Source organism: Sesamum indicum, linkage group LG4 (assembly GCF_026168435.1).
Source record: "Sesamum indicum cultivar Baizhima isolate 11 linkage group LG4, ASM2616843v1, whole genome shotgun sequence".
NCBI lineage: Eukaryota > Viridiplantae > Streptophyta > Magnoliopsida > Lamiales > Pedaliaceae > Sesamum > Sesamum indicum.
The window spans coordinates 620,054-763,366 of NC_142660.1; the positions used below are offsets into that span (position 1 = coordinate 620,054).

General features: G+C 34.4%; 17 protein-coding genes and 3 pseudogenes across 25 annotated transcripts in view; 7 read left to right on the top strand and 13 right to left on the bottom strand.

The window, feature by feature from the left end:
• The first annotated feature begins 5,843 nt into the window (after nt 1-5,843).
• On the top strand, nt 5,844-12,061 carry TGA10 (bZIP transcription factor family protein). Of its 2 annotated transcripts, none has more exons than XM_088879708.1 (11): nt 5,844-6,368; nt 6,447-6,547; nt 6,997-7,088; nt 7,313-7,441; nt 7,698-7,766; nt 7,952-8,011; nt 8,127-8,204; nt 8,321-8,396; nt 8,547-8,818; nt 10,570-10,794; nt 11,661-12,061. In XM_088879708.1, exons 1-11 carry the CDS (start codon nt 6,115-6,117, stop codon nt 11,808-11,810), a joined length of 1,506 nt encoding a protein of 501 aa, XP_088735834.1. In that variant the 5' UTR covers nt 5,844-6,114; the 3' UTR covers nt 11,811-12,061. The 2 variants fall into 2 exon arrangements, with proteins under 2 accessions (XP_088735834.1, XP_011075176.2); XM_011076874.3 differs by having other exon boundaries at nt 5,845-6,368; nt 10,555-10,794.
• A 2,362-nt stretch (nt 12,062-14,423) lies between these two features.
• Nucleotides 14,424-16,334, bottom strand: LOC105159780 (cytochrome P450 93A3-like). The gene is made up of 2 exons (XM_011076966.3): nt 15,390-16,334; nt 14,424-15,147 (listed from the first exon to the last, which is right to left on the bottom strand). Exons 1-2 carry the CDS (start codon nt 16,296-16,298, stop codon nt 14,515-14,517), a joined length of 1,542 nt encoding a protein of 513 aa, XP_011075268.1. The 5' UTR covers nt 16,299-16,334; the 3' UTR covers nt 14,424-14,514.
• Nucleotides 16,335-17,122: 788 nt separating this feature from the next.
• On the bottom strand, nt 17,123-18,997 carry LOC105159781 (3,9-dihydroxypterocarpan 6A-monooxygenase). The gene is made up of 2 exons (XM_011076967.3): nt 17,990-18,997; nt 17,123-17,906 (listed from the first exon to the last, which is right to left on the bottom strand). Exons 1-2 carry the CDS (start codon nt 18,884-18,886, stop codon nt 17,253-17,255), a joined length of 1,551 nt encoding a protein of 516 aa, XP_011075269.1. The 5' UTR covers nt 18,887-18,997; the 3' UTR covers nt 17,123-17,252.
• Nucleotides 18,998-20,849: 1,852 nt separating this feature from the next.
• LOC105159704 (cytochrome P450 93A2) lies at nt 20,850-22,732 on the bottom strand. Its single transcript, XM_011076875.3, has 2 exons — nt 21,774-22,732; nt 20,850-21,701 (listed from the first exon to the last, which is right to left on the bottom strand). Exons 1-2 carry the CDS (start codon nt 22,680-22,682, stop codon nt 21,066-21,068), a joined length of 1,545 nt encoding a protein of 514 aa, XP_011075177.1. The 5' UTR covers nt 22,683-22,732; the 3' UTR covers nt 20,850-21,065.
• A 2,093-nt stretch (nt 22,733-24,825) lies between these two features.
• On the bottom strand, nt 24,826-26,713 carry LOC105159705 (cytochrome P450 93A3). Its single transcript, XM_011076876.3, has 2 exons — nt 25,743-26,713; nt 24,826-25,655 (listed from the first exon to the last, which is right to left on the bottom strand). The coding sequence occupies exons 1-2, from the start codon at nt 26,649-26,651 to the stop codon at nt 25,029-25,031; spliced, it is 1,536 nt and encodes a 511-aa protein (XP_011075178.1). The 5' UTR covers nt 26,652-26,713; the 3' UTR covers nt 24,826-25,028.
• Nucleotides 26,714-32,591: 5,878 nt separating this feature from the next.
• LOC105159706 (cytochrome P450 93A3-like) lies at nt 32,592-34,445 on the bottom strand. Its single transcript, XM_011076877.3, has 2 exons — nt 33,534-34,445; nt 32,592-33,448 (listed from the first exon to the last, which is right to left on the bottom strand). The coding sequence occupies exons 1-2, from the start codon at nt 34,440-34,442 to the stop codon at nt 32,822-32,824; spliced, it is 1,536 nt and encodes a 511-aa protein (XP_011075179.2). The 5' UTR covers nt 34,443-34,445; the 3' UTR covers nt 32,592-32,821.
• A 17,956-nt stretch (nt 34,446-52,401) lies between these two features.
• Nucleotides 52,402-54,272, bottom strand: LOC105159707 (cytochrome P450 93A3-like). The gene is made up of 2 exons (XM_011076878.3): nt 53,352-54,272; nt 52,402-53,264 (listed from the first exon to the last, which is right to left on the bottom strand). The coding sequence occupies exons 1-2, from the start codon at nt 54,258-54,260 to the stop codon at nt 52,638-52,640; spliced, it is 1,536 nt and encodes a 511-aa protein (XP_011075180.2). The 5' UTR covers nt 54,261-54,272; the 3' UTR covers nt 52,402-52,637.
• A 12,402-nt stretch (nt 54,273-66,674) lies between these two features.
• Nucleotides 66,675-69,297, bottom strand: LOC105159782 (cytochrome P450 93A3-like; annotated as a pseudogene). The gene is made up of 4 exons (XR_016065240.1): nt 68,362-69,297; nt 67,844-68,273; nt 67,114-67,125; nt 66,675-67,079 (listed from the first exon to the last, which is right to left on the bottom strand). The product of XR_016065240.1 is annotated as a cytochrome P450 93A3-like (transcript).
• A 3,620-nt stretch (nt 69,298-72,917) lies between these two features.
• LOC105159709 (cytochrome P450 93A3) lies at nt 72,918-74,790 on the top strand. Its single transcript, XM_011076879.3, has 2 exons — nt 72,918-73,862; nt 73,944-74,790. Exons 1-2 carry the CDS (start codon nt 72,954-72,956, stop codon nt 74,577-74,579), a joined length of 1,545 nt encoding a protein of 514 aa, XP_011075181.2. The 5' UTR covers nt 72,918-72,953; the 3' UTR covers nt 74,580-74,790.
• A 479-nt stretch (nt 74,791-75,269) lies between these two features.
• Nucleotides 75,270-77,235, bottom strand: LOC105159710 (ras-related protein RABA4d). The gene is made up of 2 exons (XM_011076880.3): nt 76,572-77,235; nt 75,270-75,872 (listed from the first exon to the last, which is right to left on the bottom strand). The coding sequence occupies exons 1-2, from the start codon at nt 76,799-76,801 to the stop codon at nt 75,428-75,430; spliced, it is 675 nt and encodes a 224-aa protein (XP_011075182.1). The 5' UTR covers nt 76,802-77,235; the 3' UTR covers nt 75,270-75,427.
• Nucleotides 77,236-80,720: 3,485 nt separating this feature from the next.
• Nucleotides 80,721-83,704, bottom strand: LOC105159711 (transcription factor bHLH130). The gene is made up of 6 exons (XM_011076881.3): nt 82,793-83,704; nt 82,181-82,452; nt 81,922-82,092; nt 81,576-81,641; nt 81,384-81,452; nt 80,721-81,281 (listed from the first exon to the last, which is right to left on the bottom strand). Exons 1-6 carry the CDS (start codon nt 83,274-83,276, stop codon nt 81,210-81,212), a joined length of 1,134 nt encoding a protein of 377 aa, XP_011075183.1. The 5' UTR covers nt 83,277-83,704; the 3' UTR covers nt 80,721-81,209.
• Nucleotides 83,705-95,541: 11,837 nt separating this feature from the next.
• LOC105159712 (Leucine-rich repeat protein kinase family protein) lies at nt 95,542-99,137 on the bottom strand. Its single transcript, XM_011076883.3, has 2 exons — nt 97,530-99,137; nt 95,542-96,439 (listed from the first exon to the last, which is right to left on the bottom strand). Exons 1-2 carry the CDS (start codon nt 98,800-98,802, stop codon nt 95,805-95,807), a joined length of 1,908 nt encoding a protein of 635 aa, XP_011075185.1. The 5' UTR covers nt 98,803-99,137; the 3' UTR covers nt 95,542-95,804.
• A 6,999-nt stretch (nt 99,138-106,136) lies between these two features.
• Nucleotides 106,137-114,274, top strand: LOC105159713 (transcription factor bHLH48). 4 transcript variants are annotated; one of them, XM_088879936.1, is made up of 9 exons: nt 106,137-106,416; nt 106,800-107,346; nt 107,548-107,682; nt 107,790-107,855; nt 109,937-110,005; nt 110,563-110,634; nt 111,517-111,727; nt 111,972-112,037; nt 114,135-114,274. In XM_088879936.1, coding segments are annotated over exons 1-8 (1,140 nt in total). In that variant the 5' UTR covers nt 106,137-106,414; the 3' UTR covers nt 112,010-112,037; nt 114,135-114,274. The 4 variants fall into 4 exon arrangements, with proteins under 4 accessions (XP_088736062.1, XP_088736061.1, XP_020548912.1 ...); XM_088879935.1 differs by lacking the exon at nt 114,135-114,274 and adding an exon at nt 113,078-113,200; XM_020693253.2 differs by lacking the exon at nt 114,135-114,274 and having other exon boundaries at nt 106,138-106,416; nt 111,972-112,350.
• On the top strand, nt 113,086-115,289 carry LOC105159714 (Pectin lyase-like superfamily protein). The gene is made up of 3 exons (XM_011076885.3): nt 113,086-113,696; nt 114,135-114,466; nt 114,596-115,289. Exons 1-3 carry the CDS (start codon nt 113,086-113,088, stop codon nt 115,081-115,083), a joined length of 1,431 nt encoding a protein of 476 aa, XP_011075187.2. The 3' UTR covers nt 115,084-115,289.
• Nucleotides 115,290-115,751: 462 nt separating this feature from the next.
• On the top strand, nt 115,752-116,379 carry LOC105159715 (ESSS subunit of NADH:ubiquinone oxidoreductase (complex I) protein). Its single transcript, XM_011076886.3, has one exon. The coding sequence runs from the start codon at nt 115,807-115,809 to the stop codon at nt 116,143-116,145; it is 339 nt and encodes a 112-aa protein (XP_011075188.1). The 5' UTR covers nt 115,752-115,806; the 3' UTR covers nt 116,146-116,379.
• Nucleotides 116,380-119,895: 3,516 nt separating this feature from the next.
• LOC105159716 (uncharacterized) lies at nt 119,896-125,331 on the top strand. The gene is made up of 8 exons (XM_011076888.3): nt 119,896-120,152; nt 121,245-122,340; nt 122,425-122,710; nt 122,979-123,188; nt 123,444-123,617; nt 123,857-124,051; nt 124,140-124,253; nt 124,812-125,331. The coding sequence occupies exons 2-8, from the start codon at nt 121,268-121,270 to the stop codon at nt 125,172-125,174; spliced, it is 2,415 nt and encodes an 804-aa protein (XP_011075190.2). The 5' UTR covers nt 119,896-120,152; nt 121,245-121,267; the 3' UTR covers nt 125,175-125,331.
• A 4,303-nt stretch (nt 125,332-129,634) lies between these two features.
• LOC105159783 (uncharacterized) lies at nt 129,635-131,645 on the bottom strand (annotated as a pseudogene).
• A 260-nt stretch (nt 131,646-131,905) lies between these two features.
• LOC105159784 (beta-D-glucosyl crocetin beta-1,6-glucosyltransferase pseudogene) lies at nt 131,906-134,031 on the top strand (annotated as a pseudogene).
• Nucleotides 134,032-134,178: 147 nt separating this feature from the next.
• Nucleotides 134,179-137,305, bottom strand: LOC105159717 (Leucine-rich repeat receptor-like protein kinase family protein). The gene is made up of 2 exons (XM_011076891.3): nt 134,860-137,305; nt 134,179-134,741 (listed from the first exon to the last, which is right to left on the bottom strand). The coding sequence occupies exons 1-2, from the start codon at nt 137,138-137,140 to the stop codon at nt 134,374-134,376; spliced, it is 2,649 nt and encodes an 882-aa protein (XP_011075193.1). The 5' UTR covers nt 137,141-137,305; the 3' UTR covers nt 134,179-134,373.
• A 4,531-nt stretch (nt 137,306-141,836) lies between these two features.
• The window catches only part of LOC105159719 (zinc finger A20 and AN1 domain-containing stress-associated protein 8), a 2,366-nt gene continuing 889 nt past the window's right edge, over nt 141,837-143,313 (bottom strand). For 3 of the 4 annotated variants that reach the window (XM_011076892.3, XM_088879937.1, XM_011076893.3), the window contains one exon: nt 141,837-142,685. In XM_011076892.3, the coding sequence (XP_011075194.1) occupies nt 142,154-142,672 (519 nt within the window). In that variant the 5' untranslated portion in view covers nt 142,673-142,685 and the 3' untranslated portion in view covers nt 141,837-142,153. Of the gene's footprint in view, nt 142,686-142,979 lie in introns of all 4 variants that reach the window. The other variant, XM_088879938.1, reaches the window with a different exon arrangement.

The following is a 143,313-nucleotide window of genomic DNA, read 5'->3' on the forward strand; positions in this document are numbered from 1 at the left end:
TGACACCAAATTTTTGTAAATTTTCTCACCCTTTTTTAACATATTGTAAAATATTTATGTATAAATGTAGGGTTTCAAAATTGATGTACGGGGACTGCAAATCCTTTTTCCCCAGTTCAAATCTGGGTGTCGCCTGATCAATAAAAAATTAGAAATCTCTTCTTCTCTTCTGTTATGCTGATATAAAAATAGCTAAAATACATACAAAATTACAAATTTAAGGTGAATAAAACCATTTTGGATTAATACATACAAATAATTAAGAAATTAAACAGATACATACATATATATATATGGTAGATTAATTAATATTGTTGTTAATTAAAATTCGGGCTCTGTATTCGTGGGTTCTTTAATTTCTTATTATGTTGAGCAAAAACAGAAAAAGACTCCCTAATTATTTTCTTACATAAGTTTGTGTTAATGGTTGACAAAATGGCAATTGTAGATTGTCAACATTAATAAAAAGATAAATAAATTAAATATTGGTGGCTGCTTTTATAATTAATTAATAGGATTATGAAAACTAATAGAGGGCACATATCCTTTTAGACTAAGAGGGTGGATTCGATTCGATAAATACATAGCTGATCCCAGTCATTACTAAATTAATCTAAATTTGGAGAATCTTAGTCAACTTCATATAATTTCTAAATTGGAAAATATTCATTGGATGTATTTTTTTTTCAATATTATGTAAATTTCAGGATTACTGTGAGGAATTTATTCGAATAATTTTGAGGGGGGAAAATGCAATTTTAGTCGTATAACTTATGGGGTAGTATTTTTTATCATTCACGAATTAATTTTCGCTATTTAGTCCTGTAATTTTAAAATTTTGATGATTTTCATCTTCTTGGCAGAAAATTACATGTGACTTGCACTTGACCCAATTAAATTATAATTTTAGTCTTGTAACATAATGGGTGTTGGCATTTTTAGTCCTATAACTTAAGGAAGTTGACATTTTTGGTCTTATATAAATTTATTTGTAGGACTAAAATTACAACAATTTTTGGCTAGATTGATCGAAAAAAGACTAAAATTATCAAAATTTTAAAGTTACAGGATTAAATTACAAAAATCAATTCATACAGGACTAAAAAAGCCATCCCTAAATTATAGGACTAAAATTATAATTTTTCATAATTTTGACAATAATCCTATATATGTTTCAGAATACAGATGATTAGTTGATTTTGAAATATAAAGGCAATATTCTCTTTTAAAAGCGGTAATTACATTATTGTATTAAAATTTCAAAAATAATAAAATAATTTTTGATAAGTTTACATTAAGTGAGATAAGTATCTATATATTTGATGGAACTCTTGAATTCATAATTTCAAACTGGTTCATTATTTTGAACAACACCTGATGTGATTTACGATACAATCAATATTCCGTTGCTCCATGTATTGTCCTAAAAGACGTTTCGTTAGGAAGATGAGGCCTTGAGACTTATAAGTTATTCCAGTTTCTCATTTGCAACCAATGGGGATGTTTGCTTACACCATCAGTCCCCCGTACGAGGATTTGAGACAAACACATGACCTCATCCCCATAGGCAAAACCAATTAAATGATGTGGCTTGGGATTTGATTGGTGTCCCATTACGCAAGATATTGTCCGCTCCGACCTCGTATGAGACTCACGGTTTTGTTCTAAAAAGCACCTCACTAGAAAGAGGAAGCCTTGAGTTTATAAGCTACTCAAACTTTTCGTCTCCAATCAATTAATGTAGATCATTTGTTTCTCCACCTCTCACCAATCCAAAAAAAAAAAAAAAAGGAAAAGAAAAGAAAGAAAGAAAAAAAATTAGAAGGCGTGCCTAGTTTATATTGTTTAAAACTAAAATTGTTGAATATACCTATATATTAATCCTCTAATACAAATGATTGATTGGGTGGACTATTGCATTAGAAATAAAAAGAAATCCATTGACTTTGGAATATTTGAAGTTTTTTTTTAAAAAGATTAACGAGATTCGGTGACCTAATTAAATAGAAATTATGTTCCAACTGAAAGCTACGTACATTGTACTGGAGGAGTATAATACATAGTATTTTAATGCAAAATACCATTAGCATAAGATAGTCAAAACACACACACACACACACATATATATATATATAGCTACATAATAACATTAATTTTTAGTGTCTATATATTTTCTAATATATATGCGTACTATATACTTATATTTTATATTTTCATGATACCTATTTATATTATAATTATACTAAAATAAATAAAGACAATAATATTGGAAAAAATGATGATGTAATAAAATATTATATATCATTTTTAATTACTCTAATTACTTTTTAGATTAAATATATTGTACGTATCTAATTTTTGGATAAAATACATTTTGATATTTGAATTATGCCCGTTTTCACATTTTGCCATCAATATAGTGTGAACAAGAAAATAATTATATATATGGTAAAGTGTGAATTTTGTAAAATTGAAATGATAAGTTGACAAAAAAAATTAAATTAAATAAAAAAAAACGAGTATAATTCATATGAAAAAATATAATTTCTTCTATTTTTTTTTCTTGACTTAAACATTTGAATATTCAGATTGGGGTAGTCCAAACACACCTGATAGAGGTTCTTCTTTAGATTGCACTTATAAAACTGCATTTAAAGTGTAAATAATTACCCTTGACGTCAAATTGTCCCTTAAATTGGAGACATATATTGTCAATTCAAAGACATTAATTACGGAAAAAAATCAAAAAATAAAAATTTCCCTATTGCATTGAATATTTATAAAAAAAAAAAAAGAAAATTGTGAGATATACATAATAATTTTTTTATATATTTTAGTACTTTCGACCAGAATTATCGACAAATTAGCACATATATATATATACGAAGAGTAGGTAAAAACTATTAGCTGCTTTGACTTAACATAAGAAGACCTAAAACATCAAAATTACATAAAATAATAAGCAAGTACAATTGAATTAGATGCGTGTCCATTTACCTAATCCAAATTATTCCAACTTCATTTTAATGTTTATTCCAAAAAAAAAAAAAAAAAAGTCTACCCAATTAAATTAAAAACAAAGAGTGATGTATGTGGAAGGAGGGAGGTTGAAGTGGGGCAAGCAAGGTATAAATTAAATTGGATTGAGATGTTTTTTGCTCTTTTCTTTTTTCTTTTGTACCCTATCCACCTTAATATATATACATACATATATATTTTTGGTTATGACTTAAACTTGTTGATAATGACCCTTCAATTGATTAGCCACATTTAATTTCTGCTGTATATGTTTATATAAAGATCCACTTGGGTTCAATTAGTTTAACAGTTTTGTGATTAGTTGTAAATTAATTAGCTGTGTTTGCTGATGATTTAAGCATACTCGATATGTGTGGGTAAGATTATAAGAGGTGGTATTTTTTTGTCCTACACAAATTGAGTCCTATAATTTTAAAAATTTGACAATTTTCATCCTTTTAATATTGCATGTGACTTGCACATGATCCAATTAAAATTACAATTTTAGTCCTGCAACTTAGGGAGCGTTGGCATTTTTAGTCCTATAACTTGGGAGAGTTAGCAATTTTTATCTTGCATAAATTTATTTATAGGACCAAAAATACTACTCCTCGTAAATTACAAGACTAAAATTACAATTTTAATCGTGGAAATTAAAATTTTGTTGTAACATTGAGAAACAGTAGTGTGCATGCATGTGAAGTAGTGTGAAAGTTTTGAAGTATACGGCTCTAAATTTAAGTCTTCCATTTTTCTCCACAAACTGATCGGATAGGAAAGATTAATGCATCAATCACAATACAGACCTCTTCACATTTCACCACTTTTGCACAATATATATATATATATTATTACTTGAATGTGCAATAATAATAAAATATTATTTATTATTTTTTTATTGTAGAAAAAATAATAATATAAAAATAACTATGATAAGAAATAAATAATTTTGAAAGAGAATATTTAGAGCAAGAGAAACAGAAAAACTATTAAAAAGTATGTTTTACTACTCGTAGACAGTGAGGAAAAAGTGGAAGGAGATAGGTGGAAAAAAAAAGAATAAAGAAAATAGCATACCAGAAATAAGGGAGACACTAAAGAGTTGCTCTTCCTTAATATATATACATATATACATAGTATAGATATATATATATATATAGTTTTAATAATATACATATACAGTAGAAAAAATATAATTTTTCGCTACGATTAATTACTATAGCTAAAAGAAAAATGTGTGACAAATACAAATCAACTATGACTTTGCAACGACCATTGATTGTTGTTTCTGCAAGAAAAAATGTCTTAAAATGCTAATTGGTTTACATGAATAAATAAGCTAGACTCGACGTGTGCTAACGTATTAATTTTTGCTATATATATATATATATATTTCATTCAATATTTAAAATTAATTGGCACCGGGAATATTGGTCCAAGCAGAAATTGCATTTATATAATTAATATATACTCTTTTCAAGAAGAATATTTGGAAAAATTTATGAGTCATACTTTGATCATAACTACTATAAAAAAAATTATTTTCTACACTATAAACTACCACCATTTAAAAAAAATAATAAATTAATACTCTGATAAAATAAAAACAATGAAAACAATTAGTTTCCAGCACGGTATTCTTAACATTCGTCATAATTTTATATATGATCAAAATATATATATATATATATATATGTATATATATTTTTTGTTATACTTTCTAGCTGTAGTTAATATTTTGGCATTTGCTTACATAAGTATTAAAGACTAATAATCATTACATAGCTACAATTAATTAGTATTCGGTATTTCTTTTTTATTAACTTTTAGTTTTAGTAGTTAACGATAACAAAAGAGCTATATGTCTACCTATCAAAGTATGGAATGAGATTTCATTAATAAGTTCGAGATCATGGATGCGAATTTCATTATATATGTGGGTATATAATTTGTCTCACTTTAAATAAGTTATTGAGTTATCCTAATCTGTTACTTTTCTTAGTCATATTGATATATTGATGGAATCAATATAATTTATTAATATTTTTAGACATATTTATGTATTGATTGAATCGATTTATTGTTAAAAAAATAAAAAAGAAAAAGCATATACATGTACTAAAAAAACCTCAAGGAAAGCAACAATTGATGGATCCATATATCGTAAAGAAGTGGTGTAATTTTGGCATTTCCATTGATATATGTGCATGAAAGTGTGGAAAGTGGGAAGGAGGGCATATTAGTCAATTGAGGAAGGAGAAGCCATGGATAAGAGGGTCGGACAAGGAACCCAAAACCGCGGTGTTTCTTACCTTTAGACCCTCCATCCTTAAATTTTCTTTGTTTTTTCTCCAAAAACTCTCACTTTCTTCAATGGTTTGCAGTCCACCGAGTGGATTAGCTGTTTTAGAGAGAGAAACAAACGTGTGTTTTAGAGAAAGAAAATCAAACAAAAGTGACGGACTTCTTGGATTTCATAACACCCCTAATTTGCCTGAATTTGTCTGCAATCTTGAATTCTAAATCAAATTAAGTTTGATCAAACTGATATAAGTTATACGATAAGTATAATATATTTATTATATAATTAGTGTACAGTTAAAAAAAAAATAATTTACAATATTTACACTGTAATTTATTTGATTCAGTTTAATATGGTTTGAATAAGAATTTTTTCTACTATCCAGCCACCAAAAAAAAAAAACTAAAAGCAGGAAAAAAAAAGGGTTTTTTATTTATTAATTTATGTTTTCTTTTTCTTTACAGAAAGTCGTCTTGTTTTGCAGAGAAAGATGGGAACCTTAATATAGTCTTTGTCTTTTGCCTCTTTTGCATTCAATTCTCTCATTTCAATCCCTACCCCCCCATTTACACCATAACCGACTGAAACCCTTCTCTCTCTCTAAAACTTTCTCTCTCTCTCTCTCTATATATATATATATATATATATACCAATTATTTCCATCTTCATGTTTGTATGTATGTGTAATTAATCGTTTATGGCGATCTGGGAATTTTGTATAAAGTGAGGAGGAGGAGAAAATATATATGCAGATGAGAAGGCAGTTCTCGGGGAAATTAAGATACTAGTAGTATATGGGTTTTGCAAGTGATGATCAGAACAGCTGGGAGCAAGAAAGAAAGCTCTTCACTCTTGCAACTCATCCTGATCTCATGGCGTCCACCAACAAGCCCACCACTAATAATATTGATGATGATCATAACCTGCATCATCACTCCCAAACTCAAATCCATCATCAGCAGAGTAATCAGATATCATTTGGGATGATGCAATCGTCGTCGTCTTCATCAGCAGCACCCATTCCTGGGCCTGCTGGAACCTTCACCATGTAACAATTTAATTTCTCCTATTTTTAGAAAATTATTTTCCACAAATTTCTTGAATATTGGTATTTATATGTATGCAGAAGCAAAGATGGAGGTGCATACGACTTGGGAGAACTGGATCAAGCTCTTTTTCTGTATCTTGATAGCCAAGATCATCAGTCAGCTCAAGATCAGCAGAGACGTAAAATCTTGATCATTTTCCCACACTGTCCAAATTAATGGTTTTTTTTTTTTTTTTTGTTGTCTGAAAGTCATGAGAATCTGCTGGGAAATTCTTGTGTCTGGGGTCATGAGGATAGTATGTTGGAGGGACAGATCAAAATCTCTGATTCATGTACTTGCTTTTGACCAGATTCTCTCACACCAAATGAGAAAAACACACACACACAGACACACAGAAAGAGAAATAGAAAATTAATTAACCCCAAAGAAACAGCAGCCTTCTATCTTTTCGATTCTAATGGTTAATTAATTTCTCCTAGTCCACGACATGAATCTCTGCAAAATTTGATGATTTTTATTGTACCATGTACATAAAACATAGTACCTGCAAGAGAGAGAGAATATTGTCTGAGTTTTCTTCTCCTTATGCTCCTTCTTCTTAATTCATCATTTGGTCATTGTGTGCAGAAAATAATAGTGGGATGATGAGGCCACACACTCTCAACATTTTTCCTTCACAGCCCATGCATGTACACCCATCTCCAACAACAACATCAAAGGTACACTTCGATTCCAAAACCGTTGATGAATTATTATTAATTTCTCAATTAAATCTTGATGATCTCAAATATATATATATCATCATCATCATCATCAACTTGTCGTCTGATTTCTCTCTTTCTTTTTCCTTAATTTTTATTTAATATTTTATCATAATTAAGTATATATTTGATCGACGACGATAGCCAGCTAATGGGGTTGTTAAAATTTTTGTGTTTGGTAGCCGAGTAGTACTGCTGGATTAGTCTCCCCAGCTACCAGTGCCTCCAAGAGATCATCTGAGCCGTCCATGGAGTTATCTAACCCTAGAAATGATGTTGCTTCTGCTCCCCAACCCGCCAAAGCAGTTAAGGTTAGGACATAATTAAAATACTCTCTATACTTTTCATTTGTTATTACAGACTTCTAATTATAATACACACACACACACACACATCTGTGTTTGTGTGTGTGTTTGAGCAATTAACACACAGAAAGATTCTTTCAAACTGAGATTTTGTACTTGGGTTTTTTTTTAAAAAAAATAATATATATATATATTAATTATTATTTTTTATAACATTTATATATATGTTTCACCGTTGTTGTTGCTTTCGTTGGTATGGCAGCGTGAAGGGAACCGCAAGGGGCCTACCTCCAGTTCAGAGCAAGAAGGCCCAAAAACACCAGACCCCAAGGTTTCATTTTTATTTATTTTTTTACCTTATTTAATTAAGGAATTAATTAAGATATAATTAATTATAATCCCCCTCATCATCACCTTCATATCTATGATCTTCTCCACACACACATGCGGGTGTGTGTGTGTGTGTTTACCCTCTATCTGTGTGCGTTAATTACTTGTACATATATATACATACAGACTCTGAGGAGGCTTGCTCAGAATAGAGAGGCAGCTAGGAAGAGCAGGCTGAGGAAGAAGGCAAGTCCAAGAACAATTAATTATTAATGAATTAATTAAGCAAGATTAGTAATTATTAAGATTTAATTTTCATTGGTTTATTTGAATTCATATATAATCTTTTAATTAATTACAGGCTTATGTTCAGCAATTGGAGTCAAGTAGGGTAAGGCTTACTCAGTTGGAGCAAGAAATACAAAGAGCCAGATCTCAAGTGAGAATTAATTAATCTTAATTTTTCTTGGAAATTTTAATTAAATATAATTAATAATGTATACATTAAAATGTAGTAATTAATTAATTATTTAATTAATCATTTTTTTGTGTTAGGGATTTTATGTAGGAGGAAATGCTGTTTTAGGAGGAGACCAAGGGATGTCTGTTGCCATGGGCAACATGAACTCAGGTAATTAAATTAAATAATCATAATTCAAAGTCAACTTCTAATTCTAATAATCAATAATTATTTTTAATTATTTACTTACAGATACAAATTAATTAATATTCCTCCAACTTTTCAATTAATATTTATTAGCTTAATCATTTTAATTTCCAGACACGGCGGTGTTTGATATGGAGTACGCCCGGTGGCTGGAGGAGCACCACCGCCTGATGGTGGAGCTCCGCAATGCAGTCCACGAACACCTGCCGGAAAATGAGCTCCGGATATTTGTGGACAACTGCTTGGCACACTACGATCAGATGATCAACCTGAAGAGCATGATTGCGAAATCTGATGTGTTCCACCTGATTTCCGGCACGTGGAAGACTCCGGCTGAGCGTTGCTTCATGTGGATGGGAGGTTTCCGACCATCTGAGCTCATCAAGGTCTCTCTCTCTCTCTCTATATATATATATATATATACATAATTCATCTCCAATTAATCCATAAAAATAATCTAATTAAACCCTAATTAATTAATACAAGAAAAGCTAATTAGAAGAACATTACTACTAATTAATACTAATTGTCAATCAAATTATTAATGCACGTAGTTTCAGAAGTTCTTTTATCTTCTATTTAAAAGTGCCCTTAATATATATATATATATCCTCCTAAAGAGTTGAAGGTCAACTTCATGCAAAACCCTAGTCAGATTCTTTTTTTTTTTTTTTCTTCAAGAAGTAGGTAAATGTATATTTTTATTAAATAACGTTACCTTAATTAATTAGGATATCAATATTTCCTAATGATATTTATCCTAATTAAATTGATTTATATGTGTGTATAAGTTCTTGAAAATTAATGAAATTATTTAATTAATATTAAAATATAAATAATTGTGTGGAATATATAAGAGAGAGCAGAACTATACTTTTAGTCACATAAGATAGAGATTCAATACATTTAGTCTTCTATTTTATAGAATTTTTAAAATGGTCTCCAAAATTGAAAAAACTCGACACATTTAATTCGTTGCTTTATAACATTTTCAAAATAATTCCAAAAATTGAGAAAACTCGTGTTGAACTTTCTCAATTTTGTGATAATTTTAAAATTTCCATAAAGCATATAGGACTGAATGTGCCGAACTCTTTTTAATTTTAGAATTATTTTAAAATTTACATAAAGCAGAAAGCTAAAAGTGTCGAATTGGGAACTAAAATTGTTGGGAGAGGAAAAAAAATTTCATGTAGAATGTGTGTGGTTTAGTGCAATGACGAAATGGTATGGTGTTGGTTTTCTTGTTATAGGATGTTGTTAGGTTTTATTCGGATCTGGAAATAAAGGCTATGTCTGTTACTACTGAATTTGGATATATAAACCTGCACGCCTTATTTCCCTATTATTATTCACCATGCTTTTTATTTCTATTTTTTCCTCATTTTAGGTACCTACAAATTTTGCTTTTGGATTCTAACCCCAAAAAGAAAAAAGAAACAAACCCTTTTCCAATGATATTTGTTTTCTACTCCCATCTTCCCCTATGCTCATCCTCTCCTTAATTTACTTAATTTTTAATTTATTCTCAAAATTTAGTATTTATATACAACTCATGAAATATATTGATTGAAAAACTCAAAAAAATTAACTATTATTTAATTCATTTTTTATCTTAATGGGAGCGTAATTCATTAAATTTGGCATATCGTGACAGAAATTAATTTTTTAGACGGAAATGTTTATATGTATATATAGATGTGTGTGTATATACGTTTTAATTTTTGATTGAATTGAAAATTATAAGGCTTAAATGCATCTTTTATTTCAAAACTTAAGTTAGTTGACGTTTTCATCCTTTAATTTTTAAGGATAGTATTTTAATCTTACATCTTTTTAATTTTCGTGATTTCAGTCTTTTTCCAACTAGAGTTCACTCTTTTCACGGGTAGATGTGAACTCCGATGCAAAAAGATACTGAAATCTTAAAAGATGTAGAACGAAAATATTGTCTTAGAAAGTTAAAGAATGAAAATACCAAATAACCTAAGATACGAAACAAAAAATGCATTTGATTCTATATATATATATGTGGATGATTTAATTAGTAATGAATATTGTTGATGTTAATAAATAAAGTAGGTAGTATGGAATTGCATGAAATAATAGATAACATGCGCAGATAATATTGAGCCAGATAGAGGCATTGACAGAGCAACAACTGGTGGGGATTTGTGGGGTGCAGCAGTCAACACAGGAAGCAGAAGAAGCGCTCTCACAAGGGCTTGAGGCTCTCAACACTTCACTCTCAGAAACCATAACCTCAGACTCACTCACCATCCCACCCAACATGAACACCTACATGGGCCAAATGGCTCTAGCCATTAACAAGCTCTCTACCCTCGAAGGCTTCGTTCGACAGGTACCACCTTTTTCCATTAATATATCGATGTTGCATGCGTGTGGAGAGAGGGGTTTACCAAAACCAAATATTACAGTGATGGAGGGGGTGGGACCCGACAAGGATATCCCCATCATCAACATATGACCCCCATCATCAACATATGACCCCCATCATGTGCATGATGTCATCTTCATAACCGTTTGACTTCTACCACCTATAACAAATTATACCCACAATAATACATATATATATATATTTACGCCCATCATTTCTGAGTTTAACTAATTACAATACATTGATTAATAATAAGGTAATAAGTATGTTTGAATCGAAGCATTCTCTACATAATTTACAATATGTCATTTGGTGGGTGAATTTAATTGTTTGTTCAATTGGTGCGTGCGTGCATGATGATGATTTGCATACCAGACGCGTGTTAAAAGATGAATATAATTGTAATATAAATTGTCAAAATTAAGTCAGAATGTCGAGTATTTTCTTAGATTTAACGTATACTAGACGAGTATTGATTTTTCTCTTTTTTTTTTTTTTCTGCCTCTCTCTCTATATATATGTATATGAGTCTAATTAAATTATCAACACATGCATGCTTATATTTCATATTTGTGTATTTTTAATTCACAACATATTATATTATTTATAATTAGAACAATAAAAAGTACACGTAAAATATTATTGTTCTAGCACAGCACAAATCATGTACAAATATTGTGCAGTATATATATATATATATATATATATATATATAATTGATTAATCAAAACCCTCCTTTCAATTAAGTCATCATATATACATGCATATATTCTTGAATTATATATATAATAATTATTAAATATGAAGAAAATTGATTGACTTATGTACAGGCTGACAACCTGAGGCAGCAAACCCTCCACCGGCTGCACCAAATCCTGACGACCCGTCAAGCTGCACGGTGCTTCCTGGCCATCGCGGAGTACTTCCACCGCCTGCGAGCCCTCAGCTCCCTCTGGCTGGCTCGGCCCCGCCAAGAATAATTAGGGAAGGAAAAAAGACAAGTAAAGTAAAACCCTAGCCATGCAGCTTAATTAACTCAATCTAGATATTTTCATCAATTTCATTACCCATCTTCTAAGAAAATTATATTTGGTAGTTTTATTTTCTTTTCTATGCCCTTTTTTTCCCCACTTATATATGTTAATTAAAGAGATGTATAGGAAGACTTAATGGGTCTGAAAATTAAGGTTTTAGAAGTAGAAGTTATTTATTAAATTAAAACTTTTCGTCCCCTTCCTTCCTTTCTTATTCTTTTTTCATTTTTGGAATAGTTATTGACATATTTATGTTTGTGCTAAATGTCATAAGGGAAATGATTTTGCAGCCATTTAGATGTGACTCATAAATTTAGGTAAAAAGAAAATAATTAAACATATGATATATATATCTATATATATATATTCATGCAGGACAAAAAATATCAACTCTCCCAAGTTATAAGATAAAAATGCTAACGCCTCCTAAATTACAGGATTAAAATTACAATTTAATTGGGTCATGTAAAAGTTACATGCAATTTTTTCGACCAATTAATGAAAATTGTCAAAATATTAAAATTATAGAATTAAATTATGAAAATCAATTCGTGTAAGACCAAAAATGTCACTCCTGTAAATCACAGGGCTAATATTGTCTTTTTCCCATGAGTTGTTGATGAACATTCATATTTATATATGTAGAAATAAAAAAATGTATGAGGAAAAAGTTTGAGGTGTGGTTGGTATAGTAGGTATACTAAATTCAACGAATATCGATATATCGGTCTCATTTTATTTGTTGTTTTCTTGTTTTGTAACTACCCTCTCTTAAATTCAACCATAAAATCGATGGAGGACGATAAACATTAAATTTCTACTTAACTAATTACTTGCAAAGTATTTGGAATAATTAATGTACATGTCTTGTGCACGCCAATGAATATATAAGTACTTAATTATATCCATATAAAGAAAGAATCAAAGATGTGCTTACTATATATGATAATTATGTGAAAAAATTATAATTTAAGTCCCACAACTTACATTATTTGTGATCTTGGTTCCTTTGTTTGACCCTTCACCACAACTATTACAGTCAAGCATAGGTTAAGTTAACGGAGCACGTGCTTTGCACATGCTCCTTCCGTCCAGAATCTAACGAAAAATGTGAGTGATATGTAAATTGTAATTTATTTTATATTTATGGGACTAAATATGGTGAGGGATAAAATAATGGGACCAAAATCACAAACGATGTAAATTGTGGGACGTTAATTGCAATTTCCCACAATGATGTTAATTCCTGGTTTTTGACTTTGATAACAATTCACATTTTTATTCTTGAGAAAAATCACGATATTGACATTATAAATTTTCATTTCAAGATGGTGTGTGTTAATATATATATATATATAATTAATAGTGAATTATGAAATCCTCGTGAATTAGAATTTTAAATATTAATTAAATTTAAACAATGATATTTTATTAGGAGATATATAATGTCCTCACAAATTACTTAACGCATCCCATATAATTAATTAACATTGACTTCTTTTTTCCCAATCGATTTTTTTCTGAAATTCTTATTGGATTTGTGGTTAAGTATTTTTCAAATAATTAATTGCACAACTTTTGCACGTTTCATTAATGTATGTGCGTAAGGAGAAAGAAAACATTTAAACTTAATTATAATTGCTTTATTTCTTTAAATTCTTATTTTGGAGTCATTTATATATCATACACATTTCTCATATTTGAAGTATATATATAAAGTTTTGATTTTTAATTTATTATAAACATCTTATATTATTTTAATTTATACACATAATTAAGTAGCCGATATATGTGAATTAAGTGCATTAATTAATATAAAATGTTGTCATATCAATTTACAATAAATTAAAAGTCTATATTAGTAAATTAACATGCACGATATATATATATACACAGACGAAAGGGAAAGGAGGATACTATATATATATATGTGTGACCTCTCAAAACTTCCAGTGAAGAACATGCCTGCAGCAATTCAGCAAAGAGTAGTGCTGCAATAGTTAACATCAGATGGACCAGAATGAAATTCATCATCATCATCATCATCATCATCATTAATTAGCATCAGCAGAATAATCAGATATTTATATATTATTAATAAATTATATATTAATGCACCAGTTCTGCACGACTATATATACATATATATAATCTTTCATATATATATATATATTTGGGACTTTCATCGGAGTTAGAATGATATTATAGTTCAATAATTTTTAAATTTTGGTGGTCTTAGTCATTTTCCAATCAATTGGCCAAAAATTATATTTGATTTGCACATAGTCCAATTAATCACATGTGATGTTCTAGCAAAATTGACCGAAGTTGTTCTTGAATTGTCAGTTCTTTCAAAATACAAGACCAAGTTACGAAATTTAATTTCAACAGGACTAAAATTGTTACACTCTATATATTGTTACCAGACTAAAATTGCATTTTGTTGTAATTGGAATATTATACATAGTTTGAACATAACATTACCTTAAAAAGAGGGCGGATATTGTCAGGAAATTATCAGGAGTTTAATGCTGGAAGTGTTGTTTTATGATACTGTAATAGCCAGAATGCAATGATTTTACAACATTAATTTCTTCAAGTCTTGACAAGATTTCATATGAATTGTAACAAGTGAAACCTATTCTTTCTCTTACATTAATGGAAATGGATTGAGCTTCTGCCTGACCACTGGGAAACAAACGAGGGGATGAGCTCTAGGCAGTGTTATGCCAGGCCCTTCCTCCATATCCACACTGCCCTCGACCTTCCACTCAAAGCACTGAATCATGGCAGCTAAGGTTGTCTGAACAACAAGTAATGCCAGTGAAGTTCCAGGGCAGCCTCTTCTTCCACTCCCAAATGGCAGGAAATGATAATGCTGCCCCCTAACATCCAACTGCCCTTTTGCATTCCCATCCTCACCAAGAAACCTTTCTGGCCTAAACTCGAGCCCGTTTTCCCAGTGGTTAGGATCCCTCCCGACAGCCCAAACGTTGACAAACAGTCGAGTCTTGGCCGGAATATGGTACCCGGAGATGGTGCAGTCTTTACTTGACTCCCTCACAATTAGTGGCCCCGTGGGGTGAAGCCTTAATGTTTCTTTCACAATGGCCTGAAGGTATGGAAGGTTGGGGATGTCCGATTCTTCGACAAGTCTGTTGTTTCCCACGACAGAGTCAATTTCTTGAGCTGCTTTTGCCAAGATGTTTGGACGATTAATCAGCTCTGCTAATGCCCACTCTATTGTGATTGCTGATGTATCGGTTCCAGCCGCGAATAAGTCCTGCAATACAAACAACGTTTCGTCTTGTTTAGTCACTGAATTCCCCTCAAGTTATACATCATTCCAAAATCTTTGAAAGGAAAATGGACTAGTAGTTGTTTTCTAAATCAAAATTAGAAGCCTGCAGCACCGTATTCAGTTGTTATTTTGAATTCGTATAAGCTTTAATACAAATTTCTTCATAGATATATCATGAAACTGTTGAGGTAATAAAAGGAAAATAGACAAAAATGGCAGGTTACCAGGATAAAAGCCTTGATATTCTCTCTTGTTAATTTCATCTCTGAGCTTTCATCTTCAGCTATGTCAAGTAAAATGTCAAGCAGATCCTTTGAAACTTCTCCCTCCTCACTTCTCTGCTTCAATTTCATTCTTTCATTTTGATGTTCATCTATGATCTTTTCCATCATTTCATCGAACCTGTCTCGTACCTCTTTCAACCGTTTTCCAAATCCCTGTAAATCCAAGTTCTTGCAGAACCAAATGTAGTCTGACAGATTAAACTTCCCTGTAAGCTCAGCAGTTTCCTGAACCAGTTTCCTAACTCCCCCAGCTTCAGTTTCATCTTCGGAACACCTTCGACTCATCACCATCCTTGATATCACGTTGTTCGTCATTCTAATAAGCTCACTTCCAATTTCAACCGATTTGCCACCATTTGCCTTTACTGATAAAAACTCAATGAGGTGTTTTATTTCATGGCGCCTAACCGGCTGCAGCAGGTCCAGAGTCTGTCCTCCAAGAAGCTGAGACATGCACAGTTTCTTCATGAATTTCCAGTAAGGCCCGTAGGGAGCAAATGAGAAGTCTTGAGAGCCATAAGTTAGGTAGTCGGTGGCTGCTGTTTGGGGTCGGTCTGAGAAGGAATTTTCATGTGTTTTGAGCAACTCTCTGCAGATCTCAGGCGATGAAGCAACTATGCAAGGAACCGAACCAAGGTATATGTGGATCAAGGGTCCATATCGCGATGAGAGCTTGGCTAGAGCTTGGTGAGGTATTGGGGCGAGAAGATGGAGATGGCCGATAATTGGCAAAGCTAGAGGGCTTGGAGGAAGGTGTGGAGAAGATCGGTTTCTGAAAAGTGCTCGGATTAGAATGGTGGAAACAAGCCAAATGAGGAAGAACATGAAATATTCTTGGACTTCAGCCATGGCTCAAACTCTTAATGATGAGGAAGCGAATGTAAGATTCCTATATAATCAAGACATCAAGAGTCTTTGAAGATTAATATGTATATATATTAGGAGTCTTGACTTGGTAAACTCTTTCATTGCTTTATAATAAACTAACTGATTTCTAGAATAGCTTCTGCTTTCAACTATTACAATTTATTCGTCGTTTTTCTTCAAATACGCAGCGAAAAATTAACATGGAGATCATTTAAAATTCTGAAAGTGCAAGGGTTCGGTTGCTAGAGTTCAATATGCAGAATGTGACCTCAAGCAAAAGAACCAGCCAACGATAGACATGATTGGTCGAATAGAAGTAATAATTTATATGCAGGCAATGTCAAATAAGTGAAAATGCCAAGACGCGTTTATTTTAAGATTCTTGCTTGCTCTGGGTGCTGGAATTTGAGCAGATTTTCTCCTATGTCCTACATTAAGCGAAGGCCGGCAATGTCTGAAAGCTGCTTTGACGGAAATCATTTGAAGAATTCTTTTGTCATGACATGTTTGTGAACTTTGTTTAACTCACCACTTGAACCTGTTGCTTTCGTCTTTTTTCCTTTTCGCCCTAGTTCTTCTTTGATTTATCCATTTGGTTTTAGACCTCAAGGCTCGGTCTGTGCACAAACGACTTGAAACGAAAGCCAATTGTTAATTTACGTTAACTCTGCCTGCATGATGTTTTTCTGACATCGTTTTCCTAGTTGAAAATTTCCAATGTTAAGCGAGAGAGATACCGTTTTCGCTGTTATTCGGTTTCTGTTTAATCTACTGTCCATATAAAGTCATAACTCTATGCTGCAAAGTATGAAGTACCAGTCCTGAGGATGACTATTTTTGTGTTCTTTAATACAGATTTTTTAACATCCAATCCTTCTCCTTATGAGTAAATGGAGAAACAAACAAACATAGCAAAGAAACCTCATTGCACAACACTCAACCGATGACACTGAGGACTTCTGAAGGATTAACGCGCAATACAGGATAACAAACCAAAGGGTGAGCCATTGCTGCTGAGAATCCTGCCCCTTCTTCCATATTAACCTTTTCAACTCCTTGAAGTTTCCAGTCAAAGCACTGGACTAATGCTGCTAGTGTCAAATGCAGCACCGTCGTGGCCAGTGCAGCCCCAGGGCAGCCCCTCCTTCCTCCTCCAAAAGGCACATAGCTAAAGTTCTGGCCTTTCATATCCTCTGGGTCGTCGTGTGCAATTGCATCGATAGTATTGACCAGAAACCTCTCCGGCATGAACTCTGCTGCGTTTTCCCATGCGTCTGGATCACGGTTGATGGCATACAAGTTTACCACAATCCTGGAGTTTTTAGCGATAGGGTAACCATTGATCTTGCAGGCTTCTCTACATTTTCTGAATACTAAAGGTAACGAAGGATGTAGTCTTAGCGTTTCTTTGACCACAGCTTGCAAGTATGGAAGATTTAGAATGTCGGGTTCATCGACTAGTCTGCTTAACCCGACCACTGTATCGATCTCGTTCTGCAGCTTCTTCAAGGCTGTTGGATGGTTGAGAAGCTCCGCCATTGCCCACTGGATAGCCACACTTGTTGTGTCAGTTCCTCCCAAGAAAAGATCCTGTCAAGTAAATGTTTTTACCCTGGATTACTTCAGCAACGAAACAGTAACTAAGAGAATGATAACAATCACATTGAACTTACAAGAAAAAGGCCCTTGATGCCCATTTTTGTGAGCTTCACTTCAGCAGTTGGATCTTCGGAAATTCGCAAGAGAATGTCCATCATATCTTTCCTTTCTCTTTGATTCTCCTCCTCATGTTTCAATATGATTCCATCCATTAATGCATCAAATCTCAACAGCAGGGCCTTCACTTTTCTTCCAGCCCCAAACAGATCATATTTCTTGAACAAACTGAATGCTTCCCCTAAACTAAGCAAGCCTGAAAGTAGAGTAATCCCCTTGGCAACTTCCCTTATCTGCGCCCCATCGCTGGCATCCCCCGAGCACCTCGTACTCATAGTCATCCTGGAAATCAAATTGTTCGTCATTGCCATTAGCTCAACACCTACATCACAAGCCTCCCCATCTTCAGATTTCTTTGAAAAAACCTGCAACAATCTCATCCTCTCTTCTTTCCTAACATCACTAAATCTACTAATCTGTTGAGCTGAGAGAATTTCCATCATACATATCTTTTTCAAGAAAATCCAGTACTTGCTGTAGTTCAGAGTGGAAAACAAGGTATCCTTGTATATCTGGGAATCAGCCGACCCGAACTCTGGCCTGGCTGCAAACTTGATATCATGAGTTTTGAAAACTTGTTTTGCTGTGGTACCATTAGACACGACATATTGAGTCACCCCACCAGCACGAATCAACATGAACGGACCATAACGAGAAGCTAAGTTCTTGAAAGATATGTGTAACGTAGAGCTAAGCAAGTGTAAATGGCCGATGACCGGCAATGCTGGTGGGCTTGGAGGAAGTTGGCTGTTTTGGCTAGATTTTCGGCTTTTCTGTACAGAAACTGCAACAAGAAAGGCAAGGCAGAAGAAAAAGAGCACATAGTGAGGCTGAACATCTGTGGGAATCTCCATGGCAGGGGTGAGCAGATTAGGTACTCTTGTTAATGCATAAATATAACCAGAGACGACTACATAACGACACAATCAACGTCGAATATAGTGTTGTTCCTGCTTTTTCTTCAGATTAATCAATTAGTTCATAACAATATGAGTAACATTTTACTTGATAGATGCTGGTGCAGTTAAAGACAAAGTGGTATATTTGCACGTAGGCTACTCTCCCCAAAGGAATCAACAAGTCTTTGTCATTATTCATGAGCTAAGTTTTGTTTTGTCTGTCAGATTGAATTGTTTGTACCTAATGCTATATTTTTTTCTTGTTTCTCAATCATTCTCTGCCTACAAATGGTGGATTGATCTAATATGAATACCTTAATCATGCTCTTGCATTGGAAAGTAACAAAATGTTTAAACTATTTTGATCCCCCTCGTCTTGTTGCTATTTTTAGATCCGCTCAGCAGCTAAGCATATTGAACGTCTTACCTGTACAAAACTGTTCTTTTCTTGAACGAACCGGGCTGCGACATATAGTCGATTAAATGCTGAACCAGATTCGGCCAAATCCGATCTAATTACATAATAAGTGATATATAATGAGTGTACAATTAAAAAAAAAGAAACTAATTACATCACATGTGAAATATAATTAGTGTACAATTCAAAGGAAGCATAATTCTGAAAAATGTTGTCTTTATAAGATAACAACAACATATATGTTCTTTTTCATTAGAGAAAATAGTTTAATTTAAAAATCAAAGAATATTTAGTTCTTGTTAGAAGATATATATTAATAGATATTTAGTAAAATAGTTATCATTGGTAGGGTATTTCTTTCCATCTTTATATATTGAGGGGGTTTCTTTCTATTTCATATATACACACCTCCTTTTCTTTTTCTACTTTTCATATGGTATCAGGCAGGAATATTAACAAATATATATTAATATATATTTGCTCCACAAGAGTGGGTAATTTGGAAAGAATTTTTAGAGCGAATTTTTTTTTCCAAGACGATAAGTTGGAAGGCAAGAGAGAAGACGTTTTTGGTGCTATAAAAGAGGTGTAAAGAGGGAATTCATATTTTATTACTCTTTTAGTTTAGATCATCTATCCGCTTTTCCTTTCTTTTCGGTTTATGTTTTTCTATAAGATTTATATTTTATGGAATAATCATTATATATTTTATGGACATATTCAAATAGAAGCCTATTCTCATGCTAACTATGCTGGTGTCAAGAATGATAGGAAGCCTACTTCTGGGTACTACACCTATGTTGGGGGGAATGCAGTGTCTTGATACAGTAAAAAAGCAAACTACACTAGCTCCATTTAGTGCAGAAGCTGAATACACATTGCTAATGAGATACTATAAATCTACTTGGAGAATTGGGTTTTTCACAAACTGATCCCGTGCCTATGTACTGTGATAATCAAGTTGTTTTTCACATAGCTAGTATATCCAGTATTTCATGAGCCAACGAGACATATCGAAGTTGATTGTCACTTTGTACGCGAAACGGTTATGAGTAAGAAAAACTACACTCCAACTTACACCTTCTTTAGAGCAGAGCGCAAATCTTTTCACTAAAACTTTCGGGACGAAAGAATTCAATAACTTGTGTAATAAGCTCTAGTTTGAGGGGAGAGTTAGAAGATATATATTAGTTAATATGGTATGATTTGTTATATCTAGTAGAATAGTTATCTTTGGTAGGGTTTGTTCCATCTCTATATTGAGGTGGTTTCTTTCTGTTTCATATATGCAAACCTTTTTTTTTTCCTTCTCTGCTTTTCACAGTTCTGATTGTGATTACTACAGTAAATATATTTTCTCAAAACTGTCTTACAACTTGGAGCAACCACAAAAATAGTATTGATAGCATCAAGTATATGGTCAGTAACTTAATATTACAACCACCATAAAATAACTTTTGATATTTGAAATTTGTTATCGGACATTTTTGTTTTTGATAGTTCTACAAAACAGGGGAAGTTTCATTATAATTCGTGAGGTTTACATTAGACATATAGTTTGATCATCATCTAGAGATGATTAAAATACAACTAAGAGTTTGATCACTGGAACAAGTTCAACCATACAAAGCAAGTTTATTCATAGGATTTCATGTTGTAAGAAGTACTAAGAAGCTTTTCGATTCTTTCTCTTAATGTCTAACTTTATAATGAAAATTACATTGGTGGAACCGGATTGAGTCTGACGACTGGGGAGCAAACCAGATGATGAGCCCTTGGTAGCGTTAAGCCAGGCCCTTCTTCCATATCCACAGTGCCATTCCCCCCCTCAACCTTCCACTCAAAGCACTGAATCAAAGCAGCTAAGGTTGTCTGAACAAGCAGCAGTGCCAATGAAGTTCCAGGGCAGCCTCTTCGACCACTCCCAAATGGCAAGAAATGAAAATTTTGTCCCCTGACATCCAACTGCCCTTTTGCACTCCCATCCTCGGGAAGAAACCGTTCTGGCTTAAACTCAAGCGGGTCTTCCCAGTAGTTAGGATCCCTCCCGACAGCCCAAATGCTGACAAACAGTCGAGTCTTGGCTGGGATATGGTAGCCGGAAATGGTGCAATCTTCAGTCGACTCCCTCGGAATAAGTGGCGCTGGGGGATGAAGCCTTAGTATCTCTTTGGCAATGGCTTGAAGGTATGGGAGGTGGGGGATGTCTGATTCTTGGACAATTCTGTTGTTTCCCACGACAGAATCAATCTCTTGAGCTGCTTTTCGCATGATGTTTGGATGGTTTATCAGCTCTGATAATCCCCACTCCATTGCCAGTGCTGATGTATCAGTTGCAGCTATAAACAGGTCCTGCAATATGTACAATGTTAGTCACAATAAGTAGTTATCTCAAACAAAAGGAAGCAAAGACACGTTAATTACCACGACAAAAGCCTTGATATTCTCTCTTGTTAGTTTCATCTCTGAGCTTTCATCCTCAGCTATATCAAGTAAAATGTGAACCAGATCTTTTGCAACTTCCCCCTCCTTACTTGTCTGCTTCAGTTTCCTTCTTTCTTCTTGATGTTCATCTATGATCTTCTCTATCATTCCATCAAGTCTGCCATGGAGCACGTTCAACCGCTTTTTAAATCCCTGCAAGTCCAAATTCTTGCAGAACCAAATGTAGTCTGATAAATTAAATTGCCCTGTAAGCTCAGTGATATCTTGGACCAGTTTCCTTACTTCCCCGGCTTCCTCTTCATCTTCGGAACACCTTCGACTCATCACCATTCTTGATATCAAATTGTTTGCCATTCTCATGAGCTCACTTCCCATATCAACCGACTTGCCAGCATTTGCCTTTACGAATAAGAAATCAATCAGGTACTTCATCTCATCGCGCCTGACGGGCAGTAGCAAGTCCAGCGTCTGTCCGCCAAGAAGCTGAGACATGCACAGTTTCTTCACGAATCTCCAGTAATCACCGTAAGGTGCAAACGTGAAGTCCTTAGAGCCATAAGTCGTGTAGTTGGTGACGACTGTTTGGGGTCGATCTAAGAAAGAACTTTCACATGTTTTGAGTAACTCTTTGCAGATCTCAGGCGATGAAGCAACCACGCAAGGAACCGAACCAAGGTATAAGTGAATCAAGGGTCCATAGCGTGATGAGAGCTTGGCAAAAGTTTGGTGAGCTATTGGGCCAAGAAGATGAAGATGGCCAATGATCGGCAAGGCTAGAGGGCCCGGAGGAAGGCGTGGAGAAGATCGTTTTTTAATAAATGCTCGGAGTAGAATGGTGGAAATAAGCCAAATGATCAAGAAAATCAAATATTCTCGGACTTCAGCCATCGCTCAAACTCTTAATCACATGAATCCATGATCAATCTGAGATTCTTATATGATCAAGATATCAAAAAGTCTTCATCTATACTAGCCTTCATCCAAATTGTTCAACGTGTCTACGTAATAAATAATTTTTATATTATAAATAAAGATAAAATACATAAAATATATTAATTGATTACAACCGTCCTAGTATAGATATTAAAACAGTATCAAAGACGGCATCACTTTACACTCAATTCTTTTTTGTATCGATAATATTCTTACATTAATTGTATTTTATATATTTATTTATTTATTTTAAATGTGGTGTGTTGTTTTATATATGAAAAGTCTTCCAAGATATCAATATCGTATTATGTAGCATCACTCTTGGTAAACTCTTTCTAAATAAGACTAGATTTTCATAAACAGTCTTTGTTGACTTAGTTGCATACATAGTCTTTGTTGATGAGTTAAGAAACACATTTTCACAAGTCAGATTCAATTACTTGCATTCACCGCTGTTATATATATATATGAAAAATTAAATTAATATGAAAAGAGGACGTCTTGTCTTTGATTATGCTAATCTCATTTAAATTAACAACAATTTACCTTGTAGACCCGCAACTTAGTCACTAATTAACTAGTATTAATAAATTTGCTGTTTCAAGAAATATTGCAATGATGCATGATAATAATCAAATTTAAAAATAAAAAATTCAGTCCGTGTGACTGATGAGTCACAAGCTATAGGATGAATTTATTATGTTTATACAGTTGAAAAGAGTGTTTTAAGACATTAATACTTGGAATATGTGTATTTTTTGTCCTATAATTTAAGTTATTTGATATTTTTGTTCTTTAACTTTTTAAGATAGCTTTTTGGTTATATGTATTTTTTTTTAATTTTGAAATTTTAATTCTTTTTTTTCACTGGAGTTCACCTCCATCGGCGAAAAAGGTGAACTCTGGTGGAAAAAAAATTAAAGGACTGCAATCGCAAAAATTAAAAATGATGTAGGACAAATTAATATGCTAGAAAGTTAAAGAATAAAAATACTGACAAAAATAAGACAACAAAAATAGCAGCTTCAGGTCTAAAAGGTCATGTAAGATGCGCATATATTTTTTTGACGATAAGAGCAAACTCTGGCCAAGAAAAAAGAATTAAAATCGCCAAAATTAAAAAGACGAAGGATCACATGCTATTCTAAAAAGTGAAATGCTAAAAACGCTAAATAACTTAAATTTTGAGGCAAAAAAATGTTTTAAAACCTTTTTAATTAATATGAACGTGCAAAATAGACAAACAGACATTAGTGTTTGGTTGTCTTTTTTCTTTTCATTAATTATGTTCATTTTATAATGTAGACACAATTAATTCAGATAATACTCATCCTAATCTCTGTTCAATTAATTAATTATCATCTGCACATTTAATTCTAATAATTGACTGATATATGTATAAAGTTAAGGTTGTTATTCTAAAAGGCTGGTGGTAATAATATTGTTGGCAGTTAAGGAGTGTTGAGATAGATGTCCAATATTAATATTATTAATATGATTAGGTTTATTGACAATAATTGATAAAGCAACTTAAAAATTACAACCTTTAATTTGGTATTTTGATTTAATTATTGTCATTGCATAAACCATCATAGTACATAGATTATCTTCCATTTATATTAAATATTTTCATTTAGTATTTTTCCATCATTCAACACTCGCGACAAAAATGTATTTGGACAAAATATTTTTATATCATAATAAATGTAAGATGAAAAATGATCATTAAAAATATAAAAAAAAACTATTTTTCCATCTCCAACTGCTATAATTCGCAGTAATATTCTGTTGTATTACCCAATAATTTTGCAGCATTTGAGGGAATAAGGTGTAATTATACTATTTTAAAGGAAGATTAGGTGTAATTGATGGACCTTTGGGAAATAAATTAAGCCATAACAAGACAAATGGCAATTTTAGTCTTGTAGACATTCTTTTCTTTTTTTACCATTTTTATTAATTTTTCGGCCGTTTTTGCTGCCAACGGGCGAAATGTATAAAATCACAAGACAAAATTAGCAAAAATAAATTCATAAGGTACTAAAATTGCAGTTTTGCCCGATAATTAACAATCCGAGGTAGGAATCTAGTTTCATAATTAAACTCGAAAAATCTAACTTTGATTATCAAGGGATGAATTAAAATACAAGTGAGAGTTTGATGATCAACAGACAGACGATCAACGATACGCAACAGATATAGAAGTTCAAGAATCGCGACAGAATGTTTATTCATGATATTACAAGAAGTAAAGGATTCATCTTTCTGTCTCTTAGACGTCCACCAGTTCTGTAATGAAGATCACAGAGATGGAATGGGATTGAGCCTGGGCACTGGGAAACATATGAGAGGATTAGCCCTCGGCAGCGTCATGCTCGGCGCCTCCTCCATGTCCACAATGCCCTCAACCTTCCAATCAAAGCACTGAATCATGGCAGCTAAGGCTGTCTGAACAACAAGCAATGCCAATGAAGTTCCGGGGCAGCTTCTCCGACCACTCCCGAATGGTAAGAGTTGATAATGTTGTCCCCTAACATCCAACTGCCCTTTCCCACTCCCATCCTCGGCAAGAAACCTTTCTGGCCTAAACTCCAGCGGGTTTTGCCAGTGGTTAGGATCCCTCCCGACAGCCCAAACGTTGACGAATAGTCGAGTTTTGGCCGGAATATGGTACCCGGAAATGGTGCAGTCTTCGGTTGACTCCCTCACAACTATTGGCCCTGACGGGTGAATCCTTAGTGATTCTTTGACAATGGCTTGAAGGTATGGGAGGTTGGGGATGTCTGATTCTTGGACAACTCGGTTCTTTCCAACGACAGAGTCGATTTCTTGAACTGCTTTTTGCAAGATTTTAGGATGATTTATCAGCTCTGCTAATGTCCACTCTATTGTGATTGCTGATGTATCTGTTCCAGCTAAAAACAGGTCCTGCGTGCAATATATATGAACAATGCATGTTACTCTTGTACATTGTAATAAAGACATATATACATAAATAAATAGCAGGTTTATTACCAGGATGAAACCCTTGATGTTCTCTCTTGTTAGTTTCATCTCTGAGCTTTCATCTTCAGCTATATCAAGTAAAATATGAAGCAGATCTTTTGCAACTTCACCCTCCTTACTTCTCTGATTGAATTTCCTTCTTTCACTTTGATGTTCCTCTATGATCTTCTCCATCATTTTATCAAACCTTCCCATAACCGATTTCAACCTCTTTCCGAATCCCTGCACATCCAAATTCTTGCAGAACCAAATGAAGTCCGACAAATTAAACTGACCTGTAAGAGCAGTGATTTCTCGGACCTGTTCCCTGATTTCCGTAGCCTCATTTTCATCTCCGGACAACCGTCGACTCAGCACCATTCTTGATATTACATTGTTGGACATTCTAATAAGCTCACTTCCAATAGCAACCGATTCACCAGCTTTCGCCTTCATTGACACAAGCTCAATCAGGTAGTTTATTTCTTGGCGCCTGATGGGCTGCAGCAAGTCCAGTGTCTGTCCGCCAAGAAGCCGAGAAATACACAGTTTCTTCACGAACTTCCAGTGATCTCCATAAGGTGCAAATGAGAAGTCCTGACTGCCATACGTTACATAGTCAGACACAACTGTTTTGGGTCGATTTGAGAAAGAAATTTCGTGTGTTTTTAGGAATTCTTTGCAGATCTCAGGCGATGAAGCAACTACGCAAGGAACAGAACCAAGGTATAAGTGAATCAAGGGTCCATAGCGCGATGAGATCTTGTAGAAAGCTTGGTGAGGTATTGAGCTAAGAAGATGAAGGTGGCCAATAATCGGCAAGGCTAGAGGGCTGGGAGGAAGGCGTGGAGAAGATTTTTTTTTCATAAATCCTCGGAGTAGAACGGTGGGAATAAGCCAAATGAGCAAGAAAATAATGTATTCTTGGATTTCAGCCATGGCTTAAACTCTTAATCATGAACAAAGGAATGCGAGATTCTTATATATATATATGATCATGAACTTCCCTAGTTTCATATAGGATAAAGTGTAATTGAGTTTTTGACTTAATGATTGGCTTAATATATTTTTAGTTTCATAATTTTGAAACTTTTGTATTTTTATCATTTATCTTTTTAAAATTATATAAAATTTTTTATAACTTTTTGACATTTTATAATTTTAGTCCTAACAATAGTAGATTATGTAGAAGTTGTCGGAATAAATTATGTGCGCTTCATGTGGTTCATTTAAATTGGGGCGTTTATTCTGATTAGTTCACTTTTTCCAACATAGATGAAAATTTTAAAAATGATTAACGTGACAAATGATTTATTTCGAAAATTTTTGAAAAATTAGACACTGGAATGACCAAATTTGCAAAATGTAAAAAAGTTACAGGATTGTTTTGCAACCCCTAGAAAGATAAAGGATAAAAATATCAAAAGCGCGAAGAGCAAATGATTCATTTCCTGCAACTTTTGCAAAAGAAGAACCAAAATCGCGAAATATCAAAAAATCAAAGGACTATTTTGCAACCATAGAAAGATAAAGAATAAAAGTATCAAAATGCGATAATTAATAGACCAAGAATATATTTATTTTTTTCTTCAAAGAAAAGTATCAACATGGAGAATTAATTATTTATGAAATGTAGGTAGGGTAATGTCTTCCCCTCAACCATTCAAAGGTCTGCAATCATAATTAAGTAAAGTTACTCGGAGTTGATTGACAAATTAATACTTAAAATAAGTGGCGTGATTAGTATGCCATTATAATAATAATAATTAAAATTGAGACTAAGCATGCAAGACAGCGACTTGATACATTTTCTGCAATCTCCTACCGTACCGCTCTGACTATCAAAATATATATACGTCTGCTGCTGTGTTTTCTTCTGCCTAACCAATTAGGGAACAGCGTAAATGACTATAATTTGTTTGATAGATACTGCTCATGTATTTGTTCATTAACGTCGTCTGATTTTTTAGTCAGATTCAATTACTTGGACCTACTGCTGCAATAGTCTTTCTTTGTTTAATTGTTATTCGCCGTCAGCTGAGAAATGGTGGAATATATATGTACCTGAATCAGGCTTGCATTGAATAAAATGAACAATTTCATCTCCCTTCTCATCACGTCTCTACATTTTGGATCCCTTAAAATTGAAATGTCACCTCTTTATCATACCTGTTCAAACTTGCTCTTTTGAATGGAACCAGCTACCTCACACACATATATATATGTATATATAGTTGACTATACTAAACGCTAGTATTTGATCCATATCTTAGTGTAAATTTGAAGATCGAGGTAGAAAAAAGAAGCCCGTCAAAATTTGTGCAATTTCACGAGATAGTAGGATGGGGTGAATTGCAATATCTACCTTATCGTGTTAGTAAAAAATGGTAAAATTCCCATTGTAATAAAAGAAAAAGAAAATTAATTTACCTCATGAGTTTTTAAAAATAAGCAAAATATCTACTTATGCCGTGTACTATGCATCATGCGTTCTGTATGTGAATTTGTTTAATTTTATTTATAAAGTGATTTTCATGCACCAAAATGTAAACCTTTAGATCTTGTTTTATTTATATATCAATAGTTGAGATTTAATAAACAAAACAACGGCCTAAATTTTATCTTATTTAGATCAATGGTCCATATTGATGTAGTAATTATTAGTTCATACCTATTTGAATTAGATCAATAACTCAAATTTATGCAATTTATAATATACAAAATAAAGGGTTAAATGTAAATTACCCAACTCTGCTATACGAAATGAGCAAATTACCCCCCATATAAAAAAAAAAATAGCAAATTATCTCTCTGTATTCTCAAAATAAAGCAAGTAAACCTTTCATGCAATTTTGTGTCATTCACCGCTATTTTCAGACATCTTAATTTTTTTTATTATTAGTTAGAAAATTACATTTACATTCTTATTTACTAGCCATTGGATCTTACTGTATCTAAGGCTCAAATTTTATTTATAAGATCGATGGTCCAATTCTATTAGATTTGATGAACTATCTAAATTAAAAGAATATACATATATATTTTTATATTATATAAATATATATATGTATATAGAGAGAGAGCGAGCTGATGGAGGAAGGCGGGGCGGTGATGATGATAGGACTTGAGGGGGGAGGGCCGACAAACTGAGGGGGGAAACAGGAGGCCCTAAGCAAGGGTGGCGACGGGGAGAGGGGGAAGGTGGGGCGGGGGCGGGCGACGAGGCAAGGTAGAAAGGTGGGGGGGGGGGGGGTGTTTGGTTTTTTTTTTTATTTTTTTTATTATATTTTATTGTATTTTTTAAATAAAAATATATATTATTATAAATATTATATAATAATATTAGTAAATTTTTTATTAGAATATAAAATAATATTTTAATCTTAAAAATCAATTAAAAATCATAGTTAAGGTGCGTATAGTACATGACTATCACATTTGGAAGGAACATAGAGAGATAATTTGATATTTTTTTTTATAGGACGTGTTTTATACATGTTGTATATCACAGGATGTTGGTATGTATTTTTGCACAAAAATAAATATATAAATTAAACATATATAATATTGATCCGAATTTGGAAGGGGAGGGGAGGAAGAGGAGGCAAAAATGGGGGAGAGGGAAGAGGAGGCGTAGGTTCAGGTGGGCGGAGGGGAAAGAAGAGGTGGAGGGGGGAGGCAAAGATAGAGGAGGTCGGACGAGCGAGGAAGGGGAAGGGGAAGGGGAGATTTGATAATCAAATCAATGGCCTACATCTTTTTTGATTTAAATCAACAGTCTATATTAATGCATAATTAAATGGCTCAAATCTATTTAAATTAGATGAATAATTCACATTTATATGAGATATAAAAATTAAATTTATACACTATAAAATAAAATTTTATAATAAATAAATTGTAAAGTGTATATAACATATAAGGTACAGCGAAGGAGGTGGTAACGAGGAGGGGGAGAAGCACAGCGACGGAGGAGAGAAGGGGAGGAGGAGAGGGAGAGAAGCGCAACAACACGTGGGGGAGGGGGAACAACAGTGACTGGGGAAGGGGAAGTTGCAGGCAGGCTGGGGGCAGCTGAACAGGACTTATGGTTGGCTTATATGGAGCTCCTCCATCTCCATCACTTGGTTCCTTCTCAACTGTGTTGTTTGAGGAGTTAAGCATAGCTGAATGGAGCAATGTTGATGGAGAATGCCTAATTCCAATTATATATACAATATGATGCTCAAGTAGTAGAGCAGCTAATGCTCTTCTTCTTTCTAGTGATGGAATGCTGATAATTGAAGTTGTAATTAAGGATTAAGTTGTAGTTAATTAGCTTAATCTTGTTGCTTATTGAATTCACCGCTTGTATATACTTTATCTTGGAGATTGTAGATGTCTTTGCAATTCTATTTTCATGGTAGCAGAGTGAGCAATTCATCCTCTATGTTGCTTCTTTTCTTCTTCCCATTATTAAATCCTTCCTTACAGAAAATTGATGTGAAATCCATTGGACAGCTACAAAATGAAGAAGAAGACTCCAGCAACTTATATACAAACCATTCTTTCTAACTAAAACTAGGTAATGAGCTGCCCCAATAAAACTGGGAATCAATGACTCAGCCTACACATCAGCCATAAGTAACAAAGGAAAGAAAATGCGACTTCTTCAAACTCATCCTCAAGGTGCTGCTGCTGTTGTTTCTGCCGCTGTGAATGATGTAGTCCAACACCTTTTCCGTTTTATTTCCCTCTATTATGGACCTTATATAATTAATTAATGCCAATTTTAGAAAAATAACAAAATTTAATGAAATTTTTATAAATATTTTAAAGAAAAACTTAGGACCTTAATACAATTTTTAGGATAAATTCGCACTTTAATGCAAATAATATGAATTTCTATATAATTTTATCAATAATAAAATACAATTATGTGTTTTTAATCTTAATAATTTTTTTAATGGTAGATAATGACGATTGGTGCTCCGCCACCCCCAGAATGAGGTATGGCTGTGGTTTTGCCTACGTTCATGGCCTTCCCAGCCTTCCCCAAAATGAGCCAGTGGATGCACCTCTGGCCGCCCTATCCTCGAAGGAGTCTCCCAGTCCCTGCCGCCGATACCTGTAGACTCCCCTGCAATGGGGTCAGTTGCGGAGACAGGCGCCAGGAGTACACAATCCCCGGTGTGGCCGTGGGATGCACCACCACCACCAACGCCACTACTTCCCCCAATGGCCCATATAGGTGTTTCATCAGCTTCCAGGATGCGAGGTACATAGAATAATTTAGTTACTTGATTTAATATTTTTTTAATTTTGAATTGATTTTAATATATTATCCACACCCCTAGACCAACATACCGCATATCCCACAGGAGCACCAGCTATTTTGGTTCCAAAAATTGAAGGTAATAGTAATGTTATTTAATTTTTTAAGTAATATTTATATTTTTAAATTTAAATGTTTATATATATTTTTTATCAAAATTTTAGATGTTGTACTGGTGGGACTACAATGACGAGTCGATGTTAAAACTCGTCATGTCGCAGGCGGGGAAGTTTCTGTGGAAGCGGTTCGCTGACGCGTGAAACTAGTAGGCCCGACCACTGTAGCTGACCGAGGAGATTTGATGCCAGCTTTTGGAATTCTAGTCAAGCCTAAAATTCCAGGCATAGTTGGCCAAGAAAAAGGTCAATTGGGGCCGCCAACCCTGAAGCAGCTGCGATCGTTTACCGCGGGAGTCGTCATCCATTGGGGCATACAAGTGGGAGATGGTAAGTAGTTTTTAACGCATATTAGTAATTTCATTTAATTTTTTTTATTTGTAATCATTTTTTAAATTAATTTTTGAACATGAGACACAACTAGGCCCGAGGGCGGAGGAGGTTGCGGTAAGTGATTAAATTTTTTTACGTAATTTGTTCTTTTAATTCTTTATTATTTTTTTAATATAATTATTTAACATGTTCGCAGGTGATGTTCTTGATGAAGGAGGAACGCCAGAGACAACAAAACAACAATAAAGAGTCTCCATGGTCCCAGACGAGCAACAGGTCTGGATGTTAGCAGCGGGCGGTCGAAAGAGGGAGCGAGCATTTGGTCTTGGCTCCGAGGCCTACCACTCAATTGATGGACCATCACAGGTAACTCATTCGACTGCTCCCTCGCTCTTGCCACCACAACTGCATCGCCCTGACATAAATGATCAGGTGTTGACACTCGAGCACTACATCAGAAGCGTCGATTCCAACGGGCTCGATTATCTAGTGCCCTAGCCTCCAGCTGACGCGACACCCAATGACGACGACGGCGAAGACGAACATGCGACTGTTAGGGATAATACAAATTAGGATTTCTTTTTTGTATTTTGTAAATATACGATTTTGTATAATATTTTTATTTTTGTAATTAAGTTATTATTATTTCTGTTATATTATGTATTTTTTTATATAAATTCATTTAGTTAATTTTATAAAAAATAAATATTAAAATATATTAAATAAAATAATAATTTTTGTAAGGCCTTGTAATATTTGATTTTTGGATATTATTTACATTCTTCATTAACTTCTAAATTTGAAATAATACATTGTAATTTTTAACTTCATCATAGTTTAGTGTGATTTGTTGATCTATTAAGTCATTTAAATATAATTGATATATATTATCTATTTCTTATTTAAATAGTATCTTATGTTTTTAAAAACTTAGTCTTTCATGTATATATGGGATTATCTAATATCCAAAATCAAATAATATTATGTAAAAGCTTAATTGATCAGTGAACTTTTTTTAACCATTTTTATTAATTTTTCGGCTGATTTTGCTGCCAACCCATGAAAATTACAAGATGAAATTAGTAAAAATAAATTCATAATGAACTAAAAATGCAATTTTGCCCAATAATTGACAACCCAAGGTGGGAGTCTAGTTTCAGAATTATATTTCGTAAAATATAGAAATACAAGTGACAGTTTGATGATCAACAGACAGACGATCAACCATACACAACAGATACAGACGTCGTTCAAGAATCGCGACAGAATGTTTATTCATCATCATTAAAACAAGTAGAGATGTTTTCTTCCTGTCTCTTAGACTTCCACCAGTTCTGTAATGTAGATTACAGTGATGGAATGGGATTGAGCCTGGGCACTGGGAAACATATGAGAGGATTAGCCCTCGGCAGGGTCATGCTCGGCGCCTCCTCCATGTCCACAATGCCCTCAACCTTCCAATCAAAGCACTGAATCATGGCAGCTAAGGCTGTCTGAACAACAAGCAATGCCAATGAATTTCCGGGGCAGCTTCTCCGACCACTCCCGAATGGTAAGAGTTGATAATGTTGTCCCCTAACATCCAACTGCCCTTTCGCACTCCCATCCTCGGCAAGAAACCTTTCTGGCCTAAACTCCAGCGGGTTTTCCCAGTGGTTAGGATCCCTCCCGACAGCCCAAACGTTGACGAATAGTTGAGTCTTGGCCGGAATATGGTACCCGGAAATGGTGCAGTCTTCAGTTGACTCCCTCACAATTATTGGCCCTGATGGGTGAATCCTTAGTGATTCTTTTACAATAGCTTGAAGGTAGGGGAGGTTGGGGATGTCTGATTCTTCGACAATTCTATTCTTCCCTACAACAGAATCGATTTCTTGAACTGCTTTTTGCAAGATTTTAGGATGATTTATCAGCTCTGCTAATGTCCACTCTATTGTGATTGCTGATGTATCAGTTCCACCTACAAACAGGTCCTGCATGCAATATATATGAACAATGCATGTTACTCTTGTACATTGTAATAAAGACATATACATAAATAAATAGCAGGTTTATTACCAGGATAAAACCCTTGATGTTCTCTCTTGTTAGTTGCATCTCTGAGCTTTCATCTTCAGCTATATCAAGTAAAATGTGAAGCAGATCTTTTGCAATTTCGCCCTCCTTACTTCTCTGATTGAATTTCCTTCTTTCACTTTGGTGTTCCTCTATGATCTTCTCCAACATTTTATCAAACCTTCCCATAACCGCTTTCAACCTCTTTCCAATTCCCTGCACATCCAAATTCTTGCAGAACCAAATGAAGTCCGACAAATTAAACTTCCCTGTAAGAGCAGTGATTTCTCGGACCAGTTCCTTCATTTCCGCAGCCTCATTTTCATCTCCGGACAACCGTCGACTCAGCACCATTCTTGATATTACATTGTTCGACAATCTAATAAGCTCACTTCCAATAGCAACCGATTCGCCAGCTTTCGCCTTCATTGACAAAAGCTCAATTAGGTAGTTTATTTCTTGGCGCCTGATAGGCTGCAGCAAGTCAAGTGTCTGTAAGCCAAGAAGCCGAGAAATACACAGTTTCTTCACGAACTTCCACTGATCTCCATAAGGTGCAAATGACAAGTCCTGACTGCCATACGTCACATAGTCGGACACAACTGTTTTGGGTCGATTTAAGAAAGAAATTTCGTGTGTTTTTAGGAATTCTTTGCACATCTCAGGCGATGAAGCAACTACGCAAGGAACAGAACCAAGGTATAAGTGAATCAAGGGTCCATAGCGCGATGAGATTTTGAAGAAAGCTTGGTGAGGTATTGAGCTAAGAAGATGAAGATGTCCAATAATCGGCAGAGCTAGAGGGCTGGGAGGAAGGCGTGGAGAAGACCGTTTTTGGACAAATGCTCGGAGCAGGATGGTGGGAATAAGCCAAATGAGCAAGAAAATAATGTATTCTTGGATTTCAGCCATGGCTCAAACTCTTAATCATGAACAAGTGAATGGTAGATTCTTATATATATACACATTATGATCAAGAACTTTCATAGTATATGATACAGTGTAATTGACTTTTTGGTTTAATTATTGGCTTAAATATATGTATATACATATATATTTAGTACTATAATTATGACACATTTGTATTTTTATTCTTTACTTTTACTTGTACAAAAGAAAGTTCTATAATTTTTTGACATTTTGCAATTTTGATCCTAACGACAATGGATTTTATAGAAGTTGTCTGAATAAATTATATATATGCACCTTACGTGGTTCATTATAAATTGGGCACTACAAGAAAACAGGGTATCAGAGACCAAAATTTAGAGACGGAGCAAAATCCGTCTTTATCAGAGACGGATTTAGAGACGGATGCTTCTATCTGAAGACTACTTCTTTACAGCTCTTGGGTTTAGTAAATACTCTGCTGGGGAATTCTAGAAAAACTGCTGAGAAAGATCTCTCTATCCAAAGATATTCTGCCATTCCACTGTCTCCGAACAGTGGCCTTATAGGATGGGTCCCAAACTGTGATACCTTGCACCATCTCATTCGAGAGTATAGGGATGCCAGAAAGGTTTGGTTCGATCACTTCATTTCTCTCCTGACCTCATCACCTTTTCATACACCAAAAAGTATGCATTTCGTGATTACCGTGCCTGTTTCTGGTTTTGTAGATCACCCTGAACCAAGAGCATAAGTTGATACTTAAAATTGCCCTATTGCTTAGTATTAGATAATTGTTTTGCTATTACAGAATCAGGTAGGAATTCACTTCAACATCTATACTGTTATTTGCAAGTATTGCTACAAACATATAAAAGCTTCTCCTTCCATACTTTCCTACCTCTCTCTGAGTCTGTATCTGTGTGTGGCTTTCTTGATTTTTGTGTCTTTATAGCATTTTGGGGAAAGTGGTTGGTTCCCTTTGAGTATGTTTATATCCTGGATACATATTTCTATCCAGTATGCTTATATCCTCATTGAAGTACTAATCTGGAATACTTGATACTGTAACGTGTCAATTGTGAAATATTCTTATTTGAACACTTGAACCTTGGTTGCAGTGTGAGACAGTTGTTTATTGTTTTCAATGTTCATAAAGTTATAGAGTGTAGTTACTGTGTTCTTTAAGTATGTCAAGTTAATTTGAAAACGATGTAGATCAAATCTGATATCAAATACACACACACACACACACAAACATATATATACATATATATAGATATATATATACTTTGTTATGTAACTAGGATGGGTTTTGAGTACTCATGTATAATATATACATGTTCTGTTACTAGGATGGGTTCTCAATACACTGAAGTTTGGTTGCATTAGACATAACTGGGTGTCAATATAAAAAAGAAGACCAAATTAACAGATGAAGTGAAACTGTTGTACTGTAGTCTAAGTTCATAACCATAAACATAATAGGAAGACCATGCAAATGAGGTTTTGTTTAATGCCAGACAAAGATAACCTGTAGCCTATACAAGATTACCTAGCTTTTGGTAAAACACACGACAGGACATACATGTAGCTAAGCAATGGTACTGATGCAAAAAAAGAAAAAAAAAAAAAAAGCAATGGTACTGATGCACTCATGTACTTGGGTTGCATAAGGCTTAATAGTGTAACTGTGAATAGTTCAACATCTAGGACCTTTTTTTGGTTTGTCATCCATAAATCTAAGAAATTTGACAAATTCAAAATCAGTTTTCCGCTAATGCATACTGTTCCTCTACTGGCATATGAGAACCAAGTGACCAACTATGTTCATGTCACCGCATGGTGGAAATAAATCATCACTATTATCTCATCCTTGATGAACCTCACAAACGAAGTAGCAAGATCACAACAATTTCTGGAACAAACTCGAGCGCTCGAGCTCAAGCTCGAGATAGCGAGCTCGAGTTCGTTGTCAGGCCTAAGTATGTTTGTGTTCCTGAGATGTTTACTTCCTGCAACTCTGCTTGCTTTTGTGCAATCAACAGATGAAGTGAAACTGTTGTCTTGTAGTCTAAGTTCATAACCATGATGCTTTTTATGAAGAACAGCTGGAGAATTCACATAACTTTATGCCCATTTATTTACATTTGCTAAACCATTAAATGTTTAAACGAGAAGAAGAAAATAGAAAATTGCTAGAAATTGCTCTTGAAGAAGTTCGAAAGAGGGAGGAAGAGGCTCGAAAGAGGGACGAAGAGGCTCAAAAGAGGGACGAAGAGGCTCGGAAGAGGGAGGCAGACCTATAAGAACTAGTTTGAAAATTACTTCAAGATGTGGGACACACAAACCATAAATTTGCTGGTGGGTCGGGACAACAGGAGCAACAACATTCCAGGAAAGATAATTAGTTTATTTTTTCTGTTGGTTGTTTATCACTTAGTGTATGTTGATTTGGGTTGTTTATGACTTAGTGTATGTTGATTTGAGTTGTACTTTGACTTATGTTTGTTGACTTGAGAGTAGACATTGATATTATTTGGTAGTATTTGGATGATGACATCAATTATATTAGTGTTGTTGTATTATGAGTATCTTTTTTATTAATATTTGTTGTTCTTGTTTGGAAAATTCAGATTTTGGTATCGATGGAATGTATATTTGATATTATAATGACCAGGATATTAATTTGGGTACAGAAAATAAAAATCTGCCCAAAAAAAACCAAAAAAAATTAGAGACAGAAAATTTTGAAAATTTAGACGCCGAATCAGAGACGGATTCGAGACGGAAATTTGCAAGGTTTTAGAGACGGATTAGAGACGGAATATTTTCTTCATTTCAGAGACGGAATTAGAGACGGAAAATATTTTAGCTTTATCGACGGAATCAGAGATGGATTACCTACGGAAATCAAAGACGGATTACAGTTAAATTTTCTTCTTTTTTGGCGACAGAATTAGCGATCGAATTTTCAGTCTCAGATTTAGCGACGGAATATTTCGTCGCTAAATTTTTAGCGACGCGGCCTTCTGCACGGACTTCCGCGATGGATTTTTCCGTCTCTAATTTATTTTAGAGACGGAAATCCTACTTTCAGAGACGAAATTTCCATCTCTGATACCCTGTTTTCTTGTAGTGGGGGCGTTTGTTCTGATTAGTTCACTTTTGCCAAAATAGATGAAAATTTTAAAAAAGAATAATGTAACACATGATTTATTTCGATAAATTTTGGAAAATTCGGCAGTTGAACAATCAAAATTGCGAAATGTCAAAAAATTATAAAATTTTTTACAACCCCTAGAAAGATAAAGGATAAAATATCAAAATCACGAGAAGCACATGATTCATTCCTGTAATTTTTGCAAAAATTAACAGACTATTCTGCAATCCTAAAAAAATAAATATATCAAACTGCCATAATCGTAATTGTAGGACCAAAAAGATATTTATTTTATTTATTCATTTTCTCTTCAAACATATATGAAAGAAAAGTATGAACATGGAGAATTATTTATGAAACGTATGTAGGATAATGTCTTCCGATCAACCATTCAGAGGTTTATAATCATCTTTAGGTAATGTTACTTGGAGTTCATTGGCTAATAATAATAATTAAATTAGCATAGAGTCCTTGCTATTCACAATTATATATATATTTTTTTAGAATTAAATATTTTTTTATAATATATAGTGCTATAAATGAATCTTTTATACAAAATAAAAATTATATTCTACATGGGTAAAACATAAACAGATCGACTTTTACATATATCCAACCCTATACAAAATAAACTTACGTATTTTTTGTTTATATAATTAATTCATCTTCCTCAAAAGCTATATTAAAATACATAATCTAAAATGTCTTACTTATAAAAAATAAAATAAAATATAAAGTAAAAATAGAAACTTCTATTTATGAGTTGTGAAAAGGACAACTAAAAGGGGAGGAAGAAAGATGGGCTACAGAAAGAAAAGGTAATTTAAAATAATTTTAATATTTTAATATTATTTCATCAATTTGAACCAAAAAAAGATAAAGAGTAAAATAATTATCATGAACAACAAAATAAAATAAGTACAAATAAAAATAAAATAACTAAGTTCAATTAAATCATAAATATAGAATATTATCATCAACATAAAAAAATAAAAAGCTTTTATCACACAAAGAAATCTTAAAAGATGAAAATTTAATGTGCAAACAAACAAATGACTTTGAAAAATATCAATCAACTATTAAAATAATAAATATTTATCATGCATTTGTCTAAAAGTCTTAATGCCTTAATAAAAAGGGTTAGCATGAAACAAAAAGAAAAAACAAAACTATAATAATAAAAAAGTAAAAGTATGCAAAAGTGTAAAATACAAAATATATATTGAAATATATAAGTCCGCAATCATAACTGCTAAGTTTTAACAAAGAAAAAAAATAAAAAACGCGATAGTGATATATTATACGCTTATAACCACTTGCAAAGTATATTGTTTCCAATTTAATTTTTGAGAGCAATATGCCATTGTAAAGTATATACAATAGTCTATAAATATATATTATGAAAATTAATATATAAAAAAACAAATAATATCATGATAAATAGTAAACTAATAGTCTATAACCACACCGAAGATGAGCGTAAAATATAAATAATAATTAAAATTTAATAAGGACAAATCATTAATAATTAAATAACTTCAACAACAATGAAAAGTATAAGATGCCCACTGGAGCATAGAAAAGCAATAAAAATGACCATACGGAGTGTTAAGTTTTGAAATTGTTTTAATGAAGAACGAAAAATTGACAGAATTGATTGTATCTAAAAAATAATAGATGCATAATTGACTTTATTCTATTTAAATACAAATATGATGGAGACCATAATCGTTAGGTAATTATTTAAGACAAATACAAATAAAATTAGTTAATTATAATTTTGAAGATGAGATTCTGGATAAATATAAAATAAATATTTAATATATTTAAAATGGATAATATTTTTAACCAATAAGATTTTTTTCTCAATAATTAAATAATTTAGTTATAATGTATTGAAGATAAGATTTTGAATAAATATTAAATATATTAAATAATGACGATGTTTCTAACCAATAAGAATTTTTTCTTGATAATTAAAATACTGTGTCGATGAATAAAATTTAAATTATTAATTTAAAATAAATGAGATTGTCTAAGCAATGATATTTTATCTTAGCAATTAAAAAATTAAAAAAAATCATAAAAAAGTATTTGGTCAAAATTAAATTAATTTGGTCAACCATTGGTATGCTATATATATATATATATATAAATAAGTGGCGGAGTTAATATGGCATTGGAGTGTGTTGCATGCATGACAGGGACTTTTTTTTTTTTTTTTTTTAACACCCGAAGATGGGGGAATATTTGTTCCTGTCCCTTTTTCATTGAAATTCAATTAACAGTTATTACTACATCATTACTGCAAAAAAAAATATAAACGGAGGAGTACTACTCCTTTACATTGAAACAATTTCTTTTAGCGACATTATGTTTTGTGTTTCTGCTGCCATCTTCTTTTGATTCGCCTAGTACGAATTCTTGGACCACAAGAGTTGTTCCTTTATTTCATCACTCGATTTTTCTCCTCCGAATTCTTGAATAGGTAATCCGGTTGCTCATTCATAGAGAATTGATTTCTAGGCAGTTTGGTCGGAGTGGCCAGCTCCTATAACAGCTGCTCTACGGAATCTATATCAACTGGGTTGCGATTGGTCAAGCAGATCGGGTCGCGAATCTTCAAAGGCCTGGCATTGCTGTCCATAATCACTCCCTCTTCTGAATTCTGATCCTCTTTTGAATTCTCTTAATTTTGATCCTCCTCTGAATTATGTTCGAGTAGCATGATAGCATTTTTCACATGTGTCCAATTTCCATCAGCCACTTTATACTCCAAATTCTCATCTCCCGTTTTATCATTATCACAGGTAGTATCAGCAACATCAACAGAGACAATAATTTCATGCACAACCACGTGATCCTTTAATTTGCTCGCCGCATTTTCAAAAATAAAAATGGAATCAACACTAGCCACATAGTCAGTTCTATATTCAGTGTGGTACCTATCATTTTTTGTTATCTGAAATTGTTCTGCTCAGTTCACCGTCTTTGAGCATTCACCTGTTTTCCTAGTTAGTCCTTTGTCTCATTCCACTGCTTCAACCACCTGCGTTCCCTTCCTTTTCACCTGCTTCAAAATGATGGAATCTGTTGCATGCATGACAAGGACTTGATACCGCAAAGGTCTGACTATATATATATATATATCAACTTATAATTCATTTCCTGCTGTTGTATTAACCAATTAGGGAACAGCGTAAATGAAGATAATTTGTTTTTTAGATACTGCTCATGTAATAATTGGTTCATTCATGTGGTCTGAGTTTTTAGTCAGATTCAATTACTTTGACCCACTATGTAATTTTTCTTGTTTCTTATTCTTCGTCTACTGAGAGAAGTGATGGATTAAGGATTGAATGAATAACTGAATCATAAAGTCAACAGTTTCATCTCCCTTGTCATCACGTTTCCACATTTTGGATCCTTTAAAATTGAAATGTCACCTCTTTACCATACCGGTTCAAACTTGCTACATCACACACACAATATATACATATGGTCGACTTAACTTTAGTATTTCATCCATATCTTTGTGCAAATTTTACTTTATTTAGATCAATGGTTGATATTAATGTGAAAATAGATAGTTCATATCTACTTGAATTAGATCAGTGGCTCATATTTATGAAAATTACAAAAATATATTTATAAAATATAAAAATAAATATAAAAATTATTATAAATATGTATACACAATATATATGCATGCAGTATTAATAAAAAAAAAAGTACCTAAAAAGAAGAGGCGGCCCAATCTAAATTTGGCGGGGAGGGGAGGAAGGGCGGCACAGATGGGGGAGAGGGAAGGAGAGGCGCAAGCAGGTGTAGGAGAAAAGAACATGGAGGAGGTCGCAACGAGCGGGGAAGGGGAAGGAAGGTGTTCGAGCTCCGACTACGAGGGGGGAAAGGAAGGTGTAGACGATAATGACAGGGAGTGACGGCGACGACAAGGGGTAGGGAGGACAGACACCGTGGTAGTGTGGGAGGCGGCTATAGTGGCGGTGAGGGAGGGGCGAGGGGGTGGTGTGCTAGGTTGATATGGGGAATCGTTGTCGGGGGGGGGGGGGGGGTGCAGGGGTACCAGCAGTGGTTGTTGCTATATATATATTATATGTATATATATTAGATAAATATATTTTTATTTAAAATTATATATTATAAGCTCCAAAAATAAAATTTTTTCAAACTAATATTAGATATTTAGGACATCAAAATTCATCATAAAACTATTGTCCCAATTCAACGATCTCTCAAAAAACAAAAATTCAGACAAAACATAGTTACAAAGGTTTCTTGGCAGGTTGAATTATGTTTCATATTTTTACCCAAAAAATATGCAAACCCTTGTACGATAGGTCAAAACCTCCACCATCACCATGGACCCAACTTCACATAGGTTTAGGAAAAAATTAAAAATAAAATTTAAAAAAATTTCTTGTTTTAGTATATGTCATCCCACTACACCTAATTAAAATTGTTCAGTCTGATGCACCTAAAATAGGATATGGAGGCATTCTTAGTCAAATTATTGATGGAAAAGAAATCATAGTTCGATATTATTTTGGAGTCCGGAAGACCACATCTCAATAAAATTATCCTACTATAAAGAAAGAAATATTATATATTATGTATTTCCGAATTTCAAGATGATTTACAAAATCGAAAATTTCTTTTAAAAATAGATTGCAGAGCTGTAAAAGGTGTATTACCATCTAGAGCATCCATCTATAAAAATAAGATCCAAAGGATGTAAAATGTAGACACAAATAAAAATAAAAAGAAGTGGCATGTGTGTTACACCACTTGTGCGAGAGGGGATTTTGCTCATTGTTGAACTTTGAAGGAGGTAAATTGGTGTTTTATTTCTCACAAGGGGACTATTTGACTATTTCACATATGGTAAATTGCAATTTGCCCAGTACAATGACATAATATATTTGCATTTATTTTTGAGAGAGTAGGGGAGATCAACTTTGGCATGTACCATTAAATATAGAGGTTTAATTTTATTTATGCAGTAACAATTGGAACGTATTCAACCTCATCCTATTGAAATGCAGTATTACTAGTCCACCTTGACTCAATAGTTTTTTTAGCTTTTGTTCGATATACAGTCATCCAATCAACTTTATCTCTCCTTAAGCTTGGGACAAAACCATCAGCACAAAGGCCAAGACAATATTACGGGGTTCTGAAGCAAAATTTGAATGTGCCTCATTAAAATGTTTCCAAGTCACTGCATCAAATGGATCACACATAGCCCCATTCTCTGTCTCAAAAGGTTACGTTAATAGAAGGAGCAATTCAACCCTCTTCGTTATCCTCGCAGCCTGTAGTAAATTATAATACATATAATCAATATATTATAAGTATCATAAACACTACAAAAAATACGAAATTTGGCACGGCCAGAGCAGTCGTTCCAAAGCCCGCTCCATCTTGGAACGGTTTTTGGAACACATTAGGAATGGTTATTGAAACATGACGTTAGGTGGAACACTTTTTTTGGGTTATAAATTTGGAACTATCCAACTGTTCCAAGTTGAGTTTCAAAGTAACAGTTACTAAACTCGTTCCACATTCCGTGCCAAAATAGTAATAAAAAATCGTTAGAACTCAGTTTGGAACATTATATTAGATTTAGGAATGGTCACAACCAAACCGTTCCTATATTTGTTGCAATATATGTCCCAAAAGTGACAGTTCGAAAATGTATTCCAAAACGAGGTACAATTTGGAACGGTTTTTGTACACTCTTAATAAAATATGCCAAAAATCTTTCCAAAATATGAGTTTTATTTAAGAAGCAATGTGTTTCTAAAATCATTCCAAAAATTGGTACAAATTGGAATGATTCTTTTAAACTATTTTCTAGGTGTTACTGAATCCATTCCAACTGATCATCAACGTCTATATTTCAACGGTCTTACAAATTGTTTCAAAGACCGTCTCAATTACCATCCCCAAAGTATAAATTAACGGTTAGATATGTGTTCCTACACCCGTTCCAAAGACTGTTCTTCTACATAAATGTGTTCCTCTCTTTCCATTTAATCTCACTATCTTCTTCCAATCTTCTTATTTTCTCTCTATTTTCTCAATTTCTCGAACTTTCGATACTCTCACTATCCTACTAATATTTTTGTACTCTTACTCGTGAATTCTATCTCGAACTTTCGTTGATATTTGGAGTTATTTTGATCAGGTAACAACTTTAACCATTTATTTGTCAATCAATTATATTTATTGTATTTTTTTAATTAATTAAATTTAATATTATAATAATATATATATATATATATATGTGTGTGTGTGTGTAGGACTAATCATCATGTTAAGACAGTTGAGTAGATGGATGTATGAGAAGAACCTTCCGAATAGGGCGGGTCTTACTCCAGAGTTTCAGGATGGTGTTGCTACATTTATAAAATGGGCGAAGTCTCAACATGCATGTATGGAGGGTGAGAAAATTAAGTGTCCTTGTCCAAAGTGCAAAAATGAAGTTTTCAAAACCACGGACGAGGTAAATTTCAACCTGTTTATGAAAGGTTTTATGCCGGAATATTATAATTGGACTTCTCATGGCGGGGAGAGGGTGCAGAAGTATTTTGAGGCCGTCATGGCGGCCCCGTTGCAGGAGGAGCAAACTCCCATTTCTCATATTATGCAAGGGACGAGTATGCATTGGGGTGACGCGACAATGGAATAGGTGCAGAGGATGGTTTTTTATGCCGTTGGGCTGGCTGTCTGGTCTTCTAATTATGACCAGAATGGTGTGCCTGATGATGGTACGAGGTTGTGTCCTGCTGATGCTTAGCTTAGTTCATATTACAGTACGAACCCCTACGATTATGTATCTGGGCTGGCAGATCAATTTCACGATGTCGTGCATGCTGCCGACAACTTTTGTAGAATGGTTCCACCAAATCTCAATTGGGGCTATAGATAAATTGATGAATATCAAAGTCGAGGGCCGTATTTCTCAGCATATATATGATGGAATATCGCAATAGGCTGATCATATATTGTCGCTTGACCACACCCTTCCCCAAGATTACTATAGTACAAAGATATTAATAAGAGACTTGGGTTTACTTGTTGAGAAGATTAATGCGTGTAATAGTTGTTGCATGTTGTACTAGGACAACAATGATTTGGACTACTGCAAGTTTTATGGGGAAGCTAGGTATAAGCCAACCAGGGAGCGAAATCCTAATCACAAGAAGACACCATATGCCATTCTTAGGTATCTACCGATTACCCCTTGCCTGCAGAGGTTCTATGCTTCGGAAGCGACTGCTGAGCAAATGACGTGGCATGCTAACTATCAGATGAAGGAGGGATCCATATGTCATCCGTCTGATGCAGTGGGATAGAGGCATTTTGAACGGATATATCCGATTTTGCAGCAGAGCCCTGTAATATTAGACTGGGTTTGTGCACAGATGGGTTCGTACCGCACGGGCAGTTAGGTCATACGTACTCATGTTGGCCCGTTATACTTACACCGTACAATCTCCCCCCAGGAATGTGCATGAGTTCTAAGTATATGTTCCTGATGATGGTGATCCCCGATCCCTAAAATTCGAAACATCTCATTGATGTTTACCTAGAGCCGCTGATCGAGGAGTTGCATGGCGTCTGGATGGAGTTCCGCTAGTGTTATGGGGTGTACCATTTGTATGGAAGATACACATACATTCTACCTGCAAAATGGTAGGAAGGCATGCTACTTTGACTGCTACAAACAGTTACTTCCCCCGGACCATTCCTACCGTTGGAACAAAAAAACATTCACTAAGAACCGAGTAGAAAGGAATGTTGCACGACCAAGATTAATGGGGGAACAAATTTGCGAATGGATTGAAGAGTTCAGTCCTACGGTTGAGGTGCTGTTGTCACTCCCAGACGGGTATGGTAAAGATCATAAGTGGACAAAGAAAAACATCTTCTAGGAGCTCGATTACTGGTCGACCCATGTAATACGACACAATCTTGATGTCATGCACATTAAGAATAATGTATTTGACAATATATTCAATACCATGATGGATATAAAGGGAAAAATGAAGGATACTCTGAATGCATGGAAGGACCTCATGATCATATGTAATCAACGGAAACTTGAGGTGGACAAAAAAAGGCCGCACGTGATGCCCAAAGCCGTATATACCCTGACCAAAGAGCAAAAGAGGAGGATATGTGAATAGATTAGTCATCTGAAGTTTTGTGAAGGAGATGAGGCTTCATGGCATGAAGAGTCATGATTCTCACATATTCATGCAGAAGTTGATCCGGATTGCTTTTCGTGAAATGCTTCCTAAGCCGGTTTGGAGTGCATTTACCGAGATCAACCTTCTATTCCAGATTCTATGTTTGACGACGCTCGATATTTTGAAAAATTCATTTTGAGACACTATTAGGAATGGTTTGTTATATTTAAGAACGATCTTGCTAAGATCATAAAAAAAACGACACCGTTTTTGTTTCATTCGGAACAAAAATGATGTTGTTTTACTCATTACGAATGGTCTTAGGAACGATTTATTTAAATCTGACCGTTCCAAAGCCCGTTCTAAAAAACAGTATATATACAACAGTTAGCAGATTTTTTTCTCTCCTTTCTCCTTCTTCTTCCCTCCTCCCCCCCCCCCCCCCCCCGCGTGATGCTTGGGCTGCTCCACCTTCTGTCGCCGTAAGTCCCTTCTTCCCTCCCCCTCCACCATTTTTTTACAAAATTTTATAAGATTTAATTACAAAATATTTTGAAAATATTATGCTGAAAATGTTTTCTGAAAATAATTTATATTATTTTTATGTACTTTTTTTATTTTCAAATTTTTGTATAATTTTTTTCAAATTTTTTCTAATTTTCTGTAAATTTATGCAATTTATGTGTAATTTATACAATTTAACAAATATATGCAATACATGTGTAATTTATGCAATTTATACAATTTATGCAAATTTATGTTAAATTTACACAAATTTCTGTAATTTATGCAATTTAATAAAATTTTACATAATAATCACATTAATAAAGAATTTTGGAACAATTTATGCAATATTAAAAATATTTTTACACAACAAATGTAAATAATCACAAAAATTGGAACATTATTCACATTAATAATTTTTATGAAATAATATAAAAATTAAAAAAACTTGGAATACCCAGTAATACATTTTTACATAATAGTCTAAATTAATCACAAAATTAATTTAGATCAATTTGCCCAATATTAAACAATATTCACATTAATATATTTTTACATTAATTCAACTCCTTGTGTGATGTATGTCCTAAGGCAAAGCAACATAAGTTGTCCTTTAGTTCCAGTGATTCTCACACGATGGAGCTATGAACGACATATCTTTTAGCATGAGAAGACAAGTCAATAGTGAGACAAGACAGAAGGGAAAAGAACCACTAGACAAAAGATCACAGCACTGTGATCACTGCAAAAGAAATGGGCACACAAGAGATAGTTATTTTCTATTCAAAAGATTTCAGATTGGTACAAAACTCTCTTGGAGCAAAGGAGAGTGGAAAAGACTAGTGCAGACAGAGCATATAATGCGAATGCTGAAGAAAGTTTGCAGGGGCCTATACTTGACATGGGAGCCAATTTTTCTGACTTGATTAGAATGGAGATTAGGAAGGTAATACAGGAACATGACTTTTACACGAGGGCATGCTACGAACTTGGCAAATCTGGAAGATTTTGCAGGTAACACATCAACCATTATAAACACATATATACATTCTGCAAAGCCATGGATCATTGATAGTGGGGCATCCACTCACATGTGCTGTTATTTGAATATGTTAAGAGATATAAAACGACTCAAGACACCTACTTATATAAAATTACCAGATGGAACAAAAAGGAAAGTAATCTACAAAGGCAACATTCAGCTGTAAGGAGATTAATCTTAATGAAGTATTGTATGTCCCTAGCTTCAAGCATAATCTCCTATCTATAAGCAAAATGTGTCATGAAAATCCACTTAGGGTGTCATTCACCAACAACGAGTGCTTGTTGTAGGACCATTGGACAATGAAGACAATGGCTCTAGGTAAACTAATTGGCACACTTTATGTCCTTTATAGAGAACATTGCAGTATCTCTGCACTCCCTAATCAGTCAAGCAAGGAACCTCGCCTGCATTGTATGAAAGCCACTTCACAAGGGACAGATCTTTTGCATAAAGGCCAGGACACACCTCTTCTGATGTAATGAAACACATTTCATTCATAAATAAATCTGATTCAAGTTTGAGTTTGTGTGATGTATGTCCTATCGCAAAGCAACATAGGTCATCCTTTACTTCCAGTAATTCTCATGCTTCTGACATTTTTGAATTGCTACATATGGATTTATGGGGACCATACAAGCAATATTCTATATCTAATGCTCACTACATGCTTACCATTGTGGATGACCGTAGTAGAGCCACATGGATTTATCTAACAACATATAAAAACCAGGTGGTGCAGAAGCTAGAAATATTCTATGATATGGTTCAAACATAATTCAATAATAAAATCAAAACCATTAGGATAGACAATGGGACTGAGTTTACCAACCAGGAATGCCAATATTTTCTGCAAAAACAAGGTATAATTCACAAAAGAACATGTGTGTATACCCCTCAACAAAATGGGCTTGTGGAATGAAAACACCAACACTTATTACAGATTGCAAGAGCCTTATTATTTCAGGTAAAATTACCTTTGAAATTTTGGACAGAGGGACTGCTCACTGCACCATATCTCATTAATAGACTACCTACAATAGTGTTAAAGTGGAATACACCTTTTGAAGTGCTATACAATAAACTTGCAACTTACATTCACTTAAGAACCTTTGGATGTTTGTGTTATGTATATAACACTGCACCTAATAAAGATAAATTGGAGCCTAGAGAGTTCTAAATGCATTTTCCTAGGCTATGCGCATGGATGTAAGGTCTATTAGGTCCACCTTTATTACTAGGGATGTTGTTTTTCATGAAAGTGTTTTCCCATTTAGCTCTGTGAAATGTGAAGAATTGGCCTGCCCTTTACGTTTAATGGTTGTTGAGAATAAGGGTGATCAAAGCATTAGCTCAGAGACTGACTTACCTACGTAAAATAGGTTAGGGAATGACAATGAAACAATGGGAGAATTGCAGCTTAGAAGGTCCACTAGAACAGTGTGTAAGCCAACTTTGTTGAGAGATTATGAATGTACATTTTCCACTGATTGTAAACCCTTTACAAATGCTCCTGTTGCACCTTCCCATGGGTACTTTGTGAGTACTTCTTATGATCTTTTGAGTCTTGCTCGAGCCGGATGATGTATTGCAGGAACCACATAGTTTTTTAAAGAAGCACAACAAAAGGAAGAATGGAGGCAGGCAATGCAGTTGGAAGTGGAGGTATTACAAAAGAACAGAACATGGGATGTTGTTGAGGACCCTTTAAGGCAAAAAGACCATTAGATGCCGTTGGATCTAAAATTGAAATTGAGGCCAGATGGAACCATAAAGTGGTACAAGGCAAGGTTAGTAGCCAAGGGCTACAATCAGGTAGAGCAAGAAGATTATACTGATTGTTTTGCTCCCGTAGCAAAGGCAGTGACAGTAACGTTGTTCTTAGCCATAGCTGTGTCACAAAGATGGCCAGTGCATCATCTAGATGTGAACAATGCATTCTTGCATGGTTCACTCAAGGAAGACATATATATGGACCGTCTAGATGGCCTTAAAGTGAAACCTGGTTGTGTCTGCAAGTTAAAGAAATCATTGTATGCCTAAAGCAGGCATCAAGAGAATGGAATCAAACATACACAGAAAAGATGGAGTTTTTTGGTTTTCACCAGTCAAGGCATGACTACTGCTTGTTTAAGAAAGCAACTGTTGGGGCCAGATAGCTCTATTGGTGTATGTTGATGATATATTTGTCACAATTCCTTCAGAAAGACACATTCAAGATGTCAAGAATTACTTACATGAGCTGTTTACAATAAAAGATTTGGGGGTTGTACAGTACTTTCTTGGAGTAGAGCTTACAAGGACTTCAGATGGATGTTAGTTTCACAGCAAAAATGCATTTCAGATATAGTTAAAGACATGGGATTTGTGGAATCAAAGACCAAAGGGATCCACTGCCAGCAGGAACAAAGCTAGTGCAGAGGCTGGAAACTTGCTGACAGATGCTTCAAGGTATCGTAGACAGGTGGGAAGGCTTTTATACTTGAGCTTCACAAGACCTGATGTGGCTTATGCAGCTCAACAACTCAACCAATATATGCAAAGGCCTTGCTAGCTTCATTGGGATGCAACAGTGAACGTAGTAAAATATTTGAAGGGTTGTCCTTCCACAGGTTTGTTATTTCCTTCCAATAACACTTTAAAGTTAACGGCTTTCTGCATATTCTTTGGAAGTGTACCAATCTCGTGGAAAACCAAGAAACAAGACTGCGGAGGCAGAATATTATAAGCTAGCATCCATTGTCTATGAGCTTGTTTGGATAAACTACTTGCTGGAAGATTTTAAAGTTGTGTTCCCAAGCCAATTCCATTGTATTGCAACAACAAAGCCGCAGTCCATATTACAGCTAATCCGGTGTTTCATGAGAGGATGAAACGCCTGAAAATTGACTTCACATTGTGAGAAATTAGTTCGAGGAAGGTTTTGTACCACCCACGCATGTCATTACAAAGTTTCAATTAGCAGACATCCTCACCAAGCCGTTGACAACTCCTGTATTTCAAATGATGAAATCCAAGCTAAATTGGTTGTACTTACCACCAAATCCAGCTTTGGGGGGGGGGAGGGGATGTTAAGCTGCAACAAGCTTGACATTTTCTGTTGCTGCAAGATCAGCAGCTTGAGCTGGGAGAAGACGAAGAAAGGAAAACAGAGCATTTGGAAGGCAGCTTAGTTAGGACTGTATAAGTCACATTTCTGCTTTAGCGTTTCTTTCATTTCATTAGTTAGTTGCTTCTTCTTTTCTCTCTTCTTTCCCAAAGTTAGTTTATTAGTTTTTAACCGTTAGTCAGTTAATTTCCCTTCGGCTATTAATAGAGTTTCCTTCTTGCTCTGTAACTGTTTAAGTCTCTTTTTGTACTTTTCTTCTTCTGAGAAATTGCAGAAGCAATGTTCCTTTTTTCTAATTTGAACAAAGTTCAATCGGGTAGCTAATCCGGAAGCAGCTGCGACGAAGACGAACACGCGGCTGTTAGGGATAATATAGATTAGGATTTTCTTTTTTGTATTTCGTAAATATATAATTTTGTAATAATATTTTCATTTTTGTAATAAGTTTTTATTATTTTTGTTATATTATTTGGTTTTTTATATAAATTCGTTTAGTTTATTTTACAAAAAATAAATATTAAAATATATTAAATAAAATAATAATTTTTGTAACAGCTTTTGTAATACACCAGTAACAGATAAAATCGTTAGGCCGTTACAAAGAATGTGTCAAAAACAGTTACTAATTTTGAAATAGACCATTCCAAAGTGTTAGGAAATGGATCGGGTTAAGATGGATAACAGGTGGAATATGAAGGCGATAAAAGACACACGAATTTGTTAACCCAGTTTGGATATAAATCCTACGTCTGGGGGCGATACCAAGCCAGGAGAAAACACTCAAAGAGGAGGAAAATTGAGCAGTACAACACACACACACTTGTATGCAAGTCTTCACCACACGTGAAAGACAACACTCACCCTCGTCTCAACTCTTTCTTTTCTCTCTACTCTATTCTACTCTACTCTACTCTGCAAAACAATGCTAATAAGAGTAGTATATATATAGCCATGACTTATCCTTTTTCCAACTCAATTTGGGATTTCTAAGTTGAATCGGGTTATCCTTCTCCAACTCAACTTTGAATCGGGTTATCCTTCTCCAACTCAACTTGGGATTTAAGTTGAATCAGGTTATCATTTTCTTCTTCAAATCAATCTTCACAACTTAACACAAAGACCGTTAGAAAAGCAGTAACAAAAGCAAAAAGTAGTGGCAAAAATAGATACAACATAATTCAAAACAGTTACAAAGAATATTACAAGAACCGTTCCAAATATCTGATAAAACCATACCTAAATGTTTTATAATGGCCATTATAATAATAATTAAATCAAATTCAACCAAGCCGTTACAAAAGCTATATTATTTCTTTTTATGTCACCAGGTTTGTGACCGCTACAAGCAGTCGTCTCAAAGACCTTTACAAATTGTAACGGGTTGTTGAAAAACAGTTACAAATAGCTTGTAACGCCTCATTTACTGCAATAGGCCTTACCATTACAACAATCATTATAAAAAAAAAAGACATTCCAAATTAATTTAAAGGTCGTTCCAATAAAATGATATTTTTTTACTTCCTATACATATTATTAGTATTATTTTATATTGTAATGTCCCATAACTATGCTAATTATATAATTTACTATCAAATTCTAAATTTTGTCAAGATATTATTACATTCTTCATTAGCTTCTAAATTGAAATAATACATTGTAATTTTTAACTTCATCATAGCTTAGTGTGATTTGTTGATCTATTAAGTCATTTAAATTTAATTGATATATATTATCTATTTCTTATTTAAATAGTATCTTATGTTTTTAAGAACTTAGTCTTTCATGTATATACAGAATCATCTAATATCCAAAAATCTAATAATATTATCTAAAAGCTTAATTGATTAGTGCACTTTTGTTTACCATTTTTATTAATTATTCGGCTGATTTTGCTGCCGACCCATGAAAATTACAAGATAAAATTAGTAAAAATAAATTCATAATGAACTAAAATTGTAATTTTGCCCAACAATTGACAACCCTAGGTAGGAGTCTAGTTTCATAATTTTATTTCATAAAATCTAGAAATACAAGTGACAGTTGATGATCAACAGACAGACGATCAACCATACACAACACATACAGACGTCGTTCAAGAATCGCGACAGAATGTTTATTCATCATCATTAAAACAAGTAGAGATGTTTCTTCCTCTCTTAGACTTCCACCAGGTCTGTAATGTAGATTACAGTGATGGAATGGGATTGAGCCTGGGCACTGGGAAACATATGAGAGGATTAGCCCTCGGCAGGGTCATGCTCGGCGCCTCCTCCATGTCGAGAATGCCCTCAACCTTCCAATCAAAGCACTGAATCATGGAAGCTAAGGCTGTCTGAACAACAAGCAATGCCAATGAATTTCCGGGGCAGCTTCTCCGACCACTCCCGAATGGTAAGAGTTGATAATGTTGTCCCCTAACATCCAACTGCCCTTTCGCACTCCCATCCTCGGCAAGAAACCTTTCTGGCCTAAACTCCAGCGGGTTTTCCCAGTGGTTAGGATCCCTCCCGACAGCCCAAACGTTGACGAATAGTTGAGTCTTGGCCGGAATATGGTACCCGGAAATGGTGCAGTCTTCAGTTGACTCCCTCACAATTATTGGCCCTGATGGGTGAATCCTTAGTGATTCTTTTACAATAGCTTGAAGGTAGGGGAGGTTGGGGATGTCTGATTCTTCGACAACTCTATTCTTCCCTACAACAGAATCGATTTCTTGAACTGCTTTTTGCAAGATTTTAGGATGATTTATCAGCTCTGCTAATGTCCACTCTATTGTGATTGCTGATGTATCAGTTCCACCTACAAACAGGTCCTGCATGCAATATATATGAACAATGCATGTTACTCTTGTACATTGTAATAAAGACATATATACATAAATAAATAGCAGGTTTATTACCAGGATAAAACCCTTGATGTTCTCTCTTGTTAGTTGCATCTCTGAGCTTTCATCTTCAGCTATATCAAGTAAAATGTGAAGCAGATCTTTTGCAATTTCGCCCTCCTTACTTCTCTGATTGAATTTCCTTCTTTCACTTTGATGTTCCTCTATGATCTTCTCCAACATTTTATCAAACCTTCCCATAACCGATTTCAACCTCTTTCCAATTCCCTGCACATCCAAATTCTTGCAGAACCAAATGAAGTCCGACAAATTAAACTTCCCTGTAAAAGCAGTGATTTCTCGGACCAGTTCCTTCATTTCCGCAGCCTCATTTTCATCTCCGGACAACCGTCGACTCAGCACCATTCTCGATATTACATTGTTCGACAATCTAATAAGCTCACTTCCAATAGCAACCGATTCGCCAGCTTTCGCCTTCATTGACAAAAGCTCAATTAGGTAGTTTATTTCTTGGCGCCTGATAGGCTGCAGCAAGTCAAGTGTCTGTAAGCCAAGAAGCCGAGAAATACACAGTTTCTTCACGAACTTCCACTGATCTCCATAAGGTGCAAATGACAAGTCCTGACTGCCATACGTCACATAGTCGGACACAACTGTTTTGGGTCGATTGAAGAAAGAAATTTCGTGTGTTTTTAGGAATTCTTTGCACATCTCAGGCGATGAAGCAACTACGCAAGGAACAGAACCAAGGTATAAGTGAATCAAGGGTCCATAGCGCGATGAGATTTTGAAGAAAGCTTGGTGAGGTATTGAGCTAAGAAGATGAAGATGTCCAATAATCGGCAGAGCTAGAGGGCTGGGAGGAAGGCGTGGAGAAGACCGTTTTTGGACAAATGCTCGGAGCAGGATGGTGGGAATAAGCCATATGAGCAAGAAAATAATGTATTCTTTGATTTCAGCCATGGCTCAAACTCTTAATCATGAACAAGGGAATGGTAGATTCTTATATATATACACATTATGATCAAGAACTTTCATAGTATATGATACAGTGTAATTGACTTTTTGGTTTAATTATTGGCTTAAATATATGTATATATATATATATATATTTACTACTATAATTATGACACATTTGTATTTATATTCTTTATTTTTACTTGTACAAAAGAAAGTCCTGTAATTTTTTGACATTTTGCAGTTTTGATCCTAACGACAGTGGATTTTGTAGAAATTGGGGCATTTGTTCTGATTAGTTCACTTTTGCCAAAGTGGATGAAAATTTTAAAAAAGACTAATGTAACACATGATTTATTTCAACAAATTTGGAAAATTCGGCACTTGAACAATCAAAATTGCGAAATGTCAAAAAATTATAAAATTATTAATTTTACAACCCCTAGAAAGATATAAAGGATAAAATATCAAAATCACGAGAAGCACATAATTCATTCATGCAATTTTTGCAAAAATTAACAGACTATTCTGCAATCCTAAAAAAATAAAAAATAAGTATATCAAACTGCCATAATCGTAATTGTAGGACCAAAAAGATATTTATTTTATTTATTCATTTTCTCTTCAAACATATATGAAAGAAAAGTACTAACATGGAGAATTATTTATGAAACGTATGTTGGGTAATGTTTTCCAATCAACCAGTCAGAGGTTTACAATCATCTTTAGATAATGTTAGTTGGAGCTCATTGGCTAATAATAATAATTAAATTAGCATAGAGTCCGAGCTATTCACAGTTATATATATATTTTTTTAGAATTAAATATTTTTTTATAATATATAGTGCTATAAATAAATCTTTTATACAAAATAAAAATTATATTCTTAATGGGTAAAACATAAACAGATCGACTTTTACAAAATAAAGGTACGTATTGTTTGTTTATATAATTAATTCATCTTCCTCGAAAGCTATATTAAAGTACATAATCTAAAATGTCTTACTTATAAAAAATAAAATAAAATATAAAGTAAAAATAAAAACTTCTATTTATGAGTTGTAAAAACGACAACTAAAAGGGGAGGAAGAAAGATGGACTACAGAAAGAAAGATGGACTAATACGTAGATCATTGAAAAAAAAAAAAAAAAAGAGAAAGCGAATCACAAAATAAAAGTGTTGTGGTTTATCAAAGGTATAAGCTAAATTCAAGCTGAAATTTGAGAAATTCCTACGATCCCCTATATATTTAGGAAACCTTATAAATATTAATTATCCTTATATTTAAATTAATTGTGTAGATGAATAAAATTTAAATTATTAATTTAAAATAACTGAGATTCTCTAAGCAATGATATTTTTTTTTAGCAATTAAAAAATTAAAAAACATAATGAAAAAGTATTTGATCAAAATTTAAACCAATTTCGTCAACCATCGTTCTGCTGTATAAATATATATGTAAATAAGTGGCGGAGTTAATATGCCATTGGCGTCTGTAATAACTAATGAGTAATGATGGAGACTGTTGCATGCATGACAGAGACTTGAGCAGATTTTCTGCAATCTCCTGACGCAAAGGTCTGACTATATGTATATCAACTTATAATACATCTATTTTCGTCTGCCTAACCAATCAGGGAACACCGTAAATGACTATAATTGGTTTGGTAGATACTGCTCATGTATTGAAATGCAGCATTACTAGTCCACCTTGACTCAACACTTTTTTTTAGCTTTTGTTCGATATACATTCATCCAAAACTTTATCTCTCCTTAAGCTTGGTACAAAACCATTAGTACAAAGGCCAAGACAAATATTACGGGACTCTAAAACAAAATTTGAATGTGTCTCATTAAAATGTTTCCAAGTCACTGCATCAAATGAGTAACACATAGCCCCATTCTCTGTCTCAAACGGTTACGTTTAATAGAAGGAGCAATTCAACCCTCTTCGTTATCCTTGCGGCCTATAGTAAATTATAATACATATAATCAATATATTGTAAATATCATAAACACTACAAAAAAATGCAGGATTTGACACGGTTAGAACAACCGTTCGAAAGCCCGTTCCATTTTGGAACGATCTTTGGAACACATCAGCAATGGTTATTGAAACATGACGTTAGGTGGAATATTTTTTTGGGTTATAAATTTGGAACGGTCCAACTGTTCCAAGTTGAGTTTCAATGTAACAGTTACTAAACCCGTTCCACATTCCGTGCCAAAATAGTAATTAAAAATCGTTGGAACTCAGTTTGGAACTCTATATTGGATTTAGGAACGTTCACAACTAAACTGTTCCAATATTTGTTGCAATATATGTCCCAAAAGTGACAGTTCGAAAATGTATTCCAAAATGAGGTATAATTTGAAATGATACACTCTTAATAAAATATGTCAAAAACCTTTCCAAAATGAGAGTTTTATTTAAGAAGCAATGTGTTTCTAAAATCGTTCAAAAAATTGGTACAAATTGGAACGGTTCTTTTAAATTATTTTCTAGGTGCTACTGAGTCTGTTCCAACTAATCATCAACGTCAATATTTCAACGGTCATACAAATTGTTCCAAAAACCGTCTCAATTACCATTCCCAAAGTATGAATTAACGGCTAGATATGTGTTCCTATACCCATCCCAAAGACCGTTCCAAATTTTTCTATATAAATGTGTTCCTCTCTTTCAATTTAATCTCACTACCTTCCAATCTTCTTATGTTCTCTCTATTTTCTAATTTTCTCTCAAACTTTCTATACTCTCACTATCCTACTAATGTTTCTTACTCTTGTTCGTGAATTCTGTCTCGAACTTTCGTTGATATTTAGAGTTTTTTGATCAAGTAACAACTTTAATCCTTTATTTGTCAATTGATGATATTTATTATAATTTTGTTAATTAATTAAATTTAATATTATAATAATATATATGTGTGTGTAGGACTAATCATCATATTAAGACAGTTGAGGAGATAGATGTATAGGAAGAACCTTCCGAATAGGGGGGGGGTCTTACTTCAGAGATTTAGTATGGTGTTGCTATATTTATAAAATGAGCGAAGTCTCAACATGCATATATGGACAGTAAGAAAATTAAGTGTCCTTGTCCGAAGTGCAAAAATGAAGTTTTCAAAACTACAGACGAGGTAAATTTTGACATGTTTATGAAAGGTTTTATGCCAGAATATTATAATTAGACTTCTCATGGTGGGGAGATGGTGCAGGAGTATTTTTCATGAAGGCCCCATTACAGGAGGATCAAACTCCCATTTCTCATGTTATGTAAGTGAGGAGTACGCCTTGGGGTGATGCGGCACAGATGGAATGGGCGCAAAGTATGGTTTTTTACGTCGTCGACTGTCTGGTCTTCTAATTATAACCAGGATGGTGTGCCTGATGATGGTACGAGGTTGTGTCCTACTGATGCAGATCCTAGTTCATATTATGGTGAGAGCCTCTACAATTATATATCTGGGCTGGCAGATCAGTTTCACGATGTCGTGCATGCTGCCGACAGGCATTGTGGAACAGTTGCACACAATCTTAATTGGGGACTGTAGATGAGTTGGTGAATATCAAAGCCGAGGATCGAATTTCTCTGCATATATATGATCGAATATCGCAATGGGTTGATCATACCACAACCTGCCCCAAGATTACTATAGTACAAAGAAATTGATAAGAGACTTGGGCTTACCTATTGAGAAGATTGATGCGTAATAATGGTTGCATGTTGTACTAGAAAGGCGATATTGATCTGGAATACTGTAAGTTTTGTGGAGAAGCTAGGTATAAGCCAACTAGGGAGCGAAATCCTAATGGCAAGAAGACACCGTATCCCATTCTTAGGTTCTGCCGATTACCCCTCTCCTGCAAAGGTTCTATGTTTTGGAAGTAACTGCTGAGCAAATGACATGGCATGTTAACCGTCAAATGAAGGATGAATCCATATATCATCCGTTTGATGTAGCGGCATGGAAACATTTTGAACGGACATATCCCGATTTTGCGGCAGAGCCCTATAATATTAGACTGGGTTTGTGCATAGATGGGTTCGTACCGCACGGGCAGTACGATCATACGTACTCATGTTGGCCCGTTATACTTACACCGTACAATCTCTCCCCAAGAATGTGCATGAGTTCTGAGTATATGTTCCTGATGATGGTAATCAAAGATCCCTCAAATCCGAAACATCTCATCGATGTTTACCTAGAGCCACTGATCGAGGAGTTTTAGAATTTATGGCATGTGAGTGTACTGACGCACGATAGTGCGAAGAACGAGACACTTCCATTGCGCGTCGCGTTGATGTGGAGTGTGAACGACCTACTCGCTTATTTGATGGCGTCTGGATGGAGTTTCGCTACGATTATGGGGTGTACAGTTTGTATGGAAGGCACACGTGCATTCTACCTGCATAATGGTAGGAAGGCATGCTAAATAGTTACTCCCCCCGGACCATCCCTAACGTCGGAACAAGAAAGCATTCACTAAGAACCGAGTAGAAAGGAAGGTTGCACGACCAAGACTGATGGGAGAACAAATTTGCGAATGGATTGAAGAGTTCAGTCCTGTGGTTGAGGTGTTGTTGTCACTCCCGGACGTGTACGATACAGAGCATAAGTGAACAAAGAAAAATATCTTCTGGGAGCTCGATTACTGGTCGACCCATGTAATACGACACAATTTTGATGTCATGCACAATATATTCAATATCATGATAGATATAAAGGGAAAAATGAAGGATACTATGAATACATGGAAAGACCTCATGATCATATGTAATCAACCGAAACTTGAGGTAGACAAAAGAAGGCCGAACATGATGCCCAAAGCTCTTTGACCAAAGAGCAAAAGAGGATGATATGTGAATGGATTAGTCATCTGAAGTTTTCTAAAGGAGATGAGGCTTCATGGCATAAAGAGTCATGATTCTCACGTATTCATACAGAAGTTAATCCCGATTGCCTTCCGTGAAATGCTTCCTAAGCCAGTGTGGAGTGCATTTACCAAAGTCAGTCTTCTATTCCAAATTCTATGTTTGACAATGCTCGATGTTTGGGAAATTCATGTTGAGACACTTTTAGGAATGATTTGTTATATTTAAGAACGGTCTTGCTAAGATCATAAAAAAATGACACTGTTTGTTTCACGTGGAACGATATTTTGGAACGGTTACTATAGAGGAGCGATTTTTTAATAAATGTTTGTCAACAAAAATGATGTTGTTTTACTCGTTAGGAATGGTCTTAGGAACGGTTTACTTAAAACTGACTGTTCCAAAGTCCGTTCCAAAAAGCAATACATATACAACAGTTAGAAGATTTTTTTTACCCCTTCCTCCTTCTTCTTCCCTCTCCCCCCCCCCCAATTTTCTTAAAAAATTTTGTCAAGTTTAATTACAAAATATTTTGAAAATATTATTCTGAAAATATTTTTTAGTATTTTTATGTACTTTTTTTAATTTTCAAAATTTTGTATAATTTTTCAAAAAATTTTCTAATTTTCTGTAAATTTATGCAATTTTTTGTAATTTATATAATTTAAAAATATATGAAATACATGTGTAATTTATGCAAATTTATGTTAAATTTACACAAATTTCTGTATATGCAATTTAATAAAATTTTACATAATAATCACATTAATAAAGAATTTTGGAACAATTTATGCAATATTAACAATATTTTTCCACAATAAATATAATTATTCACAGAAATTGGAACATTATTCACATTAATAAATTTTTACATAATAATAAAAAATTAAAAAAAATTGGAACAATATTCCCAGTAATACATTTTTACATAATAGTCTAAATTAATCACAAAATTAATTTAGATTAATTTGCCCAATATTAAACAATATTCACATTAATATATTTTTACATTAATTCAAGTCCGAGTTTGTGTGATGTATGTCCTATGGCAAAGCATCATAGGTTGTCATTTACTTCCAGTGATTCTTACACGATGGAGCTATGAACGTGAGATCTTTTAGCATGAGAAGACAAGTCAATAGGACCACTAGACAAAAGATCACAGCACTGTGATCACTGCAAAAGAAATGGGCACACATAGATACTTGTTTTCTGTTCAAAAGATTTCCAAATTGGTACAAAACTCTCTTGGAGCAAAGGAGAGTGGAAAAGACCAGTGCAGACAAAGCATATAATGCAAATGCTAAAGAAAGTTTGCAAGGACCTATACCTCACATGGGAGCAAAATTTTTATGACTTGATCAGAATGGAGATAAAGAAGATAATATAGGAATATGACTTTACACGAGGGCATGCTACAAACTTGGCAAATTTGGAAGATTTTGCAGGTAACACATCAACCATTAAACACATATATACATTCTGCAAAACCAAGGATCATTGTTAGTGGGGCATCCACTCACATGTGTTGTGATTTGAATACGTTAAGATATATAAAACGACTCAAAGCACCTACTTATATAAAATTACCAGATGGAACAAAAAGGGAAGTAACCTACAATGACAACATTCAGCTGTAAGGAGATTAATCTTAATGAAGTATTGTATGTCCCTAGCTTCAAACATAATCTCCTATCTATAAGCAAAATGTGTCATGATAATTCACTTAGGGTGTCATTCACCAACAATGAGTGCTTGTTGCAGGACCCTCAGACAATGAAGACAATGGCTATAGGTAAACTAGTTAGCAGACTGTATGTCCTTTATAGAGAACCTTGCAGTATCTCTTCACTCCATAATCAGTCAAGCAAGGAACTTGACCCGCATTGCATGAAAGCCACTTCACATGGGATAGATCTTTGGCATAGAAGGCTTGGACACACCTCTTCTGATGTAATAAAACACACTTCATTCATAAATAAATTTGATTCAAGTCTGAGTTTGTGTGATGTATGTCCTATGGCAAAGCAACATAGGTTGTCCTTTACTTCCAGTGATTATCATGCTTCTGACATTTTTTAATTGCTGCATATGGGTGTATGGGGACCATACAAGCAATATTCTATATCTAATGCTCACTACATACTTACCATTATGGATAGTAGAGCCAATTGGATTTATCTAACAACACATAAAACCAAGTGGTGCAGAAGCTGGAGATATTCTATAATATGGTTCAAACACAATTCAATAAGAAAATCAAAACCATTAGGACAAACAATGTGATTGAGTTTACTATCCAAGAATGCCCAATATTTTATGCAAAAACAAGGTATAATTCACCAAAGAACATGTGTGTATACCCCTCAACAAAATGGAATTGTAGAAAGAAAACACCAACACTTATTACAGATTCCAAGAGCCTTATTACTTCAGCCAAAATTATTTAGAATTTTGGACAGAGGCACTGCTCACTGCAGCATATCTCATTAATAAACTACCTACAATAGTGTTAAAGTGGAATATACCTTTTGAAGTGCTATACAATAAACATGCAACTTACGTTCACTTAAGAACCTTTGGATGTTTGTGTTATATATTTAACACTGCACCTATATAAATTCAAGCTAGAAGTTCTAAATGCATTTTCCTTAGGTATACACATGGATGTAAAGGAGATAAGGTCTATAATTTAGACTCTCAGTCCACTTTTATCACTAGAAATGTTGTTTTTCATGAAAGTGTCTTCCCCTTTAGCTCTGTGAAATGTGAAGAATTAGCCTGCCCTTTACCTTTAATGGTTGTTGACAATCAGGGTGATCAAACCATTATCTCAGAGACTGACTTACCTACGGAAAATAGGTTAGGGAATGACAATGGAAACAATGGGAGAATTGCAGCTTAGAAGGTCCACTAGAACAGTGTGTAAGCCAACTTAGTTGAGAGATTATGAATGTACATTTTGCACTGATTGTAAACCCTTTACAAATTCTTCTGTTGCACTTTTTCATGTGATAACTACGCAAATTGTCACAATTTTATAGTAATTTAATTCTCCTCTGAGCCAAAATACTCCTAATCTTGTGAATTTATTGCTTATTCAGCTAAAAGTGATAATATGAGATGAAGATGGCAAAAATCAAGGCAAAAACGGATATTGAGGACATCAAAAAGAGAAAAGGAGATTTCAAGACAATTTTACGAGGTTGACTAAACGTGCTCATGCTTAGTGATTTGGTCAACATAGATGAAGAAAAGAAAGGCGCGATTTCCGCAAGAGAAAAGAAGGAATGATGCGCATAAATTTGGAAATGACTCCTTTAAATATGTTATTTATGATTTATTTACCTTTTTTAGAACTTATCCCCCCCCCCCCCCACGTCTAGATTGGTAGGAGATTTTTATTATAAATAGGGGGGTCTTTTTATTTGTAGAACAACTTTGAATTGAATAAGAATACTCTATTTTCATTAGCTTACTTCACTTTCATACTCTCTCTTTTAGTTTTAATTTATCGCCGGGATTAATAGAATTCCACTTCTTAGTGTGTTCTTCCATTAACATGTCCGGCTAAATTCTTTATTTTTTGGTTAAGGTATGATGATTGCTTGGTCCGTAACTTGTTGTAAGATCTAATCTGCTCTTTTATACTTCTTAAATGAATGTTCATGCTATTCTCTGTACTTTTATTACAAATGTCTGATTTATGAATAATATGGCAGGTTGTTCATCAAGAAGGTTAGCTTAGCTAATTAAATTTTACAAATCCGTGTAATTGTTTGTTTAGTTTAATGCTTAGTAGCAATGTAGCATGATTAATTATGTCAAAGTAGTTAGTTATGTTATGGAGAATGCATGATCTAGTTTAAACGAATTATCCTCGTAGAAAATTTGTTTATTGGAATCCAGCCTTTCTAATTCTTCATACTGTTAATAGATTAAATCTTGTGGACGTTCCAAATGTTGTCTGTTAATTAGAAATCTAGCCAACGGTCGTACCTTGGCTAACGAAAAGGTAAGGTTGTTAAGTCGTACCAACAACCACTAATTTATTTATTTATACAAGTGTTATTTTTGCATCAATGATCAACTCATAAGAATCAAGCATGATCCCGACCTTAACCAGTAAAGCTTTCTCCTATATTCTCACCAGGTAAACTTTGACTGCTTTCTAGTTTATTTAGTTTTCAATTATTTCTTCTTATCATCAAACATCCCCCCACCCCTAATTATTTTCTATTTATTTTAAAGAAATCAACTTAAAATGAGTTTCTGTGGAATAGACCCTACTCCCACTTTCACAAGTATAGTAGGAATTATTTTTTGTGGTCTCGACACCCACCACCATGGGTTCTTTGTGGGTAGTTCTTATGTCTTGCAGGAACCAAATAGTTCTAAAGAAGCATAACAAAAGAAAGAATGGAGGCAGGCAATACAACTGGAGGTGGAGGCATTACAAAAGAACAGAACATGGGATGTTGTTGAGGCCCCTTTAGGCAAAAAGACCATTGGATGCGTTGGATCTAAAATTGAAATTGAGGCCAGATGTAACCATAAAGAGGTACAAGAAAAGGTTAGTAGCCAAGGACTACAATCAGGTTGAGGAAGAAGATTGTACTGATTGTTTTGCTCCGGTAGCAAAGGCAATGACAGTAAGGCTATTCTTAGCCATTACAATGTCACAAACAATGGACAGTTCACTCAAGGAAGACATATATATAGACCCTCCAGATGGTCTTAAAGTGAAACCTGGTTGTGTCTGCAAGTTAAAGAAATCATTGTATGGCTTAAAGCAGGCATCAAGAGAATGGAATCAAACATTCACAGAAAAGATGGAGTTTTTGGGTTTTGAGCAGTCAAGGCATGACTACTGCTTGTTTAAGAAAGCAGTTGTTGGGGGCCAGATAGCTCTATTGGTGTATGTTGATGATATATTGGTCACAGCTCCTTCAAAAAGACACATTTAAGAATTACTTACATGAGCTATTTACAATAAAAGATTTGGGGTTGTACAGTACTTTCTAGGAATAGAGCTTGCAAGGACTTCAGATGGGATGTTAGCTTCACAGCATAAATACATTTCAGATATAGTTAAAGACATGGGACTTGTGGAATCAAAGACCAAAGATTCCACTGCTAGCAAGGATAAAGCTAGTGCAGAGGCTGGAAACTTGCTGACAGATGCTTCAAGGTATCGTAGACTGGTGGGAAGGCCTTTATACTTGAGCTTCAAAAGATCTGATGTGGCTTATGCACCTCAAGAACTCAGCCAATATATTCAAAGGCCTAGCCAGCTTCATTAGGATGCAGTAGTGCATGTAGTAAACTATTTAAAAGGTTGTCCTTCCACAGGTTTGTTATTTCCTTCCAATAACATTTTAAAGTTAACGACTTTCTGCATATTCTTTGGAAGTGTACCAATTTCGTGGAAAACCAAGAAACAAGTCACAGTATCAAAATCGACTGCGAAGGCAGAATATCGTAATCTAGCATCCACAGTCTGTGAGTTTGTTTGGACAAACTACTTGCAAGAAGATTTTAAAGTCTGTGTTCCCAAGCCGATTCCATTATATTGCGACAACAAAGATGCAATCCATATTACAGCCAATCCGATTTGTACTTTTCTTGCTCTGTAACTGTGTCAAGTCTCTTTTTGTACTTTTCTTCTTCTGAGAAATTGCAGAAGCAATGTTCATTTTTCTCATTTGAACAAAGGTCAACTGAGTTGCCAACCCAGAAGCAGCTGCGATCGTTTACCGCAGGGGTTGTCATCCATTGGGCCCTACAAGTGGAAGATGGTAAGTAGTTTAACGCATGTTAGTAATTTCATTTAATTTTTTATTTCTAATTATTTTTAAATTAATTTTTGAACATGAGATATAACTCGAACGCCCCGTTACTCAGATAGAGGTGTTCGAGAAGGTATACAAAAAGAAGGAGGACAACCAGTAAAGCAGCCTGAGGATGAAGGAGGTTGCGGTAAGTGATTAAAAAAAATTACGTAATTTATTTTTTTAATCTAATTATTTAATATGTTTGCAGGAGATGTTCTTGAGGATGATGGAGGAACGCCAGAGACAGCAAAACAACAATGAAGAACCTCTATTGTCCTCTCAAGGCTCCATGGTCCGGGACGAGTAGCATGTCTGGATGTCAGTAGTGGGCGATCAGAAGAGGGGCTGAGTATTTAGTGTCGGCTTCGAGTCCCACCACTCGATTGATGGACCATCACAGGCCACCCATTCGACTGCTCCCTCACTCTTGCCACCACAGCCGCAGCACCCCGACATAGATGATCGGGTGTTGATACTCGAGCACTACATCAGAAGCATAGATGATAAGGGACGAGCCTCCAGTTGACTCGGCACCATATGGCGACAACGCCGAAGACGAACACGCGGCTGTTAGGGATAATATAAAATAGGATTTTTTTTTTTTTGTATATTGTAAATATATAATTTTGTAATAAGTTATTATTTTTTTGTTATATTATGTGTTTTTTTATATAGGTTCGTTAATTAATTTTACAAAAAATAAATATGAAAATTTAAATAAAATAATAATTTCTGTAATGGCTTTTATAATACACCAATAACAGATAAAATCGTCAGGCTGTTACAAAGAATGTGCCAAAAACAGTTACTAATTTTGAAATAGACCGTTCCAAAGACTGTTACAAAATCAATACGTAACAAAAGGAAAAAGTAGTGGCAAAAACAGATACAATGTAATTTAAAATAGTTTCAAAGAATATTATAAGATCCGTTCCAAATATCTGGTAAACCATACATAAATATTTCGTAATGGCCATTATAATAATAATTAAATCAAATTCAACCGAGTTGTTACAAAAGCTATTCCAAATTAATCTTTTTATGTCACCAGGTTTGTAACGGCTACAAGCAGCCGTCTCAAAGACCTTTACAAATTATAACGAGTTGTTGAAAAACCGTTACAAATAGCTTGTAACGCCTCGTTTAGCTGCAATAGGCCTTTCCGTAACAACAACCATTATAAAAATAAAAAGAAGGCATTCCAAATTAATTTAAAGGCCGTTCCAATAAAATGATATTTTTGTACTTCCTATACATATTATTAGTATTATTTTATATTGTAATCTCCCATAACTATGCTAATTATATAATTTACTATCAAATTCTAAATTTTGTCAAGATATTATTACATTCTTCATTAGCTTCTAAATTTGAAATAATACATTGTAATTTTTATCTGCATCATAGCTTAGTGTGATTTGTTGATCTATTAAGTCATTTAAATTTAATTGATATATATATATTATCTATTTCTTATTTAAATAGTATCTTATGTTTTTAAGAACTTAGTCTTTCATGTATATACAGAATCATCTAATATCCAAAAATCTAATAATATTATCTAAAAGCTTAATTGATCAGTGCACTTTTGTTTACCGTTTTTATTAATTATTCGGCTGATTTTGCTGCCGACCCATGAAAATTACAAGATAAAATTAGTAAAAATAAATTCATAATGAACTAAAATTGTAATTTTGCCCAACAATTGACAACCCAAGGTAGGAGTCTAGTTTCATAATTTTATTTCGTGAAATCTAGAAATACAAGTGACAGTTTGATGATCAACAGACAGACGATCAACCATACACAACACATACAGACGTCGTTCAAGAATCGGGACAGAATGTTTATTCATCATCATTAAAACAAGTAGAGATGTTTCTTCCTCTCTTAGACTTCCACCAGGTCTGTAATGTAGATTACAGTGATGGAATGGGATTGAGCCTGGGCACTGGGAAACATATGAGAGGATTAGCCCTCGGCAGGGTCATGCTCGGCGCCTCCTCCATGTCCACAATGCCCTCAACCTTCCAATCAAAGCACTGAATCATGGAAGCTAAGGCTGTCTGAACAACAAGCAATGCCAATGAATTTCCGGGGCAGCTTTTTTAAGTTGTGAAGATTGATTTGAAGAAGTCAAGGATGACCCGATCCAACTAAAGAAATCCCAAGTTGAGTTGGAGAAGGATAACCCGATTCAACTTAGAAATCCCAAGTTGAGTTGGAGAAGGATAACCCGATTCAACTTAGAAATCCCAAATTGAGTTGGAAAATGATAAGTCATGGCGATAAATACTACTCTTATTAGCATTGTTTTGTAGAGTAGAGTAGAGATAAAAACATATAAGTTCTCTGTATAATCGAGAGATAAAAGAAAGAGTTGAGACGAGAGTGAGTGTTGTCTTTCACGTGTGGTGAAGACTTACATACTAGTGTGTGTGTTGTACTCCTCAACTTTCCTCCTCTTTGAGTGTTTTCTCCTGGTTTGGTATCGCCCCCAGACGTAGGATTTATATCCGAACTGAGTTAACAAATTCGTGTGTTTTTTATCGCCTTCATATTCCAGCTGTTGTCCATCTTAACCCGATCCATTTCCTAACAACTGGTATCAGAACCTGGTTCAAGGAGTTAAGATGGAGGGACAGTTTCCAGTCGAACGGTTTAATGGTTCCGACTTTGGGTTTTGGCGTATGCAGATGGAGGCCTACCTATACGGGAAGGACCTGTACGAACCACTTGCAGAGAAGTCCGAGAATATGAGTGATGAAGAATGGAAGGTGCTCGATCGAAAGGCGATGAGCGCAATAATCTTGTCGCTCTCTCGGAATGTCGCCTATCATGTGAAGGGAGCGAAGAGCACGAAGGAAGTCCTACAGACTCTTGCCGATATGTACGAGAAACCCTCAACAATGAACAAACTCTTTCTGGAACTCCCATCCTCGGCAAGAAACCTTTCTGGCCTAAACTCCAGCGGGTTTTCCCAGTGGTTAGGATCCCTCCCGACAGCCCAAATGTTGACGAATAGTTGAGTCTTGGCCGGAATATGGTACCCGGAAATGGTGCAGTCTTCAGTTGACTCCCTCAAAATTATTGGCCCTGATGGGTGAATCCTGAGTGATTCTTTTACAATAGCTTGAAGGTACGGGAGGTTGGTGATGTCTGATTCTTCGACAACTCTATTCTTCCTGACAACAGAATCGATTTCTTGAACTGCTTTTTGCAAGATTTTAGGATGATTTATCAGCTCTGCTAATGTCCACTCTATTGTGATTGCTGATGTATCAGTTCCACCTACAAACAGGTCCTGCATGCAATATATATGAACAATGCATGTTACTTCTTGTACATTGTAATAAAGACATATATACATAAATAAATAGCAGGTTTATTACCATGATAAAACCCTTGAGGTTCTCTCTTGTTAGTTGCATCTCTGAGCTTTCATCTTCAGCTATATCAAGTAAAATGTGAAGCAGATCTTTTGCAATTTCGCCCTCCTTACTTCTCTGATTGAATTTCCTTCTTTCACTTTGATGTTCCTCTATGATCTTCTCCAACATTTTATCAAACCTTCCCATAACCGCTTTCAACCTCTTTCCAATTCCCTGCACATCCAAATTCTTGCAGAACCAAATGAAGTCCGACAAATTAAACTTCCCTGTAAGAGCAGTGATTTCTCGGACCAGTTCCTTCATTTCCGCAGCCTCATTTTCATCTCCGGACAACCGTCGGCTCAGCACCATTCTTGATATTACATTGTTCGACAATCTAATAAGCTCACTTCCAATAGCAACCGATTCGCTAGCTTTCGCCTTCATTGACAAAAGCTCAATTAGGTAGTTTATTTCTTGGCGCCTGATGGGCTGCAGCAAGTCAAGTGTCTGTAAGCCAAGAAGCCGAGAAATACACAGTTTCTTCACGAACTTCCACTGATCTCCATAAGGTGCAAATGACAAGTCCTGACTGCCATACGTTACATAGTCGGACACAACTGTTTTGGGTCGATTTAAGAAAGAAATTTCGTGTGTCTTTAGGAATTCTTTGCACATCTCAGGCGATGAAGCAACTACGCAAGGAACAGAACCAAGGTATAAGTGAATCAAGGGTCCATAGCGCGATGAAATTTTGAAGAAAGCTTGGTGAGGTATTGAGCTAAGAAGATGAAGATGGCCAATAATCGGCAAGGCTAGAGGGCTGGGAGGAAGGCGTGGAGAAGACCGTTTTTGGACAAATGCTCGGAGCAGGATGGTGGGAATTAAGCCAAATGAGCAAGAAAATAATGTATTCTTGGATTTCAGCCATGGCTCAAACTCTTAATCATGAACAAGGGAATGCGAGATTCTTATATATATATATATATATATATATATATACACATTATGATCAAGAACTCTCATAGTATATGATACAGTGTAATTGACTTTTTGGTTTAATTATTGGCTTAAATATTTATATTGATCTTGCTCGAAATATGCTACCTCGACTGGTGGAGCAAATGCGGTCACGTACCCTTCCAAGATCAAGTAATTGGATCCTGAGGATAAGACACGAACGTGAGGCTCGTCGGGTGCGTCCTCGACAACGATCCTTAGACGCTCAAGTTAGAGTTAATCGAGGTAAAAATGTGCGATCTAAGGTGTAGGTCGAAAGTAGTAGATAATAGTTACCTCAGATACTGATGTATCAGGGTTTCTATAGCTCCAGGTGTGTATGATGGTTTGGTCCACGTGTCACTATCTGAGCTTTAGCGTCTCTGATCGGACGGCCTATGTTGAGTCGGGTCTTTGGTCCCAAGGACGCGTTTTGTTTGGCCCATTTGGTAAGGCGCGGGTCTTGTGGTGGTAAATGACGAAATTGTCCCTCATTAAGGGTATTTTTGGTAAATTAGGGTTTTCCCCATCATATATATATATATATATATATATATATATGTTTAGTACTATAATTTTCCTCATTAAGGACAATGGATTTTGTACAAGTTGTCGGAATAAATTATATGCACCTCACGTGGTTCATTTAAATTGGGGCGTTTGTTCTTATTAGTTCACTTTTGCCAACATAGATGAAAATTTTAAAAAAGAATAATGTGATACGTGATTTATTTCCACAAATTTCGAAAAATTCAGCACTTGAAGAACCAAAATTGTGGAAAGTCAAAAAGCTACAAAATCACGAAGAGTATATGATTCACTCCTGCAAATTTTGCAAAAATTAACGAACTACAACCCTAAAAAAATAAAAAATAAAATATCAAAATGCCATAATAGTAATTGTAGGACTTGTAGCCTCTTCCCTGATGTCATGTCTAATTATGGTAATCAACCAGCACTTTACTCTCCTTTTGAATAAGATTGTAAGTGCCAAATTGCTCCAATTGATATGTGAAATATGATGGTTTCATTCGTGTTAAAAAAAAATGTAGGACCAAAAACATATTTGTTTTTATTTATTCATTCTCTCTCCAAACATATATGAAAGAAAAGTATGAACATGGAGAATTATTTATGAAATGTATGTAGGGTAATCATTTTAAGTAATGTTACTTGGAGTGCATTGGCTAATAATAATTAAATTAGCATAGAGTTCGTGATATTCACGATTATATATATATATATATAATATTGGAATTAAATAATTTTTTTAATAATATATGGTGCTATGATTGAATTTTTTATACAAAATAAAATTTATATTCTTAATGGGTAAAACATAAATAGTCGTGTTTTACATATATCCAACCCTATATAATATAAAGGTAAAGAATTAGTTAAATGTATCGTTTGCTTATATAATTAACATCTTCCTAAAAAATTACATTAAAGTACATAATCTAAAATGTCTTACTTATAAAAAAATAAAATAAAAATAAAACCTTCTGTTAATGATTTGTCAAAAAGACAACTAAAAGGGGAGGAAGAAAGATGGACTATAGAAAGAAAAAGTAATTTAAAATAATTTTAATATTTTAATATTATTTCATCAATTTAAACCAAAAAAGATAAGGAGTAAAATAATTATTATGAACAACAAAATAAAATAAGTACAATAAAAATAAAATAACTAAATTCAGTTAAATTATAAATATAGAATATTATCATCAAACATAAAAATAAATAAAAAACTTTCATCCCACAAAGAAATCTTAAATGATGATACAAGGTATTCACACGTCGACAACAAAATTCTGTTGAGTATACGGTCACAAAATACCATCAGTTTCAACAGTGCGCCTCGATTGTTACAAAACGTCAGAATGGACATTGACTCAATATCCATATTGTCAAAATTGCGAACCAAGAATGTTCATGCAGCAAGTGACTCAATGCAGCATCCATTGCAGTCACGCTAAAAAAGTATACGTTGTATACTTGATTAATGGTGCATCAATGATAAAGGATTATTATGATTTAATGGCTTACAGAACTACATATTTTAAGTCATTGGAACTTGTGTTTTTTGAAAATTATTTGGATGTCTCGAAATTTGAGTTTGTCCACAACACTACTATTCATATCTCTACATGTCCTGATAGAACCAAACATCACATATTCACAAAGAGATGAATTGACCGCAAATGCGTGAAAGGTAACAAACTCAATAAAGAGATTCTTCTATACAATGAAATGTGTCGGTACGGGATTCTCAACAATAATTGGTTTTTTTACATTTGTATAAAAAAATTGTATACTATGCTATTTTTATAAATTAATTGTATTTTTTTAGAATTGTATAAAAAAAATAGACACTATTATATTTGTATAATTTACTATATTTTTTAAATTAATATAATTTTAATATTATGATTTTTTTCAATTTTATTATGTTATTAAAAATTAATTGAATGTAATTAGTTTATAAAAAAATAAAACAAAACGAAAAAATATCCACGACTTGAGTTTTTTAAAAACAAATTGCTATTTTAGTCGAGGCATGAATCATATCTATGACTCCACATAAAAATATTACATATTTTATATAGATTATATTTTTATATAATTTTTTATAATAAAAAAATAATTATCCCAATAAAGGGGTCATTCCCTGATGTGGTAATCGGTCGATTTTGTTGACTAAGTTGGTGAACGAAAGTAACTGAACCTGACCAAGAATTCAAGAACGTGGATGTGCAAACACCACTATATATTTTTAACTACATGACCGCTATCTATCAAACAAATTATAGTATTCATTTTCTCTGTAAGTTGTGGACACGGAGAGTTGTATTAGTAAAGTTGAGAATTCATGATTTTTAAAATTATGGATTCGAATTCCGCCAACATACAGAATGTTATTCTACTTTAATAGTAGGTATTATTGATTAGATATAATTTTTTGATATTGATGACTAGTATATAATTGTTATGGTTGTCGATTCTAGTTAGATATAAATATTTGATATTGATAACTACGATCAATTTATTCAATAAATAATAATTCAATACTTTTATTTAAAAAAATAAAATAAAATTCCATTGTAAGCTAATTAATTGGGCAGAAGAAAATAGAGTAAACATATCAATAACGGCGTTGACGGCTGTATTGTTTATTGCATATCAAAGAAGAAGTTGATGTTTATTGAGACCTTCTCGTCCGTCAGCCACGAGATAGCAGACAATCTGTTCAAATCAGATCCCAGTCCAATGGGGGAATGTACACGTCTCGAAGTTTATAAACTTCAATGGCATATTAACTACGCTACTTATTTTAGTATTGAAGTATAATTTTGTGGGGTGCAATGCATGCATGTTTGAAGAACAATTAAATCACATGCAGCAGCTATTCTTGAAAAGTCTATTACCTACAGTATTATTACATCTGAAATTACTATGAAAGTGCTAGCACTGCTCCAAGTCCAGTAGTCTTTGAACACTTGGACATCTCCTCTTTGTTTATTGGATAATTCAAGACTATCGATATCTTGTTGATCATATATATATAAGCATCTTACACTCCCTTCCTCATCATCCAACAACACTTGTGATCCATGGCTGAGGTCCAAGAATATATGATTTTCTTGCTCATTTCCCTTATTTCCGTTGTTCTACTCCGAGCATTTTTAAAGAAACGATCTTTTCCACGCCTTCCTCCAAGCCCTCTAGCCTTGCCGATTATCGGTCATCTTCATCTTCTTGGCCCAATAGCTCACCAAGCTTTTGCTAAGATCTCATCGCGATATGGACCCTTGATTCACGTATACCTTGGTTCGGTTCCTTGCGTGGTTGCTTCATCGCCTGAGATTTGTAAAGAAATCCTTAAAACACACGAAGTTTCTTTCTTAGGTAGACCTAAAACAGTTGTGTCCGACTATGTAACTTATGGCAGTCAGGACTTCACATTTGCACCTTACGGAGATTACTGGAGGTTCATGAAGAAACTGTGCGTGTCTCAGCTTCTTGGCGGACAAACGCTGGACATGCAGCAGCCCATCAGGCGCGATGAGATGAAGTACCTGATTGAGTTTTTGTTAGAAAAGGCAAAAGCTGGCGAGTCCGTTAATATGGGAAGTGAGTTCACTAGAATGGCAAACAATTTGATATCAAGAATGGTGATGAGTCAAAGGTGTTCTGAAGATGAAAAGGAAGCTGTGGAAGTCAGGAGACTTGTCCTGGAAATCAATGAGCTTACAGGGAAATTTAATTTATCAGACTACATTTGGTTCTGCAAGAATTTGGATTTGCAGGGAATCAAAAAGCGGTTGAAAGTGCTCCACCACAGGCTTGATGTAATGATAGAGAAGATCATAGATGAACATCAAAAAGAAAGAAGGAATTTGAAGCAGAGAAATAAGGAAGGGGAAGTTGCAAAAGATCTGCTTCACATTTTACTTGATATTGCTGAGGATGAAAGCTCAGAGAAGAAACTAACAAGAGAGAATATCAAGGCTTTTATCGTGGTAATTAACCTGTCTTTGTGTCTTTTCTTCCTTTTGTTTCGGATAACTACTTATTGTGACCGAAAACTGTACATACTGCAGGACCTGTTTATAGGTGGAACTGATACATCAGCACTCTCACTGGAGTGGGGATTAGCAGAGCTGATAAACCATCCAAACGTCTTGAGGAGAGCGGTTCAAGAGATTGATTCTGTCGTGGGAAAAGACAGAATCGTCCAAGAATCAGACCTCCCCCGCCTCCCATACCTTCATGCCATTGTCAAAGAAACACTAAGGCTTCATCCCCCAGCTCCACTTATTCCAAGGGAGTCGACTGAAGACTCCACCATTTCCGGCTACCATATCCCGGGCAAGACTCGACTGTTTGTAAGCATTTGGGCCGTGGGGAGGGATCCTAAGTACTGGGAAGACGCGCTCGAGTTTAAGCCAGAAAGGTTTCTTCAGGAGGACGGGAGTGCAAAAGGGCAGTTGGATGTTAGGGGACAAAATTATCATTTCCTGCCATTTGGGACTGGTCGAAGAGGCTGTCCTGGAACTTCATTGACATTGCTTGTTGTTCAGACAGCGTTAGCTGCCATGATTCAGTGCTTTGAGTGGAAGGTTGAGGGGGGGAATGGCACTGTGGATATGGAAGAAGGGCCTGGAATAACCCTAGCAAAGGCTCAGCCTCTGGTTTGTTCCCCAGTGGTCAGACTCAATCCGGTTCCAGCAATATAATTTTCATTACAAAGTTAGACGTTAATAAGAGAAAGAATCGAAAGATTCTCAGTATTTCTTACCACATGAAATCCTATTTATAAACGCTCTGTCAAAGACCTGCATCTGCTTTGTATGGGTGAACTTTTGCCAGTGATCAACCTCAGTTGTATTTTTATGGTTGTCCTTTTTTGAAGTAAAAATAATGAATTATTATTTTTTTAGGAATAAATCGATTGTATTCATTAATATCAAATATCTATATCCAATAACTATGAAGAATCATATACTAATTTCAATATCAGATAACTATATCTAATCAACATGTACTATTAAAATACAATAACATCCGCACGCCGGTAAATTGATTGGTTATTATAGATAATTTTATTTAGTGTTAATTTTTTTAGTTGTGATATAGGACAAATAAGGGAAATGACCTTAACAACCAAAGCAACATACGGATATATCAAGTACAATATGAAAGAGATGTTTTACAACCTCCCCTCCTTACTTGTTTATTAAATAGACAAATTGTGCATGCTTCTTCATTAAATACCACTAACCAGGGGAAGTCTTTTGCATGCTCACGAAAGCCAATGAATATGGCTAGTGGTTGCTTCTTCGCATTAGCCCAAGAAGGAGTTCTAACTCTATTCAGAAGCAAACTGACCTAGATCTGCATACACTATTTAAAGGGGGGGAAAGAAAAGACAAAACATCTCCTTGATCCAAATTGCTTTCTAGAACTCTATCTTTACAATCAGTCAGCTTACAGAAACAAGATTAGTCGGACAAAATGGGTGGGTGTTCCATGTGGAGGATCGGAGAGGGGGAAAAAAGTTAAAGAACCATGAAGAAAACAAGGATCATGAGGTCCTACAGCAGCCTCCCTTACTGGCTCTGGGATCCTCATGATTAGAAACAATGATAGCAGTACCCTTGAGAGATCCCGATTTCCCATAGTCTGAGCCACCATTGTTGGCCAGAGACTTCTTGCTCAAGATCCGATAGATTTCCGTTAGAACAGTCAGGAATGCGCTCTCAACATTTGTTGCCTCTAGCGCTGATGTCTCCATAAAGTACAAATTTTCTCTTTCGGCAAATTCCTGGGCATCTTCTGTTGGGACGGCCCGAAGAGTTCCTAAATCGCATTTGTTCCCGATGAGCATTATAACAATGTTCTTATCGGCGTGCCCTCTGAGTTCCTCGAGCCACCTGGCCATGTGATCAAAAGATTGGCGTTTTGACATATCATAAACCAACATTGCACCAACTGCACCTCGATAATAAGCACTTGTTACAGCCCGATACCTAGGATAGCAAAAATATTGAAAATGAACCATGAGTTCTCACGAATGCAAAGATTGAGCTTAAGGTAATTACCATGAAAAATTAAGGTAAGGTGATATTCTCTCTAAAGATTTCATTACTAATAAAATCTCTCTGACGTAGAAGGTCATTACAACAGAAATCAGAGGGCATCAAGTTGATTGCCACCAGTAAAACAGAATAGCAACAACATAAAAATTAATGAGATAGCCACTTTCCTTTCGAACAGCTCAACAATGTTAGACGGCTATGTCTCTATTAATAACAAGTAATTTGTTTCACATCTTCTTAAGAGATATTCTTGAGAAGACCCAAGGTAAAAGTAACCCTTTTTCTCTTAGGCTTCGATATTAATCCTTAAGAGCGTCAGAATGAGGAAAGCACGAGACGTATAGAGGGGAGAATGCTGTAAAAGAACACCTGATCAAGAACATGTGCCTCTTCTCCAAAATGACACCATATTCACAGGTTATGTCTACTTCTATCCGTTTGCAGCTTTGGGAACCTTCAAATATAAATAACAACTCCGTCCTAATTAACACACTTTCTTCATGATTTAACTGTTTATTCAGCTAAAATATTCATCCATTATCTACAAAACAACATGCAACAGCTGCAACTAACATAATTCGAAAAGTTAAACACTTCAATTATCCCAAGAAAAACAAGGCAGGTCAAAACCTTTCTTGACCAGCAGTATCCCAAATCTGTGCCTTGACAGTCTTTTGATCAATGATAAGAGTCTTCGTCTGGAACTCAACCCCAATGGTCGCCTTCGACTCCAGACTGAATTCGTTCCTTGCAAACCTAGCAAGCAATTGGGATTTCCCGACCGCCGAATCTCCAATCAAAACAACCTTAAACACATAATCAATCTTCTGATTGAAATCCCCACTATATAGATTAGACATCGTCAAAAGCCCTCTCAACCAGACGCCGTACTTTATCTCCCCTTTGATCAAATCCTTCCAATACTCCAATTTTCAGCATAAATCATGGAAATATGAAATGTTAATCGAAACATCCAAGAATTTTGTGCTTTTTTTCCTTCTCACTTGTTGTCTCCCCTTTCCATGGATCATGTGCAGACTTCATCCAAACCAAGAAAACTGGAAATGAAGAAAATTCTGGGCTGCCTGCAATTGGTTTCATGCAGAAATTAATTGGGGAATCAGAGATTCAGTTTAGAATTGGAATTAGGGTTCATATCAGATTCTCAATCTGAAAATTTGTGAAAGGTGGTAATGGATTTCCCCATATTGGAAAACAAAATGGAAGCAACAGCAACGGCAAGTGCGGGACCCACTAACGGTTTTTGAGTGGAAAATTACGTTTGTGCCATGCTTAGTCTCAGCAATCAGCATAGTGAAGGGAAAAGGATCACGAGACCGAAAATAAAACCAAGAAAAGGAATTACCCTTTATTTAATTTTTTCATCATATTATTTCAGTTAAAAAAATATACCGTTCTCTCTTAAAATTTGATATAATTATATATAAATCTCATGTTTGAAAAATTACAGATTTTATTTTCGTCTAATAAAATATTCCTCTATTAGTAAAAAAATTCATCGAATATGTTGATTTCTTATATTAACAAAAATAAATAAATAAAAAATTTATATTTATCCATATTAACTTACTACAAACTCATTGCAAGTCAAACAGATTTTTTTCTAACCAAACTAACCTTATAAAGGTGAAAATATACCTCTTCACATGCATTATCGTGTGAAAACGTATAACAGTAGTTTGATGATAAAAGATTTATTTAATAAAAATAAATCTGAGGAAAAGATTTTTATTTATTTTTATTACTAATCTCAACAAAATCGATAAATTTTGACTAACGAATTAATGTATTTGCTAGACGAAAATAAACATCAATGGTGTTAAATATAATTTTTCAAATATCATGAAAACACAGTATAATTATCCGATATAATTAAGTGTATTTGGAAGAATATCATTGTGTTGAAAATATTAAAGTCGGAATTAGGAAATTCTTGTCCAAATTGAGTCTAGTCAAAGTTAAACTAATTATATAATAATTATAATATATTTATTATATAATTATATAGAATTACGAGAGAATAATTGATAATATAATAAATATATTATAGTTACTATATAATTTAAATTTTAAAAAAAATAATTTAGATAAGAAATTTCTGTAAACGTAATTTCTAAAACATTCAAAACTTAGTGGAAAAAATTTGGCACAAGGACAAAGATAGAGAATTTCTTGGTGGAGTAAAAGTAAGTCTTAAATAATTCCAACGTTAAGGTATAATTACGAATATCTATTTAAGAAATTATCAATATTTGTTAATGTTTTATACAATTATGTAATTTTTGGATAAAACTCTAGAATTGTCATTTTTCTCCTTATTGTATATTTTTTATTTTTTAAAATAATAATTATGAAAAATCGAATGAGGTGGATGAAAAAAATTTAAAAATTATATAAAAAAAAAAGTAAATTACAACAACCTCCCCTGAGATTTGACATAATTACGAGTACCCCCTCGTTATTTGAAAATTTTTCAATACTCCTCTAATTCTAACAACCGTCCAACATTTAGTCCAATCCATTAGGTTTTCATCTATTTTTTTTATGGTGAATTGATCAAAATACTTTTGTGGATTAAGAATTATAATTTTATTTATTTTTTAAATTTTTTATTTTTTTATGGATTAATTAGATAATTTTTTTATAATTTTTAAATTTTTTGATCCACCTCGTCAGAAATTTTTTATAAATTTTTAATTTTTTAAAAAAAATAAATAAAATATAGTAACAGTAAAGTTGACAATTTCATAATCCACCTAATATGTAGAAAAAAATAATTTTTTTTAAAATGCACAATGACATTTCGGTCAATCACCACAAGAAATTGATGAAAATCTAATGGGAACTTATTGATTGATTCAGTTATCATACGACACTTAAAATCAAAAAGTATACATAATTTTTCCAATCAATTAAAAAGAATTTAAAATTATATCAAATTTTAGAAAAATTCGTTATAATTTACCGACAGTTAAATTTAATTTTAAAAGGTCCAAAATAATTTAATAAAGTTAGGATCTTTAATACCTTTGAAAGACTCAAAACAAAGTCTGCATGAAAATATTTTCGACGCAACATTAATACTAACTAAATAGTAATTTCAGTTCACTTTCTGATATGATTTTATTACAACACAATTGGGTTTTGAGTCGGCCCATAAGATGATCCAACTTGTCGACCCATATCAGACTTGGGTTGGGGAAGGTAAATGGGTCTTGAGGATTGGGCCCAGACTAACCCTAAAATCCCACCAAACTGAAAATAGGCAAGAAAACGACAATAAACAAAAAATGAAAAAATAAATTGTAAAAATAACAAAAATAAATGGGAAAAAAAATCAAAGTATGTAATAATAACGATTTTAATTAATAATATCACATCAAAGAGTCCCTTTTAATTGACTTTACCCCCAAAAAATATTAATTTTAATTTAATTCCGTGGGCCATTTTGAAATATTAAAGCTTGTCACATAAAATAATTATTTGTTTTTCTTCTAAATAAAAAATTATGAAAAATAAGACGAGAATAACAATCCCATTGAGCATAATTATAAATCTTTTATTACTATAAAATACTCGAATAATAATATTATAATATTATCATTCGATAGATAAATTCATCAAAAACAAAATACAAGAGACTCGAGATTAACTGTCGTGTGGTATTTATTAAACCTTGTCTTTACTCGTAATTTAGGTCCACAATTTTTTAATTTTTTTAAGAAAAAAAAAATAATTTTCTTACAGATGGTGTCATCTTTTTAGGGTAGAAACACGTGAAGGCGTTGAGATGAGCAAGCCCGTGTTGTAACTAACAACCTAATTCATTGCAGTGGGCCAAACTTGTCTTGTACTAAGCTCTTTATGTCACAAACAAATCAATCAATATTCATGCTCATGCCCACCCTTAACATACACCAACCCCTACCTATCGATTTCCTTCACTTTTTGCCCTAAATCATAGCGGATTTTGATGTGATTTGTCATAATTATAAATATTTTTTAAATAAATACTTCTTTGTGACAATTTATTGTAAGAGATATTTGTTAGATGATCGCTAATTTTCAAAAGGGTATTTATAATTTTTTAAATAACGAATGAGTATTTATAATTATAACAAATTTTAGGAAAGCTCTTTGTAATTTACCCTCACCTCTAGAGAACAACATTGAGTCAACTTCTCATATTATTCTATTTCTTTCGTTGTATTTGATGTACAGAGCACTGAATGTAGCTGTAGCGGATCAAATTATTCTTAAATATTCTTAAAATCTATATCAATTGTTTTATTATTAGAGATACAGATAATTATAAAGCTTCAGACTAGAGGAGACCTCTAATCATGATAGTTCTAATTGAGCTATCGTAGTTTTGTGATATGTAAACCTATCTAACGTGGAATCATGCGACGTCAGCGATGGGACATATTGTCCTAACGTGGCATAATTTACAATGTTTAATGCTTTCAAGCTCTATTTATTTTTAACTTGATTGCTAATTACTAAAGAATTAAATTGTTTCTAGCATGATCTTCTCTAAACATCAAGAATTCAAGATCCATCCATCCCAAATAAGAACTCTCTTATATATGTCCTAACATTGTTTGATGTGAAATGTGTTATATATGTAGTAAATTAGTAAGAATGTGGATGAATAAGTTAGCATGAAATGAAACAACTATAGAGATGGATAAGGGGACAAACATTGAGAAAAGTCATCTAGGATGTTGGGAGGTGTGACATGGTGTGGGCAAGACATTAATTAATACACTATTACAATATAACTAACAAATTCCAAACATCACCATCTTAGTAGGCCAATTTCAAAAAGTTCAATAAAATGAATTCTATGGTGGCCCAAAAATACAAATATCTTTAAATGAAATAAATCCCTATTTTATTCAATTTCTTGTACCTAAACCAGATAAAACATTTTATTTAAATAGAAAAAAGGGATGATGACAATCCATGCAATGAGAAAATGCAACCCTATACAGTTGAAATATACCTTTCCCCAATGAACATATGTAGAAACTTCTAAAATAGAACTAAAGCAACTAATTTCTTGTACTGATTAATATGAAAAAGCCCATAAATTAACACAAGTTGGGTTTTTTTTTTTTTTTTTTTTGAAATCTTCTTCTTCTTCTTCTCCCCGTCCTCTTTGAAGGGCATTAGAACGTCGACTATTTCTTCCGCTTCATTTCTCAGTTAATTTTCTCGACTACGACCTGCCAGACTAGTCCATTACTGCGTTTGATTCAAAACTACCTTCTGTGCAGCCGAGCACTTGCAATTTGCTCGATTATCGCTAAGTGTCTGCATATCATTAGAAAAAGATTCAATTATATCAGCATATTATTGATTTCCAGCTTAATTTATACTAAGATGTGATCAATATTGAGATTCATATATTAATACCTTGTACTGTTTCTGGAGGCTTTTTATGTAGTCGACAGCCAAATCTAACATGTCTGCCGTGTTCGTTTGCTGGATTTCAAAACATTAAACCTTAATATCTTTTAGTACAGTCCCAAAATGGCAAAAAACATTTGTATACATCATTTTTCTGTGGAGAAAGGACTATACATATATATATACATATGTCTGTACCTTATCCATGTTAGGAACAAGCTCCTGCAGTTTCCTCATTCTTTCACTGATCCTAGTCCTTCTAACCTGCACCGTACCACAAAAACTGTCTCATATTTCCATTTCATTCTGCTTCTTACATCGTCTTTCCTTAAAAGTACAAGTGACATGGATTTTATAGGCATGACGATTTATATGTGAAGTACAATACGAGATGCAACACATGAGAGCCAGATTGCATTGACACACCAGTAGAATCTCAAATTTGAATTCATATCTACATCAGGAAAACTCACCAGCCTAGGAACCAGATTAATTTTGAGGAACAAAGTAAGGAATTATTGACAGATTAATTTTGAGATCTTACCCTCTCGGCAATACTTCGCGGATGAGTTGCACAGCCACGCTTGGCACGAATTTTGCAAGGGACCGTATCTTGAAGCTGCAGCAACTTCTCCATAGCAGCCATTTCAGCTGAAGTCTTAGATAGACTTAAGTGATGGGACAATATATTAGGCCTGTTTCCACGTTCGTCTTTCTGTTTTAACATGTATGTATGCATCATGAGTTAAACATCTAAATCTACAAGGATAGAAGATTTAGGCACCACCAAGATCCATGTTTACCTGAGTATTAGCAAATAGCTTGTGATCATTGTCCAGCTCCCTTTTGATGCTGCTAGTGAAGTTCTCTGCAAAAGGCGAAGAATCGTTCCAAGAACCAAATGGGAATCCAGAACTGAAATATAAATTGTCACCACTGCTGTTTCCGACCTTTCCGCCATCCAAGCCAATTCCCCTACCATTCTCATTCTCCACCTCTGAGATTCGTGACAACGTTCCTAACGTAGAGGGCATCCCAGACGAGAAATTCATGTGGTTCTTTATGTTAGCATAGCCTGCAAAATGCTGACAGTATATCAGCATTGACCTTTACCATCCCATAGTTCATTTCACAGTCATTACAGAAAGATTAAAGCATCTATAAATTTCTTCAAACCAAATAGGCAACAAAGGGACAACAACCAAGAACAAACCAAACTACCCTTTTGGTTCAATTGCCCAATATCCACAACCACTTTCAAACATAAAACCTTCAGGAACTACATATTATAGCCCAAATGAACAAGAATTCAGACACATAAACAAAAAGGAAGAAAATTTTACTACCCAACAACAACAACAAAAAAATAAATAAATGGCTATAAATACTACTAACAAATTGGGAAAAAAAATTACCATTTTGAGAATTGAAGTGAGAGAACAATCCAGGTGGTGAACTGTTTTGTCTCATAAGACCAGAACCCATTTTACCCTGCCCCTGATGATCCATCCCCAATGAAACAAAGGCCAATTGAGCACCAATTTGTCTTGGATATTGAGGTGGCAGATCAGAGTTCCTAGCAACAAATCTACTATCATAATTCTCCAATACACTCACATCATTTGCCTCATGAGAACAAAATCTTGAACCCAATCTCTCACTCTTTTCAGCTCCATTGGCAAAATTTTCCAGCAAAGAAGTGGGAGCAGACCTATACCTCAAAAGCCCATTATTTTGGGGGCCATCAAAATGCTGCCTGTAATCACTGAAACTTGTGTTTGCATCAGACTCCATGAACACAACCTGCTTGGGCAACACAGATGACTCTTCTTTAGGCTTGGGATTGGGTGGAAATATAGGGCTGGAATCAGAGGATAATGCATGGGAATCACCATACATTCCCTTACAACTTTATCCCCCCAAGAAAAAAAGAAGTTCTTGGAGTAGTCTTTGTCACAAGAAACTTCAAACTGCTTGTTATTTAAGCAGTTGGGCACATAAAAGTCTTGTTCTTGAAGCAAACTGAGAGCTTGGATCCTAATTTGAGTTGTGTTCTTGGTAAAGACTCAGAATTCTTGGATGAGTTCAAAGATAATGGAGGAGGGTTTTTTCCCCCTTCCTTTTTTTTTTTTTCCCTTTGCTTTTATGGAAAGTGGTGTAGGTGAGCACTGAGAGGAAGAGATTGAGGAGCAGAGGAAGCTATTTTTAAAGGAGAAGAGAAGGTGGCTGCAGCCTTTTTACCTGCACTTTCTTCTTTAAGAAATGGGGTTTGAGTCTGACTGCTTTGGGGAATGGTGGAAGTTTTGCCATTTTAGGGATGCTTCCCATGATTTAAACTAAATCAAACCAACAGACAACTATTTGGATGTTAGTACAGTTTTTCTTGGATTAGATCTATGTGGGATTTCATTTCTTGAAATAAATTAATTAAACTAATGTCCATAACACCATCATTAGATTGATGTAATAATAATATATCAATAATGTCTTATCCTAATGATTAAAGCTAAGGCTAAGTAGCCATATATAAATCGAGTCTCATCGAGCATTTGTGTATTCATCGCATTTTATGTGAATTATTATAATTTAGGGTACATTACGACAATTTTCGAGTTTGGCATAATTACGAAACTCTCTCGTTGTTTGAAAAATTATAAATATCCCTCTAATTTTAGCGGCCGTCTAACAATTAGCTCAATCCGTAAGATTTCCATCCATTTTTTATAGTGGTCTCACCAAAATGCCCTTATAAATTAAAAATTATAATTTTATTTATTTTTTAAAAATATTTTTTTATGGACTAAGTGGATACTTTTTTATAATTCTTAAAAAAATTTCATTCCTCCCGTTCGATTTTTTTTATAAGTTTTTAATTTATTTAAAAAATAAAAAAAATACAATAAGGACAAAGTTGATAATTCCATACCCCATCCAAGATTACATAATTTCATCAAACATTTGGGGGTACTTATAATTTTTCAAACAACGAGAGAGTATTCGTAATTATGTCAGACCTCGTAAAAGATCGTTGTAATTTACCCTATAATTTATAATTATTTTTAAATTATATTCATATATTAATTGAATCGATATATTACTTAAAAAAAATAAAAATATTAGAAAGTATTCAATTTTCTTGAAAATTGAATATATCATATTTTCCATTATTCTTAATAATTATTAATTTAGATAAATGAAGTCCCGTTCAAATAATAAGTCTGAAGTCTTAGAGAAACAAAAAAACAAAAGAATTACGAGTTGATGTCTGATAAATATAGTCGATGTTTATCTGTTTGTTTTATTTTGATTTTTTTTTAATTTATTGATGCATTTAATTATGTACCAAATTCTATGATTCAGAAAGTCAAATATATAATTTGATAATATTATATTTTATTACACTATTATATTAATTGAAAATAGAAAAAAGGAAAAATACAAGAGTTAGCTGGTAAGATTTGTGTAACTAAGGCATCAGATTCACGGACACTGTGCACATCAGTCCCCCACACCAGCCATCAAAATGAGACATGATATCACCCACTTTTTCTTACAGCATCTTTTCAATTTTACCAACTTATTACCCTCACCCCTCCATCCCCACCCCTAAAAGAGTAAAATTTCTATTTTTTTTTTTTTTAAATTCTCGCGCACTCAGCACATGCACATGCTCGAAATTTGAACATGAGACTTCTCATAAATTTTTTTATAAAATTTCAATTGTTTAATATACCGTATTAATAAAAAATAGAAAGAAATTATAACTGAAATCCCACTAAAATACGCTAATAATCTTATTAGAATTGTTTCACATCAAGAACATGAGACGAACCAAATTTGATGGACGTTGGGAAGAAAATTAAATACAGACTCGAAAATTTGAAATTATGGTCGAGCTCGATGATTTTTAATTAATTTGAGAGGCACAAAAAAGAGTTTTTGATTGCAACATTAATTTGGTACCACGCATGATTTTGAGTTAAATTAAATCTGCATGCAGTTTTGAAACATATGGTAAAAGAGAAATGAAACAAAGAGAACAGACATAAAAGAAGATGAAATTGCAGAATATATATATATATATGATGTAGAGTAGATGATTAAAGAATCTACGAGATTCAAGATATTATTGATAAGCATAAAATTGGAATAATATTGGGACAAACTGATCTACAGGAATAAGATTATTCTCCGAATATAATATAAGTTGACGCCAAAATTTAATTTGATATATTATTTGTTAAGCTAAAGTTATAATGTCGATAGCCATATTTATGATGCATGCAAAATATCATAGATCGAGCCATTTTTCTTTTTTGTGAAAATAAATAAAAGATATGCGAGCATGTGAAAGTTTTCACTACAAAAAAATACGGGATTTGGCACAGATTAGAAGACCTTTCTAATATGGAACGAGTATTGGAACACAATAGAAAACAAAACTTGGTAGATGACGTAATGATCCCCATTTTTTATGGGTTTTTTTTTTTTACAGCAAAACCGTGCAAAAATGTGTTCCAAAATAACAGTTACAATATTGGCTCCTACGACCGTTCCAACACAGTAACAGTAAATGGTTGGAACTCTACTTAGAAAATATTATTAGAGTTAGGAACGGTCTTGCGTTGACCGTTCCTATATGTAAGACAATTGATGTCCAAAAATTAACAGTTAGTACATATATTCCAAAAGTACAATTTGGAATAGTTTTGAGTACGCACCTAAGAAATTATGCAAAAAATCATTCCTAAGTATAAATTTTACTTAAGACAGAATGTGTTACAATGACTGTCCCCAAAAATCGGTACAAGTAGAACGATTTTATTGTTTTATTAATATTGTATTACTCAAACTATTTTAAATAAAGTACAACAGCTATAATTCAATAGACAAAAAAACCTTTCCTTAGTCTGGTCCAATGACCATTGGAAATTTTAATTAACGGCTATTTTTTAACGGTTAAATATGTGTTCAGTACCCGTTCCAAGTCTCTTTTCAATTTTTTCTATATATATGTTCCTTTCTTTCCATTTAATATCACTATCATCTTTCATTCTTCTTATTTTCTCTTTATTTCTTCAATCTCTCATGAATTTTTTTTTATCTCTCACTATCCCACTAATATTTTTATACTCTTGTTCATCAATCTCTCTCGAATTCTTATTGATATTTGAAGTTATATTGATCAGATAACAACTTTAACCCTTCATTTGTCAATTGATTATATTTGTTATAATTTTATCAATTAAATTTAATATTTATAATATATATATATATGTGTGTGTGTGTGTGTGTCTGTAGGACTCATTGTGTTAAGACAGTTGAGAAGATAGATGTATGAGAAGAACCTGCCAAGTAGAGCGGGTCTACTCCAAAATTTGAGGGTGGTGTTGCTACATTTATAGAATGGATCAACTCTCAACATGCATATATGGACGGTGAGAAAATTAAATATCCTTATCGGAAGTACAAAAAAGAAGTTTTTAAAACTCCGGACGAGGTAAATTTTGAGTTATATATGAAAGATTTCATGCCGGAGTACATAATTGGACTTCTCATGGTGAGGAGAGAGTGCAGGAGCCTAATGAGGCCGTCACCGCGGCCCCTTTGCAGGAGGAGAAAACTCTCATTTCTCATGAGGTGGAGGATACCAGTGCGCACTGGGGTCACGCGGCACAGATTGATTGGGCACAGATGATGATTTTTTATATCATCAGGCTGGCTTTTTGGTCTTCTAATTATAACCAAGATATTGTCTGATGATGATACGAGGTTGTATCCTACTGATGTAGGCCCTATTCATATTACGGTGGGGGAACTTATGATTATGTGTTTAGGCTGGCAAAGATCGATTTTACGATGTAGTGCACCCAATCTCAATTACGGGTTGTTGCTGAATCTATGAATATCAAGGCTGAGGCCATATTCCTCAGCATATATATGATCAAATATCTCAATCGCTCGATCATATATTGCCCCGCGATCACACCCTCCCCATAGATTACTATTGTACGAAGAAGTTGATAAGAGACTTGAGGTTACCTATTGAGAACATTGATGCGTATAAGAATGGTTGCATGTTATACTGGAAGGATGGCATTAATTTGAATTGCTACATGTTTTATGGAGAAGTTAGATACAAACCGACCAGGGAGCAAAATCCTAACCGCAAGAAGATCCCTTACGCCATTCTTAGGTACCTGTTGATTACCCCTCGCCTGCAGAGGTTGTATACTCCAAAAGTGACTATCGAGCAAATCATGTGGCATGCCAACCATCAGACGGAAGAGGGATCCATGTGTCATCCGTCTGATGCAGAGGCATGGAGGCATTTTGATCAAACATATCCCGATTTTGCAACAAAGCCTCATAATGTTAGAGTGGATTTGTGCATGGACGGATTCACACCACAAGGGCAGTACGATTCTTCGTACTCATGTTGGCCCATTATACTTACATCGTACAATCTTCCACCGAGAATATGCATGAGTACTGAGTATATGTTCCTGATGATGGTGATCCCCGATCCTTTCAATCCGAAACGTATCATTGATGTTTACCTGAAGCCGTTGATCGAGCAGTTGCACAATTTGTGACATGTGGGAGTACTAACACATGACAGTGCAAAGAACGAGACATTCACGATGCGCGTCGCGTTGATGTGGACTGTGAATGACCTACCCGTTTATGGGATGGCGTATGGATGGAGTTCCACTAGTGTTATAAGTGTCCAGTTTGTATGTAAAGTACACATGCATTATATCTGTAGAATGATAGGAAAGCGTGCTTGACTGCCACAAAAAGTTCTTCCCCCAACCATCCGTATTGTAGAAATAAGAAAGCATTTACTAAGAACCGAGCAGAAGGAAACTTGCACGGCCAAAATTGATAGGAGAACATATTTGCGATTTGATTGAAGAGCTTAATCCTGTGGTTGAAGTGTTGTTATCACTCCCAGATGGGTACGGTACCGAGCATAAGTGGATAAAGAAAAGCATCTTCTAAGAGCCCGAGTACTGGTCAACTCAACTTACACGACACAACCTTAATGTTATGCACATTGAAAAGAATGTGTTTGACAATATATTTCATATCGTGATCGATATAAAGAGAAAAATGAAGGATAATTTGAATGCACGGAAGGATAGATAATTTTGTAATTTGTACAATAGATAATTGTGTAATTTAGGCAATTATTCTATAATTTTTGTATAATTATTGTAATAACTATGTAATTTAGGTAATTATCGTGTAATTATTGAATAATTGTGTAATTTCTGCAGTTATTGGTAATAATTATGTAGTTGTATAATTTCTGAAAATGTTGTGTAATGTTGATAATTATTGTGTAATTGTGTTATTTTAGAAATTATTGTAATTTTTGTAAATTATTGTGACATTAATTTGTGTAATTGTTTGGGAAATTAATGAATTTAGTATCCATTTTAGCATAATGGAAATTAATAACATAATAATTACAATAATCATAAAAATGAGGCTAATAAGAACAATAATGATATTACAAAATAGTATCAATAATCACAAAATTAGACAAATATTATAAATAATAACATTATTATGTAATAATGTCAATAATCATAAAATGAGGCTAATAATTTCGTATAATATTATTTACATAACAATATCAATATCATAATTTTAGACTCATTAAATTTCCAATAATGATATTATTTAAATAATAATACAAATAATCACAATTTTAGGCTAATTAAATTTTTTAATAATATTATTATTTACATAACTATACCAATAATCACAACCTTAGACTAATTAATATCTTTAATAATATTGTTGTTTAAGTAATAATGTCAATAATCACATTCTCAAACTAATTAATATTTTTAATAATATTATTATTTACGTAATAATGTCAATAGTCACAATCTTAGACTAATTAATATTTTCAATAATAATATTATTTGCATAACTATATCAATAACTATAAAATAAAAAATTAGGCACAATTTTAGTAGTTGTAAAGAAAATGTTACAAATCTAAACAAATGACTGTTCCTAATATCATTGCTAAAACAATTCTAAATATGTATCCCTAAATTAAATCAATCGACCCTAATACCATTGCTAAAACCATTTTAAATGCATGTTCCTAAATAAGGATGAACGTTCATAATAGCATTGCTAATACAGTTTTAAGTACATGTTCCTAAATAAGAACGACCGTTACTAATACCATTGCTAAAAAAGTTTTAAATACGTATTTTTAAATAAGATTGACCATTCCTAAAACAATTACAGAAGACTATTCCAAACAAAAATTTGACCATACCTAATACTATTGCAAAGATATGACAAACAAATCATTTCAATGATCGTTCCTAAATATATCGTCAATACAAATAAATACAGTTCCAAAATTCAAATATGAATATTACAAAGGCCGTTTCAAAAGTAGCCTGAAATAAATCATATAACTGTTCCAAATGTCATCTAATCCGTTTCAATTAAAAAAAATTTACATAAATTCAATAGTAGGAATGGTCAGCAACAATGTATTACAGTAACTGTGCCAATGGAGCCGTCCTTCATTGATCGTTCATAAATATTTATAATACCGTCTATAAGGACAGAAGGTGAATCGTTTCAAAAATCCGTTTCAAATTAACTCCATCAATTCCAAATCGTTTCAAGGGAGGAAAAAGAAAAGGTTTCTAAATCCGTCCCAAATTTCACTTTTTTTTGTAGTGTTTATTTTTTTTGAAACTTTAATTATGTATTCCTCACTTTTTTCCAGCCACAATCTCTAAATATTTATTTCTTCGTGATCATGATCATATAAATGTGTGTGTGTGCGCGCAGAGTATTTATACTATTTGATCTTTCTAAAATATATATACATGGTATTATATATGTCTAAAAATTCTAAATTAAATTGAATATGATTAAATTTCAATTAATTATACGATAAATATTATATATTTGTTTTATGATTGGTGTATAATTTAATAACTAATCACATTATAAATAGATCATACTTGTTATATAATTAATTTAATTTAATCAAATATAATTTAAGTAAAAAATTTGAATATTATGTCAGCAACTTGTGTTGTCAAGAAAGTGATTGAGAACATGTGAAAAAATGATAGGGCAGCCAATATTGCTTGTACTTGAAGCTTCAAAGGGGATTAGGGTTTTTGATAGATTTTAGGAATGAGATTCACATGTTGACGTATTATGCAAAATTATACTAAATATCCGGACGTGGAACATTTTTCTCATATTCTCGAATAATAAATAATAGAGCAATTAATTGTTGGGGATACATATATATATATATATATATTGAAGAGATTTTGAAACATAATTTTATTGCTAATACGAGGTTTAAATTAATTTACTCTTAAAATACGATAAAATTAATCGAGGTTTGCCGAACAATAATTTCATAAATCCCCTTTTAAGAACAATTCACAAAATTTTTAATCAATGATGGAGGAAAAAAGCAACCTAAAAAAAGAAAGATCGTCGTTCTAAAAGGAAAGATATGCTAAAAAATGAAAGAAGTCAAAAAAAAAATACCAAGTGAATTTATATATATATATATATATATATATATGTAAATTCTTTTCTTTTCTTAATTATTCCTTTAAATTTTTATTTTGAATTTTAAATTGGATATTTTTTAATCAAGCACTTAAAATTTTATCAATTATCTTTACATGTGGGATATAAAATATATGTGTGCATGTTAGCTGTTCAACATTAATCACATATATATAATTTTATATTTCTATAACTTTCTGTAAGACAACGTTAAATTAGATATGTCCAACTTATAATTTTTCAAACTATACCATTTAAATCAGATATGATCAATAAAATTGTACAATAATTGTTTCCTTGTCAAATACATGTATTTTCGGTCAATTAACTCTTCTTTTTTTAGTAAACTTATTACAAGTAAATTATAAATTTTTGGAATAATTACACGCGCTTTTTTAAAATTTGATGCAATTATTTTTAAACTCTATGTAGCTTGAGAATTACATTTAGTGCTCTGGATGTTCGTTTTTGTCTAACAAATAGATTCCTCTGTTAATTAAAATATATCAAATTATTGATATTAATAAAACATTTAATAAAAAGTCATCTTTAACCCCAATTCTAACATGCAATAAGTTAGTAATAAGTCAATTAGTGGTAAATATTGATTTTCATTAATTTTTTTGCTAATATTAATAAATTTAGGAAATTTTGATTAATTAAGAGATCTATTTGTTAAATAAAAACAAACGTCAAGAATATCTGATGCAATTTTTCAAATCACAAGAGGTATATGTATAATTACACCACCAAACCTCCGGGCAATGTAATTAACGCTAAATTTTAATCATGAGTAATCAATGTACCAATTAATAATATTAAATATCTATAATTTAACCAACAACTACTATTAAAATAAAGGTAAATTGCATTGATATCCTCTGAGGTTAGGAGAAAATATACGAACATCCATTACCTTTTGTAAAATTACAACTACACCCCATTAGGTTACAGTTGTAATTACAACTGTACCCCCTTTTAGAAACAAAGCTTACACAAACATCACTTAGAAAATATTGCACTAACACCCCTCAGGGGGTGTAATTATAATTTTGCAAAAGATAATGATTGTTTGTGTATTTGGCATAATCTCAGAAGATGTCAATATAATTTACCCTAAAATAAATCGACACACACTCATATATTGGTTGTATTTTAACTCATGATCTCTCGATCGTGGAGCTTTAGTTGACCAACTAAGGATTTGTTTGGTTCAACTGAGAGTAAAAGAGAAGTGGAAGGGGGAGAGGAAGTGAACGGGGGAGGGGAGAAAAAGAATTATAGTTTTCCTTCAAGTTGTTTGGTGCAATTGGAATTAGAGTAAATCTCAAATACTTTTCCTTTTTTTGTACGAGAAAAACGGATTAAGAAGAAAAAACTAATTTTTGTAATTTTACTAAATAATCATTCCTTTCATTTTGTATTAGAAAATAAATAAATTAATATTATACTAATATAATTTTAGTACAACAAAAATTTAAAAAAATTACTAATAAAAATATTTATCAAATAAGGAAAAAAATATTTTTTATTAATAAAACCATTTATCAAAATGAGTATTGTTTATTTATTTTAGACTATTTAGTTTAAATAAAATAAAAAATACTAACAAGATTGTTTACTTTTATTGTTGACTTCAATACAGTAATTTTTTTAGTGATTTTGTTATCTTTTTTCTAACAATTATGTATAGTATTATCAGCGAAAAGGAGAAAATAATTGGAGAAAATTATATATATAGATATATAGGGGTAATAGAGTAAACAAAAATAAAAACTATACTTTTTTTAATTATTTTTGGTCGTATACTTTCACTTTTCCCCCTAATTTCGGAAGGAAACATAACTGGATTCACGAAGAATTTCATATACATCAAGTTTTACTTTACCTCCATCACTTCCTTCTAACCAAACACCAACTAATAATACAAAGATTGGTCCACTGTGGAGTCCCCAATGAAGATATTTCAAAATTTAAATTAGTTTTGATCGTAGTATTTGGAATAAGATCAACAATTCATAGTATTTTAACATATAAAACGTACTAAATGAACAGTGAAGTGGCAGTATTTATAGTTTCAACCAATCGGCTTATGGATGGAGTCCTAAGATGACGCCATGTGTATAGCCATCAATGGTGCCTACTCCGAGTTCTCCAGATCGCGTGGGTTGGTTTGTTTCCATCCCGAAAACAGTTAGTAATAATCCCCATATAATAAGGACTAAATCATACTTGACGATGTTATTCATGTTAAATGCTGGAGGGAATTTTAACTGATGACTATATCATGGAAGTTCAATTTCATCGATTAAATCAAATTTATTGATAAGGTAAAAACTTTCATCCTCCTTTCAAATTCTTGTGATCAAGTGTGGAAAAAGTTTGGTTAGGGCAATGAAGATGGTCCCCCTAAGGGAGGGGGAAATTAAAAAATAAAAAATAAAAAATAAAAAATAAAATAATAATAATGGATTAGATTTTGAAAATGTTGATGTGGGACTAATCTAAAAAATAGGGTAATAATGATTGTGAAAGGTGCAAGACACCATTCACACTTTCGGGTGGTGTTTGTGTGGAGGGAAACATGTACACGTGACCCCACATTTGCTTCAACCCTTTCATGTCTCTAACTTCTTTCCCAAAACAAAGTCGTGTTTGGGGAAAAAAAAAGTGGAGAGAGTTGTAAAAACAATTACTCTACCTTGGAAATTGATTTGGAAAATTATTATTATTATTATTACAATTTAGGATAATTATATTTATACTCATTATTTAGCTTTATCAATATATAGGATAAGAATCTTGAAATACCCATTTATTCTGCAAATGGTACTTACTAAATTAAATTTCTTTATTATATTGTTATTTTTATTCATAATTTATCAATAAATTAAAATTTATTAAAATAAATCCATAAATAATTATTTTTTGGAATATTATATCATTTATTATACTATTTATAAAATAATCTTATGAAAATATTAAATCTACATATTCAAAAGCAATTGAATTTAATATTATAAAATTTTAAAATTTAATTTTATCACTTCGAGTCTCCAACGACCATTATTGCCTATCAAGGTATTGAAAAATATTCCCAGTATGATAATATATTTATAACTATTATAAGCATCCAAATTATATTAATGACTTGAATTTATGTATTAATAGGTGAAAAGACTCCTAAAGCTCATACTCTAACTATATTTTTATCTAAATTCATAATTAATATTATATTATTTTAAGAATATGGGATGCAAACTATTTATTTATCATAAAATTTAGTTACAACTCAATTTTAATAATAAATAATTCATTATTTTTGTTATCTACGCAATTCTTATATTTACTTAAAAACTTTAACATATTTATTTGACTATCAAACATTTAGGATATGTTTAAGTCTAATTGTAAATCGGAATCTTTTTGTATTTTGTATTTTTTAATATATTATATTTATTTTAATTATGACATGATTACAACACCACTACTTTCACTACTATTCATTTGGCATTTGAACCAATAATTTTTAAACTCGACCGATGGTGCGAATTTTAAAATATAAAATGTGTCCAGAATATAATCTTGAAACAACTGAAAATAAAATATAAAAAGTAATATTTTTAATATTTATATTTTAAATATATGTATATATCTTTATCTAAATTTTGGAACAGTGACTGTTACTAAGAAGGAAATATTTGATTTAGTATACCTAAGACATCAACTATATATATATATGTATCAAATACAGGAGGATCACAGGAGAGTAGTAGGGCCATGAGATTTAATTTGTCCTGCACCTATTCAGAGATATCATTTTACATTGAACATTACTACGTTCTGACACTTTTGGGACAAACCTTTTCCACACAACAAAATCATCATCACAATTAATGACACAACATTAAAATAAGATTACAACACTCAGCGAAAATTGGACTTTTAGCTCCGCATGATAGGGTGTATTGTACTTTTGATCTCATACGATATGGTGTATTGCAGTTTTGATCCTATAGTTTACAGGCTTAACACACTTAGTCTCATATGATAAATATTATAGCAATTTTTTAATCCCATAGAATAAAAATTTGACAGATTTGGTCCCATAGGATATAAACAACTTTATATCATATGAAACTAAATGTGCCAAAACTTTATATACTATAGGACTAAATGTGGGACCAAAAATATCCTATGAAACCAAAAATACAACACACCCTATTATGTGGGACCAAAAATACATTTTCCTGACAACAACTGACCAATACAACAGCTCACCTGTACCACAAATGACATTTAAGTATATACAATGGGTCTACAAAAATATTATTCCATTTCCCAATTTATCGAAATCCATCATTAGAACCAATTTGAGTACCTGTTTCTGAGGTCCAGCCTTTCGAATTGAATCTCCTATGGCAATTCCTATTACATCTTTTGTTCCATTTAACATAGACAAGCCACATGTAAATTTCGTCTGATCTTCACGATCTTGGTCGCAGTTGAACTTGAAAAGGTGACCTTGCAAATTGCTAGTTCGCGAGCAAGTTAGGTATAACGTAAGATGCTCGATAACTGCTTTTCTTAGGCAGACAAATGCTGACTAAACGATTTTATACGCCTGACGTGCATATGTTGAGTAAAATATGAGATGAAACACAAATTTAGAATAGAGGGCTGCAACTGTTTCCAAGAATTGAGAAATTTTTCAGTGGAAGAGACAGCCAGAACTACAGCAGCTACTTGCGCACGCCCATCTCAAACCACCTATGACATAAGCTTGATCCTACAATGAGAAGACATCTTTACACGAGATACATATTGAGGTTGCATACTTCTTCACTGCAATCTGACGCTATCAAGGTTGTCAGAAACGGTTCTCATCTTAGGCCTCAGCTCCGGATCTAGTTCTGTGCAATTTAGTGCAATATGAAACATCGCAACGACTTGTTTCTTTGCATGAACCTCATGTAATAGAGTGGGATCTATAATCTCAGACAGTGGTCTTTCTTCTCGGAACACCTTCCTCACGAGGCCCTCGAGTCCCTCACCATCATTCTGATCCGAGCCAAGATCTGGGTCCCGACCCGTAAGTATTTCCAAAATCAAGATCCCAAAAGAGTAGACATCACATTTTTGAGTGAGCCGGGCACCTAGAGGTCTAACTTCTGGTGCAACATACATAATGGATGATGAAACTGAAGTTTTCGGAATCTCTTGGTTCTTCAGATTTTGCTTATTCCTAGAAGCTGCATTTGCAGATTTTGAGATGGCCGTTGCAAGCCGGCATAGCCCAAACCCAGAGATAAATGGTTTTAGCTCGTCGTCAAGGAGGATTTTCGATGATTTTATGTTTCCATGGATGTACCTTCTCGGGCTGCACTCATGAATGTGTGTAAGAGCTCTTGCAGTTTCACGAACAATTCTCAGCCTCACAGCCCATGATAGGGGAGGCAAGGTGTTTCCTGGTCCTCCTGCACCACTCAAATAACAAAACCAAAATATGTTGGTGTTCATGGGAATTTCTTATAAATTATGAATAACGTGTTTACACACAGGAATGCAAGGACAAGCTATAAAATGAAGCTGTACAAAATTTCAAATCTTAATTACATCAAAGCAATTTATATGAAGAAACCACAGAGAACTGTATGTTTTGTATTCCATGAGGAATGAGCACACACTAAAGTAAGAAATGCACAAGTTCTCTCTCTGTCGTTTTCGGCTTTCCTTCCTGAGAGAATCTATAACACAAGCCCAAGAACTCGCATACTTCATGCAATACTCTCGCATATGTCAAAGCTGAGATTGTATTTTTGGGCGAGCATGTAAGAAAGTGTTGTCTAGTTCAACTCAATGTTCATCTATAAATTTGCTATGATTGAATTGGCATCTTTTTTTCCTCTTTCTACAAAACTAGCCAACCAGTTTCGTCAATACGGACGCAACCATCTATATACGGAGAAGCACATTAATAAGCACAATATTTTCTTGGACGACCATCGTATAACACTTAGCTTGTGGAGTCCAATAATTCAGAAGCAGCAAGCCAAAGTTATGGTCGTCGACTATTCACAATATCAGAAGAAAACATACTCAGTTTTTCCTCACAAATATTTCCAGATGAAAAGTATTCAATGCTGTAAAAGCAGAGGACTCTGGAGTTCCAAAGTCCGACCCATGTGAAAGTTTCCAAGAAAGGTTTCTATTTTCTTCGGAGTTGATAGAGACATGCTAAGTTTGTTCAGCTGATGTTAATACCATCACTACTCACTGCTAAACAACGACACAGAACGGTGCTAACTCATTTTGATCCTAGGGAGCTAATCTCAAGAATCTAATCTTAGTTCATGCTGATTGTAAATGTGATCGTCCTAAGGAAGATACAATGACTGGTGGCAATGTTTTTTTCAGCTTTATATTTCTGATCATTCCAAGACTTGGGCATATTCTGCTGCATTTCGTTACAACGACCAAGAATTCTCAATGGCGACCATTTAAGAGGAAAAGAACATATATATCTGCATAAAACCAATAATGCATACAAGAAAAGCAAATTTTTACCATGCAAAGCAGTGTACAAGCTTCCATTCCTGATGAAATCAGAAATCAGCAATTTCTCATCAGTAGCATAGTAGTATGCCCTCAGCCTCACAATGTTAGGATGTTTCACCTTGCCAATGGCTTCCACCTCAGCCTCAAACTCCTTAAACCTCAACGTGGCATCGCCCTCGCTAAGCCGCCTCACAGCGACCACCACTGGACCACCACAGCTCACTGAGCCTGATCCTACCCTCTTTCCACCACCACCAACCACCACTTTGTACACTATCCCACTCCTACTTTTCCCCACAACATAAGCTGATGCCCTCAACAAATCCTCTAATTCCAAACTAAACCCTTCATCCATGACAACAAATTTACCCTTTTGCTGATCTTCCCCACTCCCCATCCCCATCACTTCTGCGCTTAAATTTTCTTTTCCCGTTTTACTCCCCTCCATCCTCCATTTCTTCTTCATCACCCACACTGAAACAAAGACTATCCCAACCACAAAAGAAACCCCGGAAATCACAGAAACTGTCACTGCCCCCCCATTTACCTTTCTGTTCTCCAGAATCCCATTTGAGGAAACGCCATCTTTTTCGGGCTTTTGAGGGTTGTTCAAGAATCTTGGATTTTGAGCTTCTGGCTCTGTGCATGGAATGTTTAATGGAAACCCACAGAGATAAGGATTCCCTGAAAATGCAGTTGGACCCTGGTTTAACAATGACCCCACCAGAGGTATTTTACCGGTGAGGTTATTGTGCCGGAGGTCAAGGCTAACCATCACCGGAAACTGCCCAAAACTCGGCGGTATCTCACCAGAAAATTCATTATATGAAAGATTTAGGGTCCCTCTCAAATGGGTTAAGTTGCTCAGGCTTTCGGGGAGTGAACCATTGAAGTTATTGGAAGATATATCAAGATGAACGAGGTTTTGAAGGGTGGCGATATGGTGTGGCAAGGCCCCGCTGAAAGAATTCTGCGAAATATCAAGAAACATAAGGAATGAGAGAGCACCAATTTCTGATGGAATGTAGCCGGTGAGATTCTTGCTGGAGAGTGAAATGGAGGTGACTCTCTGATGAGTGTGATCACAGATAATCCCAGCCCATCTGCAGGGAGTTAAATCTGAATCAGACCAAGAAATCAGAGCTTGGGTCGGATCTTTCACAATTGCTGCTTTGAGAGCTAACAGTGAGAACCCATCCGGATTCAGTGAAGAACTGAAAGAAATGCAGAACGTGAAGAAGCTCAAAAACTTAAGAAGACCATCAACACTCAAGCTGTCCATGCTTTATTTCTTGAACAAAAATCCAATCTTGAAAATGCATGCAATGAAGAAACTCAACAGCTTTAACAAAAACCCATTCTTTTCGAATCACAACTTCGAAAGAAACTCAATAATGCAACACATAAAGATCCAAGCTTTTTATATGATACATACACAAATCTTCAGCAACCAGAAGTTGCAGCAAGACTGTGTCTCTATCTGGGGTGGTGGGGTGGGTAGGGGTACTCCACCAGGTTGGTTTGGTGAAGATGATGAGATGATTTTGTTTTCAATTTGAACAAAGTAAGAGAGAGGTGGGAGTGATTCTCGAGGGCATTAATGTGGTGCATTGAGTTTGAGTTTGAATTTTGTTTGACTAATGTAGCCTTTTGTCTGTTGGTTTTAATTAAATTAAATAATCCCTCTTAATTAGCTGAAATTATTAATTAATTGTGGTGTTGGGATGTGTTTTTTTGTTTTGGTTAGAGATAATCTTGATTTTCAAGGGGTGATTTGATTGCATTGGGATGGGGAGAAATAGTAAAAAGAAGGTGGATTGTTTGATGTGGTGTTTGAAACCAAAGGACTGTCATTATTTCCTGATGTGGTGAGAGTTAGAAATGTACTTTGGTTTTTTCTTCTTGGAAATTTCATTTCATCCAAAGATTTCAAGTCTTATTCACCTTTCAATTTTGGATGGTTATTATCAATTATTCAATCACCAAATTTGGTTAAGACCCAAAAATTTTGGATTATGTATGGTATTTGTTTATTTTTATAAGGGATAATTATACTCTCTTAAAATTTAATATAATTATACCTAAATTTTTACGATTTGATAAATTAAATCTAATTTACTCTCATTTAACAAATAAGTTTATCTGTTAGTCAAAATCATCGAATATGCTGATATTAATAAAAAAATTGAATGAAAATTTATATTTACTCTCGATTGACTTACACATACTTATTACAAGTTAAATAATTTTTTTTCGACTAAACTATTCTTATAACGGTAAAAATATATTTCCTTACATGCATTAACGCGTGAAAACTTATAAAGGTAATTTGGTCATAAAAAAATTATCAGATAAATCAGTAATAAGTAAATCAAGGATAAATATAAATATTTTTTCTTTTTCTTTTTTTTGTTTATCAGCATTTTGGGTGAACTTTAACTAATCCATGGACTTATTTATTAGATGGAAGCAAACCTCATGGGTACTAAATATGATTTCTCAGACCATAAGAGGTCAATATATAATTACACTAAGCTTATATGGAAGGAAGTATAATTATACCTTTTTATAATTAATAAATTGCTCATTTCCTATAATACATGCGATAAATTACAATTTTCCTTTAATACAAAGAATGCATGTCAACCCCGGACAGAAGAGCCGTGTTGCACACTCTCCTCCCTCACTATACGTTAATATGCCTCTGCCACGCTATTTTCTGAATTCTAGAAACAGAAACAACCTCTACAGATGTTTCTATCTAATTTGCTCAATAACACGTGCCTCCCTCATGCAATTCTCAAATATGTTCTTCTTACAGTTTTGGTCGAGCCACCATTTTTTTTAACTATTATTTGAGGGGGGCAATAATAACGAAATACTAAAAATAATATGAGTTCTGTGAGGGGTCAGATCAAAATTAATGTATTGTGCGAGGACTTGTTTGTAAATAGGAGAAAATAAATAAATAAAACGCATCGAATTTGAGGAAACCAATGCGGGCAGGGGCAGGAGCACATGCTCAATATTCGCTTTTTCAGAGAATCATTCATAATCAGTTTTCCAGTTATAGGGGTACTCCGGTAATTTCACTTAAGATTCAAAATTCAGTGGAAAGCACAACCAGATCCAAAAGCAGCACTGCTACTACTACAAAATACACAATCAATTTCAGAAGCACAAAATCTCTCTGTACGTCCTTTTTAGTTTATATTTTTATTTTATTTGTTTTATATATATATATATATATATATACACATATGACAATTATTCATTCATTCAATATACAAAATATCGAGTATAATATGAATTTAGGGTAATTATACTTTCTTCCCCTAAAATTTAATATAATTAGACGTAAATCCTTTATAATTTAAAAATTTACATCTAACATTCCCGAAGTTTGTTACAGTCTAACAAATAAATCTCTTTATTAATCAAAATTCACCTGATTTGCTGATTACAACAAAAAGATTAAAAAACATTAATTTACTCCTGATTTACTTACATTAATGTATAGATTGAATTTTGGTATTATTTAATATATCTAGATGAGTTATTGCAATTTATTTACTATTATTAATTGTAAAAAAATAATTATATCGAAATATATATCCAAGAATTAAGTGTAAATAGTGGTATAAAAAATATTTATTTACTGTTATTAATCATTAAAAAAGAATTATACCGAAATAAATAAAAAAAGAATATCCAAGAATTAAGTGTAAACATGATTAGTGGTACAAAAAATATGTATTTATTTATTTTTCATTTTCTTATATATTTATTTTTTTCTACTCTAATCCTATGAGTATAAATTATGTTGTTCTCGAATTTATTATATTTTATAATTATTTTCAATTCTCATCATATTTTTTTTCTATTTGATATTAAATGATGAAATAATGTCGCAGTTTATCGATGTAATATAATTATTTTATTTTAAAAATATATTTATGGGGAAGGGATATTTTTGCAGCCTGTCACATGAGAGTTGACCCTGACCCGGACCCGACACATGATGGGCTTCGAGACCGAATATTGTCACAATCAAGTGTAAAAATCATAGTACTATTCATGAAATAGATGTGAGGGGACTAAGACTTGGGGTCCATTTTCAGACATTGGGCCCATGGCCCAGTTTGATTTCCCCTATCTATCATCATTACAAATAATTATTTCTGCAAATACCTTTTACTACAAAGAGGCCGCCCCCACCCCCCCACCCCCCAAAAAAAAAGAAAACCAAGAAATATATAAAAAAAATTGAAATGTGAATTATTTTCTTAGATGTATTTTTTGTATTTAATTTATCCTCCTAACAATAAATAAATAAATATATGTCGTTGTATTCGAATTCTAATTATATGAAAAATATTTTAATTTAAATTTCATTATATATATATATATATTTGACTGCACACAATAGCAAATGACATTTTTGGTCAATTTTTTTTTTTTTATCATTGTGAATGAGTAGTTATCAAACCTTAGATTAGGGAATCCTATGTAAATGGGCCTAAAAGCCCAACAACCATTGGGCTATATACAGTACTCACATGAGTGGGACATTAGGCCCACTACACTATGACTTTTCATGAGACATGATCTTTTCTTTTAATTCAAAGAAATTAAAGGCTATGGATTTTGTGGCCCTAATGTCATCATGCATTTGAATGAAAACAATATTTTAAAAGATTATTTTTTTTCAAAAAAAAAAAATAATGATGGATTCAAAAGAAATAATGAAATGATTGAGGTATTTTGAAAACTATTCACCTATATAAAATCATATTTTGTTCAAAATGGATATTTTACAATTATTGTTTAACTCTATGTGTAGAATTTCAAATTAAAGTATTCTCGACTAATAAAGATATTTTAAGTACGAATCGTACATTTAAGGGGAAAAAAATAGTTCATATTGTAAAGCATTCAATTTATAATTTTCAGCTCATTATATCATTCAATGCTTTCAGATCTAAAAATCGATTTAATATATTAATATTTCAAACTAACAATTACATTAAAAATAAAATAAAGAAACATCAAACTACCATAGAAATAGACATTATACAACATTCGTGGGACTGAAACTCACAACCTTTTTATTGTAATAGCTCGACTTTTATCAGTCAAGCAAGACATCATTACTTAAAACGTTCAACTTCTTTTACTTACACTTACCATATAAGTAATTTAAATTCGACCAAATTGCGTCGGGACTAAAATTTTTCCCCTATGCAGAGTTGTATTCTTTTTTAAGTCCTTCCCCATTAGTTTGGTAATAAAGCACTTTTCCTCTTGAGGTCCAACTAACTTCAACCATAGACTTAATAGTATTTAATCCCAATTAATTAGCTCATAAATGTAACATTTAATCTAATCCATGCCCTCTATGTGTAGTGTGGTCTATAGGGCATTAGGGCTTTTACTTGTACTAATTATGGTTCTTCCACATTTATTCCCCTCTCAATAATTGGCTACCTTTTTTTTTTTTATTTCTTAGATTTCCCAAGAATCATACAATAATTATTTAATTATTCAAATAGGATTAGAGGGAGTATTATTGATCTAGAATATTCATTTTTTTTAACCAAATCTATTCTCAATTATATTAGTCCTTTTGCATTTATATTACCAAATTGACAAGTGTCCCAAATGTGAAAATCTCATTTATAATGTTATCAAAATTCAAGAAAATATTGACAAATTTTGGGTGTGTTATTATTTTTTTGTATATTAAAAGGAATATATATTAAAGTACTAAGATATTCAAATTTTATTAAGAGTAGTACCAATATCAAGAAAAATATTTGAGGTGGGCTCAAATTGGGACACAAATTTCAATTGGGCCGACAATGTTGACAGATAGCACACAATTGGAGACTCACTATCATCAACAAGTTGAGAATGAAGAAAATGATTCAAAATTACCCCCCCCCCCCAAAAAAAAAATTATATTATGTGATGAGGGGCGCAATGGAGACACATACTCATTTATTCTTTCAATGTCGTTATGTCAGAAGTTGCCTGACAGGGATTCGGCGGATTGTTCGGTTTGAATGGCCTAATAGAGAATGGTCACGGGACGTTGAGTGGGCTGCAAGGAAATGGAGAGGAAAACATATGATTAACTTGGTTTATCGTGCACTCCTGGCTGCTTGCATTTACCACATTTGGAGGGAACGAAATTTGAGACGCTTTGAGCATACGGAGCGACCACCGAATATAATAGCCACCGTTATCGTGGAAGATATTAGATAGAGGATTATCAGTGTTAATTTATCTCGTTCTGTTAGTTCATGTGCGTTATATAGATTATGGCGTATCCCTTGGCCTGTCGAGGGAGAAACCACCAGTTGAGCACTGTTGTACTGTACGATCTTATTTTATTAATGAAACTTACATTTACCCAAAAAAAAGAAAAAGAAAAAAATCAATGAAATATAATGCCAATATTTGAATTTTTTTTAGGGGTGGTGTACGTAATAAATCAGTTTGAGTATGAATCTGACAAATATAAACACAAATTCTACATATAACATGGTATATTTTAATTACAATTATCCTAAATATTTATAGTTGGTCCAGTCGTCCGTACTGATACAAATACAGATAACGAAATCTCAATCTTTTAGGGTGTTCTCAGATCGACACTTCCTTCATCGGGTCATTAAGTTCAATAAAAAAATACACGAACCTCCATTCTACAATAGCATTTTCAGTTACACGGAGAGTATTTTTGTCTCTCAAAAACTTTTCTTATTTTACTTCATCAAAATTTTTTGACATTTTGATATTAAGAAATATGATGGAGATTCGATATTAATTATGAAGATAGTTACAAATTATTAAATATATATATATAGATACACGTGAATTATGTTTAAAAAAAATAATTACAAATATTATAAATGTCAAATCATATTTTGATAGTACATACCTAACCTAAGGTTATTTTTCAATTCATTTGTACGTGAAGGGAGGGGAAAGAATGGGTAAGTTTGTGTAAAATTTGCATAATATTTGGATTCGTTTTTTGAGTGTTTTGTAAAGATAGAGAGAGAAAAATAAAGATAAATAAGTGCGTTTTAGAGATAATATGTATGTTTAGATTTGTTTTTTAAGATAATTTAAAATAAATATTGTATGTTTAATGTTGTGTTTTGAGAGACACAAATTACTATTCATTGTCAAATAATGTCTCTTTTATATATATTTATGTATATATGTATATATATGTATGTAATTATGCTAAAACAGTTTAAAACACCTAGATAAGATATTTATGAATGATGACAAATATTGAGTATGTTTTGACTCGTCTCGGAGATAAATTGAAAATGAAAACAAACATAGTGCACAACTATGTCACAAGGAGGGGCTAAACAATCAAAACGACATTATCACGAGGGGTTTGACAATAAAATAGATCGTATTTCAAATTCGTAACATCGTGGTTTTATATTTATGCAAGAAAAATACAATTGAATAAAAAGGGTACTGCAGCAACTGTTGTCTGTATTTATAATTAGTATTCATTTATTATAAAATATAAAGCCTTATGTTAATAATCAAATTAATTTATAATATAAAGTTTCAAACTATTGAGAGGTTAATTAGTCTACAATTGAAGACATGCATCTACTCTTAACTTACACCTAACAAATAATATTATAATAATAACACAACTCAAAAAGTAATGATAAATAATAAAACTTCACTATTTAATCATCAATATTTCTTCAATAATTATTATGGCATGTAATTTAAATACAAGTTCATAATTTAAATTTTTATTTAATTACATGAAAAAGAAGAAAAATAAAATAAATAATTTATATTTTTAATTAATTTTAGATGTACATTAATAAGATATTATTGATGGAAATGAAATAGTCATCTTGTGAAAGTAAATTTGCTAAGAGAGTATTTTGGAAATAAAAAATAATTATTTTAATTCCTCAAGACTTAATAAATTAAAAAAATAATTAAATCAATTATAAGTAAAAAATAAATCTGTATAATATACGTATAACACCAACACGTAATATATAAGTACGGAGAAGATGTTTAAAAATATCAACAGAGTGCTTATAAATACTTATTTTAAGTGCTTATTAGCCTATTGCTGAAAATAAACTACAAGAGTGTTGTTGTTTCACGTTTTTTCTTCTGAATTATTTATTAAATTGATTTAAGTAAAAAATTATAGATAATTATCTACTAATTTCTGTAAATTATTAATAAAATTATAAAAATTAAGCTATTTTTACAAATATTCAAAGTTCAACTTTTTTTTCTTTTCCTTAGTGGTTGAGGATAAAATTGAAATCTCATGAACAAGTTCGATGTTGTGCGTTAGAGTCCCATCAGACGTGTGTGTATTTGTTTAATTTTTTATATAAATATTTATTTTATTTTATTTGAATTATTATAATTTATTTAAAGTCATATTGATATATAATTAAATTATTATAATTTATTTAAATCGTATAAATATATTAATTATTATTATTTTATTTACAATCATTAATGTGTTGATGGAATAGATGGGTATAAGCATAGGCACAAGCATAGGGAGGTGGAGTTGAATAGGGACCAAAAGCAAACGCTGCTTAGGCGAACTACAGCTTGGGATTTCTGATATAAATTGATAAATGAAAACGGCAAATTCCATTTTCACAGTGGCGCACTGCATAGAGAGAGAGAGAGAGAGAGAGAGAGAGAGAGTAGGCAGAGGAATAGAATTTGACCGCCATTCATATCTAAGCTTTCACACTCTACGCATCCACCGCTCCCGGAAAAAAGAAAAAAGAGAGCAAATAGCAAAACAAAGATAGTTGAAGCTGCAACTCCACTTTTTTCCTCCGCCATTGGAAAATTTTCTCATGTACCAGCTGATGCGAAATCCGCATTTCCTTCTTCTTCGCACTAGGGGATTTTCTGATATTTTTGATCGTTTTTCTGGTGTATTAAGTTTAAAACTGGCTGGTAATTGATTCGTTGAGCTTCTTTTAGGATTCTACAAGTTTTCTTGTTGGAGTTTCGGGAATAATGTTTAATGGCGTTGCAACAGAGTCCGGGTTCTTCGAATTTCGCCTTGATTCTGTCTCGTTTTGAGCTGTAGTTTGGTCAATTTCGACTTTATTTTCTCCTGATACTTCAAAAAGAAGCTCTGGATTTGGGGGAGAGATATTGATGTAAATTTGTGTTCAAGTTCTTTGAATTTCAACTCATTTGCGTTCATTTTGTGTTTATCTTTCCAATTTCTAGGCTGAATTCAGTTCGTTTTGCGCGTAACTTTGGTGAATATCGGGTTGCCTCTCTCTCTAAACCAAGCTCCCATTTTCGGAACCTCGATTTTCGAAGGAATTGCGCATCACGATTGACTATGGAACCCAAAGCTGAAGCAACTCAACCGCATTTTAGATCCGGAGAAATGGGGTTTGGATTAGACGAAATCCACAGCCTAATCTCTGGTCCACCGGAAACCGGCAGAAACTCATTCACGGCGCTTCTCGAACTCCCGCCGCCTCAAGCAGTGCAGCTCTTAGTCAAAGAAGATTTTCCGGCTAAACATCTACCCCCGCCAATTTTTCCTTCCAACATTGGTCTCATTGACCGAGCGTCAAAGCGTTCCTTCTTCGCTTCAGCTGACAACCCGCCGGCGAGCAATACAATTTTGTTGGCTTCAAGCTCGATGAAGGTTGAGATAGTGAAGCAAGAGCCAACGGACTCGCAACCTCACCCGAATTCTGCTTCACCGGCGGTTTCAGATCAGAGTCCAAAGTCCGGCAAGCGAAAGGAGAGAGAGAAGAAGGTAATTTCACGCCCTTTCACTATGTTTCTCGTAATGGTTGTAATAAAACTGTATCAAGCGCCAAAGCGCAATAGTTCCAGGGTGAGGCCGAGCCTTCTTGAAATCAAGTTTAAAAACCCAGTAATAAAAAATGATTATCAATACGCAAACTTATCTTTTCTCTTGATGCAGTTGTATAATTATCATGGATTTCTTTCCCAGGTCAAAGAATCGAATAAAAAGAGCAAAAAAGTGGTAGCGAATGAAGCTTCTGAAGACGGTGGCAAGAAGCTGCCATACGTTCATGTCAGAGCTCGCCGAGGCCAAGCCACTGACAGCCACAGCTTAGCTGAAAGGGTAATTATCTTGATCGCATTCTTAATCTCTTATTCATCTCCTTAATCATGATTATTGCGCTTAGATTGTGATTAAGTTTGTAATGCTAAAAGTGACTTCTTATACAGGCAAGGCGAGAGAAGATTAATGCCAGAATGAAGCTATTACAGGAGCTGGTCCCAGGATGCAACAAGGTCAGCTGTCAAACGCTGTCGTTTCTTCGATATAACTAATCCCTCCGGGTTAACTGTTATAATAATTGCTTTTTGTTAAAGTTAGTGGGAATGATTAGATTTTGCATTACGTGAGGAGAAAGGTCTTTTTTTCTCTTGATTACGAGTGCCTTTTTTCTTATGACGTTCATTAGATTATGCTTTTTGTTTGTAGTTTGGTTTTTAATCAAGTGATTAGTGATAATAATTGGAGGGTCGCTGTCAACTTTTGCATTGGGGAAAAGAAAGAAAAAGCTGATGGCTTTTGCACCAAGAAAAGTAGCGGACATCTGTTGAAGTGTCCCTCTCTTAATTCTTGCATTGTGTTTACACCTTTTTGGCCTTTTTGCTTTAGTTCGTTATCAGTCGTTTCTGAGGCCATTGTTGTCATTTACTGAACAAACATTATCCTTTCCAGTTTTCCTCCTTGCCATTGTTGTTATTGACTGAACAGCATTATCTTTTGGCTTGCTCATGATATTTGGTATCTAATCCAAAATAGCTGTTAATGACTATAGTAGATGACTCTTCTTTTTACTTGGATTGTGTTAGATCATAATGTTTACGGTATTTGGTCTTAGAAGAGGGTCAGAGTGGTGGTTAAAGAGGTAGGTTGGAGTTAGGTCATAAGTTTTGGAGTTGGGCCCAGAATAGAAAACAAATGCATATAATTGTTTAGTCTAGGAAAAAATGTTAATCTTGTGCAAGCCTCAGCATTAACACGCTGGAAGTATTGCATGTTATGTCTAGCTAATAGTAGAGGACTGAATAAGATGTAATTTTGTTGTGAACTAAAGCTTCTTGGAAACTAATGGAGCCAGCCAATTTGGTTGGGCTTCAGTTCTGGATATTTTTCGTTAATCAGAATTTTCTTTTACTCTTCTCTTTCTGTTTTCTTCTGAAGATTTGTTTGGGTGTTCTCCGGATTGAATATTAAGGAGTTGAATAGGCGAAGCATTAACACACTGGATTTTTATTGTGCCCAATGGAAATAAAGAATAGTAGGAGTTAATAGTAATCGGGGTAAGAGAGTATGGATCACTTGAGACAGCTTGGACCAGACTTTCATTACTAAGAGTTAAAATTTGACAAGAACGAATGATGCAAAGATGAGGATTTGAGAATCAGAGCAGAGTAGTGCTAGAGGTGAAATTTTTTTTTCCCTTTCTATCATCAATGACGACTTTGGAGGTAGTCGTGCCAAACCTATTTAAACATCAAGAAGGGCTAGTGAAATAATTGCTGTCAGATTTGGTTTGCACCATTATGGTTGTTTTATGGCTTTCATTTGCCATAGAATTACCTATATATGGTCCTCACTCCAGTGTACTATGCTTGAGAAAGGTACACTTACCAGAAGTATTGCTACATAATTGCTCTCTTCAGCTGGTCCCCTATTATGTATTTAAACTTTTCCAATTTGGACCTTTTGTTCCGTGTTATTGTTCAAAGAAACTAACTGCCAGGGCTACGGGCCAATGGAAATGGTAATCTGCATCTAATTCTTGTACCACAGTGCTTATTGCCAAAATCTGATTTTCTTAAGTGATCATTTGTGAAATCAACTTCTGACATCTTCGGTCTTGGTACAACTGTCTTTGTTTTTTTTAAATAAAAAAACCTTGCTCCATTTAATAAACTGTTATAAACTTGAAAATTGTTGTTTTGTTGGTAATTAGGAGATATAAGTAATTAGGATGATGTTGTTGATGTACATGCTACAAACTTTTTTCATCAAGTGCTGAAGCATGGCAGCTGGTGGAAGGTACAAGTTCACAACTTGCTTGACATGTAGTTAACTGACAAAGTTGATGACCACAAGAAAAAGGGTAGAAGGGAAGAGTTGTTGCCAAAAAAGTTTGCAAGTAAGGATAAGAGAAATGTAAGAGACATGGTTAAAAAGGGGCAAGTTGTAAAATCATTTCTTTGATGATTAATGCAGTGCAGGAGATTTCTTTTGCCATCTCCACCTTTCTTTCTTGGATATATTTTTTTCGCCATGCTAAAGAAATCAGTGTAATATGCCCAGGTAAAATAACTTTGTTTTCTTGTCTCCTCTACAGATTTCAGGTACTGCAATGGTGTTGGATGAGATAATTAATCATGTTCAGGCACTTCAACGTCAAGTGGAGGTCAGACTCAGTATAATGTGGCCTCTTCCCGTGATATTAGATCAATTTCTTGGCTGTACTGGAGTGTGTCTAATATTAGGTGGAATATTTGGGAACAAAATGATGATCTCATGAGATACATTTGAATAACTATAAGAATTTAAATTTATTTAAGTTAAATCTAGTAGAGATTAAGGTGATTAATGTTTCAGAAATGAATTTCGGCATAGGAAAGTGCTTGTTATATACTTGCTTAAACTTTGCAAAGATTCCAATGTGAAAAACTGAATCTCTCATTACAGGAACAAGAAGGTAAATAATAATAATTTGCCTTTGCCAAGACTGAAATGACGAAAATTGGATTTCTCATACATTTGAGCACTGATATCACTTTGACCGCTATTTTATAGATCATAGATTCTAAACAAACAGATAATTTTATAATCAATAGAAGTTCAGAATACTAATGGAATCCTATATGTATAACAAAAGAAGTTCAAGACTTGAGTAATTCGTTATTGTGTACTCTTTTTATTCTTTTATTGCCTCAGCTGACTGACGCCATTTCTTGACACCAGTTTTTATCCATGCGACTTGCTGCTGTTAACCCAAGAATTGATTTCAACCTCGACGCACTCTTGGCTGCTGAAGTAAGTATCAATGAACTTGTAAGATTTTGTTCAATATGATGGACAAATAAAGCTAAATAGTTTAGTGCTAGATATTATGTCTAATCCATATATGCCTAATTATTGATAATATAACTGCTAAAAACTATATTGATAACCATCTGATGTGGTCTATGTTGGCACCTTAAATTTGTTCCTCCAACTTTAAACATTGTTCATCATCTATTAGCAGTGACCTTTCATGCATTTCCTACTTCTTTTTCTTCTTAATACTCGTTGTTTCATGGGCTGGGAAAAAGTAGGGGATGGTCGTAGGGCGTCATTGTCACTCTTAATTTATGAGTGGATGTTTGATTAGTAAGGGTAACAATTTTGCTGCCTTTGATAGCAGAACTAGTGGTTTCTGGACATCCCATGAGACTTACCGCCTGAGCTCATTGCCTGCTGCAGCTGGAAAATGTGAATCAGCTCAAAAAGATTACCTTTTTATCTTACTGCAATAGTTACTTTCTCCTTCAACCAAATAATATTGACCTTGAGACTCATGGCTCTCTCATTAAAATTACGACAAGTTAAGATGGGAAGATGTGCTCTGATGAATCCGTGCTGATTCTTCCTGTTGTATCCAAACCTTGTATTCTATTGCCTTGGAAGCGGTACTATAATCATATTCATATGGAATATATAATTATTCTGCCAGAAATGACCCTTATTCCTTAGCACTCAAGATTATCTCTTGAGTTTATTGTAATTGAAATTTTAGGTGCCACTAAACTTGTTAATAAGCTGCTTCATTGCCAGTGAAATCAGGATGGCCTCGAGTTAATATTTAGAATTTTCTAGTAAACATATGTACAGAAGGTATTTGTCTGTTTATCTTCTCACATTTTAATATTAACGTAGAGTGGATCCTCAATTGATAATGACTACATGGGCATGTTTACTCCAACCATCTGGCCCGAAGGACAAATCAATGGGAACAGACAACTAGAATATCAACAGCTGTGGCAAGGAGATGAGCTTCGTCAGCCTGGCTGGAGTAGGGAAGAAGACACCCCTAATTTCATCACTCCTGAGACCTCGCATTTAAGCTACGACTCTTCAGCAAATTCAGGTAAAAGTTACAGCTCAATGACGAATCAGTTTCCTTCATCCCTTTCTACATTTCTTTGGATGGACAATTACGCTTCAGCATGAATATTGTTGAAAAAAAAAGAACTACTTTTGGTAGTCCTGGATGTGTTTCTCACACTTAAACATGTAAAATCTCTGCAAGACAGAAGGTTCATAAACAACTTCAAAATGCTTGAGATGAACTTTCAAATTTAGACTAATTTTACCTTATTGTGTTGGTACAGCGCCTCTGCACTCGAGTCAGCTGAAAATGGAGCTCTGAAGGAGGTCAAGAGGTCCACGGTAGCTAGGTTTGTATATATATATATATATTTGGCTATATATCTATATATGAGTAATAGATATAAATAGAGGTTATTTCAGCATTGAGCTTGGATTTCCATGTATGCCATTATAGTTAGTTGGAAATCCTTGTTACATTTATCTTAGCGAGAGAGAGAGAGAGAGAGATTTAGTTTGTTATATAAAAAGATATGGTCCATTCTACTACACTACTACTAACTTAAAAGAGTTATTCAGTCACGTATCAGGTGAGTGAGTGATTCAATTTGAGGGTGTTAACTCCGAAGATTTCTTATAACTACATTACAATTCCAGCTTTTCTCTTGCATTCTCTGTTTGTTTTTGTTGGGTTTTTTTTTCCTTGTCTTTTCAGCTAAAGGTATTTGTCCTTCATCTTTCTTATTGCTGTTTGCCCTTACACTTCCTTTTCAATTGAAAATTTCATGCTAACTCTAATTTGAAAATTCTATCTTCCCTTATTATTGAAAATTTCTCACATGCTACTATTCACATAATTTAAAATTTTAATCTCGCACCACCCTTGCTTGCTTCTTCATTAAAAATTAACTTACCACATGTGAGAAATCCCAGTGAATCCCATACACATCCCAAGTTAGATTAAAAAAATTCACTTTTTTTCTTTTAGTACCAAGAGATTCAATAAATTATTCAAATTAAAAAATTATTTTAATACATTTATAATTTAAATGAATGAATGCGATCCAACAGTATTTAAAAAAAAAAAAAAGGAAATTATTCTGCAAGTATATATATATATATATATATATATTATGTTGGTAGAATTCGAATTTACAATCTCAATTTTATCAAATAAGATTTTGAAGCTTGAAGCAACAACCTTAACCTTATTAATCAAGCAATTCATGACAAAAAAATAAAAAAAAAAGAAAGAAAGAAAAGAAAAAGAAAAATTTTGTTTCTTCTGAATCACATTTGAAGTATCAAACACTATTAACAAAAAACAACCCCAAGTTGAATGCAAGTCTTATTAATTCATATTTCTAACTTTGAATGTTTTTCCTAAAAGAAGTAGACATGATGAGATCAAAGTTTACCCTTTTCCACATCCAATCACTTCTTCTTCTTCTACCTCTCACTCTCCTCCCATCCCACTCCGCCACCTCACCCTTCCTCTTCCTCTCGTCCGATCTCCCCCTCTCCCTCTCCGTCGCTGACTACGGCGCCACCGCCACTGGCCGCCACTACGACACCGCTGCTATTCAGTCCGCCATCGACGATTGCGCCTCCGCCTTCTCTCTTCAACACCGTCCCTGCCAGGTCAACTTCCCTCCCGGCAAGTACCTGACCGCCACTTTACATCTGAAATCCGGCGTCTTACTCAACATATCAAGGAATGCTACCATCCTCGGGGGGACTAAACTGGAAGACTATCCCGAGAAGCAGGAGAAATGGTACGTGGTGGTGGCGGAGAATGCGGAGGAGGTGGGGATCACCGGCGGCGGGGAGATCAACGGGCAGGGGTTGGAGTTTGTGAAGAGATTCGATGAGAGGAAGAATGTGATGGTGAGCTGGAATGAGACTGGGGCGTGCTTGGGTGATGAGTGTAGGCCGCGGTTGGTGGGGTTTATTGGCTGCAAGAATGTGAGGATCTGGGATGTGAGCTTCAATCAGCCAGCTTACTGGTGGTACGTTGTGCTTGCCTGTTTGTTCCTGATAGCCGTTATCGTTAAGATCGTTTCTTTTCTGATTGGTCGTTCTGGATAGGGTTTGCTTGATTGACTTGATTTTGCAAAAGGTGTCCTCCCATTTTCTATATTTGCTTATTCGTCCCTAATTGTTTATTTGGATGAATTGTAGAATGGTCTTTGGACCAATTATGACAGTTCTGAAATATCTCAATACAAGATCGTGTAGGTTGAATCACGGATGAATCTGAAGGCAATTCTTGCATCTAGTGAACTCATTCGATTGCGAAGAAACATGTGGTGGATGAACATTTGTTATGTATGCAAAAGATTGACAATCAAACTTTAATACTACTCTTTGTATTTCACTGAAAATCTTGTCTTGTTTCAATAATGGTTCGGCATCTAACAGAGAACACATTATGTGGGAGATTGCAGCTTGCACATTGTCCGGTGTCGGAACACATCGATTCATGACATTTCAATCTATGGGGACTTCAATACACCTAACAATGACGGCATAGATATTGAGGATTCAAACAATACACTCATAACAAGATGCACCATAGACACGGGAGATGATGCTATATGTCCCAAGACATATACCGGTCCCATATACAATCTTACTGCAACCAGCTGCTGGATTAAAACAAAGTCTTCAGCAATCAAATTTGGGAGTGCTAGTTGGTATGCTTTCAAAGGGTTGCTATTCGATAATATAACCATTGTTGAATCTCATAGAGGACTCGGGTTGCAAATACGAGATGGAGGTAAAGAAATCAACTGCTTCACATTCTTTTGTCATCAACTCTTGCATGCTCCTCTTGGCGACTAAGTGACTAATAAATCAACACTTACCGATAAATGCCCTCTTATGTATGGACTGGTGACCTGTGCAGGGAATGTTAGTGACATTACCTTTTCGAACATTAATATCAGCACGAGATACTATGATCCATCATGGTGGGGTAGAGCGGAACCGATTTATATCACAACCTGCCCAAGAGACAACAACTCCACAGCTGGTTCCATCTCCAATCTGCAATTCATAAACATCACAGCTACTTCTGAAAATGGTGTGTTCTTATCAGGATCAAAAGGTGGAGTTCTGAGGAATTTGAAGTTTCTCAATGTGAACCTTACCTACAAAAGATGGACAAACTACGTGGACGGACTCGTGGACTACAGACCAGGGTGCCAAGGGCTTGTGAATCACAGCACAGCCGGATTCATGATGGAGCACATTGATGGCTTGGAGGTTGAAAACGTGAACATGAGATGGGCTGAGGAGAAGACGCAGCTGTGGAATAACCCTCTCGATTTTCGGCCTTCGACTGTGAACAATATTTCATTGCTGAATTTCCATTCTGGACTGTACAAACAATGATGATTGGAATAAGGATGTCTGAGTCGAGCGTTGTCTGAATCTGACTTAAACATGTCATGTAATGAGAAGTCATAACCCTCAGGAGCTCATGTCTCAGAGCCAAAATGTGGAGAAATCATGATTTGCTTGGATCCAAAAGTTCTGTAATCCCATTTCTAAAATACAGTGAATGTTATCAATAAAAGCAATTTCGAATTTTCTATTTATACATGTCGTAAAATTCAAATTTATCTTTTTAACTCATCCATTTCATTCAATAAAATTTGATGATAATAATAATTTCAACCTATTTCAATAAACTTATCAAAATACTCCTCAAATTTTTTCAACTTTTGACACTTTTATATTTTTGAAACCATTAAGCCATGATTGATAACCATTTGTCAATAAAAATATTAATTATTGATAATTTTAAATATTTTTATACAACACATCGAATTTGTCGTGCTATGCGAGTTGGAGGTTAAAAGGATAGCTAGAAACCTACAACAGCCTCCAAATGGTAATTTGACTAACATGACATTAACAATAAGGGGACAAAATGCAATTTGTCAAACTTTCTAGGTGGTCAACTGCTATTCTCTCAAACTCCAAGGACCAATAGCAAATACACCACTTTTGCGACGACGTCGCAGAACCCCTGCCCAATCTCGGATCCAAAACCAACCCAAACACAAATATACACCCTCTCTTCACTTCTCTTTCGCTCTGTCTACACCAAAAATGCCGTCGTTTAAGCCCTTCGCTACCGCGGCCAACACTCTCCGGGCCCGCCTCAGGCCGTCCCTTCGCACCCGTGGAGGCGGAGGTGATGGGCCGAGCCGTTGGACCAGTCCAGGCCACGAGGAACGGCCCAAGGGTTTTGCCTTCAGTCGTACGCCGCCGCCGCCTGGAGAGTCTCGGAAGTGGGAAGACTGGGAGCTGCCGTGCTATGTTACTAGCTTCCTTACTATTGTCATCCTTGGAGTGGGCCTCAATGCTAAGCCCGATCTCACGATTGAGACCTGGGCACACCAGAAAGCCCTCGAACGGCTCGAATTGGACTCGGACCCGGCCCGTTGAGTCTGATTGGAGGAGGTATCTTCGATTTACTAGGGCGTGGTGCTTTTCTTTTCCGTTTTCCTCTCGTGGTATCTTCACATGGGCGAGGCCCTTCGTTTTGAATTATCAGACCTTGTGTAGTGAACGGTTTGAAGAAATAAACGAAATTCACTGACTTGTTTCCATCTTTGGGATTTGAACTATGTTGTTCCGAATGTCTATTAATATAGTGAGATTTTCAGGATGTTACAATTACTACAGGTTAAATTAATATTATGTTTTATGTGCATCAGAACTAAAGGTTGCCCCAGGTTGGAGTAAGGAGTTCATTTGCCTTTGTGGGTTGAATAAACTTCTAATGATTCAACCTTATGCATTTTCATAAATTCGAAGTTTTGGATTGGCCAGATTCTGTTAGTATTTTTGAACTGATGAAATTTGAAGTACTTGTTTCATTCAGATTTTTATTTTCATAATGCTGTCTAGCTGATGGTAATTATTGAAATTAGGTTTTAATTGAAATATTGAATGCAATTTAAATGATTCCATGTCAATTAACTCTGTCGAAATATTTTGTAGTTCCCATCTGCTGCAACATGTACTGATACCCTGTTGATTGGGATCATTCATTATCTTTTTTAAACAAGAATGTTTGGTTCTCCCAATTTTTACAGGCTAATGATGTCTAGTTCTGTTAATGGTATAGAACTTGGTTAAGGATTTAAGACATACTATGGTTTTGAGCTTAATATATAACTACTGATACTAAAGGAGGATTATCTCTCAAGATGAATTACCAAATTGCTATGAACTGTGTGGTTGCTCTGATGTGAATAATGTGTTTGTTATGAGGAAGGCCTTGATGAAGGCAACTTTTAGCGTGTGATTTTGCTCGACTGTTGTAACGTTGACGGTTGATCAACAATACTTGCCATCATTTCAAGACATGCAGCATCTGTAGCTGTTATATTATAACAAAGTATTTGCAAAAAACATTTACTCTCTAATGGATAACTGATTGGAAAACAAACAGGGAGAAGAAGAGATAGAATTGCTTTCTTGAATTCTTAATGATAGTTCTGCGATTCATACTTTGCAGATTTTAGCTTATCACCATCGCATTAATATAACATCAAATGAACTAATAGCTGGGGAATATAGTCTATTGGTTTGGTAGTTGAACAGAGCAACATTCAGTGGTGGACTTGACCTTTGTTGTCAAAGGTACCTGTCGATATTGTTTTATGAGGATATAAGACTGCTGGACCTTGTCTGCTTGTCCTGTTGGTCCTGTCTGGCTCCAAATAGATGAATATAGAAATTCTATATGGTCATTATGTTTATCTCTAGGTTGTGTGAGGATGGTCTGGAGCATCTTCATTTTGCCTTCACCTCTAATTTCCTGGTTCTTCATTGTTGCCTTTCGAAGATTTGCAGCATCCTTAGTTGATACTATGTCTCCAAGGACTTATGGAAGCTGATTACATACACCAAAAGCTGTGTTATTGCAGGGTATTTGCCCGTGATTCTCTCTGTTTAATCTCCTAGGTTGGAGCAACTTAGAGTAAAGTAGATTATAACTTTTAAAACACTTGTTAAGAGGGTATTATAGATATACCTTTATTGTGTATTATAGCCTCCTTGTTGAGTTGGAAAACCAGGGAGGGTTGAAATTTCAGCCCATCTCTTTGAAGAAAATGAAATGTGAAAATTTGTAGCCTTGGATTTGTGTTGCTCTTTTTTTCCTTCTAAATTTTAGTGCTATTTTAGGAAAATAAAGAGTATTCTCCAGCTTTCTAATAAGCATTAGTTGTTCAAAGTTAAAAGAATCTGATAAACATGAAAGGGCAACATCTCTTGGAATTGTGTGAGAGTGTAGTAGCTGACTCTGACAGGGGAATCTTTACATGTAAGATGAGAAGATACAGGATAAGGAATCGGCCGTGTAATAGAGCTAGTAGCAAAAGAGAATTAGAGAAACCAAGAGATGGCGGAGAGCGACGTGAAAACATATTAGTCATACGAGGTCAAGACGACAATGTTTGATGTGGAAATAAGGCTCTGTTTTAGTAGAGACCAAAATGCGATATCCCTGGGCCGCCCAAAGAGCCATGTCGTTTATCAGAAGCTGGCCACAGCCTGTTATTGACTATACGAGAATGTGATTGTCCCAGCTTTGAGTAGTGCCTTTTGGTAATGCATGGCAAGTCCATCAACGTTTTCTGCAATGGTGTTATGATGTTGACGGTATGGTACCCACACACTGGATCCCACCCAGACAGATATTGATTTTGCTGAAATTCAAAGATAAGATCTGTATCAGATGTAGTGGAATCAATACCACTACATGGCAAGTAAAATAATTATGCGATGTAATTGATGTACAATAACACTGAAATATTATTAGTCACATGATAAGTGTATATGTTATATAAGTAATTGGGTCTGAATAAATGAAACTTTTTCCTTGATTAGAATAGTTGGTTGAGGAGGATATAATTAGTCATTGTGCGGTTTATTTCTGATCATGAAACATGAGTAATATTTTAATCAATTATGATTTCAAAAATGAATTGTAATTAAAAAAGGAATAATGGGGAGGCAGATCTGAGAACTTGAGGATCACATATATAGTTGTGGAATCTTGAGGGTGAAGTCTGAGAGTGAGAGTAATGGGGGCATATGTTGTTGGGATGATGAGTAGCAGCCATGCCGAAGCTTCCTTCACCTTCAAGTATCAAAGGATATGGCACGTTCATCAAGCTTAAAATATATCAAAAATCTTGAATATCCCATCCCAAGTGCTGATGGGTTGTTTGTGGAATCACACTAAGGTGGGGTTGGGGACAAGAAAAATCTTTGGTTTTTATTGTTGGATCAATCCTTTTATTTATACTCCTCCCTTCCCTTTCTGTATAAACATTGGATTCTCTTCACTAGATCCAACCCATTTCCTACTCTTTAAGAAGATGGGCTTAAACTCTAATATGTAAGGATCTAATATTACTATTGTACCATTTTAATATTTGTACTTCACCTGAAATTTTATAATTTTAAAAATAAAATATGTAGGGTTCCATAATCTGGTGTGAAAATGTGGAATAATATCAACATTGTATGGTATTATTAATGTGTGGTAGAGTTCCATAATCCATACGTTTGATACTTTTACTTGTATTTTGTACAAAAAAATGAAAAAAGAAAAAAATTCAGGAAGCTGAAAATTGGAGGCCACTAATTATGTAGGGTACAAGCTATTCCATTGTGCATCCATCCCCACGTCATCATGGGCTAAATAATGAAATGAAATGATCCCACATTATTATTAATATATGAAAAGAATAGTACTACTGCTCTATCATCATTAACCCTTCAATGTAATAAGAGATGGGATAGAATTTGTTTGCACAACTCTCCTCTTCTTATTACAAATTCCAATAAAAAATCATAAGAGAGAAGGATGGGTGTGGTGTGGTGTCGGTGATGGTTGGGGTTCATGTGAAAATAGATACATACCACGCTTGACTGCACTGCACCCTCACTATTAAGTCTTCACTTTCTTATGTCTTTTTCACCCCCTCCCTCCCTTTTTATTTATAATAATTGAACCACAGCAATGCAAAAATTGGGGGAGGGGGAGGGGAACGCGTAACGTAACCGGGATCTCCCGGTTGCTGTCCCCCACCGACACATTTAACCGGTCACCGGGGGCAGACACAAAAACAAAAAAGAGGTTTTTAAAATGGATCCCTCTCCCGCACTCCTCTAGCAGTAGGCAGTAACAAAACCTCTCTCGCCCCCACCCTCCGCCCTTCCTACATTTATATATATATATATATATATATTTATCACTACTCTACGTATACTTTGTATATCTTTCACATGTTGATGCACGGAAAGCTACTCTTTCTCAGCTTTTAGAGAGAGAGAGAAAAAAAAGAGAGGATTTGGTTGATGCGAGTGGAGTGGGAGAAGCTTCTTCAATCTCTCCAGCTTCAACTTCGATGCTGCTATCCGGAAAAGCTGTGGTACAATTCTGCAATACACTTTTTACTGCTCTTGCTTTCTTTTGTTTTTGAAACTTTTGAGTATAAAGCTCTTTCGCTACTCTCCATGTACTTTCTCCTGCTCTGTTTTCTGTAACCTTTGTTTTCCATTCTTGGATCTTGTTGTTTTCGAAATCTCATCATTTTTTACCCGCCGCCTTTTTATTCTATTTTCTCTGTTGTGGTATTTACCGAGGATGTTAGTTTCCTGATTGTGAATTTTTTTTTTAGTGTTTAATGTTTTTTGTATGGCGGTTGAGTTTGTATTCGGAAATCGTGCATTTCCAAAGTGACAGTTACTGTCATTATTTCTGTAACCGTCGACATTCATCACTCATTTGCGTGCCTTAATTTACGCTTTAATTCTATTTGCACGGGTGATGTCAATGCATTTTTAGTGAAAAGAATTAAAGCTGGAATTAATTATTTTCTGGCATATTCTGTGAGATGATGTGCATTTGCTGAACTGAATTGAGTGAGCAAATTTTCTCTGGTTCTTCTCTTCTTCTTTTTTTTCTTCCCTTCTTTTTCCTGTAAGATCTTCTTCTTTGCTTTTATTTGATGCCTTGTGGTTATGTTATCATGTGGAGATCATTGGTTTATATAGTTTCCAGTCTCACTTTTTGGTTGATAAGTGTGGCTGTCATCTATTTCCTTCACCCGTTGGTATGAATCATATTCTTAAACTTGTAGGTTTTTATGGTTCTCTTTCGTTTTACTTTTTCCTTTTTCTATAAAATCTGGTTTAGCGTAGATCTGTATGAAAATGACAGATTTGTTAATTTCTCCTGTTAAAGACTGGAATTTGATTACTTCTCCTACTTCTCTAGTGGAATCGAAATTGAAGTTAATTTACCAACATTACGAAGGCATCATGCTTTTTTCTCTTGAATTAACCCATAGTAATAAAGAGTGTTTTCAACTGAAATATACAGAATCGCTATTATGTTCACCAGTAGAAATAGAGACATTGTTCAATTATATGGTAACAATGTTTTTGTGATCTAAAGTGGTGCTCCTTAAGTGATCAACTGTTGTGCTTCTCTCACTGACTGGTCCTTTGTTGTTATTCAGTGAAAAGGGGGGGAACATTGAGTATGAAGGACACTGACAGAAGAAGGGGTCCAAACAACAAAGAAAAGAACCGCCCTGCAAGACCTGATACAAGGGATCGTAGGCTGCAAGAAAAGAATGGTGGCAAAAACTTGAAAGCAAAAGAGATTGATGCCAAACCTTCATCTGATAAACTGAACACCAGTACAGTAGTAAGTGATTTAAGAACCAGTGCTACAGAGCCCTCGGAAGTTTATGAAAGTATGGTCATAGATTATGTGGATGATGGATACAGGTCTGAGGAAGCATTTCACAGTACCAAAACACTTAAAATGGATGAGAAACAAGGCAATGAAAAATTTAATGATAACTCTAGTGATATGGAGATTGCGGATGAATCTGATGCTGAGACTACAAATGATTCTGTTTCTTCTCATGGAGGTTCACAAACAGCTGATGAGGAGAAAACAGAAAAAGTTGCCAGGGTTACCAAAAAGCATGCCAAGAATCACCCCTCTGATGGCTATTCTCAGTCATCAAGATCAAGATCCGAAAGAAAAACTAATAATCTACAGATCAAAGTACCCAAAGACACACCGAAGAAAGGGGCTAAACCTGAAAAAGGGCTTTCTAAGTCAACAGCCAAGAGTTCATCGGATAATTTAAGAAACATGAAAGTTCATCCAAAACCTGTATCAGATTCCTCAGAAGGTGCCGATTGCCAACCACTTGAACAGGACAAAGGGGTCGATATCCTGGATGAGGCTTCTAATGGTGCTCATAGTGTGTGCAGTGATGACGAAGAAGTCAATACTGAGCAAAATAACAATCAGGGAGACAAGGCTGCAACAGATCAAAAGATTGAGGAACTGGAAACCAGGATTCAGAATCTTGAAAGTGAACTGAGAGAAGTCGCAGCTCTTGAAATTGCACTCTATTCTGTGGCACCTGAGCATGGTAGCTCCTCACACAAGGTGCACACACCTGCCAGGCGCCTCTCTAGACTCTATATTTATGCTTGCAAACACTGGTCCCAAGACAAGCGAGCTACTGTTGCTAAAAATACTGTGTCTGGACTTGTTTTAGTTTCCAAGTCATGCGGCAGTGATGTTTCCAGGTTAGTAGAAGCAGCTTCTTTTAGTAGGCATGTATTGTAACGAAGTTGAAAACTCCTGAATCTCCTGTATTTCCTTTTTATTAGGTTGACCTTTTGGTTATCAAACACTGTTGTTCTGAGGGAAATTATAACTCAAGCATTTGGGAGTTCCTGCAACTCCAATGCTCTAGCAAAAGTATTTGAGTCCAATGGATGTGAAACAAAGTCTCCACCTGTTAAATTGAAGAATAGCAGCGGGAGTAGACAACTGAATAAGCAGGGTTTGTTACAGTTCATTGATGATTGGCAAGAAACAAGAACGTTCACGGCTGCTTTGGGGAAAGTTGAGGCCTGGATTTTCTCACGGATAGTTGAATCGATATGGTGGCAGGTAATTACTTTGTGGTCTGCATACACAACCTAAATATTGACATTTTAAGATATTTAATCAGTCGATGGACTACAGATGTATTATCCCAATTGGAGTTGTTACGTTGCTGTTATATTTCAATGCTGCTTGTAATATGAAATGAATACCCAGACACTTATCTAAAGACAGTGGCCTCAACTGATTGTCACTTATTTTATGGTATCAGATTTCATGTATATGGCTTGCTGCTCCTTTTAAACTTTTTATTTTGACTATTCTTTTGATTCAGACTCTGACGCCTAATATGCAATCACCTATTGGTGATTCCACTACAAACAAAGGTGCTGAAAGGTTATTGGGTCCAGCCCTTGGTGACCACAGACAAGGAAACTTTTCCATTAACCTTTGGAAAAATGCCTTTCATGATGCTTTCAAGAGGCTTTGTCCTGTTCGAGCTGGGGGGCATGAATGTGGTTGCTTGCCTGTCTTGGCAAGGAAGGTGTGTAAACATAATGCCATTATTCTCCTTTTCCAACTTCCTATACATATGGGTGTTTAATGTGCGTGCATTTGACGGGTTGAAATGTGAAAATGTCGATTTACAATTTAGCATAAGTCTAGGCTTCTTTTTTTGCTTTTCTTTAAAATTTAATGATTTAAAAGAAATATCTACTTTTACTTTGCTGTTTTCAATAATTCAGTGGTACATGCAATAGAAGTTGTAATGTCTAATCAGATGTATGCATTTTATTAGGTGATGGAACAATGTATTGGGAGGCTAGATGTGGCCATGTTCAATGCTATTCTCCGTGAGTCAGCCCATGAGATCCCTACTGATCCCGTATCCGATCCAATTGTGGACTCCAAGGTTTTGCCTATTCCTGCTGGAGATTTGAGTTTTGGATCTGGCGCTCAGCTTAAAAACTCTGTAAGTACCTTGCAGAATATTACATATATTGTAAAGAAATTTTGCTTAACTGTCTTAATTTTGTCTTTTAATTACTGAAATTTACTATTATCTTCTCAAAGCACCTTGTCAGTTGTCCTAGTATCAATAAGGTTTTGCAGGAGTTTGCGGATGTCTTTCTGGTTAAGACTGTCCAAGAACCAATATCCTGTTCACATCATTAATCCTTATGATACATGATGCTGTCTGCACTCCCGCAGGTTGGCAATTGGGCGAGATGGCTGTCCGATTTCCTTGGCATGGATGCTGATGCTTCTGCAGAAGATGAAAAGAAAAGCCAGGATGATGATGATAAGAGTACTGAGGAACCAAAAAGCTTCCCTCTACTTAATGCCTTGAGTGATCTTCTAATGCTTCCGAAAGATATGCTTATGGATCGGACAATCAGATTGGAGGTCCAGCAAATAAAAATTATGTTTTCATCGTTATTGCACTTTATCTCTTTCATGTACAGAATACTCATCCAGGTTCGTTCTTTTATAGGTATGTCCATCAATCAGTCTTCCACTTGTTAAGCGGATACTATGCAACTTTTCTCCTGATGAGTTTTGCCCTGACGCCGTTCCAGGAGCTGTGTTAGAGGCACTGAATGCTGAGGTATCTTATTTTTACTTCATGTCGATTTACTGCAGTGCATATTTTTTTCTTGTCCATGGAAATATTCCTCTAAGCATGTTGTGGTGGATGATTGTATGAAATGTGGTTTGAATAGTTTCCCACCTCTAGCTCTCTGATACAGTACTTGAAAAGATTAAGTTTGTGGAGTATGGGTTTTTTCACATCCATCTCCGAATCTTGAATATTAATTCATCCAAATTACAGATTTATGCTGATTTCTTGTGTGGTTATGTCAATTTGGTCACTTCTCAAGGAAATACATGTCATGGTATGCTCACATCTTCAAATATCTTTACATGCCTGTTCCTGGAAGACATGATTAATGCTATTTTGTAATGATCTCTCCGGTAGTCTTCAAAAATAAAAAGACTAGTGAAGAACTTACGTAGATTTGCTCCATATTATGTGCTTACATGATGTGTAATACCCTAAGAAACATACATGCTGAAAAATAAGATTCCTGCTTGAGATGTTACTTTTGGGGCGTAGAGATATACTCCCTAGCTGATAATGACTATTCCCTCTTCATGCATTCAGTGTATTGTAGAGCGTAGATTGTCAGGAGACTCTGCCAGTAGCTTCCCCTACACTGCCAGTCCAACTACGTACATACCTCCTTCGTCCACTGATGTGGCTGAGAAAGTAGCAGAGGCTGGTGCAAATTCTCAGTTCTCGCGAAGTTCATCTTCCGTGCAGAGGAAGGGATACACCAGTGATGAGGAGCTGGATGAACTGGAGTCTTGCATCACGTCAGTTATCAACAAATTGCCATCATCTCCTACTACTGTGGTTAATGGAAATGGAAATGGAAATATAAACGATGATCGTACAGAAGAAGTCAGTTACAATGGAGGCAACGCTAGGTACGATCTCCTTCGTGTGGTCTGGAAAGCCACATAGACCGAATGCTTGTAAGGATTGTGTATGTTACTTTTGCAATGAAAAAGGAGGTAAACGTGGAAAGAAAAGTATAGATAACAGAATTCATCAGTTCATTTGTACATTTGGCTTATCTTTCTCACATTAGAAATTATTCAATTTCTGGGACAATTTTCTACCTTTCTGCTTTTTGTGTTTAAATGAGGTGGGTGATACGCAGGGTCATCTTGTGTACAAACGGACTTAAAAGGTGGACCAGGCCCAAAACCGAAACTTGGGTGTTTGGGATAGGACCCAACCCAGTTTGAATAAATGAAGTGGGCTTAATGATTGAATGGGCTGTCGCACAAGATCTCATCTACCTAGAATAATAACCTTATATAAAAATATCCTTTGTTATAAACTTAGAGAAATTCTAAGTTTATTGGCCTATCACTCTTAATAGAATATAAAGAAATAATATATGTATTTCTCCAACAAACTTTCTTATTCACTCTCAAAAAATCACTTTACAAATGAAATACATGGTGGTATTTATAGACCACCAAAATTATGGTTACAAAATACATCATAACTATTTTAATTACAAATTATAATGGGGGATACAAAAGGGTGTATAACATAATGGGTATTAAAAAAGAATATGAAGAGGTGTATGCATTCATATATACATATTATATATAATACTCCCCCTTGAATGCATACCTCTTTATCATATACATCCTGCCTCGTTAAAAACCTTGCCTGGAAAAACCCAATGGGATAAAAACCAAGGCTAAGGAAAAGAGTACAGTTGTATAATCTCCCCCTCAATTGAGGCAGATATCTTTCAGGTGTCGCATGCCAATATTACGTATGAGTTGTTTGAACACCTTTGTTGGTAATGCCTTCGTAAACAAATCTGCTAAGTTCTGACTTGATGAAATTTGTTGAACATCAACTTTGCCTTCCACTTGAAGCTCGTGAGTGGAGAAAAATTTTGGTAATATGTGCTTGGTTCTGTCGCCTTTAATATAACCATCCTTGATTTGGGCGATGCACGCCGCATTGTCTTCATATATTACTGTGGGACTTTTCTCGATTGATTGTAGTCCACATGATTCATGCACATAATGTATTAATGATCTAAGCCATACACATTCACGCCCAGCCTCGTATAATGCAATTAATTCTGCATGATTTGATGAGGTGGCTACCAAAGTCTGTTTGGTTGAACGCCATGAAATAGCAGTTCCACCATACATGAATACATATCCAGATTGAGATATAGCTTTATGTGGATCAGATAAATACCCCGCATCTGAATAACCAACTAATTTGGTTGTTTTGGCATCATCATGCCTTTCAAAATATAGTCCCATGTCACTTGTTCCACGTAAATAACGTAGCACGTGTTTAACACCATTCCAGTGTCTTTTTGTTGGTGTTGAACTATATCTTGCTAGTAGATTAACAGAAAATGCTATATCTGGTCGGGTATTATTAGCAAGATACATCAATGCACCAATTGCACTGAGATATGGTACTTCTGGACCTAAAATCTCATCATTATGTGCTGGAGGACGAAACGGATCTTTATTAACATCAAGCGATCGAACTACCATAGGTGTACTCAATGGATGAGCTTTGTCCATATGAAAACGCTTAAGGACTTTTTCTATATAGTTCGATTGATGAATGAAAATTCCACCCTTAGTATGTTCGAACTGCAGGCCGAGACAATACTTTGTAGTGCCTAAATCTTTCATCTCAAACTCACTTTTTAAGTAATTAGCTGCTTGTCGAATCTCTTCAGGAGATCCAATAATATTCAAATCATCAACATACACAGCTATGATTACAAATCCCGACTCTGTCCTCTTTATGAATAAACATGGACTTATTTGATTATGGCAAAATCCTTTCTTTATTAAGTACTCACTAAGACGATTGTACCACATACGTCCTGATTGTTTAAGTCCGTACAAGGACCTTTTCAATTTGATGGAGTACATATGACGAGACTTTAACTGTAATGCTTCAGGCAATTTTAATCCTTCAGGGATTCTCATATAGATATCTGTATCCAATGACCCATACAGATATGCAGTTACCACATCCATGAGCTGCATTTGTAGTTGTTCAATTACTGATAAACTGATTAAAAATCTAAGTGTGGTAGCATCCACTACAGGTGAATATGTTTCAGTAAAATCAATTCCGGGCTTTTGAGTAAAGCCTTGGGCCACAAGTCTAGCTTTGTACCTTACAACTTCATTTCGTTCATTTCTCTTGCGTATGAACACCCACTTATAGCCAACAGGTTTGACACCTTTTGGTGTTGGAGTTATAGGTCCAAATACTTCTCGCTTATTTAGCGAGTCTAGCTCATCTTGTATGGCCTTTTTCCAACTTTTCCAATCATTTCGATGTCTACATTCCTCCATAGTTTGAGGATCATTTTCATCTTCATCCATGATTTGGACGGCTACAGAATAGGCAAAAATATCATTCATTTCAATTTCTTTTCGATACCAACCTAAACTGTTATGAACATAATTAATAGACATCTCATAACTGTCCTCGAGATCTTGCTCATTACTTTTAGAGTCATCAGATAAAACCGCTTCAGGGATTTTATCCTTAGAGACACTAGTGGTCACATTAGCATCATGATTAATTGAGACGATATGTTCCTTTCTCTTTCGAGGATTTGCATCTTTAGAGCCAAGTGGTCTACCACGCTTCCGGCGTATTTGTGACTCAGATGCATTTGATTTATTTAGAATCGCTTCAGGGACTTCTAAACGAGCTGGAACATTTTCAGCCGGAATATGTGATTTTGTGACCTTTTTGGTATCTATCAACGCTTCTGGTAGCCTATTTGCAACACTTTGCAAATGTATGATCCGTTGAACTTCAAGTTCACTATCATTTGTCCGTGGATCCATAAAAGACATAGATGTTGCATTCCATGCAATATCTTTCCTTTTAATCTCCTTATCTACTCCCCCTAATGCCGGGAATACTGTCTCATTAAATTGACAATCCAAGTACCTAGCAGTGAATTGATCACCGGTCATTGGTTCAAGGTACTTAATAATTGAGGGAGACTCAAAACCAACATAAATTCCCAGTCTCCGTTGTGGCCCCATTTTAGTTCGTTGAGGAGGGGGTATCGGGACGTACACCGCACAACCAAACACCTTTAAATGAGATATATTTGGTTCTCTTCCGGAGACCAATTGTAATGGAGAAAATTTATGGTAAGCGGTAGGTCTAAGACGAATTAGAGCCGCTGCATGCAAAATTGCATGCCCCCATGCCGATGAAGGCAATTTTGACCTCATCAATAAGGGTCTAGCTATTAATTGTAACCGCTTAATTAACGACTCTGCCAGGCCGTTTTGAGTATGTACATGAGCAACTGGATGCTCTACAACTATCCCAATTGATTGACAATAATCATTGAAGGATTTAGAAGTAAATTCTCCCGCATTATCTAGCCGTATCCTTTTAATAGGATAATCAGGAAAATGAGCCCTCAATTTAATAATTTGGGCTAACAGTCTTGCAAAAGCAACATTTCGTGTTGACAACAAGCTTATATGTGACCAACGTGTTGATGCGTCAATCAACACCATAAAGTATTTAAATGGCCCACATGACGGTGTTATTGGCCCGCATATGTCTCCTTGAATTCGTTCAAGAAACATAGGAGATTCTACATTCACTTTTGTCATAGATGGCTTTGTAATTAGTTTTCCAAGAGAACAAGCCGAACATATGAAATTGCTTTTAACAAGGAACTTCAGGTCCTTTAGTGGGTGTCCATGTGAATTTTCAATGATCCTATACATCATTGTTTTGGGTGGCCAAGTCTATCATGCCACAAAGTAAAAATACTTTGATCAGCTAACTTCGGGTTAGTGATACTATGTGTTTCAACGGAGCTTATCAATGTGCCATATAAACCAGAACTATATGTTCTCATTCTTTCTAAAACTTGCTTCTGGCCAGTTTTATATGTTGTAAGGTACAGATATTCGATACCATTTTCATTCATGGTTTCAATATGAAAACCATTTTGTCGAATATCCTTGAAACTCAATAAGTTCCTTTGTGATTTACTCGAATATAAGGCATCATTGATATGTAATCTTGTTCCTTCAGGTAACAAGATTGTAGCTCTTCCGGAGCCTTCAATAAGATTACTAACTCCTGAAATAGTACTCACATTTGTTCTTGTCATTAACAAACTTGAGAAAAATTTCTTGTTTCTCAAAATTGTATGTGTAGTGGCACTATCAACAAGACAATATTCCTTGTCATTGAGATTTGTAATGGCTTGATCCATTCTATATAAATGAAATAGACATATAATAAGTAAAAGAAACACTTCATTCATAAAATATAAAAACATTACAAGATTAAAGAAATACCCTATCAATGAAAGTAAACGTAACTGAATAATAGAAACATACTAATGACATGAGATAAATCTAATCAACAAGCATGTCAAAATCCTCAGTAATGTCACCAAACTGTAGGGGCAGCTCAGGGAGATTTTTATCTTCATTTTCAATAGACTGAAAAAAATCTGAAGCATCCATGTGGGTATTGACTGAGATTCCAGCCTCAACAAAATTAGTCTCAACTTCTTTACCTTTCGCTTTTACAGAAGCCTGGTATAATTTGACCAGATGTTGTGCCGTACGACAGGTACGGGACCAATGTCCAGACATCCCACATCTATAGCAAAGATCTTCATTTGTAGTTTTCTCTTGTTGATTCTTTGCCTTGTTCCTATTGTTCTTTTGAATATTGGGATTAATCCATGTATTACCACGACCATTACCGCGACCACGACCACGGCCGCGACCACCACGACCACGACCATAAGAATGGCCCCGTGGTGAGCCATGGTAACGACCATGCCCCTTTCGTGAAGAAGTAGCATTTGCTTCAGGCAATGCCGCTGAAATTTCAGGAAGTGGCTTGGAACCAGTGGGTCGGGTGTGATGGTTATTCAACAAAAGTTGATTATTTTCTTCTGCAACAAGCATGCATGAAATAACTCTGAATAGGTTTTGAACCCACGTTCCCTGTACTGCTGCTGGAGTACAAGGTTGGATGCATGAAAAGTAGAAAATGTTTTTTCCAACATTTGTTCATCCGTCACATCTTCTCCACATAACCTCAACTTTGATACAATTCGAAACATTTCAGAATTATATTCAGCAATCGTTTTGAAATCTTGCAGTCGCAATTGTATCCACTCATATCTTGCACGTGGTAAGATTACAGTCTTTTGATGGTCAAATCGATCCTTTAAACTCTTCCAGAGTTGAAAAGGACTTTTGACTGTTAAATATTGAGACTTCAGGCTCTCATGAAGATGATGACGAAGCAAAATCATTGCTTTAGCACAGTCTTGCTCAGAAGCAACAGTATTTTCTTTTATTGTTTCTCCCAATTTGCTACTTGCCAAATGTAGTTCGGCATCAAGAACCCATGATAGGTAGTTTTTTCCAGAAACATCAAGAGCAACGAAATCCAATTTTGTGAGATTGGCCATTAAGCTACAACAAGTTAATATGCACTTTTAGCATAATATTCAACATATACATAAAAGTAAATAATATGTATTACATATGATATAAAGTAAAAATGACATAAAACATTACTAACATTAAGTTACATATAAGTTACCATGTAATTAGTATGAATTATTATGGCATGCATACATGGAATTAAATAAAAATGTTTGCCTTAAATTTTATAATGTTACAAATAGCAATTAAATGGTATTCATGCCAAAATTGTTTTTCTTAACAAATAAATTTTGTTGCATATACTAGCAAAACATGTAAAATACATACATGGGCATATGAAACAAAACTATGTTATCGAAAAATTATCAGAAATCAAATAAATAAACGAAGAAGCATCGGGCTTCTTGATCAAGCCATTATCTCAAAACACTTCAGGTGGTGAGAAAATTAAACATATACTTATCATCACTTCAGGGATGATATTGCACATAATTGGTACAAAATATTTCACCTACTACTGGAGATGATTTTAACGCATTACTTACTTCAGGAAGCAATGAAATTTATAGAACATATCCACTTCAGGGGATAAAATCAAGAATTGTATGCCTGCTTCTGGAGGCAATATCACATCCACTTCAGGGGATAAAATCAAGAATTATATGCCTACTTTTGGAGGCAATATCACATCCACTTCAGGGGATGAAATCGAGAATTTATATATATAAATATATATATATATATATGTCTACTTCAAGAGACATTGAAATATACAATATAATTACTCATATTTTATTATGAAATATTCAAGAATAAAAGTAACTATGATATTGTAAAGGTAAACAAACAAAGAATAAAAATTATAATAATAAAATTAACATTTTACCTTGATCGATCGTAACGTAACGTCGTGCTGATAACGTGTTATAAACTTAGAGAAATTCTAAGTTTATTGGCCTATCACTCTTAATAGAATATAAAGAAATAATATATGTATTTCTCCAACAAACTTTCTTATTCACTCTCAAAAAATCACTTTACAAATAAAATACATGGTGGTATTTATAGACCACCAAAATTATGGTTACAAAATACATCATAACTATTTTAATTACAAATTATAATGGGGGATACAAAAGGGTGTATAACATAATGGGTATTAAAAAAGAATATGAAGAGGTGTATGCATTCATATATACATATTATATATAATATCCTTCATTTATGTCAACTTATACTCTACTAAATAACATAACCCCATCTTCCATAAATTTATTTCACCATGAGCATATCCACAACTCCATGCAAAAATTCATAGAAAAGCAAACCCTTCTTGATTCAGGAAACCATAATCTTACCTTGATTAACGCAAAACTTCATTTTCTGATCAGATTTTTCCTGCCCTACAAATCTTTATCCCTTCTCTCCTTACCTCAATTATGGAAAAATGGATTTCTTTTCCATTGTCCTCCTCTCTGAATTATGGGAACCTCTATCCATGCAACAACCACCTTCACCATAAATATACACCTAAGACCCTCTCCCTCAATCATCAGCATCCTTAGACAGAAAAGCTAAGAAAAACCAAGAAAGAGTTGTTACCATCTAGTTCATCTTTTGCCTCAACAGATAATTGACTATATTCATATGAGAGAGTATGTGTTGTGTGTTTTGTTATGAACGATGGATGCTAATAAAAACCAGAGTATTCAAGTTTTGATGTTCCCATGGTTAGCTTATGGTCATATAACACCTTACCTAGAGTTAGCCAAGAAACTTACAAGTAGAGGTTTCAACATATCCTTGTGTTCCACCCCAGCCACACTCTGTTGCGTCGACAAAAAGATCACCAATAAGCTGTCCCAGTCCATAAAGCTAGTGCCCCTTTTCTTGCCACCTTTACCCGGCCTCCCCCCTGAGCTTCACACCACAAATGGCCTCCCACCCCACGTCATGCCTAGCCTCAAAGAGGCCTTCGACTTGTCGATCAACGACTTCTCCAATATACTCAAACAACTCAAGCCTCATATGCTTATCTATGACTTCCTCCAGCCATGGGCTCCTGTGGTTGCCAAAGAGCAAAAGATCCCTGCAGTTGAGTTCGTTACTAGTAGTTCTACTATGAGTTCGTTCATGTTTCACTATTTCAGGAAGCCCTGGATTGAGTTTCCTTTTCCGAATATTTATTTTCGTGATTATGAGTATAGCAACATGAAGAAGTTGTTAAGGTGTGCTTCGGATCCGAGGGAGAGAGATAAGGCTTCTGAGGGAGTTGAGAGGTCTTGCAAGATCGTGTTGATCAAAGGGTTTAGGGATATTGAGGGTAAGTACATTGATTATGTTACTAGTTTAGTTGGCAAGAAGTTTGTCCCGGTGGGTCCATTAGTTCAAGAACCTAGCCCTGATGAAAAAGATGATGAAAGTTTGTGTACTTTCTCATGGCTTGACATGAAAGAGAGGAAATCCACGGTTTTTGTTTCATTTGGGAGTGAATATTTTCTCACTAAGGAAGATATTGATGAGATTGCCTATGGGCTTGAGCTTAGCAAGATTAACTTCATATGGGTTCTGAGGTTCCCCAAAGGTGCAAATGGGCACAATGGATTGTTGGGAAAAACATTGCCAAGAGGAGTTCTTGAGAGGGTTGGAGATAGAGGTAAAATCTTGGAGGGGTGGGCTCCACAGACAAAGATCCTGGGACATGAAAGCATTGGAGGTTTTGTGAGCCATTGTGGTTGGAATTCTGTGATAGAGAGTATGAACTTTGGGGTCCCAATTATAGCAGTTCCAATGCACCTTGACCAGCCCATCAATGCTAGGCTTGTGGAAGAAGTTGGAGTCGGAGTGGAGGTTGTGAGGGACAGAAACAAGAGGCTCAGTAGAGGAAGATTGGCTGCAGTTATCAAACAGGTGGTGATGGAAGACTGTGGAGAAGTTGTGAGGCAAAGGGCTGCTGAAATGAGGGAGAAGCTCAAGTCCAAGGGAGATCAAGAGATTGATGAAGTGGTCAAAGAACTAGTTATAGTCTGCAACAACAGTTGATTCTATTAATAGCTTCAATTTAGGGTGACAGTCTTTTTTTTTTGGCTGATTGGTCTGTGCCCTTTTTCATAGTTTTTGGATATGTGCCTTTTCTTGTGAGAGCACTGTCAATTTCATGCAGAGCAACACTATATAACTTCGTGGTCAATTATAAAGCCAGCTATGAAGTATTAGTACTATTTAGGTAATGTTTCTCTGTGGTTTGACGTTTTGCTCTTTCTACCAATGCGTTTGCTAACAGGTTGAGATTTGTATATAACAAATTAAATCGATCTGGACATAATAAGCTTTTCATGCAAGAATATTGGTTTTGTTTCTTTGTTGTCGCAATAGGATCCTTCTCTTTATGTTTTTACTTCTGTGTCATTTGAATTAATATTTTCTTGAACTTTTTTGCAGTGTGTATAGAAGGTTTAAAGGTCAAGAATTCAGTAATTCAAGACATGATGTAAGTACAACATTAAACTAGCAAAAGCAAGCCAAGCCCATGAACAGAATGTAATTATATTACAGTAATGAAAAGCAAAAAGAATTGAAGACATCCCTCCTATTGTCTCACTCTGAGATCAAACCATCCAAGAAACAGGACAGAGTTCATGTAAAAGGGATTTGAATGAATCAAAATGAGGGTATAGACTTCAAGTTCAGAGAGGAACTGAACTATCAACACTAGCAGAAAACTCGAAATCTTGAAGACTAGTTTCCAGAGACTGAAGCACTTTAACAACTTCACACATTGATGGCCTCTTCTCTGGTATTACAGAAGTACAATGCAGACCAATTTCTAGAGCTTCCAGCATTTGTTGTTGGAACGAACTTGAAATCTTTGGATCGAGAACTTTCAAGGCTCCGTTAGTGATGTTAATCTTTCTCCTTACCCACTTTACAACATCAATAGAAGCCTCCTCTGATTCCTTTTTCTCTGCTTGTCGACCCGTCAAGAGCTCTAACAGGACAACGCCAAAGCTGTAGGTGTCGTTTTGTTCTGTGGCCTTTTTCGTGTGACCACATTCTGGGATGGAACAGATGCAGGGATCAGTAAAAGCTTTCTAAGAGCAAAAGTAAGCCAATAAACAATTTTCAGCTAAAGGAAACGAAAATGTGCAGTTCATACAACCAAAAGCTAGTACCTGGTGCCAAGTAGCAAGAAGATGCAGATTCTGATGCAATTACTGATTGAAATGTATTTTCTCCAATAATTCGATCTAAAGCAAAGTCGGTGAGCTTTGGTTGAAAATCAGCATCCAGAAGAACATTGTTCGACTTCAAGTTTCTATGTAGTAAATGTGGAAGGTAATCTTTGTGAAGATAGGCCAGCCCTTGAGCAATGCCAATGGCAATCTTCAGTCTCATACTCCACTGCAAATTGAAGTCTGGTTTGGAAATAAGATCACCAAGGCTTCCGTTTGGCAGATATTCATATATCAGCAATATTGAATCATCAGAATGGCAAAATCCCAGGATTTTCACAATATTTTTGTGCCTAATCTTTGCTAAAGTCTTGACCTCATTTTTCAGAGCTTTTGAAGACTGGCTAGAAAAGTTCAATATCTTCTTCACGACAACAAGCTCACCACTTGGTAAATTCACTACATAAACTCTCCCGAAATTTGCACCATCTCCTCTGGCTGACTTTTCATCCATCGCCATAATCAAATCATGCTCAGTGACTCTAAGAGGATAAAAGAAAACTGATCTCCATGAACCTAACTGAGATTTTTGCTTGTGAGAGCGGATCAAGTAAAATGCAAAAGCAAAGACCAGAAGTGCAAAAGCTAGAGCTGTAAAAACTAAGGCACAGGTCAATTTAGTAAAGCCAGATGGTGTGCTTATCGACTTGTCGTCCAAACAAGAATTGGGCAATCCTGGACCACATAAGCCAGGATTTCCTTGCAAAAACGAAGCTGGAAGGCCGGAGATCAGTGATGCTGGAACTCTGCCGGACAGCTTATTGAATGAAACATTGAAGAGTGCAAGCTTCAACCTTTCAAGTTCTTGTGGAATTGAACCAGTAAGATTGTTCTTAGAAAGATCAAGGTATGTTAACACTGGCAGATCGGCCAGAGATTCTGGGATTTCACCTGCAAAACTATTATCTGCCAGAGATAAAGATACTAACTTTTTGCATCTTTTCACCTCTGGGATGCTTCCTGAGAGAAAATTGTGGGAAAGATTGATAATACTCATCACTGGTGAATCACAAAAATTCGGAGGAAGCTCGCCGTATAAACCGTTCAACGATGCAGAGAATCTGTACAAACTTCTCACTTTCCCAATTCCCAGAGGGAATGTACTGGTGAAACTATTGTTATCAATCTGAACATGCTCCAGTTGAGCGGCCTCGGATATTGAATCAGGTATTTCACCAGTAAACCTGTTGTTTTCAGCTCTGATGAGCTTGATTTTAGGCAATGACCATAGCCAAGAAGGAAAATTCCCACTCAACCCATTGTTCTGAACTTCAAACCTTTCAAGATTTGTGCATTCATTGATAAGGTCATTGGGTATTGAACCATTAAAGAAATTGGTATGCAGACTCAAGCTCACAAGACCATTAGCTTCACAAACCCCATTAGGAAATGACCCAGAAAGCTTGTTCAGGGAGACATCAAAAGAAACCAAATTTGGGAGAAACTCAATCTTAGGTAAGTTACCAGTAAGATTATTCTGAGAAAGGTCTAAAATTGTCAAACTGTTCAAACCCTTAAAGAAATCTGCTGGTATTTCTCCATAAAAACCTGAGCTTTGCAACAAAAGCTGTTCAAGTTTACCAAGTTCAACAATATCTGCAGGAAGTTCACTAACCAAGAATGGATTGTGAGACAAATCAAGAACCACAAGCTCAGTAAAATTACCAAAAACCACTGGAACACCACCTGAAAGCAAGTTGCTGCCCAAGTTAAGAACTCTAAGCTGCCTCAATGAACCAATGCTTTCTGGGATCTTTCCCTCAACGTGGTTCCTACTAAAATCAAGCACTTGCAATGGCTTAAACTGAGATATTTGTTCTGGGATTGTTCCCCAAATGAGATTGTTACTGAGGTTTAAGGTCACCAGAGAGCCACATTCAGAGAGGTGAAGTGGGATAGGCTGGTTAAAGAGATTATCAGCAAGATTAAGATGAGCAAGATTAGCAAGCTTGCATATGGAAGCTGAGATTTCACCAGAAAGATTCAAGCTTTGCAGGTTAAGAGAAGAAACAAAGAAAGGAGCTGGATTTGTGCAAGAAACTCCAGTCCAGTTACAATGGTGAATGGCTGTAGCGTTTGACCATCCAGAGAGAGTGTTCATAGAGTCCTCAATGGAGTTCTTGAACTGGAGCAAGATCTCTGCTTCTGAAGCTGCAGAGTTCACAAGAAACAATGAGAATAACAATGAGAGAAGTAGAGTGTGCTTACAGGTGGTAGCCATTGGAGAAGAGAATGAATCTGCTTAGCTTTAATGGAGTTTGAGATTGGTAAGTATTCTTTTTCTACACTTTATCAGTGAGGTCAGGTGGGGTTTAGAGGTTTTGATGGAGAATATTGAGAATGAATGAGAGGTTTGGATGATGAATTGTTGGTTTCAAGCTCTCCCTGTCAGCAAAATCTATTAAAACTTGACCTTAGAAGGACTTGTGTGCAAATTAAAATCCCCAAAAAGTCAATGATGACAAAAATAAAAGATAACTACAACTTATTATTACTAACACTTTTCTCTTAAACTATAAATATATACATATATAAAATACAATCATTTGAGAAACTTTCTAGTTAAGATATTACATCTCAAATTAGTATTACATCTCGTATTATACTTGAATATATATATATTTTATATGTATAAAATTCATAATTATCGGTATATATATTTATATACTATTTTATACAGGTAATATATATACATATATCAAGTGTAATATTAATTTATAAAAAATAAAGAAAAATAAAAAATTTAAACATATGAAAATAACATTTGTAATAAGTACATTATGTAATTCAAACATCCTATTAATGTTGATTTTCATAAATATTCTCAATTGGAGCTTTGGAAGACAAGGGTGTTTATGGTCATTTAACACAAGTTTTGGGCAATAATATATTTGAACATGCAAGAAAAGACAAAATCACCCCTATTTACTTTTTATAATCATGGGGTGGCATGGATTTTCACAAGGCCTTGTTGTGTTGTGAGTTTTTAATATATTTTTTTAACAAAAAAAACAATGGAATTTTCACTTGGGCAAATATGTCTTTTAAGCAAAGAATCCTATGAGGCATCAAATCATGCACAAGGGTTTTGTAGGATTTGACCTTTCACCAACCATACATCCATAGACATGATAGTGAGAAAACCCTTATTTTCTCCAAAACACATATATAGCTCATTTGACTTTCCTACAACTTGTGTATTTATTTATTTTGTCTCTATTCACTTGTTTATTTCACTTTCATTATTAATTCTATTCGACTCTAATAATTAGGCTTGTTGAGAAATTTTCAATAAAAATTCTTTAATTTTTAAATTAATCTCCACATAAATTCAAATGGTTCAAAGAATTACAACACAATAAACACGCACAAACCATCGTACACATCTTCATTATGGTAGTCCGACATATATATGGAGCTCCAAATGACCTGTACTCATACGCATTCATATGACGGAATTTCAGTAATCTATTTGATCCTTATATCTACAGTGTATTTGACTCGAGTCGGTGAAAAAACATGCAGATCTTAGTCCTATTTTGATGTTTCACAATTCTGCGTGTTTTAGTTATTTTACTCCCATAATTATATTATATGATATATATATATATATTGAGATAAACAAATAGATAGATAGACATAGATAAGGGATAAGAAGAATAAATTAATTTGTAAATAAGCAGAGAAATGAATAAATTATTAGAATAAGCAATAAAATAGTTAGGCAGCAGAGAGAGAGAAATATTTGTGTACCCCGTGACGACCTCACCCGCTGGTTTTACTTGATCATGACAACACACTTGATGGAACACTACACACTACACTACACCTCACATGCCAACTTCAATTCCATTTTCCCAAAAAAAACTATACTATATATCAATCTTTTTTTTTTAATTATTATTATTAATATGTACCACATTCTCTCTCTCTCTATATATATATATATATGATTTTTTTTAATTAAAATTTTTATAAATAAATAATATGCGCAAATTTCATAATGTGATTGGTCTAAATAGACAACTGGTATGAATACCCTAATGATTATTGTGGTTTATGATCGCGTAGATTTTATTTTACTAACTCGCGTGGAATGAGAAGTATATATATGTCGATTCATTAGTTGGGTATTTGTTATTTCAGTATTTTTTTCTATAGATATTATTCATAGTGGTTAATTCATCAAGTGTAATATTTAAATCGATATTATTTTCTAAAAAAAATAAAAAGAGACAGAAAAAATAGCATGGGGCTTGCAACTTTTGGTGAGAATGGCATGCGTTAGAAGGAATTGGATTATAGCATAATTGTGTGTAGGACACCACACATAATAATACATTGTCCCAATCAACATCAACAAAAATCAAGGAACTAAATAATTACTAATCAAGTGATGAGGTGCAGTGAATTTTATGTTTGCTTTTTCCCTATCATTTCTTGCATTACTATTGTAGCATATAATTGGATGCACAACTCGAAATTCTGGCCCGATAGGGTAAGGTTTTATTGCGTCTATATATGTATGAGATCGATTTTATGTAGTGAAAAGTTCTGTATTCGAATTTTATTGTGTGAAAAATTTAAAATTACTGCCTATAAAGATTCACGAACGAATACTAGTCTCGAGTCCAATGAATTTAGATATAACTCGTGGGAAGAAAAAACAAAAGATATGATGTATTCTATATGTTCAACGATTAAAATGAAATATGACCAATAATTATTGCAAATTACCATGCAAAAGTGCATCATCACTTCATCCCATTGCTATTTAAAATATAAATTGATAAAGTTTTTGAAATATTTGTACCTGAATCTGACATTCGAGACACTTCTAAATATAATTCGATTTAAATATAAAGAATGGAAAGTGAAAATTGAAATTTGATCGATTTAATTTGGAGTTGTATATTTTTTTTATACACTTACTTTGAAGTATATTTACAAATTATAGGTATGTTAATTTTCAATATATATATATATATATATATATAGGCCAAAAAGAAGAAAACAAAAAAGATTAATTCCAACTTGGTAAATAAGTTTGTGGGTGAAAAAATAGTAATGGTAATTATAAGTAGGAAAGAGTATTTTGGGCTAAATTACAAGTTGACTTTCAGTAACTTTTTCTTTTTCCCCTTTTATTTACCATTGAAATTTGAATAGTGAAATTATACGAACTATTATTGCAGCTTTTTGTAGATGAGAATCTAAGACTAAAAGGGCAAACAAAAGTTTTTCACTGCCCAAGAAATTCTTGCCCACATGAAATGAATTACCAATTCACCATAGCCCCATGACTTTTGTAAATTCTATTTTTGTCACACTTTTGGGGTGTTTTTTGTGTTTGTACTATTTTACAACCCTTAAATTAACAAGAAAACAAGAAATGAATGAAGAAAGTACGACCAATATCTTGGTGAAAATTAAAGGGTGGCTTTTTCACTTTGACCCCTCAACTTGTGAGTATATACACTCTCTAACCTCTACTAAGAAAATTTAATTTATAAAGTAATAAGAATACTCTTCTTAGGGATAATTATACCGTCCTTTTATGAAATTAAGTGTTATTACACGTAAATTTTTTATAATTTAAAAAATACCATTTAGTACCCTCGATGTTTGTTCCATTTAATAAATTGATCATTTTATAGTCAGAATTCACAGAATTTGTTGACATTATGAACAAAAAGATAATGAAAAATTGTATACCCTCGTTGACTTATTATAGGTCAAATAAATCTTTTATAATCTAACTACCCTCATACATCTTTCACACCCGCTAATGTATTTGAAAAGATATATCTTCATCCTTATAACAGTAGTTTGATAAAAAAAATATTTATTTGACCGACAATGAGTCAATAGTGAGTCAAACTATGAGTAAATATAGATTTTCATTCACTTTTTATCAATAAATTCTATGAATTTTGACAAACGGATAAATCTATTTTTGGGCAAAAACAAACACCAGTGATATTAGATGTGATTTTTCAATTCATAGGAGATCAACATATAATTTCACCAAATTTCAGGAGAGCAATGCAGTGAAAGAATGAAGGAGGAATGAAAGAAAAGAAGAAGAAGTGGAGTTACATTTTCAATTAAAACTTACTCAAATAATGCCAATTAATTTAATGTTTTCAATGTATATGAATCGGAGTGTGCGTTTGAACATTCAACCCTAGAAAAGTGCCCAACCTTTTCGGATGCCCAATTATTTATTATTTATTTTTTCAAAAATAATATTGGATTTTCCACTTCTTCTTTTTTCTTTTTATCCTTCTTGGGTTTATGGAATATTTGTTTACACTCTTGTACAAATGTTCAAGAACGATTTCCAATGAATGCTCATCACAACTTTATTTCAACTTTTTATTATAAATAAACAAACAAACAAAATATTTTAATTTATAGTTTATACTTTTAAATTGTTACATTAAATTACGTTCTCCTAAATTTTGATGTAATTACATATAATTTTTCAAATCACATTAAATTTACATATAATTACATTAAACCTCAATGGACAGGAATGTAAATATCCTTAAAATTTATTTCAGCCAAAAAGCTATATACATCCCCCTCGCCACCAAATTTTACAGCTTGCTGACAGGCAATACTCCAACAAGCTTTAACATAAGGAACATTTCGTGAGGGAAAGTATTATCTAACAAGGAGAATGATTTCTCCAATAAAAACACTCCAAAGTATAGAAGCAAACATAAAATCACAAATGATGCATGACAAGGAGAGACATCAACCTTTTTCCTTTCTGCAAGGGATTCTTCCTATTTCTCTGCGGGAGAAAGAGAAATGGAAAGGGAAAGGAGATGAATAGAACAAATATCGAATCCTTCGCATTATTATGTTTGATATTTTTATTTATCGTGACCATACTGTAACAGGAGAGATGAACGAGGAGAAACGAAGATGCATATCCGAAGACGGGCTAGTTTACAAATTCCACAACAATGTCATTCAAGCCAACGAATAACAACTTACACACCGGAGCAAACCAAAGTAACCCTAGCCGGATCGACAAGGACTCCAGGGTCCATAGAGTGCAATAAACCACAGTGATAAACCCCCCCATTCTCTTGTCTAAGTCCACCCAACATCAGTACCAGAGAGACCTATCAAGAATGACTGGCCAACATACACGAGAAGATGCATAGGTGTATATAAAAGCGAGCATCGCACTTTGCTTCACAACTTTTAGACCGTACTTCTAGATCTTGTCAAGCTTTTCAGCTTTAACAAGAGGATTTGCTTTTGAGATAGCATCTCTACCAGCAGCCTGGTAATCAAACGGACAGTCGTGTTTGTCTGAGTAACGATGAGTTGAACAGAAGAGGTTCCCACACCTACAACTGAATCCTGTTAAACCCACACGCTTGTGACAAGTGGTGCACCTATTTGGGCCCTCCTTCACCTTCATTTCTGAATTTGGCAACGATGCCAAGTCGGGAGATGGCTGAGGTGAAGCAGCCTTCAACTCAAGTGGTCCTGCTTCCACATCCACAGGATTAGCCAAAAGGGGCTCCTTCTCATTGCTATTTGAGCTGCCGTTGACAATGTTCTCGATGGAGGATGCTGCAAGCTTGGCCTGTTGCTGCTTCAGTATCATGTCCTTATGACACTTGGAGCACATATTCATGGTGGCAGCACTGCCAAAGAAGCCACAGTTGTTAATGCAGAGAATCGGGCCTTCTGGAGCTTGGCAACCAGTCTCTTTGGAAGACTCCATTTATGCTAGTTTCCTGCCATTCACCACAACATGTACCTCAGTGTTACGTCACTGCTATGAAGAAAGATACAAGAGTGATAGGCTCATACGGTTAGCAAATTAGTATGCAGGTAATCACATCCCAAAAAAGAGAAAACACGTCAATCTCAATCCTCTAGTGTGCATTTTAGCTGGGTCATTCAATAGAAGGTTGATGGAGTTGGGAAGAGAGAAGAGAACATTGGTGCTTAAAAGCTATAGGATATCAGCGCATATTGCACAGAGCTATTAATCAAAGTGTATGAAGAATTATAAAGATTCCTTATACCAGTTAGTGGACAATCTGCAAATCTTAAACATCATGCTCAAGACACTGTTTGAAAAAGCACCTATGTTTTCCATTGAGAATATTATGGAGTAAAATCTACCACCCTTCCTCCAAAGAAATGCTTAAGATATCATCAGAGAGAGAAAGTTAATCTCGATATAAGCATGTAAAAGACATCATCACAACCATCAACTCAAAAGCATAACAGTAGAAAACAGCAAGCACTGCTCATTCATATTACACAAAATTAAATGAGAAATAACAAATATACAGAACCATGAAAAAAAATAACAACTTCCTCAAGTAGCTAGAGACTCATCAAAAACTATATATT

Coding starts and splice junctions, on each gene's coding strand:
- TGA10 (XM_011076874.3), top strand. CDS start 6,115: ATGGGTTTTGCAAGTGATGATCAGAACAGCTGGGAGCAAGAAAGAAAG. Junction 8,012..8,126: donor AGAGCAGGCTGAGGAAGAAG/GCAAGTCCAAGA, acceptor AATTAATTACAG/GCTTATGTTCAGCAATTGGA. Junction 8,819..10,554: donor GACCATCTGAGCTCATCAAG/GTCTCTCTCTCT, acceptor TAACATGCGCAG/ATAATATTGAGCCAGATAGA.
- LOC105159780 (XM_011076966.3), bottom strand. CDS start 16,298: ATGGCTGAAGTCCAAGAATATTTCATGTTCTTCCTCATTTGGCTTGTT. Junction 15,148..15,389: donor ATATCAAGGCTTTTATCCTG/GTAACCTGCCAT, acceptor TTTGTATTGCAG/GACTTATTCGCGGCTGGAAC.
- LOC105159781 (XM_011076967.3), bottom strand. CDS start 18,886: ATGGAGATTCCCACAGATGTTCAGCCTCACTATGTGCTCTTTTTCTTC. Junction 17,907..17,989: donor GCATCAAGGGCCTTTTTCTT/GTAAGTTCAATG, acceptor TTTACTTGACAG/GATCTTTTCTTGGGAGGAAC.
- LOC105159704 (XM_011076875.3), bottom strand. CDS start 22,682: ATGGCTGAAGTCCGAGAATATTTGATTTTCTTGATCATTTGGCTTATT. Junction 21,702..21,773: donor ATATCAAGGCTTTTGTCGTG/GTAATTAACGTG, acceptor TACATATTGCAG/GACCTGTTTATAGCTGCAAC.
- LOC105159705 (XM_011076876.3), bottom strand. CDS start 26,651: ATGGCTGAAATCCAAGAATACATTATTTTCTTGCTCATTTGGCTTATT. Junction 25,656..25,742: donor ACATCAAGGGTTTCATCCTG/GTAATAAACCTG, acceptor TATTGCACGCAG/GACCTGTTTTTAGCTGGAAC.
- LOC105159706 (XM_011076877.3), bottom strand. CDS start 34,442: ATGGCTGAAATCCAAGAATACATTATTTTCTTGCTCATTTGGCTTATT. Junction 33,449..33,533: donor ACATCAAGGGTTTTATCCTG/GTAATAAACCTG, acceptor TATTGCATGCAG/GACCTGTTTGTAGGTGGAAC.
- LOC105159707 (XM_011076878.3), bottom strand. CDS start 54,260: ATGGCTGAAATCAAAGAATACATTATTTTCTTGCTCATATGGCTTATT. Junction 53,265..53,351: donor ACATCAAGGGTTTTATCCTG/GTAATAAACCTG, acceptor TATTGCATGCAG/GACCTGTTTGTAGGTGGAAC.
- LOC105159709 (XM_011076879.3), top strand. CDS start 72,954: ATGGCTGAGGTCCAAGAATATATGATTTTCTTGCTCATTTCCCTTATT. Junction 73,863..73,943: donor ATATCAAGGCTTTTATCGTG/GTAATTAACCTG, acceptor TACATACTGCAG/GACCTGTTTATAGGTGGAAC.
- LOC105159710 (XM_011076880.3), bottom strand. CDS start 76,801: ATGTCTAATCTATATAGTGGGGATTTCAATCAGAAGATTGATTATGTG. Junction 75,873..76,571: donor GATACTGCTGGTCAAGAAAG/GTTTTGACCTGC, acceptor TTGCTATCCTAG/GTATCGGGCTGTAACAAGTG.
- LOC105159711 (XM_011076881.3), bottom strand. CDS start 83,276: ATGTATGGTGATTCCCATGCATTATCCTCTGATTCCAGCCCTATATTT. Junction 81,642..81,921: donor CGCGAAGTATTGCCGAGAGG/GTAAGATCTCAA, acceptor GGTACGGTGCAG/GTTAGAAGGACTAGGATCAG. Junction 81,453..81,575: donor TTGTTCCTAACATGGATAAG/GTACAGACATAT, acceptor TTTGAAATCCAG/CAAACGAACACGGCAGACAT.
- LOC105159712 (XM_011076883.3), bottom strand. CDS start 98,802: ATGGACAGCTTGAGTGTTGATGGTCTTCTTAAGTTTTTGAGCTTCTTC. Junction 96,440..97,529: donor CTTGTACACTGCTTTGCATG/GTAAAAATTTGC, acceptor TGAGTGGTGCAG/GAGGACCAGGAAACACCTTG.
- LOC105159713 (XM_088879936.1), top strand. Junction 107,347..107,547: donor GAAAGGAGAGAGAGAAGAAG/GTAATTTCACGC, acceptor TTTCTTTCCCAG/GTCAAAGAATCGAATAAAAA. Junction 110,635..111,516: donor ACGCACTCTTGGCTGCTGAA/GTAAGTATCAAT, acceptor ATATTAACGTAG/AGTGGATCCTCAATTGATAA.
- LOC105159714 (XM_011076885.3), top strand. CDS start 113,086: ATGATGAGATCAAAGTTTACCCTTTTCCACATCCAATCACTTCTTCTT. Junction 113,697..114,134: donor AATCAGCCAGCTTACTGGTG/GTACGTTGTGCT, acceptor GGGAGATTGCAG/CTTGCACATTGTCCGGTGTC. Junction 114,467..114,595: donor GTTGCAAATACGAGATGGAG/GTAAAGAAATCA, acceptor TGACCTGTGCAG/GGAATGTTAGTGACATTACC.
- LOC105159715 (XM_011076886.3), top strand. CDS start 115,807: ATGCCGTCGTTTAAGCCCTTCGCTACCGCGGCCAACACTCTCCGGGCC.
- LOC105159716 (XM_011076888.3), top strand. CDS start 121,268: ATGAAGGACACTGACAGAAGAAGGGGTCCAAACAACAAAGAAAAGAAC. Junction 122,341..122,424: donor TGCGGCAGTGATGTTTCCAG/GTTAGTAGAAGC, acceptor CCTTTTTATTAG/GTTGACCTTTTGGTTATCAA. Junction 124,052..124,139: donor ATCGGACAATCAGATTGGAG/GTCCAGCAAATA, acceptor GTTCTTTTATAG/GTATGTCCATCAATCAGTCT.
- LOC105159717 (XM_011076891.3), bottom strand. CDS start 137,140: ATGGCTACCACCTGTAAGCACACTCTACTTCTCTCATTGTTATTCTCA. Junction 134,742..134,859: donor TTCTTGCTACTTGGCACCAG/GTACTAGCTTTT, acceptor GTTCCATCCCAG/AATGTGGTCACACGAAAAAG.